Source organism: Phacochoerus africanus, chromosome 8 (assembly GCF_016906955.1).
Source record: "Phacochoerus africanus isolate WHEZ1 chromosome 8, ROS_Pafr_v1, whole genome shotgun sequence".
NCBI classification, from domain to species: domain Eukaryota; kingdom Metazoa; phylum Chordata; class Mammalia; order Artiodactyla; family Suidae; genus Phacochoerus; species Phacochoerus africanus.
The window spans coordinates 53,399,636-53,539,862 of record NC_062551.1 but is presented as its reverse complement, the minus strand read 5'-3'; the positions used below and the strand labels follow the sequence as shown (position 1 = coordinate 53,539,862).

The window sequence follows — 140,227 nt, the reverse complement described above, 5'->3', positions numbered from 1 at the left end:
TTGGATCTGGCGTTGCTGTGGCGGTGGTGTAGGCGGGTGGCTACAGCTCCGATTAGACCCCTAGCCTGGGAACCTCCAGATGCTGCAGGTGCAGCCCTAAAAAAAAATTGTAAAGAAGGTAGATCTTGGGCAAAGGGTTCTTACTACAATAAAAAAAAAGGAGAGACAGAGAGTGAGAGGAACGAAGGAGGGAGGGAAGGAAGGAAGGAAGGAAGAAAGAAAAAGAAAAAAGGAAGGGAGAAGGAAAGAAGAAAGAAAAGGAGAGAGAGAGAAAGAGTATGAAAGAGAGAAGGAAGGAAAGAAAGAAAAAAGAAGGAAAGAAGGAAGGAGGAAAGAAAGAAATGGGACTTACTATGACTCGCTTAGGGAAGTTCGCCAAGATCTTTTGTTAAGGGAGCAAGATTCAGAACGAACAGTGTGTAGGCTCAGTGCTCCTTAGTATAAAAAGGGAGTAAAATGTTGCCGCTATGTAGCCCCGGGAACTGTATCCAGTCACTTATGATGGAGCAGGATAATGTGAGAAAACAGATTCTATCCATGTCTGCGTGACTGGGTCACCTTGCTGTGCAGCAGAAAATTGATAGAACACTGTCAACCAGCTGTCATGGAAAAAATAAAAATCATTTAAATTTAAAAAGGGAGTAGAATGTTATTAATCCATGCACGCGAATGTGTATAAACTATCTCTGCAGGTTTCGAGAGCCTCACCACGTGGTTGTCTGTGGGGAGGCTCTGCGTCAAGGCTCTGCATCCAACCCAAGCCCACCAGGAACCCCAGGATGTTGGTCAAATGGGTTGCTCACTCCTCGGAGCCAAGAAGACCACACAGCCTGGGGTGATGCGAGGGCTGGCTCCGTAAGAGGCTGTTGGAACCTATTTTAGGGTTGGGGGTCTGGGTGTGAGATCTGGGGGGGCTAAGGTTAGGGATGCTGGGGCTCACCCAAGATTGGGTGCTGTCAGAAAGCAGAGGCAATTCCATGCCTGCGTATCTCAAGACATGTCTGGAGTGAAGACACCAGCCAGGGGAGAGATGTCGCCAGCAAAGCAGCAGCACTCACTCTTTTCAGCCAAGGGGAGGAGGCGTTTGGTAATTTGGGACTTGGTGAACTAGCTTTTGCCCATACTGACCATTCTCAAGCCCATCTTGCTTTATCTCATTTATCTCAGAATAACGGGGTCTGAGATTGTGATTTTTTTTTTTCTTTTTTTGGCCATGCCAAAGAAATCTGCAAGGATGGAGTCGTGTTCAGCCGTATGAAGAGATGACATTGGCAAAGGACCATGTTTGCGGGTGCCAGTGTCTGCAGGCTGCCCCCGTGTTTGTGGAAAAAGTTGAAGCGAAAGTACCTCCCTGCTCTCTCATCTGTAAAATGAAGATACGGCATCAGAGAGTCAAACCCATGGTGATAACAGAGGTTATAAAGTTTAACAAGCTGTGATGGACCAAGCAGAAAACTCACCCAGTCACTGCGAGTGGTGATAAGGACATTGAAGTACCCATGGTTTTCTCCGAAAGGGACCCTCAGTGTCACACAGGGGAGCCTCAGCTTTGAGGCAGCACCTCCGAAAACAGTGCCTGGGTCAGAAACAGCGCCCCTCGAGGCAGAACTGTTTCAGAGGCTCAGTTTGTGCAACCAGAGCACCTGAATTTCTCAGTTCTTAGGCTTCGAACGAGTGAGTTCCCTCTCTAAGCCTCCGTTTTGGTATCTTCAAAATGGACTTAGCATGAATAACATGTAACATCTCTGAGTTCCCTCATGGCTCAGCTGGTTAAGGATCCAGCATTGTCACTGCAGGGGCACGGGTTTGATCCCTGGCCCTGGAACGTCATGCATGCTGAGGGTGCAGACAAAATAATAATCATATAAGTAGCCTCTAAATATAACATGTAATAATACTAATCTTATGGGTCTTTGCGAGCATCTGTTTTTTCTTTTTGACTTTAACTTAATTTTTTTATTTTTTATTGTTAAATAGCTAATTATTATTATTATTGTTTTTAATAATTATTTCCCCAATACAATTTTTTTTTCTACTGTACAGCATGGTGACCCAGCTATCAAGCATCTGTTTCTGTGAGATAATTAGCCTCAGGCATTAAGTACAGGAAGCCACCTATAATCATTGTTTACTTAACCGTGACTTTGAAAAGGTTGACGTCGTGTTGGCTACTTTCAGAAGCGCAGGGCTGCTGTCAGCTAACAAGGCTGATGCGCTCATCATCCTGTGTTATCAAAGCTCCTGTATTCTAGAGTCACACACAAACCTATGAAGCAGCGTCACTATGTCAAGGCTCGAGGGAGTGACCTGCACAGGTCAGTGACATTTCCAAGGCAACGTCAATGCTGTGTCCAGAAAACAAGTACATTCAATAGAGCGAAAAATCCAGAGTTCCCCGTTGTGGTTCAGTGGTTAACAAATCCGAGTAGGAACCATGAGATTTCGGGTTTGATCTCTGGCCTTGCTCAGTGAGTTGTGGTGTAGGCTGCAGACGCAGCTCGGATCCCGTGTTGCTGTGGCTCTGGCGTAGGCCGGCCACCGCAGCTCCAATTCGACCCCTAGCCTGGGAACTTCCATATGCCGCGGGAGCAGCCCAAGAAATGGCAAAAAAACACAAAAGTAAAAATAAAAATAAATAAACAGAGCGAAAAATCCTTGCGTTGGAACCTTGTTCCCACCAGACAGTGGTCGTATGGTTTCCAGGTGTTCTCTGTTGCCTATGGTTTCTCCATCATAAACCTTTGGGGGGCAGGGAGGGGGAGAGGGTTCTAGGTTACAACTCTCCTTCACAGGGCTGTTGGGAAAATCACCTGGAACATAGGAATGGCCAACAAAACATTAGTTAGTAGTAGTGATTAGCAGGCCTCTGTATTTCCATTCTAGTCTTCTAACAGGTCCAGCCTGGCTTTTATGGTGGCAGTGCCACTAAGACACTTCCTGAAACAGGTTCAGGGATAATAAAAGAGCAAAATGATTTTTCTTTTTTTTTCAGCCACACCTGCAGCATATGGAAGCTCCTGGGCCAAGGATCAAATCTAAGCCATAGCTGCAACCTATGCCACACGCTGGATCCTTAACCCCCTGCACCACGGCAGGAACTCCACTGAATGACTTTTTGAAAAACAAGATCGCCAAGGCTGCTGGAAAAGATCGCTGTCTGGCACTGAGCAAACAAGTTGTTTTCCTGAAATGCCGGCGTGTGGGCAAAAGCGGGAATGTTCCCTCCAACCTTTGGACTTGGGGGAATTTCAACCCCTGGGTAAAATTTGAGTGACCTCAGACAGGGCGGATTTCCTTCAAGTTACTCAAGGCGAGACTCTGGGACTTGTCAGAGCTCAGACCTGAATTAATGGGCTGTCTTGGGTGGTTCCAAACCCCCCTCCCAATTAGAGGGATTCCTAAATATTCCAAAAGGTGATCTTTTGATTGCAAGAGGAGACCAGTTGACTGCATGGACTTCAGGATGCTGATAACAGCCATTCGTCTAGGAATGGACTATTTTAAGGGGTGATCTCAATTTTACCTTTCCCCCCCCCCCTTTCAGACTTGATTGTCCATTTTCCTCCTCCACGTCCAGGTAAGACATCTTTTTATTTGTTAGCCTCTCAAACCTGAGCAACCCCCACCCCCCATGAAACAACGTCAGGTTCCTGGAAGGTACTTGCACTTACCTTCCGTTTTACTCCACACTCTTCTTCCGGCCTAAAACGCCCGGCCTGGAGCTCCCGTTGTGGCTCACTGGTAACGAACCCGACTAGCATCCATGAGGTTGCGGGGTCGATCCCTGGCCCTGCTCAGTGGGTGAAGGATCCGGCGTTGCTGTGAGCTGTGGCGTAGGTCACAGACGTTCCTCGGATCTGGCGTGGCTGTGGCTGTGGTGTAGGCCGGCGGCTGCAGCTCTAATTTGACCCCCTAGCCTGGGAACTTCCATATGCCGCAGGTGTGGCCCTAAAAAGGAAAAAAAGAAAAGGGGGGCGTTCCTGCTGTGGTGCAGCAGGTTGCAGGTTGCATCCCCGGCCGGGCACACTGGGTTAAGGAGCAGTCATGGCCACAGCTGTGGCTTGGTCCGCAGGGGCACATGAGTGGTCGCGTGGCAGAGTCAGCTGCGTGTTTAAGCGCCAGCCTCCCCCTTGCAGCCTGGAGAAGGCAGGCGACGAATGGCTCCGAAGCAGCCAGTGGTGAGGCATTGAGCAGTCAAGGTGGAGCCTGATGCTAGGTGATGACAAAAGGTATGGAGCGCTCTTTAGGAACTAACTCTGACAGCTGAAGCAATTTATTTTTTCTAGGCGCGAGAGAGAGAAAAATAAAAAGAGAGAGAGACGCTAAGAAAGACTAGAATTGTCAGCTTAGGAGACCCACCGCTCGGTCGCTAGAGGACTTACCTGAAAAGGAAGCTGGTCACACCAGTCTGGCTCCAGCTCCGGGTTGAAAGAGGCTCCTTTCTTTTCTTTTTTGTCTTTTTGTCCTTTTTAGGGCCACACCCGCAGCATATGGAGGTTCCCAGGCTAGGGGTCGAGTCAGAACTACAGCTGCCAGCCTACACCACAACCACAGCAACGGGGGATCCGAGCCGCGTCTGCGACCTACACTACAGCTCATGGCAACGCCGGATCCTTAACCCACTGAGCGAGGCCAGGAATCAAACCTGCAACTTCATGATACTTGGTCGGACTCATTAACCACTGAGCCACGACAGGAACTCCGGAAGAGGCTCCTTTGTTGGATATTTGCTTCTGTTTTGTGCCACACTCCTGAGAAGACAGTTCGAGACCAGCCACTTGGGGGCGTGGGGGCAGCTGGTGCCAATGACCGAGATAGACATTAGCAAGTCATTTCCCTTGGTAAGCGTGCCTCCCTCGGCACCTGTTTGCTCTTTTCCAGTGTATTTTAACTCTTCCTGCGTCTTTCCGTTTGAGTACGGGGACCAACTGCACCACAACTGCATCTGGGTCCACAGCGATTATGCCTGGTGTTCTATTGACCAGAAGTTCCAAGGCAGGTGGCGGTACTGTACAGCCAGAGGTGAGAACCCCTCGGGGCACTGTCTTAGGTGCCAAGGATCCAAGAAGCAACTGACAGCATCTGGCCACATGCTTTGGGGCATTGGCATTCTGGTCATGGCTCAGCAGTAACGAACCCGACTAGCATCCATGAGGATGCGGGTTTGATCCCTGGCCTCCCTCAGGGGGTTAAGGATCCCTCATTGCCCTGGCTCTGGTGTAAACCAGCAGCTGCAGCTCCGACTCAACCCCTAGCCTGGGAACTTCCATATGCTGTGGGTGTGGCCCTAAAAAGACCTCCCCCCCCCAAAAAAAAAACCATACAGACAGGCTTGGGGGTGTCAGATGAATCTGAGTCTCCATCCTGGCTTCTCTACGTGGTTTACCCACAATGAAGACACTTCTGTGTGGTCGAAAAAGCAGGTGCTGGGGTTTCTCTTGGGGCGAAGCAGGTTAAGGAGCCCATGTTATCACTGCCACACATGTTCATATTTCTCCTTTTTTTGTCTTTTTTTTTGGTCTTTTTAGGGCCACACCCGCGGCATTTGGAAGTTCCCAGGCTAGGGGTCAAATCAGAGCTGCAGCTGCTGGCCTACACCACAGTCACAGCAATGCAGGATCGGAGCCTCATCTGCAACCTACACCACAGCTCACGGCAACACCGGATCCTTGACCCACTGAGCGAGGCCAGGGATCGAACCTCATGGAGTCTAGTCGGGTTGCTTAACTGCTGTGCCACCATGGGAATTCTGTATTTCTCCTTCTGCTCCTTTTCTCTGCAGACCCCCCAAGGTGTGTCTTCCCTTTCTTGTACAGAAATAAATTATTTCATAGATGCACCAGGGAAGGCTTTGTCTTGAGTCGGAGTTGGTGTTCACTGACAGAGAATTACGACCAAGACGGAAAATGGAAACAGTGCTCTCCTCACCAGTAAGTTGGCAGCAGAAGGATGTGGGGGTGGGGGTGTCTTATCGATGTCTTAAAATGGGGAGCCTGGGGAGCCCTCTGGACTAATGGAAAGAGAAGCTCGTGGGGGCTGGGGAGGTCCTAGATTATCTGGTGATGGCTTAGGTCAGAGGTCAGGAAACATCCCCTATAAAGGACCTACTAGTGAGTAATTTAGGCAAGCCATACCCAACTCGGCCTCCTAGGAGAAAAACAGCCACAGGTAATAAAAATAATAATAGTAATAATGAGTTCCCTGGTGGTGCAGTGGGTTAAGGAGCCAGCATTGTCATGGCTGTGGCTTGGGGTGCTGCTGTGGTGCAGGTTCCATCCCTGACCTGGGAACTTCCACATGCTATGGGGGTGGCCAGAAAGAATAAATAAATAGGGAGTTCCCGTTGTGGCGCAGCGGAAATGAATCTGACTAGGACCCATGAGGTTGTGGGTTCAATCCCTGGCCTCGCTCAGTGGGTTGGGGATCTGGTGTTGCCAGGAGCTATGGTGTAGGTTGCAGACACAGCTCAGATCTGGCGTGGCTGTGGCTGTGGTGTAGGCCAGCAGTTGTAGCTCGGATTAGACCCCTAGCCTGGGAACCTCCATATGCCACGGGTGCGGCCCTAGAAAGCAAAAAAAAATAATAATGATAAAATACTATTACTAATAAACATGACAGTGTTTCAATAAAACTTTATTTATAGACCCTGAAATTTGAATCTCCTATAATTTTCAGGTGTTGCAAAATAATCAGTCGTCTCTTGATTTAGGGGTTTTGTCAACCATGTTTTTTAAAATTTGCTATTACGGCTGCTTCTCTATTATGTTAACTTTTCATTAATTGGATGTACAACTGTGGTTGTCAACCATCCAAAAATGACCAAACCAGGAGTTCCCGTCGTGGCACAGTGGTTAACGAATCCGACTAGGAACCATGAGGTTGCGGGTTCGGTCCCTGCCCTTGCTCAGGGGGTTAAGGATCCGGCCTTGCCATGAGCTGTGGTGTAGGTTGCAGATGCGGCTCGGAGCCCGCGTTGCTGTGGCTGTGGTGTAGGCCAGTGGCTACAGCTTGGATTAAACCCCTAGCCTGGGAACCAACATATTCCGTGGGGGTGGCCCTAGGAAAAAAAAAAAAAAGACAAAAAAGACAAAAAAAAAGAAAAAAATGACAAAACCGTTAGTTCCCAGGCCATCCAGAAACAGCCGGTGGGTTGCATTTGACCTCCAGGCTCTGGTTTGCTGGCCCCTGACTCAGGTGATCTGCCCGTGACCTCAGTCAAGTGAAGAAATGAGGTGAGTGTCCATTGAAAAGACGATCCCGGAAGGAGAAAAGCATGGCCAGTAGATGCTGGAGCGTTTACCATTTTTATGCTCCAAGCAGAGTGAGGTTTTTTTTTTTTTTGTCTCTTTAGGGCCACATCCGAGGCACATGGAAGTTCCAGGCTAGGGGTTGGATCGGAGCTGTAGCCGCCAGCCTATGCCACAGCCACAGCAACGCAGGATCCGAGCCGCATCTGCGATCCACACCGCAGCGCATGGCAACACCGGATCCTTAACCCACTGAGCAAGGCCAGGGATCGATCCCGCGTCCTCATGGATCCTAGTTGGGTTTGTTAACCGCTGAGCCACGAAGGGAACTCTGAGATGGCCCTTTTTTAACAACTTCCTTAACATTGAAAACTCTCAGTTTATTAAGTGTGTTCAAATAATGGACTGTATAATTTATGGGAAATTAAAATGATCAAGAACAGTATATTGAATTTGAGACTGAGAGAGAAACACATCCTCCTTAGGCCCCTGATCTCTCTCTCTCTCTCTCTCTTTTTAAGCCTTTTTGTCTCTGTTGTTTGTTTGTTCGTGGGTCTGGGCTCCTGATCGCTAATGTGCCTCAATCCTCGCATTCCTGAGAGTTCCTGGCACTGAGTTCTTAGAGGTAGACCAGATCTCCGGAGCATCAGAGCGGAGCAGGGATTGTTCTCTCTGGAAGGGGGACAGACTAATCTCTTTTCCCTTCCACAGTGTTTAGATAAATCTTGGTGTCCTTGAAGAGACAGAGGTTATAGGATGCATCAGCTGCCTCTCAAAAGACCTCCTTTTCCTGATGATTCTGACCAATAAAGATTTGCGCTCTCTTCCATGTCAGTGGCTCCTTTTCTTGAAAAAATGCACAGCCAAAGTTCAAAGGTGATCATTGCAATGCTGGCTGTAGTGGGACCAGTGGGGGGTCATTTGTGGGGAAGAACTTGCATTCAAATAAGAATCCTGATGGGAGTTCCCTTTGTGTTGCAGTGGAAACGAATCCGACTATTATCCATGAGGACTCTGGTTAAGGATCTGGCGTTGCCGTGAGCTGTGGTGTAGGTTGCAGATGCAGCTCGGATCCTGCATTGTTGTGGCTGTGGTGTAGGCCGGCCGCTGCAGCTCTGCTGATTCGACCCGTAGCCTGGGAACTTCCATATGCCACGGGGGTGGCCCTAAAAAACAAACAAAAAAACCATCCTGATGAATTACTAACAGTATAATCTTTGGCAAGTTAACTAAACTCTCTGAGAAACTCAATTCCCCTTATACAATTAAAAAATTTGTAAATGAGAGTAGACACTTTAAAATTTTTGAAGTAAAATTTATGCTATAAAGTTCACCAATGTTTTTTTTTTTTTTTTTTTTGGTATGCAGACCTGCACCACAGCAGAAACCCGAGCCACAGCAGAGACAATGCTGGATCTTTAACCAGGGCCACCAGGGAACTCCAATTCACCATTTTATTATTTTATTTTATTTTATTTTATTTATTGTCTTTTTAGGGTCGCACCAGAAGCCTATGGAGGTTCCCAGCCTAGGGGTTAGATAAGAGTTGTAGCTGTCAGCCTACACCACAGCCACAGCAACACCAGACCTAAGCCGCGTCTGCGACCTACACCACAGCTCACGGCAATGCCGGATCCTTAACCCACTGATCGAGGCCAGGGATCGAACCTGTGCCCTCTTGGATACTAGTCAGGTTCGTTAACCCCTGAGCCACAATGGGAACTCCAAGAAATAGATCATTTCTAGCCCTGCCCTCAGGCCCCCTTCCAGGCATGGGGTAACCACTGGCCTGATTTCTGACAGCAGAGATTAACTTTGTCTCTTTTTGTTTTTCATAAAAATCAAATCATGCCTTTGTGTCAGGCTTCTGTCTTTCCACATTACATGTGTGACATTCTTCCATGTTGCTGCATGTACTCCTTTTTCACTGGTACCTAATTTTCCCTGTGAGTGTACAATTCATTCATCTGAGGATGGTCTTTCTCCAGGAATATCATGGGCAGCACTGCTACCAATATTACAGTACATGTCTTTGGAGAATGTCTATACTCATATCACAGAGAAGTCAACCTCCCAAATGGGACAACATTTTTGCAAACTGTGTATCTGATAAGGAGAACTCACACAAGTCAATAGCAAAAAAACCTGAACAGAACCGATGTTAAAAGTTGGCAGAGGAGTTCCCGTCGTGGCACAGTGGTTAACGAATCTGACTAGGAACCATGAGGTTGCGGGTTCGGTCCCTGCCCTTGCTCAGTGGGTTAACGATCCGGCATTGCCGTGAGCTGTGGTGTAGGTTGCAGACACGGCTCAGATCCTGCGTTGCTGTGGCTCTGGCGTAGGCCAGTGGCTACAGCTCCGATTCGACCCCTAGCCTGGGAACCTCCATATGCTGCGGGAGCGGCCCAAGGAAATAGCAAAAAGACAAAAAAAAAAAAAAAGTTGGCAGAGAACCAAAATCACCCATTTCTCTCACCATCCAGCTTCACAGCAACTACCATTCTACCCTCTGTTTCTTTGAGTTTGGCTTTTTTTTTTCTTTTTCTTTTTTTTTTAGAGCCACAACTGTGGCATATGGAAGTTGCCAGGCTAGGGGTCGAATTGCAGCTACAGCTGCCAGCCTACACCACAGCCATAGCAACACCAGATTTTTAACCCACTGAGTGAGGCCAGGGATTGAACCTGAATCCTCCTGGATACTAGTCCTGTTCGTAACCCACTGAGCCACAACAGAAACTCCAGAGTTTGATTTTCTTAGATTTCACATGTAATTGAGATTACATGGTATTTGTCCTTCTCTGCCTGACTTATTTCAGTTAGCATAACGCTCTCAAGCTCCATCCATGTTATCCCAAGTGGTAGCATTTCCTTTCTTGTTCATTGCTGAATAATATTCCACTGCGTATGTGTGTATGCGTATATATACATGCCATGGGCATAGCCAAAAAAAAAAAAGGAAAGAAAACTCTTGAACAAAACTGCATTATATGGTGCTTGCAGGAGGCACACTAAAAAGGTACAAGGATGGGACGGGGGCACAGGATGTGTTTGAGCAGGCAGCAGAGGATTGTGGGAAAATCCTCGTGAGAAAGTAGGGGTCCTTGATCCCTAGACGATTTTTATAACTCTTTCCCATGCTACTGACGCTGACGGGATCTCTGTACATCTAGTAGAACCATAACCAAATATCCTTTTGGGTCTCAGGCATCCACAGCACTCTGTGTATTGCGGAAAATTGGATGAACTTCATTAAGTTTCATGAGATGAAGAGAAGAGCCTGATACTTTGTTTTGTCTCTCAGATGCCTGAACATTCTGTTCAAAGCAGAGACGGGGCTTTATCTGAAAGTACCACTAAGGGGCCCTTCCTGGGGCACTGGGGGCAAAGGATGGCCTGGGGCTTTTTCTCCATTCCACCCCTCCCAGCTCCAAGGTTTGTGCCTGCCCCAAATTCTCAAGTAGGACTCTCTGTGCGTCTGCAGTTTCTGAAGCAAAACTGTTGGCGTGCAATGCTGTCCTAAAATCTCCAGATTTTCTTTCAACTGCAACAGCATTGTGTGTGATTTTTTGCACACCATCTACGTGGTTAAAAGGTCATACAGAATATTTTAAAAAGAGAGTCCTACAGAATAGAAGAGAGGGCGTTCCCATGTGGTGCAGTGGGTTCAGGGTCACTGCTGCAGTTTGGGTCCTGCTATGATATGGGTTCCATCCCTGGCCCCCGGAATTTCTGCATGCCACCGGCACAGCCAAAAAAAAAAAAAAAAAAGACTTTCTGATAATGAAAGCATTAAGAGATTAAGATTAGAACTCCTGATAATATTAAGAGAACTCGTTAATTGAGCACTTAATCTCAAAAGTATGTTATCTCAGAAAGTGTCATTTGCGGTGCTTAGAGGGTTATACAGAACTGGAGGTTGAGAATTTGCTGGTTAGTGAGCTCCCTTCCTGGAATTAAAAAAAAAAAATTTTTTTTTTTGATAGCCTGGAATCCAAGCTCCCACCAGGGAGACCTGGACACTGTCCACTGTCTTGAGTTGCGTCTAAGCCTAAATGGTAGAGGAATCATTGGACCAAATAGGACCCAACACACAGTAAGTGTTCAGATCATTCACTGAATGGCAGATGAATGAAAGGGCCAGAGGGGTAACCTGGGCATCGGGTGAGGGGCAATGTGTCAGGGTTCTCCAGAGAAGCAGAACCAGCCAGAGACTGATGGACTGACTGGTTTCAAGGAATTGACTCATGCAATTTGGCTACAAGTCCAAAGGCAGGTCAGAAGGTTGGAAACTCAGGGAGGATTTGATGTTGCAATCTTTTACTTTTTATATATTTTTTTAGGGCCCCACCTGCAACATGGAGGTTCCCAGGCTAGGGATGGAATTGGAGCTGTAGCCACCAGTCTACACCCCAGCCACAGCAACTCGGGATCCAAGCCACACCTGTGACTTATGCCACAGCTTGTGGCAATGCTGGATCCTCAACCCACTGAGGGAGACCAGGGAGGGAAGGCACATCCTCATGGATATTAGTCAGGTTCTTGACCTGCTGAACCACAGCGGGAACTCCCATTTTGTGGCTTATGAGCATGAATACAGGAAGACGTGGGAGCATGTACTTGAGGTAGCAAAAATTGTTACAAAGGGCTCCTTGGAAAAAATAAAATTCATGAGGAGGCCACACATACAACCCCCTACACTGCTGATGCGAATGTAAATGAGCACGGTTGCAATGGGGAACAGTACAGAGGTTCCTCCGAAAACTAAGGAGAGAGGGACCACGTGATCCAGCAATCCCACTCCTGGCCATCTATCCAGAGAAAATTATAATTCAAAAAGATGCACGCCCCCCTAAGTTCATAGCAGCACCATTCGCAACAGCCAAGACATGGAAACAACCTAAATGTCCATCAACAGATACATGGATAAAGAAGATGTGGTGCATATGTACAATGGAATATTACTCAGTCATAAAAAATGAACGAATTTCATTTGCAGCAACATGGATGCAACTAGCGATTCTCATACTGAGTGAAGTCAGTCAGAAAGAGAAAGACAAATACCATATGATATCACTTATATGTGGAATCTAAAATATGACACAGGAGTTGCCCTGGTGGCTCAGCGGGTTAAGATCCCGTCTAATAGCCATGAAGGAGCAGGTTGAATCCCTGGCCTCTCTCAGTGGGTTAAAGATCGAGTGTTGCCACTGCAAGCTATGGTGTAGGTCACAGATATGGCTAGGTTCTGGCGTGGCTGTGGCTCCAGGGTAAGCTGGCAGCTGCAGCTCAGATTCAGCCCCTAGCCCAGGAATTTCCATATGTGGAAGGTATTGCCGTAAAATAAATAAATAAATAAATAAATAAATAAATAAATAAAATATGATGCAAATTGAAGTTCTCTTGTGGTGCAGTGGGTTAAGGATCTGGCATTGTTGCTGCAGTGGCTTAGGTCACTTCTGTTCCTGGGTTCAATCCCTGGCCCAGGAAATTCCATGTGCTGCAGGAATGGCCAAAATTTTTTTTAAAAAATTAAAAAATAAAAGGAGCTCTCATTGTGGTTCCACGTGATTGTTGGTGTCTCTGCAGCACCAGGACGCAGTTTCGATCCCTAGCCTGGCCCAGTTGACCCAGCATGGCTGTACTGGCAGCTACAGCGTAGGTCACAACTGTGGCTCAAATCTGATCCCTGGCCCGGGAACTCCACATGCCAGGGGAGGCCAAGAAATAGAATGAAATGAAATGAAATGAAATAAGACACACATGAACCTACCTATGAAACAGAAACAGACTCATGGACAAGGAGAGCAATACCTTGCTATTGTTGCTGTTGTTGTTTGCATTCTTGCTGTTGCCATCCTGTGAGTACTTTTAGGATTGGAAAGAACTAAAGAGAATTATGAAAATATGTGTCCCTTTGGAAGACAGCACAGGTGGAAAATATACTTGCAGGTCATAGTCTGTCCTTTCTCACTGCCTCAGTCTCACAGGAGCTCCCCCCTTTGTCTGGATAACTTGTCCTCTTTCTTGAGACTATCAGCTCTCACATCCCTTCATCTGAGACCCTGGTTCTCAACCAGGGGACCATTTGAACATTTTTGGGGGGTCACAAATGGGGGAAGGGGTACTACTGCCATCTAGTGGCAAGAGTCGGGAAATGCTGCTAAACACGCTGCTGTGCCCAGGACGGACCCCACCGCAAATAATGATTCGGTCCCAAATGTTCACGGTGCTCAGACTGAGGTTTAAGGGCTTGGTCAAGTCCTTGAATCTCTCTCACAGGCTTGGGGGTCCTCCAAGGGCCTCCTTGTGCTCTTCAATGTTTCCATCCACTACTTTGAGAGAGCCTGCCTTCTCCCCTACTGCCCACGAGCTCAGGGACACCAGGGACAGAATCTGTTGCAGGTCTCTGTCTCAGAAGCACACGTGTGTCATTTACTTTATCTGGTAAAATAATAAATTAGTGTCAGCTTGGAGTACCCTTTGTGGCTCAGCAGTAACAAATCCGACTCGTATCCGTGAGGACCCAAGTTCGATCCCTGGCCTCGCTCAGTGGGTTAAGGATCCCATGTTGCTGTGGCTGTGGCGTAAGCTGGCAGCTGCAGCTCTGATGGGACCCCTAGCCCGGGAACTGCCTTGTGCTGCACCTGCAACCCTAAAAAAGCCAGAAAAAAATTTTTAATAAAAAAAATAAATGTGTCGGCTTGAATATCACATACTCTCAGTGCTAGCCTTTGGGACAGTCAAGAAAAATGCCCAATCTAAAGGTTGCAAGTTAAGTTTAATTCGAGGAACTTACTGATGACTATAGCCTGGGAGACAGCCTGAGGAACTGCTCTGAAGAGGTGAGCAAGGAGCCAGGATATATACAAGGTTTTTGCTGGGGGGAAAAAAAAATGTAGTTGAACATCAAAAGATTATTGTAGGACTGGACATAATGTCTATCCATTAATATAATTAGGCTAAAGAGAGGTAACCGTCTTAGATCAAGCCTGGTCAAATACGTCAGGGGTTGGGAGTTCCTGTCTCGGGCTCAGTGGTAACAAATCCAGCTAGCAGCCACAAGGACACAAGTTCCATCCCTGGCCTTGCTCAGTGGCTTAAGGATCTAGCGTTGCCATGAGCTTGGGTGCAGGTCGCAGACCCAGCTCAGATCCGTGTGGCTGTGGTGTACCCTGGCAGTTATAGCTCTGATGAGACCCTTAGCCTGGGAACCTCCGTGTGCCTCAGGTGCAGCCCTAAAAAGACAAAATATATGTACCAGTTATGAATTTTCACCTCAATTCTATCAACTCTTATACTTTTACCTTTAGTTTCCATTAAGACTCCATCAACAAGTCTTGGTCTTACCAGGAATTCCAGAAAATTTCCTTTTTCTCCCTCAGGCATTTTATCCATCTCTGTGTAAAAGACTTGAGATCCTCAGCAAGGAATCAAGCACAGTGACTCAGGACCTTTAGTCAGCCTTTAACCTGGTTTATTCATTTTCCTGTTGCCCCAAGTGATTGCTGAGCAGGTATTTCAGTGCAATTTTCTTTCCAGCTTTAAAATTTTTCTTTCTAACTTGGGTAAACAGAGCACACTTGTTTAGGGTCCTTTAACACTGGAGGTGCCAACAGGGGGTCCTTCTTTTTTTTTTTTTTTGGCTTTTTAGGGCCATACCCGTGTCATATGGAGGTGCCCAGGATAAGGATCTAATCCGAGCTGCACCTGCCGGCCTACACCACAGCCATAGCAACACCAGATCCAAGCCACGTCTGCGACCTACACCACAGCTCAGGGCAACGCTAGATGCTTCACCCACTGAGTAAGGCCAGAGCTCCAACCTGCAACCTCATGCTTCCTAGTCGGATGTGTTTCTGCTGCACCACGACGGGAACTCCAGGGGGTCCTTTATGAAGTCAGATCCCCCTAGGAGTTCCTCTGTGTCTCAGTGGGTTAAGGACCCAGCTTTGTCACTGCAGCAGCTGGGTTGCCGCCATGGTGTGGGTTCCATCCCTGGTCCAGGAAGCTCCACATGCCACAGGTGCAGGCAAAAAAAGTCCCCCTAAAACCAAGCTCCCCTGTTGAGTTTATGGTTAACTTCTCTAAAACTTTAGTCCCTTTCTTGTCCTGTTGGTGTGTGCCTCGGGACTGAGAAATACACCACAGCTCACGGCCACGCCGGATCCTTAACCCATGGAGCGAGGCCAGGGATCGAACCTTCAACCTCATAGTTCCTAGTCGGGTTCGTTAAACACTGCGCCACGACGGGAACTCCAGGACTGAGAAATAGAAAGAAAATGAGGTACTGAAACTGAGTAGGGATAAAAGGATCAATTTCATAAATATCTATGTCCCTAAAAGAGGAGCAGTCAATACATACAACAAATACTAACAAACACAAAAGGAAGAAATGATGGGGCTACAATAACAGCAGGAGATGTTAACACCCCCCTCACATCAAAGGACTGATTCTCTAGGCAGAAAATAAACAAGGCCACAGAAATCCTAAATCACACAACAGAACAGTTAGACTTGATATTTTCAGAACACTACTCAAAAAAAAAAAAAAAAAAAAAAAAAAACAGAATATACATTCTTTTCAAGGGCACATGGAACATTCTCTAAGATTGACACCTACTGGGGCACAAAACTAACTTCCTAAAAGGTTAGTGGCTCTGCAGTAAAGAGCCCCACTAGGATCCCATGAGGATGTGGGCTCCATCCCTGGCACATTCAGTGGGTTCAGGACCTGGCGTTGCCATGAGCTGTGGTGTAGGTCACAGTGACAGCTCAGATCTGGCGTGGCGGTGGCTGTGGTGTAGGCCGGCAGCTGCTGCTCCGATTGAACCCCTAGCCGGGGAATCTCCATAGGCCACACCAGTGGCCCTAAAAAGCAGGAAAGCAGGGAAAAAAATTGACCTCTGTAAATTTAAGAGCATGAAACCAAGCGGGACACTGTAGAGCCTCCTGTGTACAAAAGCCTTTTCACGTCCCCAGTTTCTTTTCTTTCTTTTTTTTTGGGGGGGGGTTCGTTTTTAAGGAATCGTTTTCAGGTTTGTTTCTGCCACAGTGGGAACTCAGACTTCCCACATTCCAAAAAGCAGACTCAAGTGATTACTTGTTAGGGAAGCGAAGGAAGGCAGGAACAAGGACAAGCAAATTGTTCAATGGGGATGCAGTCCCAGTTCCTCCTGAAAGAACATGCAGGACCACCTAACGCACATCTGTCAGGTGCTCGGAGGAAACGAAGCCTCTCACCCACGGGGCGCCTGCTGATCACATGCTGACCACGAGCCCAAAGAACCCAGACTGGCAGGAGCCAGCAGACCAAGGAGAGAGGGCACCTGTGTCCCAAGGAACCACCTTGACTGAGTTAGAATTCAGGCTTCTTTGATGCTGAAAGGGCAGGGCCTAAAGTCGAAAAAATCTGGTTCTGGTTGCCCTCCAGATGGGGTGTGTTCATTTCTCCTTTCCTGCAGCCGTTCACCGATGGGCCTGCTCAGGGAGTTTCCTGTAAGCAAACAAAGATTTTCTTTTTCTTTTCTTTTTTTTTTTTTTTTTTGCTTTTTAGGGCCGCACCCATGACAAATGGAGGTTCCCAGGCCAGGGGCCGAATCAGAACTGCAGCTGCCGGCCTTGGCCACAGCCATAGCCATAGCCACGCCAGATCCAAGCCTCATCTGCGATCTGCACCACAGCTCACGGCAACGCCAGATGCTTAACCCACGGAACGAGGCCAGGGATCAAACCTACATCCTCATGGATACTCATCAGGTTTGTTGGCACTGAGACACCACGGGAAGGCCTAAAAAAAATTTTTTAAAGCTGTACCGCCGCATATGGAGGTTCCCAGGCTAGAGGTCAAATGGGAGCTGTGGCCACTGGCCTAGGTCACAGCCACAGCCACCCCAGATCCGAGCTGCGTCTGTGACCTACACCGCAGCTCCCAGCAATGCCAGATCCTTCACCCACTAAGCGAGGCCAGGGATCAAACCTGTGTCCACATGGATGCTAGTCAGATTCATTTCCAAAAATCTGAGCCATGACGTGAACTCCCTGAAATATGTTTTTAATTTGCCATATTTCTACATCCCTGGGCTTGTTAGAAAATTCCTGGTTCCCGTTCCCAAGTTCACACTGTTTCTGCATGACTTGAGGCTTGCTCAATGCCATCGGTCTTGTGGCCATCCATTTGTCTTAGCTGGCACACCCTTCAGCACATTGAGAGGGGTTAATGATTATTGTATCGTTACTAAAAACGGAGCTCCCAGTCCAGCAGTAATGACAGCTGAAACGCTCCCACGAGGCGCAAAGAACTCAGCATCATGACAGAAGAGGAGGTGCGGTTTGAAGGGATATCTTTTCCTAAACAGATTCTCTCGCCTGAAATGCTGCAAGAGGTGAGGGAGGAATTTACATTTAAAGAGGAAGATGTTTTAATACTGACTTTTCCCAAATCAGGTAAGGAAGCAGGATCAGACATTGAGACAGGCTGTGGCTATGTCACGCCTTCGCTCCGTAGACAAATGCAATGCTTTCCAGATGCCGGCAATGCATTGGGGGGCGGGGGGCTACTGCAGGGGGTGGCGTCGGGGGCAGGGGGAGCAGTGGGAGTCGGGGAGTGCCCACCGGGATGCGATGGGACCTGCAGTGTCTCTGGAAGGCTGGGGTGCTGTCCATCCCCTGCCCCGCAAGGTGGCTTAAGGATCTGGCTGTTTGTCACAGCTGCCGTGCAGGTCACAGCTGTGGCTCGGATCTGATCCCTGGCTAGGGGACGCTGTACACTGAGGGGTGGCCCCGAAAGAAAACAAAACAAAACAAAATGCACTGGGAGGGGTTCCTGTCTTGGCTCAGTGGAAAGGTATCTGACTAGCATTCTTGAGGACACAGGTTCGAACCCTGGCCTCGCTCAATGGGTTAAGGTCCCGGCGTTGCCGCGAGCTGTGGTGTAGGTTGAAGATGCAGCTTGGATTTGGCATTGCTGTGGCTGTGGTGTAGACAGGCTCCGATTGGACCCCTAGCCTGGGAACTTCCATCTGCTGCAGATTTGGCCCTAAAAAGCAAAAACAAAACCAAATCAAACAAACAAAGGACTCAGGGGCAATGGGAACACGTTCAAAGGGTTTTTTGTTTTTTGTTTTTTCTCTTTTGGTTCAGAGCCACACTTGCAACACGCCTCGCAGTTGGATCCTTTAACCCACTGTGTGAAGCCAGGGATTGAACCTGCATCCTCACAGAGACAATGTTGGGTCCTTAGCCCACTGAGCCACAAGGGGAACTCAGCGCTTCCAGGATTTAAGCAAGAAGTTCCCTTGTGGCACTGTAGGTTAAGGATCTAGCATTGTTGCTGCATTGGCTCAGGTTGCTGCTGTGGCCCAGGTGCCACAGCAAGGCTAAAAAAAGAAGCATTTAAGCCAATAGACAAAAGGTAGAAGCAACTCAAATGTCCATTGACAAATGAATGAATGAACAAAACGTGGCTTATGCATAAAATAGAATACTATTCAGCCTTAAAAAGGAATGAAGTTCTGACATACACTATAGCTTGTGTGGACTCTGAAGACGTTATCCTAAGTGAAATAAGCCAGTCACTGTATGAGTCTGCTTAAGTGAGGTGTCGGAAATTAGAAATGAGAAGCAGAAAATAGAATGGTTTCCAGGACTGGCAGGGAAGGGGCTCATGGAGAGTTGTTGTTTAAAGGGGTGCAGAGTTGCAGTTTTGCCTTTTGTTTTTTCTTTGTTTGTTTTGCTCTTTAGGGCCAAACCTGCAGCATATGGAGGTTACCAGCCTAGGGGCTGTACCACCGCCGGGCTACACCACAGCCACAGCAACGTGGGATCTGAGCAGCATCTGCGACCTCCACCACAGCTCACCGCAATGCCGGATCTTTAACCCACTGAGCAAAGCCAGAGATGGAACCCGCATCCTGTTGGATGCTATCAGGTTCATTTCCACAGAGCCACAAGGGGAACTCCCAGAGTTTCAGTTTTGCAAGACGAAACCGTCCTGGAGATTGATCGCTTGACAAGGTAAATATACTTAATACTACTGAGCTGTACACTTGAAAATGGTTAAGGCGGCACATTTTTTGTGCTGTATATTTTATTCACAACTTTTTAAAAGTCAGATTACGATGCCTGACCATAATGTGTCTTTCCGGACCCAGGAACCAACTGGATGGTTGAAATCATCTGCCTGATTCTCTCCAAGGGGGATACCAAGTGGATCCAGTCTGTACCCAACTGGGATCGCTCGCCCTGGCTAGAGAGTATCTCTGGGTATGAAAATCTCAAGAACAAGGAAGGCCCACGCCTCATCAGTTCCCACCTCCCCATCCAACTCTTCCCCAAGGCTTTCTTCAAGTCCAAGGCCAAGGTCAGCTCACAATAATTGAGACAGGTTTGGTGAATGCTTCTCAAGCTTTCATTGGCCTAGGCATCGCCTGGCGATCTGGTTGCAGTGCGGGTGTATTCAGTAGGTAGGTATTGGAGCCTGAGATTCTGTATTTGGTGATGCCATGATCCATACTCAGCAGAAGGTGTAGATCATTCCACAGCTTATACTAGCCAAAAGTAAACAAAGTGAAACAATGATGCCACGATCTTAGAAAACCACGTTTCGAGCCCAACAAGAATATTTTGTTTTTGTTTTGTCTTTTTGCTTTGTCTAGGGCCGCTCCTGAGGCATATGGAGTTCCCAGGCTAGGGGTCTAATCGGAGCTGTAGCCTCTGGTCTACGCCAGAGCCACAGCAACGCCAGATCCGAGCCGTGTCTTCGACCTACACCACAGCTCACAGCAATCCCGGATCCTTAACCCACTGAGCAAGGCCAGGGATTGAACCTGCAACCCCATGGTTCCTAGTCGGATTTGTTAACCACTGCGCCACGACGGGAACTCCCCCAACTAGAATTTTTAAGTGTGTATCTGCAATCCCCCCCCTTTGTTGCGCTAAAAATTAATTAGCCAATCTTAATTCAGTACATGTCTCCCGCCACTTCAGTAGAGGCACCAAATAGAGTTGCCCGTATAGGGAGCTCCCATCGTGGCTCAGCGGTTAACGAATCAGACTAGCATCCATGAGGACGCAGGTTCAATTCCTGGCCTCGCTCAGTGGGTTAAGGATCTGGTGTTGCTGTGAGCTGTGGTGCAGGTGGCAGACGTGGCTTGGAGCCTGTGTTGCTGTGGCTGTGATGTAGGCCCACAGCTACAGCTCTGATTCGACCCCTAGCCTGGGAACCAAATAATGCATCAATTTACAGGTGATTCATTGGTGTTTGTTAAATACCTGTGTGGGGAAGCTGAGACCTAGAGAGAGATGGGGTCTAGAATAATGTCACAAAGAAAAAAAGCTGGTGCAGAACATGACTCAGATGTTCACATGCCAAGTGTTCTTGCATGTGTGTGTGTGCGTACCCACGTGTGCACACACACATGCATGCACATGCACACACTAATCTTAGGTATTAGCTTGGTGAATCTTTACATATGTGCACAACGAGCTAACTGCCTTCCAGATCCAAATGTAGAACATCTCTGCTTCCCCAGGAAGTTTCCTCATGCACCTCCCCCAGCAACGCCCCCTTGCAGAGAGGACCACTCCCCAGACTTTGAACTCCATCGATTAGTTTTGCTTGCTCTTGAACTTCATAGACACACACTCTCTGAACATCGGGCACTCGACATAACTGTTGGTTCCCAAGGTCCCCGGAAGTTTGCCGGGTGTGATCTGAAACTGGTCCCCCCGAGTGCAGAGGGCAGGAGGAGACCAAAAGAAGAGGTGGCCGTGTGCAATTGGTGGATAGCAGGTTTAATAAGCAAGGGAACTTCCTTATGAGGCTTCTCTTAGGCAACCACAAGACGAATAGCTTTCTGCACCTGCCCACACAATCGTCAAAGTTTATATAGAGGCTTTCATTGGCTTCGGTCACCTACACAAACCAGAGAGTCTCACACCACATTACTATCTCAAGGCTGTGTCCTTGGGTACCCGCCAGTGCAGGGAAGGCAGATGGTGCATCCATTCCAAGGACAGAAGGGGCAACATGGGTCAAGTCCATGGGTCAAAAATCACGCCTTCTCCATGAAATCCCCCAACACTAATGTCCCTGAGAGTTGCTCATGATGTTGTATGTGTGGATGGATATGTATTGCTCAGTGTCTATAAGGTTAGCCACTATAGATTATAGTTTGTTAATCTAATCTCCTATTAGTAATCTTTAAACTATAGGACATAAATATAATATCACTCACATATAAAAAAAATTTTCCATTGCTCTTCCCACTACGAATAAACTATAATATCCCCAAGGCAAAGACAATGCTTTCCTCTTCCTCTGGAATATGCTTAGTTTCATCTCAGTGACTGGTTCGTAGGAACTTTAAAATATATGCATTTGATTAATGGAGGCAATAACTAGTTTATTGAAAGAATCCATTGATATTTAATGGGCATTTTCTAGGAATTGGTTTTTCTCCACTTTCATGAAAATCAAGAAGGTTGGGAAGGGACTGTATTGATTTTTCATTGCCTGATGTTTCTCTTTCAGATGATTTACGTCATCAGAAATCCCAGAGATATTATCGTGTCTGGTTATTTTTTCTGGAAGTCTACAAATTTATTTAAGAGACCAGAATCACTGGAACAATATTTTGAATGGTTCACCCAAGGAAATGGTGAGTGACCATAAAATATGGAAGCGAGGGGTTGCCACAGTCTTTTATCAGATCTTTTTTCTTTTTTCTTTGTTGTTTTTTTTTTTTTCCCCGCTGTACAGCATGGGGACCAAGTTACCCATACATGTATGCATACTTTTTTTTCTTTTTTAAACTCAACTTGATGTCTCTACATCTCACCGAGGCATAGGTATTAGGGTCCATCACCATCAGAATCCAAATTTTCTAAATCTACATACCTGCCAGGTGTCCCATTGGAGCTAGAGCTGCCAGCCACAGCCATAGCCACAGCCACAGCAACACAGGGTCCAAGCAGCATCTGACACCTACACCACAGCATATGGCAATGCTGGATCCTTAACCCAGTGAGCGAGGCCAGGGATCAAACCCACATCCTCATGGCTACTAGTCAGATTTGTTTCTGCTGAGCTACAATGGGAACTCCCTGGGCCCTATTTTCAACTCCACAAGTAAGTGATATGCTATGGTATTTGTCTTTTATCTTTCTGGCATACTTCATTGAGTATGAGAATCTCCAGTTCCATCAGTCTTGCTGCAAATGGCGTTGGTTAGTCTTTTTTTTATATGGCTGAGTATCATCTGCTCTTTATCGGAATCTGCACCTGCCTGTTCCTTGGCGCTTCCAGGCTATGTTGCAATCATCTGTTACGTATCTATTCCTAGTTTTCTCGCCCTCAGCTTTAGTGTTCAACCTTTGAAGCTTGGAGGTCATGTTTCTTTTTTTTGGTTTGTTTTGCTTTTTAAGGCCATACCTGAGGCATGTGGAGGTTCCCAGGCTAGAAGTTGAATCAGAGCTGTAGCTCTCGGCCTATACCACAGCCACAGCAACCCGGGATCCAAGCCAAGTCTGCGACCTACACCACAGCTCACGGCATTGCCGGATTCCTAACCCACTGAGCAAGGCCAGGGGTTGAACGTGCCTGGTTCCTAGTCCAATTCGCTCCTGCCATGCCACAATGGAAACTCCAAATGTTTTTTATAGAGCTGAACTGGGGTGAACTCTTCAGCCCTGCTTTGTTCCAGGTTATTCTTTCAGAAAAAGAGTAACGGGGAAACCAGATGGTGGAAATCCAGACGTGAGGAGAACATCCTTCTTTTCAAGGCTGCGGATTTATTTGATTTGCCATTTGGTGCATACAGTCGTCTGGCTTGTGCTTTAGCTGTCACCAGGAATCCAGGAAAATCCAGTCAATAGTTGTTCGGGGGGAGTTCCCGTTGTGGCTCAGTGGATTAAGAACCCAACTAGGATCCATGAGGATGCTGGTTCCATCCTTGGCCTCAGTGGGTTGAGGATCCAGTGTTGCCGAGAGCTGTGGTGTAGGTCACAGGTCACAGATGCAGCTTGGATCGGGCTGTGGTGTAGACTGGCAGCTACAGCTCCAAGTCCACCCCAGCCCGAGAACTTCCATATGCTGCCGGTGCAGCCCTAAAATTAAAACTAAAACAACAACAACAACAACAAAAGAGTGGTGGGGGAGGAAGATAGAACTTGCCCCTATCTTGCTTCTTTGTGCCATAAAAAATTCCATCCAGACCTATTTATTATCCAATCAAGAATCGCTGAGACCAAAATCCTTGTCGTTATCAACTAACACCAACCTCCTGCGTCATCTGCAGCCCTGCAGAAGGTCCGTGTGAACCCTTCCCCGCCTTCAAATGAAGAAAGCTGGGGAATGAATCTAAGTCCCAGGCGATACTGTCTTAGACCTAAGCCACAGAGTCCCTGCGCTGGCCCTTGGGTCTTGTAGCAGAGTTCTGATTATACATGATGATAAAGGCTTGGCGGGAGTCCCCTCTTCTGGACACAGTCCCTCGCCAGCAACGCGAGGAACCTACAGGACTCCTGGAGTTTGCAACCCAAGATCCTTGCCCCTGGGCGTTCCCTTCGTGGCTCAGCCTCTAGCATCCACGAGGACGCAGGTTCGATCCCTGGCCTTCCTCAGTAGGTTAAGGATGCAGCGTTGCCAAGAGCTGCAGTGCAGGTCGCAGACGCGCCTCAGATTCCACAGTGGCTGTGGCTGTGGTGTAGGCCGGCAGCGGCAGCTCTGATTCCACCCCTCGCCTAGGAATGTCCATATGCCATGGGTGTGCCCCAAAAAAAGACCAAAAAAAAAGAAAGAAAAAGAAAGAAGAAAGAAAGGAGAGGGAGGGAGGGAGGAAGGAAGAAAGAGGGAAAGAAAACCTTAAACCAGAAGAAAGACAGATAATTTCCAAAGGAATAATAATTACGACAGGAAAGAATAAGACAAGAAGACAGTGGGAAGAAAGCAAAGGCTTTTGAAATGTACTGACCACCAAACATTCTAAATGCTGAACAGATGAGGGGCGAGAATTCCATTCCTCAGGATCTCCTTAGAGATCCTTGAAAACTGAGCACAGAATCTGCTCCAGGAGTTCCTGCTGTGGCTCAGTGGATTAAGAACCCGGCTCGTATCCATGAGGGTGTGGATGCCATCCCTGGCCTCGCTCAGTGGGTTAAGGATCCAGCATTGCCGCAAGCTCCAGGGTAGGTTGCGGATGTGGCTTGGATCCAGTGTTGCCCCAGCTGCAGGGTAGACCTCAGCTGCAGCTCCTATTTGACCCCTAACCTGGGCACTCTCATATGCCACAGGTGCGACTGGGGGGCAGGGGTACAACGCAAAAAAACCCTGCTCGGAATGAAGTAGACTTGTAAAAAGGCAAAGGGATGACATCGGAGAATACCAAGGCATCAGTGCTGTATCTGGATCGCCGCCTTTGTAGTCTCATGACTGATTCTCTCTGCCTCTCTCCACGCAGTGCCCTATGGGTCATGGTTTGACCACATTCGTGGCTGGTTGCCCATGCGAGACAAGGAGAACGTCCTGATACTCAGCTATGAAGAGCTGAAACGGGTACCTGCTGTTCTTCGAGTTCGCACTCCCCCCCGCCCCCCCGCCCAGCATCTCCACTCCCTCCAGCCTCCCTCCCCTCCCTCCGTCTCTGTTCCACCTTCTCCAAAGTGGAGCCTTGTGAATGGTCTTTAGGAAGGAGCCTAGCAACCTGGTCTTCACTGCCCTGATTCCAGTGAATACTCCACAAGCTCTGTGCTCTCTTTTTGCACGTGATTTTTGGTTTGTTTTCTTAGTAGCGCCACATCCGAGGCCCATGGAAGTTCCCAGGCTGGGGGTCACACTGGAGCCACAGCTGCCGCCTACACCACAGCCGCCCCCTATGCCACAGCCACAGCCACGCCCGATCCGAGCTGCATCGGCGACCTGCACCACAGCTTGCGGCAATGCAGAATCCTGAATGCATGGAGTGAGGCCAGGGATCGAACCTGCGTCCTCATGGATACGAGTCGGGTTTTTAACCCCCTGAGCCACAACAGGAACTCCATTCTTTGGTCCATCTCACAACACCTAAAGGGACTTTTTCATGCACTGAGTCAGAGGAGGATAGCTTGTGCTCATACTGGCAACTGGTCCTGTGATTTCTAGAAGTCGGTGATATGATGCTCTAGATAACTTAGTGGTGGGAGGGGTCTGAGAAAGAAGAGGGGGACGAGTAGAAGCAAGTTTGGTTCCAGGGGTTGGTTCAGCTGTCTGACACTCCAGGTGGTCTGACTGGAGAAAAACGAACTCGTGAAATCAATCTGTGTGGTTATACTCAGGCCACGTGCTGAACTGACCAGGGATGGATAGGAAAGCAGTCAGATGATGCTCAAACCCAATAAAGGCGATTCAGCTGTAGGAAGAACTTTACCTACTAGTGGCGTCTTGGACAAAAGAGAAAATAACAGGGAGTTCCCGCTGTGGCTCAGCAGGTTAGGAACCCGACATAGTGTCCGTGAGGATGTGGGTTCGATCCCTGGCCTCGATCACTGGGTTAAGGATCCCACATTGCCACAAGCTGCAGCATAGGTCACAGACACCGCTTGGATCCTGCATTGCTGTGGCCGTGGTGTAGGCCAGCAGCTGTCACTCTGATTGGACCCCCTAGCCTGGGAACTTCCATATGCCGAAGGGAAATGCAATTGCCATCATTTTCTTCTGGTTCTTCTATTCAAACTTCCATGGCCTCCACAAGAATATTATTTTTACCAAGGAACCCTTTGTAACAAGTTTCACTGCCTCAGGCATATGCTCCTTTTCTTCCTGTAATGATGCTTTCAAGCCACAAAAGGAGCTTTTATCGTAGTAATTTCTACAGTGGTGTGTTGGAATAAAGACAAAAACTTAAGGCAATATAGCTGTACGAGGAAAGGCTGTGATTCAAAACAAATCTTTTCTGGTTATAAAATCCGTTTTCTTTCTATCTTGTTTGTTTGTTTGTTTTTATGGCTGTACCCACAGCACATAGAAGTTCCCAGGCCAGGGACTGAATCCAAGATGCAGCTGCAACCTACATAGCAGCTGTGGCAACACCAGATCCTTTAACCTACTGTGCCAGGCTGGGGACAAAACCCACACCTCCACAGCAACCCAAGCCGCTGCTGTTGGATTCTTAACCCACTGTACCACAGTGGGAACTCCAAAATCCATTTTCTTGTAATAATCTCCCAGGATCCTGTGCTGAGTACTAATTATTGAGATAATATATAACATGATAAGGCTTTCCCACTGTGGCACAGTGGGTTAAGGATCTGACATTGCTTCAGATTCAGCTAAGATTTGATCCCTGGCCCAGGAACTTCCATGTGCCACTGGTGCAGCCAAAAAAGGAAAAAACAAACAAAAATATACAAGAATATATGGTAAAATTCTACTGTGTTATTCAAATGTTACTTATGAAAAACAATATTCCTTGAACGAATAGCCAAGGTTTGAAATCAATTCCTTGCATTTTTTCCAGTTCTCCCTGGACCTCTCCTCCCCTAATCCTGTCATAATTGTCTAGAAGCCCCTCCAAGGTCTCTTTCGAAAACGCAGTGTTTGGAGTTGTCACTCCGTTGTAACGAACGCGACTAGTATCCATGAGGTTGTGGGTTCGATCCCTGGCCTAGATCGTGGGTTAAGGATCCAGCCTTGCCAGGAGCTGTGGTGTAGGTCACAGACTCGGCTTGGATCTGGCGTTGCTGTGACTGGGGTGTAGACCGGCAGCTTGCAGCTCTGATTGGACCCCTAGCCTAGGAACCTCCATATGCTGCAGGTGGGGCCCTAAAAAGAGAAGGAAGGAAAGAAAGAGAGAGAGAAAGAAAGGAAGGAAGGAAGGGAGGGAGGGAGGGAGGAAGGAAGAAAGGAAAGAAAAGAAAAGAAAGAAAAAGAAAAAAAAGAAAGGAAAAGAAAATGCAGTGTTTTACTCGAGAGGGGTCCTGAGTGCGATTATCCGGGGGAATCCTTGAGACGCCTTCTCTCTTTCACTTTGTGGTCCTTCTTCTTGGCCTTTTTCTTTCCTTCCCCCTCGTCCCATCCAACTCCATCCTTTCCCCCTTCTGTCCATTGCTTGTCTCTTTCCTCTCCCCCCTCCCTCCTGCGATCCCCCCTCCTCCTCTCCGTGGCCGCCTCCTTCCTCTGCCACATGCTCTCTTATTTTCTCTCCCCCAAGGACACGAGAAGCGCCGTAGAGAAAATCTGCCAGTTCCTGGGGAAGAAGCTAGAACCCGAGGAACTGAGCTCGGTCGTCGAAAACAGCTCCTTCCAGGTCATGAAAGAAAACAACATGTCCAATTTTTCCCTCCTGAAGGGTTTGCATCTTGAGGACACTGGATGTCTTTTGAGAAAAGGTAAAGAAAATACTCTGCTTTCCAAATCTCTCAGAGGATATGAGAATGGGTTAAGACTCCAGGGCAGTTGGAATGGAGCAAATGTATTTTGATCTTTTTTTTTTTTTTTTTTAGGTCCCCCACCCCCGCCCCTGCCGGGCATATGGAGGTTCCCAGGGTAGGGGTTGAATCGGAGCTACAGCCGCTGGCCGACACCACAGCTCCAGCAACGCGGGATCCGAGCCTTGTCTGCAACCTACACCACAGCTCTTGGCAGCGCCGGATCCTTAACTCACTGAGTGGGGCCAGGGATCGAACCTGCATCCTCCTGGATACTAGTTGGGTTCGCTTCCACTGAGCCACGACGGGAACTCGCCTTTTTGTTGTTTAAGCCTCCTAGTCTTTGGTACCTTGTTACAGCAGCTCTAGAAAACCAAGACACAAGAGTTTGGGGAGATTTTTAAAGGGAGAAGGACTAAGGAGACACATAAACAGAAATTTACATCTGAAAGATACATCCGATTTGGAGAAGAGGTAGGATTTAGAGCTTGAGGCACCTTCATAGCCACATTGAATTCTTTCATCTCAACCAGTGTTTGAGAGGCAGTGGCCATAGTGAAGTTACAAAGATGCTGGTACCTCTGGCTTCTAAAAGTCAAGTGTGTTATGGATAATACACGAGCCCAAGACATCAATAATATTAAAAACTGTTCAAATAATGAAGATCATAACAAGCATGAAAGTAAAGTGGCAGTTTATAGGGCACCAATCATTGACTAAACGTTCTTCTTCTTTTTTTTTTTTTTTTTGCTTTTTAGGGCCATGCTCACGGCATATGGGGTTCCCAGGCTCGGGGTCACATCGGAGCTACAGCTGCTGGCCTGTGCCACAGCCACAGCAATGCCAGATCCTTAACCCCTCTTCTTGAGCAAGGCCAGGAATTGAACCTGCAACCTCATGGTTACCAGTTGGATTTGTTTTCACTGGGGCACAATGGGAACTCCTGAGTAAACATTCCGTTATAATGCCTCAATACAGATAAAAGAATGTAATTTATATATGCATATTGTTAATGTAGATACGATTATCATGTTATTAATTTAATGTATTCTTTGAGTTGATAAAGTCATACGTATTGCTGTTGCATATAACATAAAATAATAACATCATTTAATTAAGAGTATAGCTTCTGGAGTCAAAATCTTTGGCTTCAAATCTACGTCCATCAACTTCTAACTCTAACTTCCCCAGGTCATTTTTTGGTCTGTAAAACAGACATATTAATAGTGCATTCCTGGAGTTCCCACTGCGGCTCAGCAGTAACCAACCCGACTAGGATCCATGAGGATGAGGGTTCAATCCCTGTTCTCACTCAGTGGGTTAAGGACCCAGCGTTTCCGTGAGTTGTGCTGTATGTCGCAGACACAGCTCGGATCTGGCATTGCTGTGGCTGTGGTGTCGGCCAGCAGCTACAGCTCTGATTCCACCCCTGGCCTGGGAACTCCCATATGCTGTGGTGTGGCCCTAAAAAGACACACACATATAAAAAAAAGAAAAGAAAAAAGAAAAAGAAAATAGAATCCCATTATTGCTGATGAATTATGTACAAGGTGAGTCGGGATGGGGGAGAATGTGGGAGTTTGTTTCCAAGCAGGCAGAAGTGCAAACGGGTGCACCTGCCAGGCAGTATAAAAGCTCACCAATGAACCATTAGACAATCTGCTGTATGAGCTGTGATTTCCATGTCAAGACGACAGAAGGAATAGATCCAGGAGGCTAAGTATTGGGGGTTTGAGACGGACCCCTAGACCTGATCTGTGTCTTTATGTTATGTTTGTCAGGCATTCCTGGGGACTGGAAAAATTACTTCACGGTGGCCCAAGCCGAAGCCTTTGATAAACTATTCCAGGAGAAGATGGCAGATCTTCCTCAAGAGCTGTTCCCATGGCAATAATGTTCACAAACTTCCCGATCGTCTATGGATATTGATATTCGCTCACCTGTCCTTGCACATGTGAATGATGGGGGCTAATTACACAAAAACCTGTTGTTTCATCCTGGAGCTTTGAGTGATCGAGTCTCTGCATCTTTGATGACCGGATGGTTTTAAAATGTTCAGGGCACCCTAATTCACTGTGCGACATCCCAGGATTTTCTTTTTCTTTTAAGGGCCACTTTTGAAGTTCCCTGGCTAGGAGTCAAATCAGAGCTGCAGCTACCAGCCGACGTCACAGCCATAGCAACGCAGAATCCAAGCCCCATCTATGACCTATGCCTCGACCCATAGCAACGCCAGATCCTTAACCCACTGAGCGAGGCCAAGGATCGAACCCACATCCTTATGGATATTTGTTGGGTTAGTTTCTGCTAAGCCACAATGGGAACTCCCTCAATATACATTGTGGGTTTTTTTTTAATGTAACGATTTTTAATTTTTTTTCCATTGTAGCTGGTTTAGAGTGTTCTGTCAATTTTCTACTGTACAGCATGGTGACCCAGTTATATTATGTGTTTTGCTTTTTAGGACCAAACCCGAGGCATACGGAAGTTCCCAGCCTAGGGGTGGAATCAAGAGTTTCCACTGCCGGCCACCACCACAGCCACAGCTGAGCCAGATCTGAGCCATATCTGGGTCCTACACCACAGCTCCCAGCAACACTGGATCCCCCACCCACTCAGCGAGGCCAGGAATCGAACCCACGTCCTCATGGATACTAGTCGGATTCATCCCTGTGCGCCACAACAGGAGCTCCTGCCCTCAACATACATTCTTGATTTAAAAAAAAAAAAAAAAAAACTTTCAGCAAACTAAGAAAAGACTTTCTATGCCTAATAAGGGAAAACGCTTATGACTAATATCATGCTTAATAATACGGCAACGCTTTCTCTCTAAGACGGGAACCAGACAAGGATGTTTATCAGCGCTCCGTGTACTAGTGTGCTAGAACTCGTAGTCAATGCGAAAAAGGCAAGAAAAGTCACACAGCTTGGAAAAATAGAAATAAAACTGTCCTGGAGTTTCCGTTGTGGCTCAGCAGTTTAAGAACCCAACTCGTATCCATGAGGATGCAGGTTCAATCCCTGGCCCGCATGAGTTAAGGATCCGGCGTTGCCATGATCTGCAGATCCAGTGTTGCTGTGGCTGTGGTGTATGCTGGCAGTGGCAGCTCCAATGCGACCCCTAGCCCGGGAACCTCCATATGCCACAGGTGCAGCCCCTAAAAAAAAAAAAGAAAGAAAGAAAATTGTCCTTATTTGCAGACATCATAGAATCAAAAAAAAAAAAAACAACAAAAAAACCCCCACCTAGATCTAATGAGCAAAATTGTAGGACTTAAGATCAACCCACACAAATGAATTGTACTGCAATATAGTGGCAAAATATAATTGGAAACTGAATTTTTAAAACGTTGTTCATTATAGGCCCTCCTAAAAAGAAAAATGGCCTAAGTGACACGTGGACAGGAATGGCGTTCCCAGGTGGCCTAGAGATAAAGGATCTGGGTACTGTCACTGTTGCGGCTCTGGTTACAGCTGTGGCTCCAGGTCCATCCCTGGTCTCAGGAACTCCCACTTGCCACAGGAAAGGCAAAAGAAAGGGGGGGGGGATGTGGGATCCCTAGCCACCACCCTCTCTCCCCACTGCCCCGGGTCAATCTAAACTTTATCCCTTCCTCCCCTGGCCCCAGAATGCCCACGGGACTTCCTCACCTCTGCTCCCTCTCCTGGAACAGATGGAACACTAGATCCCCCCTGCCCTCCCGACCACTCAGGGTTTGAATGGGATGGGTTGCCGTGGTTTTGTTGTCCCACCAGGATCTACCACATAAGCAGGAGGGGCTTTCATTATATCCCGGCAGTGTCTCCCCCGCTTTCTTCCCCCCCCCCCCCGCCCCCCGCAGCCTCCAGAACCCACCACACGTGTGCCCCCCTCCCAGATCTGATCTAATTCTCTCTCTGCTCTGCGGAGTACGTCCTGGTCTAAGAGGATTTGCTCAAGGGGTCCAGGACAGGGTCAGAGAATGGGCTGCGGGGAGACTCAGGGGCCGGGGCCGCCACAGCGGGGCGGTAGAGGGAGAGGTTAATGGGAGACAGAGCGGCCGAGAAGCTAGGAGAAATAAATATTCCCCACTGTTTGGGCCAAACCAAAGGAGGGGTAGCCCTCCGTGGGAAACAGTGTTTCTAAGATAACCATCACGTTTATGAATTTTCAAATTATCAAACCCAAAACAATGTCCAGATAAATTATAGGGCAGATAAATTATAGAATTTTTAAATTTTTATTTATTTATTTATTTATTTTTTGTCTTTTTGCCATTTCTTGCGCCGCTCCCACGGCATATGGAGGTTCCCAGGCTAGGGGTTTAATCAGAGCTGTAGCCGCCGGCCTACACCAGAGCCACAGCAACGTGGGATCCGAGCCGCGTCTGTGACCTACACCACAGCTCACGGCAAGGCCGGATCCTTTAACCCACTGAGCAAGGACAGGGACCGAACCCGCAACCTCATGGTTCCTAGTCGGATTCGTTAACCACTGCGCCACGACGGGAACTCCAGAATTTTTTTTTTCTCTTTTTGTCTTTTTTGTTGTTGTTGTTGTTGCTATTTCTTGGGCCGCTCCCGCGGCATATGGAGGTTCCCAGGCTAGGGGTTGAATCGGTGCTGTAGCCACCGGCCTACGCCAGAGCCACAGCAACACGGGATCTGAGCCGCGTCTGCAACCTACACCACAGCTCACGGCAACGCCGGATCGTTAACCCACTGAGCAAGGGCAGGGACCGAACCTGCAACCTCATGGTTCCTAGTCGGATTCGTTAACCACTGTGCCACGACGGGAACCCCCAGAATTTTTTTTAAAAGTCGAGCCAGCTCCCTGAATACAAAATAAATATATCAACTGAATCTTAAGACAGGACACAGATTGTATTTTTATTTTATTTCATTATTTATTTATTTGCTTTTTAAGGCCGCACTTGCAGCACGTGGAAATTCCCAGGCTGGGGGTCAAATCCGAGCCACTGCCACAGCACCGTGGGGTCCCCAGCCGCATCGGGGACCTACACCGCAGCTCACCGCAACCCACTGAGCAAGGCCAGGGATCAAAAACTGCATCTCAATGGATGCCAGTTGGGTTCCTTACCTCTGAGGCACAACGGGAACTCCCAGGACACAGATTTTAAAGTAAAATTTTAAATACTGTCTAAAATGTCAGGCAGAAAAAAACATAAAAAAGATAAATAAAATGTCAGGCAATAACAAACACCAAATACTAGAAATAAACCCACGGAAAGATGTCCATAGGCCTTCCACGGTTAATAACTGTGATGCAGTCTCTGTAAACATGCACATGAATAAATAAATAATATACCTAGATTGGAAAACTCAATATTATAAAGATGTCAATCGATTCCAAAACAGCTTATGGATTTAATGCAATTTTTAAAAATTCACATTTATTTGAAACTACAGCGAGGGGTGGGGAAAAGCAAAAAACAAAAATTTCTGGCCATCGGGGCAAAGCTAAGATTTAATGCAATTTTAATCAAATTCCCAATGAAGCGGATGGAGGTCCCAGAGAAAATTCGGGGGCGCATCCATGAAAGCGTAATAACACTTTGCAAAGAGAAATTCCACATCTAACAGGACTCTACAGAAATACCCACGTGTGCCCCAAATAACGGGGGAGGTCCATTCAGAGCTGTGACCTGTGGTGGCGGTACAAAATGCCCCCCTAACCAGGCTGGATCGGTGGAGGCGCCGTCACCCTGCGGAGAGTAACCCCTGTGAGGACCAAGCTTCAGCCACTCCCCGCATCCACGTGGGCGCCGCGCGGGCCGACACCGCGGGGTCTGCAGGATTTTGCCGCGACAATGACCGATAAATTCAGTAACTGCCTGGAGGCTAAGTCCTCCCCATCCGCAAAGCTATCTTTGGTACCCAGATGGCCGGTAGGAGGGGGGCTCCTGGGAGGGGTCCTGGAGTGAGAATATCTTTGTAAAATCAGGAACTGGACAAGACCCCGGACAAAAGGTCGGATCGTAGGGGTCTTGAGGCCACCCTGGAGCCGGCGCTGGCACTGGCACTGGCGCTGGCACAGCCAGGACCTCCGCCCGGGCGCCTTGGGCCGGGCCCCACAGGGCCGGGCCGCCGCTGGAGACGCTGGGCTCCGGGGCAGGGAGCATCCCCGCGGGGCTGGGCGGAGGGGGGCGCCAGAAACCCGGGTCCTCTGGGAACGCGGGGCCTGCGGCAGCGGCGGAGGCGGCGGCGACAACCGCCGGGGTCGGTGGGAGCATCGGGGGTCCCCTGGCCTTGGCCCTTGGCCAGTCTCTCCAGCCGGGAGCGTTTGGCCCGGCGATTCTTGAACCAGACCTGGGGGACAGGGGAGCAGGACCAGGGGTGAGAGGCAGGCGGCTCTGAGGCTGCTCCCCCCCTCCCCACCGACACCCCCCCCCCGACCCAGTTAGAGGCCCCTGGGGTTCAGGAGGCCCCCGGGGAGGGGGCAGAGGGCAGGAGGGGCAGGGCTGGGGACCCTGCGAGCCCAGGGGCCAGGAAGGGGTCTGCGCGAGAGGGTCCCCGGGGTCAGAGGTCCCGAGGTCCGGATGCGTGGAGACCCCGGGGGGGCAACAGCGGGGCTGGATCAGGCTGGCACCGGGTTGAGGTGGACTCGGGGACCCGCCGTGGGTCTACACCCGGGAGACCCCTTGCTCGCCTGTGACCCAGGGCGGCACTCGGCCCCTCTGGCCTCGCTGCGCCCCACCTGCCGCGCTGCCTGTGGGTGCCCTTGGTAGGTGGTGGGCGAGGTGGGAGCGGGTCCTGTGCAGGGGGGAGGGGGGAGAGGGAGGGGGTCAGACCTGCACTTTGTGCTCCTCTAGCCTGAGGCTGGCCGCCAGGCGCAGGCGGTCCTGGTAGCCCGGAAACTCATTCTTCTTGAAGAATTTTTCCAGCATCTCCAACTGCACTTTGGTGTACACCGTGCGCTCCTGCCGCTGCCTCTTCGGGTGTCCTGAACGGCTCGTGGCACCTGGCCAAGGGGGCAACAGGATGGCTGAGCCCAGCCTGCCTGGCACCCAGCCCCTGGCTGGGCCAGGCCCTGGGGAGCAGGTGGGGCTCAGGCCTGGGGGCAGGAAGGAGGCGGTGCGAGGAGAAGGTGTGACACCTGGACAGGTGTGCTTGGTCAGACCCCGGCTCTCCACCGCCCAGCCCCAGCCCCAGCCCCAGCCCCTGCCCCTCTCTGGTCCTCAGCATCCACAGCTTTGAAATGGGCCTGCTCACAGCTTCTGGGATATTCCAGGGCCCCCAGCCTGGGACGACAGGCAAGGCAGGCTCTCCTAGCCAAGGGCTGAAGGGGCCACTGCGTGCCAGGCTCTCTGCTCATCTGGGCCCAGGAATGGGATTCCATTCCCCAAACCCCACTAAGTCCTCCCACAGCACCGCCCAGGAAGCCCCCTGGGAGCCCTGGGCCCGTCTCTGGGTGCCCAGGAGGCCTCCAGCCCCAGCCATGGGACCCAACCCCCCCCCCCACCACAGCCCAGCTCACAGCCCGCCCCTGGCGGCCCAGACTCACTCATTCTCATGGAATCTCTCGATTCCAGCGCTTGAGTCCTCACTGGTGCTCTGCTGTCTGCGTCTGAGGCTCTGCTTGCAGGGCCTGGGGCCTATATCCCAGCTTCCTGCCCCACACACCCTCAGGGCCCTGGGACCCACCCTCTCCGGCCCCACCCTCAGCCCCACTCCCTGGCAGGACTCAAAGTGATGGATTAATCCTTTGATTATTGATCAGCTGCTGCTCTGGGCCCTGTCCTAGGAGCCTCCAGGAACCCTCTGTGCTAAGACGGCCTGGGTGCTGCCCTTCTCCTTGGCGGGTGAATGGACTGGGTCTGCTTTGCCTGGTGGACTCAGGAACTTGGGTCCCAGGAGCCCAGCTTCCCGGCTCCCCGGGCTGCTTGGACCAGGGTCTGCGCATCAGACTGAACTCCTGGCTGGCGCCGGGTCTCCTGGGGACCCGGGTCAGGGGAGGACACGCCTTACGATGCTCCTCCCCCCGGGGGCTTTTATTGTCATCAGCGCGAGATGACAATTGACTAAATGATGGGATAGGAGGCGAAGCAGAGTCAGGAGAGCTTGGTCTTTGGTTTCCATCACGCTCTGAACTTCCGCTCGCGGGGGCGTCTGACCATAAGTGGATCTTTACTCTGCTTCCTTTCTGGCCTCGTGCTGCTGCAACTGGACAGCTTTTCTGCTTCTTAGGTGGCTGGGAAGACACTGGTCACCAAGACACTTGGTGAAACAGCCGTCACCAGGGGAGAATCTAGTAACGTCACCAGGGGAGAATCTAGTAACGTCCTTGGTCTGTCAGAGGTGATTCAAAGCCACTTTCTTCCTACTTTTTTTCGTTAATTTATTTTATTTATTTATTTATTTTTGTCTTTTTGCCTTTTCTGGGGCCGCACCCGCGGCATATGGAGGTTCCCAGACTAGGGGTCTAATCGGAGCTGTAGCTGCCAGCCTACACCACAGCCACAGCAACGCAGGATCCGAGCCGAGTCTGCAACCTACACCACAGCTCACGGCAACGCTGGATCCTTAACCCACTGAGCAAGGGCAGGGACCGAACCCGCAACCTCATGGTTCCTAGTCGGATTCGTTAACCACTGCGCCACGATGGGAACTCCCATTCTTTAAATTTTTTAATTCAGGTATAGTTGGTTTACAGTGTTTCTCAAACTCTGCTCTATGGCAGTGACCTAGTCACACACATATATACATTCTTTTTCTCATCTTATTTTCTCATATTATTATTCTATATTATTTCTCATATCATTCTATCACCAGAGACTGGATTCTGTTCCTTGTGCTATGCAGTAGCATGTCTACTTTTTAAAGGAAATAAATGTAACATCTTCTTTTTCCCTTGCTTTTCAGGGCTGCACCCACACGCAGCACATGGAGGTGCCCAGGCTAGGGGTCTCATTGGAGCTACAGCTGCTGGCCTATACCACAGCCACAGCCACAGCCATGCCAGATCTGAGCCATGTCTTCAGCCTACACCACAGCTCATGGCAGCACCAGAACCTTAACGCATTGAGCAGGGCCAGGAATCAAACCTGCATCCTCATGGGTACTAGTCGGGTTCGTTCCTGCTGAGCCACAATGAGAACTCTTAAATGTAACATCTTCATGAACAGATTTTCAAAGCTCTAGAAGAGGTGTCATGCTTGAGATTGGTAGATGAGGGGTTAGGGAGTGACTGTGGCTTTCTCGTGTTGGGGAGTGTATGTTGGCGTTTGAGGCAGACATGGTGAGAGCTGCCAATACCCTCAGCCAAAGGCCATCAAGAGAGCGTCAGTGGTTGAGCAAATTCATTGTCTCATTGCCTCGAGGAAGAACTCACACCTTGGAACCCTAGATGCATCTCAGAACGAGAATATTTGAAAGGACCTATATAAGAAAGGAAAGATCCAGGAGTTCCCGTCGTGGCGCAGTGGTTAACGAATCCGACTAGGAACCATGAGGTTGCAGGTTCGGTCCCTGACCTTGCTCAGTGGGTTAAGGATCCAGTATTGCCATGAGCTGATGTAGGTTGCAGACACGGCTCGGACCCCGTGTTGCTGTGGCTCTGGCGTAGGCCGGCGGCTGCAGCTCTGATTCTACCCCTAGCCTGGGAACCTCCATATGCCGCGGGTGCGGCCCTGGAAAAGGCAAAAAGACAAAAAAACCCAAAAATTAATTAATTAAAACATAAATAAACTGAGGAAAAGTCTGGAGGTGGATGGAGGTGATGATTGCGCAACATTCTAAATGGACTTAAGGCCACTGAATTGTACACTTTAAAATGGTTAAGGAGGAGTTCCCGTCGTGGCGCAGTGGTTAACGAATCCGACTAGGAACCATGAGGTTGCGGGTTCGGTCCCTGCCCTTGCTCAGTGGGTTAACGGTCCTGCGTTGCCGTGAGCTGTGGTGTAGGTTGCAGACGTGGCTCAGATCCCGTGTTGCTGTGGCTCTGGCGTAGGCTGGAGGCTACAGCTCCAATTCAACCCCTAGCCTGGGAACCTCCATATGCTGCGGGAGCAGCCCAAGAAATAGCAAAAAGACAAAAAAAAATGGTTAAGGAGTTCCCACTGTGGCACAGTGGGTTAAGGCGCTGATTGCAGCAGCTTGGGCCCCTGAGTGGCCTGGGTCGCTGGGAAGGCTCAGGTTCAATCCCCTGCCTGGTGCAGTGAGTGAAAGGATCCAGCATTGCTGTGGATGTGTCAGTTGCAGCTGTGGCTCGGATTCAGTTCCCAGCCCAGGAATTTCCATACACCTCGGGTGTGGTCATCAAAAAAAAAAAAAGTTAAAATGCTAAACTTTGTGTTCTGTGTGTTTTAGCACAATTGGGGAGGGGGCAAAAGAGCGGTTTTGCTCGTGGTTGGCGGCTATGAGGAAATGGAGGTCATTGTCTGATTAAGTCTTTCATCGAGAATGTGAAAAGGATGGAGTGGGACTAGAGCTGGGATCTGTATACAACGTGTCACTCAAATTGGCGTGTGTAGGGGACATCAGTCACTTTCGTGGTTTGGACATTTTTTTTTTTTTTTTGGTCTTTTTGTCTTTTCCCGGCCAGGCTGCGGGGAGCTGCTTTTCTTTCAACATCCCAAGTGCAGCATCTGAACAGCTGGGATCCTTGGTGACCCTTCCTCCGTCCCATTTGCCCAACCTTGGGCAAAGTCATCCTCCCCAGCCAGGCCTGGGTTCCCCCATCCAGACAAGGGGATTATCTCAGTGTCTGCCTCCATAAGCCCCTGACAATACTGTAACATAGCTCCCTTGAACCACCATGGGGGAAAGCTTCCAGAATATTGTTTTGTCCCATAAAACCTATTTTTCAGGTGCCCAAAGAGTTGAAGAATCTACCTCCCAGAGCAATGGCAGTTGTGCTCCAGCAGACACACTCATTTTTTAAAATCAAATCCAAATCATATTCGTCAACACAGGATCGGAACTATGTCTTCGATCTACACCACAGCTCGAGGCAACGCCGGATTCTTAACCCACTGAGCAGGGCCAGGAATCGAACCTTCATCCTCATGGATACTATTCGGGTTCATGACCGCTGAGCCACAACGGAACTTCCTAATCTTTAGCAAAACTTTGTTCTTTGTTGTTTTTTCTCTTGTACATTTTTAAACTTTATTAATTTCTGCTCTCATCTTTACTACTTCTTCCCTCATTTCTAAGTTCTTGAGATGATGGTTGAGTTTAGTCTTCCTTCTTATCTGATGGCTGCTCTATCATTTAATACTATAGATAAATCAAATGGAAATTAGGGTATGAGGAACAAGCATACGCCAATAAACTTGGCGACGCAGAGGAAATGTACAAACTCCTGAAGAAATACAACTTCCTGAAACTGACACAATACAAAATTTTAAATGAACAATTGCACCCATGTTAAATAAGGAAATACATAATGAGCCTTCCTTTTAAAAAACCTCCAGGCCTGGAGTTCCCATCATGGTGCAGTGGTTAACGAATCCGACTAGGAACCATGAGGTAGCAGGTTCTATCCCTGGCCTTGTTCAGTGGGTTAAGGATCCAGCATTGCCATGAGCTGTGTGGTGTAGGTTGCAGACGCAGCTAGGATCTGGCGTTGCTGTGGCTCTGGCGTAGGCCGGTGGCTGCAGCTCCTATTCGATCCCTAGCCTGGGAACCTCCATCTGCCACGGGAGTGGCCCTAGAAAAGACAAAAAGACAAAAAAAAAAAAACCCTCCAGGCCCATACGCTTCACTGGTGAATTCTATACAGGATTGAAGAAGAAATAATACTTTGCACAAACCCTCCTCCTAAAGTCTGTCGTGTCTCTTTTTCTTCCTACTTATCTCTTACTTGCTCTGCTTTCTGTTCCTCCCCTTGGAACGCATTTCCCACTCCACTGCTACCCCCATTCATTTCTTTCCCTCTCTTTCATCTCCTCCGTACTTCGAGGGGCTGAGAGCCGTCATCTTTGACATCACCCAACAGGGGCTGCACCTGCATGCTCTGTGGACTCAGCGCCATTCCATTCTTATCTCAAGCCTGTTTCTCCTTCATTAACCTGAAAAGTATAAGGAGAGCTGGAATGGGATCCCCAGATCCCTATTGCCTTGGGAAAGTTACTTAACCCCTCTGGATCCCTGACATAGGGGAGATGGGGGATGGTCCCTACCTCATGAGGTTGTGATGAAGATTCACGGAGGGAGCAACACAAGAGAAGCGCCTGGCACACTGTAAGCGCTCTGTAAAGACTGTAGTTTTGCTTTTATTCCCATTGGGTGTCCCAGGCGTGATTTCACATGGAGGGGATGAGGGTGGAGGGCAGCATCACTTAGTTAAAACTCAGTTGTCTCCACGATGTTCCCTCCCTGCCGTGGGTCATGCATCTGAACTTAATCCCTGCTAATTCCCCTGCCATTCTGCTGAGGCTGGACTATCATAAGCGGATTGGAGCATTTGCTAAATTAGTCCTGTTCGGGGACAGAGGGAACAGCCAGGGAGGGGTTCAGAGATCAGGAGGAACAGGAGGGAGGACGGAGACATGTGGAGGTGGGAGCAGAGAGGACCTCCAGGGAGAGGAAAAGAGAGGAGAGAAAGACACTCAAGCTTGAGACCAAAGAAGATAGAAACAGACAGGAGAGAAGCAAGAATGAGAGACAGGATCAAAAGTGGGGAGGCGGGTGAGATGCCAAGAGGATCTGCATCTCAACATGATGACTATAGACCCCAGGTCTACGTCTTCCTACTTGTGGGAACTTGGACAGGTCACCTGACCTCCCTCTGCCTCAGTTTGCTCATCTCTGAAATGGGATAATCACAGCATGCTATCATCATGAGATGGTGGATTGTTTTGAGAAATCAAAGCGTTAGGGCTGGATTTCTCCAGGGTCTGGCAAATAGTACCTGCTCGGTAAATTTTTTCTTTTCTTTCTTTCCAAGTCATAGATGTATGACTTATATATACTATAAATTCTACCTACTTTTTTTTCCTTTTTACAGCTGTGCCCAAGACATATGGAAGTTCCCAGGGTAGGGATAGGATCAGAGCTGCAGCTGCCTTGCTGTGCCACAGCCACAGCAACTCAGGATCCGAGCCACGTGTGCCACCTACACCAGAGCTCGCGGCAATGCCGGATCCTTAACCCACCGAGCAAGGCCAGGGATCGAACCTGCATCCTCATGGATACTAGTTGGGTTCATTACCGCTGAGCCATGATGGGAACTCCTAAATTCTTTTTTTTTTAAATTTATTTATTTATTTTGTCTTTTTAGGGCTGCACCGGTGGCATATGGAGGTTCCCAGGCTGGGGGTCAAATTGGAGCTGTAGCTTTGATCTACACAGCTGATGGCAATACTGGATACTTAACTCCCTGAGGGAGGCCAGTGATCAAACCTGTGTCCTCATGGTTGCTAATGAGATTTGTTAACAACTGAGCCACCGCAGGAACTCCGGGAACTCCTAAATTCTACCTGCTTTTTTTTTTTTTTTTTTTTTAATTCTACCCGCTTTGACCATACAGTTTGGGGAGTTTGGGTGATCGCATACAGTCATGGAACCACCACCATAGTCAAGATACAGGACAATTCTAGCATCCCGAAAAGGCTCACTTTTGTCCCTTGGCAGTGAATCCCATCCTGATTCCCAGCTCCTTCCAACCACTATTTGTTTTCTGCCACTATAGTTTTACCTTTTCTAGAATTTCCTGTGAGTGGAATCCTACCCTATGTTATGCTTTGAACCTGGTTTCTTCTGCTCATTATCATGCTATCCATCCATGCTGTTAGGCACACCAGGTGTTTATTCCTTTTTTTCCTCCTTCTGCCTCACAGGCAGCACGTGGATGTTCCCAGGCCAGGGATCGAACCTGCACTGCAGCAGCGACCTGAGCTGCTGCAGTGACAACACCAGATACCAAACCTGCTGCCCTACAAGGGGACTCCAGGAGCTCACTCCTTTGTATTTCTGAGGCATATTCCATTGTCTGTACCATTTTGTTCAGTCCTTCACCTGTTGATGGGCATTTGGACTGTTTCCAGTTCAAGGCCATTATGAATAAAGCTGCTATGGATGGCGCAGATATAATTTCAGGAAAATTTTGTCTTAAGCTAAACCTATAGCTTAATGTCTTCAAGATAGACATTTGGGTTGTTTCCTTCTTTTTGGTTATTATGAAGAGCGCTGCTATGGATATAAGGCCATATCCACATTTTTGTTTGAACATCTTTCTCAAATCTTCAGGGTCTACACTTAGGGCTGGAATTGCTGAGTCACTATCTGGTTCCAGGACTTTTGCATCACCTCAGATGGGTACCCCCGTGCTCATTCGGCAGTCACTCCCCAGTTTCCCCTCCCCTCAGCCTCTGACCACTAACCTGCGTTCCATTTCTATGGATGTGCCTGTTCCAGACTTTTCATATAAATGGAATCACATGATATGTGGCCTTTGGCGTCTTGGTTGTTCTGTGAAGGTATTTAACATGGCTGAGTTGCACAACATCAAATGATGATAATGGTTGATTTCAAGTGGTGTCTATTTCACCATAAAAAATACATACTTGTTTATCCGGCTCGTATCGTGGACCAGAGTTCAAGACCAAATACTTAGCATAATGATTTCATCTCATTCTCTCCAAGTAGGTCTTCTCAATGTCTCATATTGCAGGGAGGGAAACTGACATTGGGAGAAAGAAATTGCCCAAGGTCACAGGACCAGCTCAGAGAGAAAGTCTCTTGAACTCATCAGTTCTGTGTTGGACACACACACACACACACACACACACACACACACACACACATTTTAACTCAGGACTCAGTGACGGAGAGAGACAAAAGCATAAATGGATGACTTGGAGTTGGAGAAATGGAAAGGGAACAACAAAGGGAAAGAGAAGGGGAGAGAAAGAAAAAGACGAAAACCAGCAAAAAGGAATGAATGGCTGAGACTCCACAATCAGGAAAAGAGAGAAAGAGAGGGAAAAAAAAGAAGGAGAAGAAAAGGAGGAGGAGACGGAGGAGGAAGAAGGGAAAAAGGAGAAAGAAGAAAGAAGAGGAGGAAGAAGAAGGGAGATGGAAAAGAAATGGCGGGAAACTGAAAGTGACCAGAGAGAAGAGGTGAAAGGTGTCAAGGAGGGCAGGAGAAAGGGGGACGTGTGAGTTGAACCGCAGAGGACCGGAGGCTGATGAGGATGGCTGCCATCCCCACAGGGACCACTGGGGCAGGAAGCATGGTCATCACCCCCTTGCACTGAGGGAGAGGCCCATCAAGGTCACGGCGGGGGGAAGCTGGCTGTCCGGAGCCTACGTCCTTACTTAATTGGCTTTAGGGAGATGTCAGAGACAAGACGGTGACCAGACAGAGGAAGCACGTGGATGCCCCCATGCTCCCAGAGACAGAAGGCAGGGGAGAGGGGGAGGGGACAGAGCAATCCCTACCTTAACCTCCCCCCATCTGCCCCTCCCCGGAAACAAGATGAATTGCCCAGACATTAAGCAGAATTCAACATTTTAATCATGTTTCACTCCACAGGTGGCCAGCAGTGGAAGACCAGTGAGTGGGAAAGGAGAGGACAGAGGGTCTGACGCAAGAGGGAGGGAGGCTCCCGGCCTCGTGTTTCTGTCCCCACCTCCCCTGTCACTCATCCTGGCTTGAGAAAGTAGGGACTTTTGCATTCACAATGGACAGCCAAAGAACCAGCGTTCAGAAGGCTGACCCAAAGGAATCTGGAATCTCTCGTACAGATTCAACTCCTCTCTCCATCCAACTCCTCGAAGACTCTCTGAAGACCCCAGGATAGGGCTCGCTAAATCTGACCCCCACTGGCCCGTGACTGTGGCCCCCAGCCTCTATAACTTCCCATCCTCCTCCAGAACGTCAGGTCCATCCTTCAAGCCCTCCCCAGGCCCCCTCATTGAGCTGCCTTTGAATTGTTTGTACAAAACATGCTCTCCTCTGTGGGATAGGGAGAGACTCTCAGCGACACCTGAGACCCCAGCCTCCAGCACAGACATGACTCTCTGAAAAAGGAATAATGGACATTGCATCCTGGTCCCAACTTTTGCACAGAATCCAGAACACAATATCATCTCCTACCTGTCCCTCTCCTGTGAATTTTTCCTGGCTCCTCCATCCCATACCCCAGCATAGGCTCTCCTTCTCTGTGCATATGTTTCATCCAGCCTCTGAGCCTCATGTCCCAGCGTGACTCAGGCTCATGAGATATGATCGAGTGGTGTGTTGAGTAAACCATCTTTGTGGGCCCCAGTCATTGCAGTGTGCCCTGGGGGCCCAGGTTGTATGGACCTCTCCAAGCCTGGACCAGGAAAAAGCATCGGATGCCTACCAGACTCTCTCCACACTGTGCCTCCCTCCTGACGTCCCTTTCTGTATGTCTGGGGGTCTGCAGCCAGCTTGTCTTAGATGGGGAGCACAGATTACAAGGATCTCTTCCCAATTCCAAGTTCAGGGACCTCAGGTTAGCACCTTGAAATCAGCTGTGGCGGGAGAATTTACACTACAGCAATGGGCAAACGCTACAAATCAGAGAGTTCCTCTTCCTTGGAGAACCCGTTGTTAAGCATCTACCAGCACGCCATCTCCTTCTTGCTCTACTCCTTTCAGCCTTTGCTTTGGGAAACCCACAAGTGAAAGGCTTGTGGCTCCTGCCTCTCCCACCCAGAAGTAAAAGAACTCATTCCGAGGACGTAGGTGCCAAAGCACCAAACTTCCAGAGTGTCAAATTGCCTAAATCCCTCTCCAGATTCTCACACTGCTTGTCTCTGTGCCTTGAGTCAGAGTATATTGAAAGAAATACAGGGCTGCCCCAGGAAAGCATCCCAGGCCAAGCTCTATTTATTGTCCAATCCCACAATTGAAACTGGAAACAAAACATCTGAAAGAGGGAATGTGTGTTTGGGATGTGGGGTTGCCTCCAAAGCCACTTCTGTCACCCCACCCCCATCTCTCATATATTTACAGATGGGAAGCCTGTCCATCTCCTCTTCTCTTTGAAATACCTACAATCACAGTTGGTGCACACCACACAGCCACCACCGTCCCTCCAATGTCTGGGTGAAGTTCACCTTTAGAAACTGCTAGAACCAAAGAAAACAGAGTAGACGTGAAACGGTCAACTTGCCTTCCATTTTCCTATCAATATGCCCACTCTCAAAGTCCAAATGAATGAATAATGAAATGTCTTTAAGAAGAAACGAAGAAGAAAGAAGAAATACATATCAAACAGCCCCCTAAACCTACCATGTAAACCTGACATTTGTTAAATCTGTAAAACTGCCAAATGAATTTCTGAACATAGCTGATAATTGGCCTAAGGTTCCCTGGTGGGGCTTCATAAAGTCTGTCTTTGGAATTTCTAGAAGGATCTCTACTTATACCAAAGAAGTGTCCCAAATGGAAAGGTAAGAAATGAAACTTCCTGACCTATTGGTTCAAGGGCACCATGATTCTGACCTAAACATCATCCCAAATCAACTACGAGTTTGGTTTCATTTCTCCTCGGGGCAAATTCTCAGCACCAGTTTCTCGAGTCTGGGGCTCATGGCTTGAAATGTCCGTGTGATTCCATTTGAGACAGTGTTGGGGATTGAGAGAATTCCTAAGACCTATGGAGTGCCAGGAGAGAGAAGGGATCCTCTTTCCCCAGGAGGAAAGGGGTGGACCGTATTGGGCTAAGCTGCCCTGGAGCCAAAGAGGCCATGACCTTGGGAAGGATGGCCATCTCCTGGCGCTTTCTCAGGGATGCCACCCCAGGGCAGGTGGAGACGACGTGCAGGGAGGCCGTTTGGACGAGAGATGGAGAAGAGTGTCTTCTACAAGATCTGAAACTTCCAGGCACTCTGATCCTTGTAGTCCAGGGGATCCATGGGGTTGTAGGTGAATTTCCAGGTGCCAGTGGGGTCCTTGAATTCTAGGCTGTCCACAGGGCTGTAGGTGCCATAGCTCTGGCCTGAGAGGGAGGTGGGGGACTGGGTCAGGGAGGGCCCCACAGAGGGGCCAGAAAGGGGGCTGAGAGCTGGACCCCCCAACTGGGGCACCATGGGAGAAAGGTAGGGATCCAGGCCACTAAAATAGGAGCTCGGCGACCCATAGGCTGAGGGGGAAGAGCAGAAAGCAGAGGCGGGGGCATAGGTCATGGCATAGGGCGCTGAGGTCAGAGAAGGGCCTGAGGCCACCAGCCCAGCCCGCTGCGCCTCAGGCAAAGGGGACTCTGAAGCTGGACTCCAAATAGACACAGTGGCCACTGCTGCACTGGGGGAGCCTGACGGGCCAGGGAGAGGGGGGCTGTAGGAATCCGAGATGCCCAGGGGGTCCGGACAGACATCCGTGGAGGATCTTGGAGAAGTGCCTGCCTTCCTCTTGGGAGGGCGAGCCTTGGCTTGTGCCCCCGGGGGCTGCTGCTGCTGCTTCTGCTGCTGCCGCTGCTGTCTGCATTTAGCCCTGCGGTTCTTGAACCAGACCTGGGGGGTGAGAGGGAGATCAGGGTGGGTGAGTGGGGAGGAGGCCCAGGAGAGCCCTCAGGATGCCCGGGAAGGATGATGCTTATTGGTGAGACATACCAGAGTCATAGATCTCCACTTTGCGATCAGTTACAGATCACTCTATCCACCCACCCATCCATCCATCCACCCATCCACCCACCCATCCATCCACCCTCCCGCCCATCCATCCACCCGCCCATCCATCCACCCACCCATTCATCCGTCCATCCACCCACCCACCCACCCATCCAATCCACCCACCCACCCACCCATCCATCCATCCACCCACCCACCCACCCATCCAATCCATCCAATCATTCATACAGCCAACTGTACACACATACACATATGTACAATCATATGCACACACATACAATCCTACATATATATAGTTGTAAGTATACACATACATACATGTACACATCTGCCCAGTCATATATACACAGATATTGTCATGCAACATACAAACATATATATACCCATCCATCTATTCATCTAATCACTTATACATACATACAATCCCTCATATATACATTCACCTATCAACTCATATGCATATACATACAGTTGTGTATATATATACCTACAAACATAATATATGCATCCATTCATCCTCCAGTCATATACACTCATACATTATCATGCCAACAAGCACGTATCCATCCGTATATACATCGTACATACAATCATGTATCTATGGATGGATGTACATTCATCCATCTAGTCATATGCACATACGTGCAGTCATACATACATTCATACATCCAATCATATATACACATACAGTATCACACAAACACATATATTCACACATACAGTCACACAAACATATGTACATTCATTCATCTAACCAGATTTACATACCTGCCATCATACAAACACACATATATACATTTACCCATCCATGCATCCGTCCACCCATTCAATGGGTTGATAAACATGGAATAACCATCTTCTACGACTCGGGGGACCCGCCAGTGAAACTGACATTCTAGTTGCGCGGGAGAGGTTATAAATAAACAGTAAGTAAGCAAATCACATAGTCTTTTAGAACGTGATCCACCCTTGAGAAGAACCAATTGAGCAGGATAAGGGGGAGCAGCAGGAGTAGGGGGGGCAGGAGAAGGTGGCAACCTCAAACGTCAAGAAAGGGGGCATCGACTGGCAAGGTGACTTGATTGGTTAATCAGCAAAGACTTGACCAAGGTGATGAGGACTCTACCTGGAAGGTAGAGGGAACAGAGAGGGCAAAAGTCCTGAGGCAAGCGTGTGCTGGGTGCGCGTGTCAAAGGAAGAACCAGAGGGCCATGTTGCTGGAGTGGAGGGAGAAGGGGTGGGAGGGAGAGAGGAAGCCAGGGAAACCACGGGGCAAAGGATGATTAGGGCCCCTTATGACTTGGCTCTTACTCTGTGACCTCTCCCTCCTCCCTCCCCTCGGGGTCCCAGGAAGGGTCAGAGGGGCCCAGGGGCCAGAGCATCCCACCTGAACCCTGGACTCGGGCAGGTTGATCTTCAGAGCCACCTCCTCCCGGGCATATACATCCGGGTACTGGGTCTTGGCAAACAAGGACTCCAGCTCCTCCAACTGGCTTCGGGTGAAGGTGGTCCGTTCTCGTCGCTGCTTTCTCGGAGCGCCTGGAGTGGGGACAGGAAAATGGGACCTCTGGTGACCTGAGCCCCTCTTCTCTTCATCTTTAGGTGTGAGGTCCAGAGGTTGTGTGGGACGCTGAGAAGCCCCTTCTGGATGTTCATTCTGCCCTGGCTAAGGGGGTGCTGATTCCTGAACTCCTAGTCCTCACTCTGTGCTCCTGGGAAACGGGGTCCTCCTTTGCCTGTCATTTGGGGGCTCATGCCTCACCCTGATGAGAGCTGGCTTTAGCCATGGAGGGAGGTATAAGAGTTTGGTTTTTATCTTGTGCACAAAGGCATTCAGTTGAAACATAACATTTTGGATATCCAATCATTTTTTACAATCCAGCCTACGAAAGCGGCTGGTCCTAGGAGTTCTCACGGTGGCTCAACAGGTTACGAACCCAACTAGTATCCATGAGGATGCAGGTTTGATCCCTGGCCTCCGCTTGGTGGGTTAAGGATCTGGTGTTGCTGTGACCTGTGGTGTAGGTTGCAGACGTGGCTTGGATCTGGTATTGCGATGGCTGTGGTGCCTATATGACCCCTAACCTGGGAACCTCCATATGCCGCAGGTGCAGCCCTAAAAAGACAAAATAATAATAATAATCCCCCTGGAGTTCCCTCTATGGTACCATGGGATCGGCAGCGTCTCTGTAGCACCAGGACGCAGGTTCGATCCCCAAGCGGTCACAGTGGGTTATGGATCCTGCGTTGCCACAACTGTGGTGTAAGTCGAAGCTACGGCTCAGATCTGACCCCAGTCCAGGGAACTCCATAGGCCACAGGGCAGCCAAAAAAGAAAAAAGGCAAAGGAGGAGGAAGAAGGAGAAGAGGGGCGGAAGGAGAAGGAAAGCTTTGTTCTCTGAGAAATAAAGCATAGCTGGCTGATGGGAACTCCTCTGTGTCCTCCTCCCAGGTGCATCCCGCCCTCACCCCAGAGGGAACCACTCTTCTAAATTCCCGTGTCTGTCCCGGGGGTGCTTTTTTGCATCCTTAAGAGATATGGAGCCGTGTTTTGCATTTGCATATCAACACCTTTGACTGCTGTGGGATCCTGATGTCACCCCATAAGCGCCCATCTTACTCCGAGGGGCGCCAGAGGTCCTCAGAAGATGGGGACCATCCTGGGGTGGCAGGGAGAAGGACCATACTCACTTGGGTAGGACACAGCTTGATGCATCAGATCCACACTGGGGCCGCTTAGGGCCAAGGCATTGACGGAGTAGTGGGGCCCCGGGTTCATATACGCCATCATGGTCTCCGGGGATGCTGGGGCCCAGGTCGGCGGGGCTGCAAGAGAAGGGGGTGCTCAGGCCCTCAGCGGTTCATCACAGGGTGGTTCCAGTCCTGCCTCTGTCTCTCCTCAGGTACATGACCTTGGGCCACTTACCTCCCCTCTCTCTCTGTGCTTCCGTTTCTCCACCTATAAAACAGCCTTCTGCTTAAGGGCGTCAAAGCTTCACGGAGTCGCTTGTCAAAGCAGAGAGCCAGAGCGCTAAATGGAAGCTCTTATTCCTACTCTATTTTTTTTTTTTTTTTGCCACACCTGAAGCAGTTCTGGGCCAGGGATCAAATCTTCAACACAGCAGAGACATGAACCACTGCAGGGATAACACCAGATCCTTAACTCGCTGGACCTCAAGGGAACTCCCCTACTCTATTTTTTTTTTTGCTTTTTAGGGCCACACCAGCAGCATAGGGAGGTTCCCAGGCTAGGGGTCGAATCAGGCCTACACCACAGCTCAACGCCAGATCCTTAACCCACTGAGTGAGACCAGGGATCCAACCCGCAACCACATGGTTCCTAGTCGGATTCGTTTCTGCTGCGCCACAACGGGAACTCCTCTCCTACTCTATTCTTTAAAAAAAATCTTCCTGCCACTCCCTTGTTCCAGATCTTTTTTTGTGTATGCTCCCCAGCCCCTGCCAAAAGATGTTCAGCCTCACACAGAATCATGGCAAGTAGGGTGACCCGTTGTCCCAATCTGTCTGGGATGGAGGGGTTTCTAGAGATGTGGGATTTCAGTGCCAGATCGGGAAGAGTCCCAGACAAATCAGGACCGCTGGTCACCCCAAGGGAGAGTCATAGTAAAATGATAGCAAGTGACAATCTTCCAGGACCGTTTCGGACCTAGCAGGTTGGCGAAGATCAAAGAGGCTTGGTGACACCAGGGCTGGTCCCCAGAGCTGAGAACCAGACTTCCCATGTCAGTCTGGTGGCAATGTGGACAGGACCAACCAGAACCACTTATCGAAGAGAAAGACCATCTTTCCTTGGTCCCAGCAATTTACCTTCAATGCCCCTCGGTCACCTCTTTGGAAAATGGGAATGAAAATAGCACGTCTTTAGACTGACGTGAGGATCAAAGGCATTAATATGCATTGGATGCTTGAAACAGCAAATGCTACAAAACTGCGGGAATTATTACCATTTGCAAGCAGATGTTTGCAAAGATTTGACACTGGGATTTTTTTTTTCTTTTAATGATTTTTATTTTTTCCATGATAGCTGGTTTGCAGTGTCCTGTCAGCTTTCTACTGTACAGCAAGGTGATGGAGTCATACATACCTATACACATGCTTTTTCTCACATTATCATGCTCCATAGACTGGGATTTTTTTTATTGGATTACAGTTGGTTTAAAATGTGTGTTAGTTTTCGCTGTGTAACAAAGTGATTCAGTTATATATATTACATTATATTACAATATATTAAACTATATTATATACATTCTTTATCATATTCTTTTCTGTTATAGTTTATTACAATATATTGAGTATATTTCCCTGTGCTTTATAGTAAGACCTTGTTGTTAATCTGTTTATAGGCATTAGTCTGTATCCCTTAATCCCAAACGGCTAATTTATCCCCCCGACACACACCAAGCTAGGATTATTTTTTTCAGCCTCACCTGCAGCATGTGGAAGTTCCTGGGCCAGAGTCTGAACCCATGCCACAGCAGCAACCTGAGCCACGGCAGTGACAAGACTAGGTCCTTAATCCACTGCACCACAAGGGAACTCCCAGGCTAAGTTTTTGGTTTTTTTTTTTTTTTTAAGGACTGCACCCATGGCATATGGAAGTTCCCCAGCTAGGGGCAGGATTGGAGCTGCAGCTGCCTGGCCTATGCCACAGCTCACAGTAATGCCGGATCCTTAACCCACTGAGCAAGGCAAGAGATCACATCCAAATCTTCATGGATCTTAGTCAGGTTCATTTCCGCTGTGCCACAATGGAAACTCCAAAGCTAGGATTTTTATGTTTTGTTTGTTTTTGCTTTTTAGGGCCGCACCCGTGGCGGCATATGGAGGTTCCCAGGCTAGGGGTCTGTAGCTGCCGGCCTACACCACAGCCACAGCAACGCCAGATTCGAGCCTAGTCTGCAACCTACGACACAGCTCATGACAACTCCGGATCTTTAACCCATTGAGCGAGGCCAGGGATCGAACCTCAACCTCATGGTTCCTAGTCCGATTCTTTTCCACTCCACCCTGACGGGAACTCCCAAAGCTAGGATTTTTAACGCAGCCTTATTTATAATTACCAAAATGTGGAGGCAGCCTATATGTCTATCAGAAGGGGACATAGGAAGTAGGTGAATAAATTAGGTAAATTAAGTTATCTTAAGATTATGGCACATCCATGCAAGGAAATACAATGAAGTCATTAAAAAAGTGTAAGGCTGCTCTCTATGAATGGATTTGAAAACGCTTCTAGAAAAAAAAGTTGTTCAAAACCCAAAGAGCATCCGTGAGGATGCAGATTCCATCCCTGGCCCCACTCAGTGTGTTAAGGATCCCGAGTTGCTGTGGCTCCGGCATAGGCCAGTGGCTACAGCTCCAATTAGACCCCTAAGCTGGGAACCTCCATATGCCACCGGTACAGACCTAAAAAGACAATAGATTATCCTAAAATTGGCAATGAGACAAAAGGATGACAGCATGTCCCTTCCAGGCTGCCTTGGAGCCTCATCTAGCAGAACAAACTAAGAATTACTGCCTTCTCTAGGGGACTATGCCTTGTTCAATTGATCATGTACTATCGATTGGGGTCCAGACTCTGACAAGGTAAATAGTAATTTCTAGAAGTTTGGTTGCCAATGAATTCTCTTTGGAAGACTTTTCACAGGATACAGTTTTGCTGCCCTGTAGGACTTGAGCTAATTTCATATCTAACCTGAGCAGTTTTTATCAGTGCATTTTTCTGTTTTTTTTTTTCTTTCTTTCTTTTTAGGGCTACACCTGCAGCATACGGAGGTTCCCAGGCTGGGGGTTCAATCAGAGCTGTAGCTGCTGGCCTCCACCACAGCCACAGCCACGCCAGATCTGTGTCTGTGACCTACACCACAGCTTGTGTCAACATCAGATCCTTAACCCGCTGAGTGAGGCCAGGGAACAAGCCCACGTCCTCCTGGATGCTAGATGGGTTTTTAACCTGCTGAGGCACAAGGGGAACTCCTCAGAACTCCTTTCTGAATAACAATATTAACCTCTTGCTCAAATTCTCCTTTGAAACAGCTGGTTCCCTCATGACTTAAAGAAATCTTTGAAATGCGCTTCTTTCATGTGCCTGAGAGTCAGGTTTTTTGGGGCTTTTTTATTACATTTTGACAAAAAGAGTATGTATGTATATTATCAAATTATATGCACAATTATATATACAATATATAATACCATATTATATATTCAATATGTCCTTTGAATAAAGATTCTAACTTTTTAATTACACTTTCACAATAGGTATGTATGTATATTAGATATCATACATTACCAAATTATATACACAATATATATTCTATTCAAAGGAATAGATCCTTTGAACATAAGTATTTAAAGGAAAAACCTACGGTGCTAAGCAGTGTTTATAGCATGCTACCACTTGTGATTTTAAAAATAAGGCAGAGAGGAGTTTCCGTCGTGGCTCAGCAGTTAATGAATCTGACTAGCATCCATGAGGACGCAGGTTCAATCCCTGGCCTTGCTCAGTGGGTTAAGGATCTGGCATTGCCGTGAGCTGTGGTGTAGGTCATAGATGAGACTCGGAAACTACGTTGCTGTGGCTGTGGTGTAGGTCATAGATGAGACTCGGAAACTACGTTGCTGTGGCTGTGGTGTAGGCCAGCAGCTACAGCTCTGATTTGACCCCTAGCCTGGGAGCCTCCATGTGCCTCAGGTGCAGCCCTGAAAAAGCAAAAAAAAAAAAAAAAAAGCAAACCAAGGCAGAGATATATAATGTAATATAATATATATTTATATAAATATATATCTTATATGCCTAGAAAATTCCCAAGTCTGACACAATATATCGTCAAAGTGGCTGCCTCTGGGTAGCTGTGCTATATCCATATATACATAAATTCTTTTTTTTTCTTTTTAGGGCCGCACCTGCAGCATATGGAAGTTCCCAGGCTAGGGGTCAAATCAGAGCTACAGCTGCTGGCCTCCACCACAGCCACAGCAACCCCCAGATCCGAGCCGTGTCTGCGACCTACACCACAGCACAGAGCAATGCCAGATCTTTAACCCCCTGAGTGAGGCCAGGGATCGAACCTGCATTCTCATGGTTACTAGTTGGGATCTTTGCCTCTGAGCCACGGTGGGAACTCCCTATATCCACATCTTGTTTTCACAGTTTGGATTGCTTTTTAACCGTGTGTGTGTCTGTTACCTTTTCAACAACCAAAACAACAATACAATCTACTGAAAAAGAGAGAGAATCCATTTAAGGATCAGGCGTCGTCACCGCTGTGGCGCCTTTCCATCCCTGGCCCAGGAATGTGCAGGTGCCACGGGCAAGGCCAAAAAGAGAGAGAGAGAGCTGATCTTTCCAGGGCTTTCTCTTGCCCCAGTTAAGATGTCCTGAGGAGACCTCTGAGCCTCTCCAGATCCTGGCAATAAGCTGTTTGGGGCCAGGAATGCCTCTCCTTCAGCCTGAAGCCCCCTCCCACCAGCTAATCCCCCTCCTCCTCCGGGTCAGGGTTCAAACATCACTTCCCAGGAGAGCCACCCCCACACCCTGAACAGGAGTTCTCTCTCTCTCCCCCGCTCAGTCTCTCTCACACACACCCACATACATTTTCTTTCTCCTGTTCTTCAGGAATCACACGTATTAAATACGAGGCATTTATAAATCTGTTTCCATCTGTCTCCCCCAATTCGGTCAGCTAGCTGAGGACAGAGACCTGCAATGTCCCCAGTCCTCCCAATTTGAAAAAAATACATGCTTAAAAAAATGGATGACAGGGGGCGTTCCCATGGTGGCTCAGCAGGTTACGAACCCGTCTAGTATCCATGAGGATGTGGGTTCGATCCCTAGCCCTGCTCAGTGTGTTAAAGGATCCGGTGTTGCCGTGAGCTACGGTGTAGGTTGCAGATGAGGCTCGGATCTGGCGTGGCTATGGCTGTGGTGTAGGCCGGCCACTGCAGCTCTGATTTGACCCCTAGCCTGGGAACTCCCATATGCCACGGGTGTGGCCTTAAGAAGCAAAAAATAAAGTAAAATAAGATAAAGTAAAATAAAATAAAATTGAAGTGCTACCGTCTACACAGCAAATCTTTTTTGAGAATCTCCCGTGCCCCAGGATTTAGGGATACAGCAAGAAATAAGACACACACAGCACCTCTGTTCTCATGGGATTGAACTTCCAGGACCCAGTTAAGGAAACAAACAGTGAATGAGGAAACAGATTTTTAGAATATTGAAATGCTTTGGAGTGGGGAAAGATATGCTTTTGAAGAGTTTCGAGAACGCTGAGGAGAATGAAACAGAGTAATAGGATAGAGACAGGGTTTGGGGTGGGGGTGAGGCATCTAACTTAGGTGAACAATCAAGGAAGACCTCTCTCTCGGGAGGTGACCTGGGAGCTGCAAAGCGACAACTCCACATCATCGAGGGAGGAGCGGGGCTCGCAGTCTCTAGGCAGAGGGAACAGCAGCTGCAAATGTCTGGAGGCTGGAATCACGTTGTCTTGCGGAGGAGAATCCGACTGTCCAGTGTGACTGGAGCAGACCGATCAGAGTGGGAAGGGGACTAAGATTATGTAGGACCTGCTAAGATGGTCACAGGGAGGCTCTGTGCTGATAATAATCATAAAAGTAAAAAACAACCACATCAATCCTTTTTTTTTTCTTCTTTTTGCCATTTCTTGGGCTGCTCCCGCGGCATATGGAGGTTCCCAGGCTAGGGGTCTAATCGGAGCTGTAGCCACCGGCCTACTCCAGAGCCACAGCAACTCAGGATCCGAACTGTATCTATAACCTACACCACAGCTCATGGCAACGCCAGATCCTTAACCCACTGAGCAAGGCCAGGGATCGAACCTGCAACCTCATGGTTCCTAGTCGGATTCGTTAACCACTGAGCCATGACAGAAACTCCAACCACATCAATCCTAAGGATCAAGTTGGCATCCTAGGCAGTGGCTGGTATTCCCACTCTTGAGTTGTCCCCTCCCACTGAGCCAGGTTGTGTGTGCAACCAATAGGATATTGTGGAAATGACAGTGTGACTTCTAGGAAATCAGTTGCCATGCTGAGGATGCCCGAGCCGTCCTCTGGAGAGGTCTCATGACAAGAACTGAGGCCTCCTGCCAACAGCCGTGGGAATGAACCACTGGGGAAGCTGATTCTCCAGCCTCGGCTGGGGCTTCAGAGGACTGCAGCCCTGGCTAACATCTGACGACAGCAACACAAGAGACCCTGAGCCAGAACCACCCAGCGACACAGTTCCCGGATTCCTGTGATCTCAGAAATTACACGTCATAAATGTGTATGGTTTTAAGATACTAAGTTTGGGAGTAACTTGTTACATAGCCGTCTGTGGCTGACGAATACACAAGACTTCTCAACAGTCCTCAGCACAACCTGGGAAGGCAGAGACTGTATTGCTATGATGTTCACTTTTTTCTTTTCTTTTTTTTGTCTTTTTGCCTTTTCTAGGGCTGCTTCCGTGGCACATGAAGGTTCCCAGGCTAAGGGTCTAATCGGAGCTGTAGCCACCGGCCTACATCAGAGCCACAGCAACGGGGGATCCAAGCTGCGTCTGCGACCTACACCACAGCTCAGGGCAACGCCAGATCCTTGACCCACTGAGCAAGGCCAGGGATCGAACCCTCAACCTCACAGTTCCTAGTCGGATTCATTAACCACTGAGCCACAACGGGAGCTCCATGACATTCACATTTTACAGACGAAAACATCCTTGGTCTCTGGCACCGTGACTTGCTCAGGGACACTCACAGGCTGTGAGTGAGGACCCAGGATTCCAACCCTGGGGTGGGGGGGCTCCTGGAGGCCTTGTTCTCCCAGTCCCCAGTCTGAGCCCCCTCTGTCCTCTCCCTCTTCTTCAAGGAGCAGTGGCGTTCCGTCCGAACCTCCAGAGAGAGTGGACACAGGGAAGCTAGTTTAACTTGCCCTCCAGAAACAATTTGCAGGGCTTGGAACAAAAGCCACCCCCTCTTCGCAGTGGAATCTGCCTCAGGTTACTGGGCTAAGGGGTTGGTCTTCCAGGAAAGCCTAGCTCTCTCTCCTCCTATGGGCAGGAATCTGAGCCTTGGGGGGAAGGAAAGGGCTTAACCAAAACCAAGCAGCCGATAATGATACCACCTCCACCAGGGAGGGTTTGCCCACGCCTCAGATACCCAGGAAGGCAGTGCTTGGTAGACCAGCTGTCTGCAAAGAATGATTCCCAATCAAAATGCTACTAGACCCTCGTTGAAGCCTTTCTTGGGTCTGGCAAACAAGCAGAGGCAGCTGATGGTCTCAGGGCTTCCAGAATTTCTCCCCTTCCCACAGGCTTTGTGTGTCTGACCTCCAGGAGCACAGAAAACAACTACAACGTCTACCTCACATTGAGGATTTACAGCGAGCCTGACAGCAACCCTTTATCAACCTGCCTGATGAATTTCAAGGCCATGATGTTTCATAATCCCAAACAGTGGAGCCAGGGAGACCACCATCCCTGCCCCGGGGACCAACCAGTGGGGCCCAAGGCTGTTGCTCGGGGCTCCTGGGGTTCAGCAGCCCCGGGTCCAGGCTCCCACCCGAGCAGGTGCTTGGACAGCGGAGACCTAAGGGCTGGCAGGGGAGGAAGGGGCAGCCCCACATCAGGAAGGAGGTCCTACGATCAGAAGGACCTCCAGCTGGGATCCCCAGCTGCTCAGACACGCACCCCGGGCCTCGGAAACAAGATCTCAGGTGGGACCCAGTGAAAATGTCCCACCAGGTGGGACCTATTGTCATCACCTCTCCACAGAGGAGGAAACGAGGCTCAGAGAAGCGGAGGCTCGGGTCCAGCACACAGGTCCGAGGCAGAGCCAGGGCTCAGCCAGGGCCCACACCCCGAGCCTGCCCCCTCCTGACCACCCAGCTCCACTGCCTCTTAGGATGCTCTCCTCAGCCCCACGGCGCTCAGATGTCCATTTCTCAGAAGGGGACGCTGAGACTGTGAGGGGCTCTGTCGACTCCCTGTAAGCAGCACAGGTAGGAATAGAACCCGGAGGTCTTGGGCCCCAGAGCCCTCCCTTGACCCCCAAATCTACTCGGGGTCCCCCAAGGTGGGAAGAGGCCACCCCCTCCCTTGCACGCATGGTCACCCAGGCCTGTGACATGGGCTTCCTTCCCATGGCTCATCTGACCGGATCCTGGTGGCAACTTGTCATCGTCCCCACTTCGCAGATGTGGAAACTGAGGTCCAGGGAGACCTCACAGAGACCCACGTGGTTCCACATCAACCCCAGCAAGGCTAACCCTCAGCTCAGCAGTGTCCAGGGCCCTCCACCAGAGTCCACGATCCCCCACCCCCAGTGTTGGCTCTGCCACCCAAGGGACAAGGAGCTGAGTGTCATGCTCACCACCCAAGATTGGACGTGGGGGAAGCCAGAGCCTCTGGGGACAGCGAGAGCCCCGTGTAATTCAGTTCACCAGCCCTGCGATCCCCAAGACCTGGCATTCCCAGCGCCCCCTCTCTCCCTCCTATCGCGGCTGTGAAACCTTGGCGCTCTGTGTATCTCTACTTCTGTCATCCATCCGTCCATCCATCCATCCGTCCATCCATTCATCTTGTCAACAGATATGCAGGCATCCCAACACCATGCCAGGCACTGGGAGGAAATCAAAGTTGGGGGGGCGGGTAGATGGGCGGTGAGGGGAAAATACACACGCGAAGAAAAAGTTTCAGGCAGGAGAAAGTTGTAAGGAAAATACAACAGGGAGTCGTGCCAGGGAGTCGCCTTCAAGCCGTGAGAATCCCCCAGCCCTAGAAGCTGGAGAGCTTGGTCCTTCACCTCCCCCAAAAAGCCACTTGTGAATCCTCCAGTGGCCCCATGCCAGGGCCAATGTCCCCTGTCCACCCCCACTCCCTCTGCTGCAGTCGCCGCTTGCCCTCACGTCCCCAGACGTCAGGTTGGACCTCTGATCCACATACCCATTCTTCGCAGCCCCTGTGCCAGACACTGAGAACATAGCCATGAATTAAATGAACCCACTTTCCCACCCCTCACGTCCCCTGTCTCACGAGACCCCTGCCTCCAGCGCCTCCGCTGCCCTGCAGACACTCACCTGCAAAAGGTATGAACGGGGCTCTCCTGGTGGCCCAGGTCCTGGACGACGGCGTCAGACAGCGGAGGCTGAAGGAAACGGGTCCCCTCCCACGGGGAGATTTTAAGCCACGGCTGGGAGTGATGTCATTTGCCGTGGCCTGGATCTCGGAGGGTAATCTCTGGAGCCCGGGTGGGGGACGCGACTGGGCACCAGGAGGTGACATTGGCCGGGAGGGGGAGGGGCGCCCGTCTGCCTAATCCCCTCCTCTTCTCCCCCCTCCTTGACATCTTGGCAATTAATCCTGCCTGTGCCCAGGGGCCCCTCGGCCCTCAGGGAAGTTCTTCCCTAAGTCTAACCAGTGTCCCTCCAGCTTTGGCTACTGTCTCATTAAAGAGGAAAGGGAGAGATATTGGGCTTGCCTGAGACACCATTCAAAAAAAAGAGGGGTGCGGGGCTTTCCTGGGTCCCCCACTCTCTCCCCAACAGCTGGGCAAGAACTGGCCCATGGGTCTTGTTCCTGCCTCAGTTTCCCTCTAGGCCTCAGCTTCTATCACTCTGGTCTTTGGCATCGACTCCTCTCATTTCCTTTTCTCCCGAAGCTCTCGCTCTTCCTCTGTCATCTTCGTCTCTTTCTGCCCCCTCCTCCCCTCCACACGCTCAGTCTTTGTTTGGGGTTTCTGTGCCTCTATTTCTCTCTTCTTCGAGGCCTGAGTTGTACCACTTTTTTTGCCTGGCTGCCTGGCCCCGTCTCTCATTCTCCATCTCTGGGCCCCTCTGTCCTTGTCTGTCTGTCTGACTTTCTGTCTTTCTTTCTTTCATTTTTTCCTTTATAGGGCTGCACCTGCAGCATATGGAGGTTCCCAGGCTAGGGGTTCCCTTGGAGCTGCAGCTGCCAGCCTAAACCACAGCCACAGCAACTCAGGATCCAAGCCACGTCTGGGATCTACACCACAGCTCACAGCAACATTGGGTCGAACCCGCAACCTCATGGATACTCCTCGGATTTGTTACCTCTGATCCACAATGGGAGCCACAGTGGGAACTCCTGGTCCCTGTCTTTCTTGATGTATCGCTTTCTGTCTTGACCTCTCTGTCTTCTCATCCTCTCTCTCTCTCTGATTCTGTGCCTGTTTGGATTTTGACCTCAGGGGTCGCTGTCCTCGTCTCTTTCTGCCCACCCTTCCAGCCTCCTGCCCCCGAATCACCTCTGTCCTTTATCCAACCTCGTCGGCTCAGTCTCTGTTCCTGCTTCTCCGTTTCCCTGCCTCTCCCTGTGATCCTTGCTTTCTTTCTCTCTCGCATCCCTTCCACGTCTTCTTCCCTGTCGTGGTCCCTCTCTTATTCTGTACTTCTGACTGTCCTGGTTTCTGTCTCCCTCTGTTTTCATCTCTCTGTCCTTCTGTGTGTGTGTGTGTGTCTCCCTGGATATCAATATCTCCCTGAGCTCCTGGCCCCACGCGGGTCCGTTCGCCAGCCCCAAAGACTCCACCACGTATGCACATCCCTACGTGTATGAGACGGCAGTAATCCCGCCTTGTGGCTGGGTCATTGTGTCGCACCATAAGGGGCCCTTTCTTCCTTCACCCCCACCCCCTACCTCCTGCTAGAAGAGATTAAGGCCGGCAGCCTGGCTGGGGAATCAGGGTTGGTCTCATTAGCTTGAGCCAGGGGTGGCAGGAAGAGAGGGAGGGGCCCCGCCTGACCCTTGCTGACCAGTCAAACGGCTACGAGGGAAGGGTCCAGTCCTGCAGCCGACCTCCCTGCCCCCCGCCCCCCAGGGAAGGAAAGTTGACCATCGGAGGGCGGAAGAGAGAACAGGTCCTCCACAGCCCACGGGGGGAGGTGTCAGCTCCTCTTAATCACCTCCCCCGAATTTTCCCACCCATTGGCTCTGGGCTCAGAGTCCCACCAGGCCCAGGGTGTGGAGAGGTGGGTTTCAGCTCGTGGACACGGCCCTGGGGTCAATTAAGCTGAGGCTAAATCCAGGCTACGCCTCCCCCAAGGCAAGTAGCTATCTTTTCTCATCTACACCCAGGGAGCGATTCAAGAGGAAACCCTGGCCATCAGCCTGGCCTTGTCCCTTTTTTCCTCACACCCCACCCCTTCACCCCCATGGCGTGGGATCTGCCCACAAAGCCTGTCATTTCCTCTTTCGGCTCATGGCCTAGCTGAAAACTACAAAACACTGCTGGGAGAAATTGAAGAAGACCTAAGTCTCTGACTCCATGAACTTAACCAATCCGAGGATCAAAAATATTTGGGGAAAAAAATTTTTTCTAGAATGTTCCAGAAAGCACAACTTGAATTTGCCACGTGCCAGTAACTATTTACATAACACTTATTGTATTGGGTATAATAAGAAATCTAAAAATGACACAAAGTACCCAGGAGCATGTACTTTGCACCATTTTTTTTTATGGCCCCACCTGAGCCATATGGAAATTCCTGGGCCAGGGATTGAACTTGTGCCTCCACAGCAACCCGAGGCACTGCCTTCAGGGTATTAACCCACTGCACCCCAGCAGGAAGCCCTGCACCATTTTATATAAGGAACTTGAGCATCCTTGGCTCTGAGTCTTTATAAGGGGTCCAATCCCCCGTGGATACAGAGGGATGATTATACCATGTTCACGAATCATGTTCATGGATTGGAAGGCTCAGTATTTTTAAAATATCAGCTTTTCTCAAAATCATCTTTTTAAAAAATTTTTATATTTATGCAATTTTAAAGGTTACATCCTATTTCCAGTTATTACCAAATATTTGCTATATTCCCCATGTTGTACAATATATCCTTTTTTCTTTTTTTTTTTGCCTTTTAGGGCCACACCCGAAGCATACAGAGGTTCCCAGGCTAGGGGTTAATCAGAGCTACAGCTGCCAGCTCACACCACAGCTACAGCAACGCCAGATCTGAGCCGCATCTGCGACCTACACCATAGCCACAGCAGGTCACAGTAGGTCCGAGCCCCGAGTCTGACCTACCCCACCGCTCATGGCAACGCTGGATCCTTAACCCACTGAGCAAGGCCAGGGATTGAACCCGCAACCTCATGGTTCCTAGTCAGATTCGTTAACCACTGCGCCACAACGGGAATTCCAGTACAACGCATCCTTGAGCCAGTCTTACACCCAATAGTTTGTGCCTCCCACTCTCCTTCCTCTGTATGGCCCCTTCCCCGCCTACCAACTGATAACTGCTAGTTTGTTCTCGATATCTGCGAGTCTACTTCTTCTTTGTTATCTTCACTAATTGGTGGTATTTTTTTTCGATTTCACATGTAAGTGATATCACACAGTATTTATCTTTCTCTGTTTTATTAGCATAATGCCCTCTAAGTCCATCCATGTTGCTGCAAATGTCAAAATTTCATTTTTTTTACGGCTGAGGAATATTCTTTATATGTATATATTATATATATATAAAACCTTCTTTGTAAATTCATCTGTTGATGGGCACATAGCTTATTTCCATAGCTTGGCAATTGTAAGCAATGCTGCTGTAAACACTGGGGTGCATTCATCTTTTCAAATTAGTGTTTTTGTTTTCTTCCGATATATGCCCTGAAATAGACTTGCTGGGTTATATGGTGGTTCCGTTTTTATTTTATTTTATTTTATTTTAATTTAATTTATTTTATTTTAGGCCGCCTCATGGCCTATGGAGCTCCCGGGCCAGGGAACAAATCCAAAGCCATGAACTAAGCTCCAGCTACGGCAATACCAGATCCGTACCCACTGTGCCGGCCAGGGACTGAACCCACATCCTAGCTCTCCCAAGACACTGCAGTTCCCATTGTGCCACAGCGGGAGCTCCTATTTTTAGGTTTTTTTTAGACAAACACATCTTTAGAGTCACTGCAATCCCAATCAAAATCTCCCCAAAGGGTGTTTTTGTAGAAACTGACAAGACGATTCAAAATCTATACGAAAATTTAAAGGCTCTGGAATAGTCAAAACAATTTTGGAGAAAAAAAAAGTTAAGAACTCATACTCCCTGACTTCAACATTACGGGGGGGGGGGGGGGGGGGGGTTTTGTTTGTTTGTTTTTGCTTTTTAGGACCTCACCCGCAGCATGTAGGGTTTCCCGGGCTGGGGTCTAATCGGAGCTGCAGCTGCAGGTGTACATCACAGCCGCAGCAACACCAGATCCTTAACCCACTGAACGAGGCCAGAGATCGAACCCGCAACCTCATGGTTCCTGGTTGGATTCACTTCCGCTGAGCCACGACAGGAACTCCAAGACTTTTGTAATGCTACAATAATATAGACAGTGGTATTTTATAGGCTAAATCAATAGATAAGCGGGACAGAACAGACTTCAGAAATTAACCAAAACTTTAGGGTCAATTGATTATTTAAAAAAAAAAATTAAGGCGTTCCCTCTGTGGCTCAGCAGGTTAAGAATCTGCAATAGTGTCTGTGAGGATTCGGGTGCAATCCCTGGCCTCACTCAAGATCCTCACTCAAGATCCTCACACAAGCTGCGGCACAGGTCGCCTGTGTAGCTTGGATCTGGTGCTGTGGTGGCCGTGGCTCAGGCCCACACCTGCAGCTCTGATTTGACTCCTAACAGGGAATTTCCATATACTGTGAGTGCAGCCCTCAAAAAGGAAGAAAAACATTTTTAAGGTGTGGTAATATTATAGGTAACTTTTTTAATGAATCATAAATTATATATCAAAATGTAAGCGTCACTAAACATGCAGATATTTTAAAACAATAGTTTCTTATTTTTTATGGAGATACAGTTGATTTCCAATGTCATATTAGTTTCAGGTGTACAACAGTGATTCCAAAACTTTAGAGGAGTTCTCGTCGTGGCTCCGTGGTTCATGAACCTGACTAGTACCCATGAGAAATTGGGTTCGATCCCTGGCCTTGCTCAGTGGGTTAAGGATCCGGCATTGCCATGAGCTGTGGTGTAGGTCGCAGATGCAGCTAGGATCTGGCATTGCTGTGGCTTTGGCATAGGCTGGCAGCTGCAACTCCAGTTGGACCCCTAGCCTGGGAACCTCCATATGCCGCAGATGCTGCCCTAAAAAGACAAAAAGACAAAAATAAATAAATAAATAAACATCCTTTTTTTTTTTTTTTTGGTCTTTTTGCCACTTCTTGGGCCGCTCCCACGGCATATGGAGGTTTCCAGGCTAGGTGTTGAATGGGAGCTGTAGCCGCCGGCCTACACCACAGCCACAGCAACGTGGGATCCAGCCACATCTACAGCCTACAGCACAGCTCACGGCAACGCCGGATCCTTAACCCATTGAGCAAGGCCAGGGATCAAACCCGCAACCTCATGGTTCCTAGTCGGATTCAATAACCACTGAGCCACAACGGGAACTCCGTAAACCATCCCATCTTTATCAGTTTATCAGTGGATGAATATGTAGGTTGTTTCCTTTTTTTTTTTTTGTCTTTTTGCTATTTCTTTGGGCCGCTTCCGCGGCATGTGGAGGTTCCCAGGCTAGGGGTTTAATCGGAGCTGTAGCCACCGGCCTACGCCAGAGCCACAGCAACTCGGGATCCGAGCCGTGTCTGCAACCTACACCACAGGTCACAGCAACGCTGGATCGTTAACCCACTGAGCAAGGGCAGGGACCGATCCCGCAACCTCATGGTTCCTAGTCGGATTCGTTAACCACTGAGCCACGACGGGAACTCCCGTAGGTTGTTTCCATATCTTGCTATCATAAACAATGCTGCAATGCACAGTGGGGTGCGTGTATCTTTTCAAAATAATATTTTCATTTTCTTTGGATATATACCCAGGAGTGGACTGCTGGATCATATAGTAATTTATTTTGTGTGTGTGTGTCTTTTTAGGACCGCACCCAGGAGGTTCCCAGGCTCAGGGTCAAATCAGAGCTACAGCTGCCGGCCTAGACCACAGCCATAGCAACGCCAGATTGGAGCTGCATCTGCGACCTACACCACAGCTCATGGCAATGCAGGATCCTTAACCCACTGAGCAGGCCAAGGATCGAAGCTGAGTCCTCATCGATCCTAGTCGGGTTCTTTAACCACTGAACGACAAAGGGAACTCCAGTGGTTCTCTTTTTAATTTTTTGAAAAACCACCATACTGTTTTCCCAGTGGCTGCACAAACTTACATCCCCAGCAACAGTATATAAGAGTTCCCCTTTTCTCCACATCCTCACTAACATTTGTTTTTGTGGGGTTTTTGATGATAGCTATTCTGACAGGTGTAAGGTGATATCTCTTTGCCGTTTCGATTTGCATTTTTCTAATGATTAGTGATACTAAGCATATTTTCATGGGCCTATTGGCCAACTGCATCTCTTCTTTGGAAAAATGTCTCTCTAGCTCTAGTGCCCATTTCTTAATCAAGTTTTTTTTGGGGTGGTGGGGGCACTCCCATGGCATGTGGAAGTTCCTGGGCCAGGGATTGAACCCACACCACAGCAGTGACCAGAGCCTTATAACCAGGATCCATAAGAAAGACTCCTTCAACTCAATAAAAAAAGCAGTTGGAAGAGACCCTTCACAAAAGATATATAAATGCCTAATAAGTGCACAAAAAGATACTGAACTTTATATGTCATTAGGGAAATCAAAATTAAAACCACAGTGAGATACTACACATGAACACCAAAAGGGTTACAACGAAAAAACCAACATCACGAATGTTAGTAAGGTCGTGAGAAACTGGAACTCTCATACCTTTTGGTGGGAATAGAATGGTCCCATCACACTGCAGAACTGCCAGGTTGTTTTCTATAAAGATAATTATTTTAATCTTGTACATGGATACTCCACTTCTAGATATTTATCCAAGAGAAATGATAACACATGTCCACCTTAAGCCCTGTTGGACATCTTCATAAGCAGCTCTTTTTTTTTTTTTTTTGTCATACTAGTCCCAAATGAGAAACCACTCAAATATCTGCTGAGCTGTAAAAGAACAGAGTGTGATACAGCCATGAAACGGAATACTATTCAGCCATCAAAAAGGCACAAAAGGAACAACCTATCACATGTACAATATAATGGATGAGTCCCAAAAGCCTTATGCTGAGTGAAAAAAGCCAGATGCAAAGAATGCCATAGTGTGACTTATTATAATAAGAACTCTATCTTTGGTTTTTGTCCCATTCTTGGCACAAAGCTCCTAAAACCTTGGAATTTCCTGTGAGGAGAGGGATCAGGATGTCTTTTGTTATGTAAATGAAGGAACGGTTGGAAAGCCCTAGGTGATTTAAAGATGGGCTGACTGCCTGGGATTAGAGGGTTTGGTTTTCAGTCCTCTGTGATCACTCCCCACCCTCCTACCCCTTCCTGGGGTGTGAGAGGAGTTAGAGGTGGAGGTGGTGTTCAAATGCCAAGGACCAAGGATTTCATCAATCATCATGCTTATGTAATCCCAGACACGGCTTGGATCTGGCGTTGCTGTGGCTGTGGTGTAGGTCGGTGGCTCCACCCCCAATTCAACCCCCAGCCTGGGAACTTCCATATGCCACACACCTGTGGCCTGAAAAAGCAAATAAAGAAATTTTTGAAAATACAAATAGAGAAATAAATGGAAGAACGGAGGAAACGCTGAATGCCCAGAGATGCCCATCAGGGCATCTGTCAGAATTGAGGACCCGCGGTTCACAGACCCTCAAAAAAAAAAAAAGGATGGGGTTCTAAGAGCTTTGAGGTTGTTGAACCAGAATTTATCTGTGTGCTGAGCATGGACCAGGAAGCTCATGCGTTTGGGAGTCTTTTTAGTCTCATCATCTCTGTCTCTTCATCTGGCTGTTCAAATCCTTCCATAGCAAAATGGTAATCTAGTGAATAAACGTTTTCCCGGAGTTCTGTGGGCCCACTCCAAGAACGAAAGCCAAGGAGAGGATTGTGGGAAACTCTGATGGATGACTGGCTGGTCAGGAGCACAGGTGAAAACCTGGACTTGAGATTGATGATGCGAGGGTAAGAGGGCAGCCTTCTGGAACTGGGTCCTTAACTCGTGGACTCGGATGCTCTCTCCAGGCAGAGAGACAGAAATGGAGTTAATTGCTTGGTCATGTTAGAAAACACCCATCAAACTGTGTAATTCCAAAGTTCGAGAACCACAAAAAAATCTTTTTTAAATCAGATAATGGTTGCCGGGAGCCGAGGGGTGAACAATGAGGAGTGACCAATTCCTGGGTACAGACAGGACTTCTTTTGGGAGTGATGAAAGTGTTCTGGAATCAGACAGTCACAATGGCTGCACAATCTTGTGAACATGCTGTGTAAACACCACTGAACTACTTTTTTTTTTTTTTGTCTTTTTGCCATTTCTTGGGCCGCTCCCTCAGCACATGGAGGTTCCCAGGCTAGGGGTCTAGTCAGAGCTGTGGCCACCGGCCTACACCACAGCCACAGCAACGCCAGGTCCTTAACCCACTGAGCGAGGCCAGGGATCGAACCTGCAACCTCATGGTTCCTAATCAGATCCATTAACCACTGAGCCTCGATGGGAACTCCCTGAACTGTCTACTTTAAATGATGAGTCTTGGAGATCCCATTATGGTTCATTGGGTTACAAACTCAACTAATATCCATGAGGACGCAGGTTCAATCCCTGGCCTTTGTCAGTGGGTTAAGGATCCGGCGTTTCCCTGAGCTGTGGTGTAGGTCACAGGCACGGCTCGGATCCCGAGTTGCTATGGCTGTGGTATAGGCTGGCAGATGTTACTCCAATTTGACCCCTAGCCTGGGAACCTCCATACAGACAAATAATAATAATAATAGCAATTAATATAAATAATATTTAGGTCCAGGCTTCTTTGCTCATCGAAACCAGTGTCCTTGATGGCCCCGCTACACTCATCCCAGAATTTTAACAGGCCTTTCACCCAGACAGACACACACACACACACACTGCAGGGCCTCTCCAGGTTTTGAAATTTACCAAAGACCCAGAGAGCTTGGTTGAGATCGGTTTATATCTCAATATCAATTACTGTATTCAAAGTTAAAACTGAGGAATTTTTTTTAATATTTTAAAATATTTTTAATTTATTAAAAATATATTTTAGGAATTCCCTTTGTGGCTCCTTGGTTAATGAACCCGAACCCGACTAGGATCCATAAGGATGTGGGTTCAATCCCTGGCCTCGCTCAATGGGTTAAGGATCCGGCGTTGTCATGAGCTGTGGTGTAGGTCACAGACACAGCTTGGATCCTGTGTTGCTGTGCCTGTGGTGCAGGCCGGCATCTGGAGCTCCGATTCGACCCCTAGCCTGGAAACCTCTATATGCCGCAGGTGCGGCCCTTAAAAACACACACACATTTATATACATATATATAAATAAGAAATGTATTTAAAACTCTGTCTTTAAAAAAAATTGAATATTTTCCTTGAACACCGCAAAGCTGCAAAATGCCTCATGTCAGAGGTAGACCTCAGGGCTCTCCAGAAGCTTGCTGGCAGGTCAGACCTTTCCAGAACCTTCCCAGCCCAGGAACCCCAGGTTCTCTTTGAGGACCCTGATCAGACCCCACAGATGTTCACACCTGTACCCTGGTCCCTGTCTCCAGAACACCCTGTAACTCCCAAAGGAACAAAGAGGGAGGAAAGAGTGAGTAGGAAAGCGAGATATAGGTTCACGGTACATTTTGATAACTTTTTAAATTCAACCTTGTTTAAATTAACAGTCAGGGAGTGCGCATGCGCCCCTCTGCCCGCCGCCCCCCTGCCCGCCGCCCCTCCATCTCTTCATCGCAGCCGACCCGAAGCCCTCCTGCGGCCGCCCCAAACCCCTGGGGCTCCCCGCAATCGCTCCTCTCCCCCTGTGCTGGTCCCATTTAGCAAATGCTCCAATCCTCTTAGGCCAGGCCGGCCTCAGCAGAGCAGGGAGAGAATTAGATCAGATTTGGGAGGGGGGACACTCATGTGACAGGCTGGGTGCGGGGAGGGGAGGGGACAGACCGTTGGCATAGACTGCTTATTTGAAACGAGGAGGTCTGAGGCGTCTCACACACTGAGACCCCCAGGACATGGGGCGAGGGACACCGGGAGACAAGCTGTCTTATTTATCTGTTTATTGTCTTTTTAGGGCCGCACCTGCCGCATGTGGAGCTTCCCAGAGCTGGGAACTAATCAGAGCTGTAGCGGCCGGCCTATGCCACAGCCACAGCAACACCCGATCCTTAACCCACTGAGTGAGGCCAGGGATTGAACCTGTGTCCTCGTGGATGCTAGTGAGATTGAGACGAACTGTCTTACCTCCCCGCCCCCATTTCCTACCTTGGCCTGTCACCTCTGTGGGAGCCTGACACTTCTGCCTGTGTCTTCAGATTATCTCCGCGGTCTTTAGGGAGCCTATTTTCGCCTCTAGAATGAGGCACTCTAGGCATGCGGGTTTTTGTAGGGCAGATGTTGGCAGCCTGGGGGTTGTCCTCAGGAGTGCCCTCCACCCCCCACTCCCATCCCCAAGGCTACCCATCCGAAGAGAGCCCCAGGAACTCACAGGTTCCAAACACCCTGGTCTTTCCAGAACCTTCTGAATAGGGCGGGACCGGAGGTGGGTGGGGGAGGTCAGAGGATGAAAGCTGCCTGGTCAGGGAGCTTAGGTTCACCTCTTCCGTGGACCTGGAAGAGAATGCTTGGCTGGGAATTTTCACAACTCTGCCCCAAATTTAGATTAGATCTCAGAGCTTATTTTGCCTGGGCAGCCCTGCCCTTCCAAGCTCCGAGTTGACTTTCGACATTTTCTGCTACGATCTTCTGAGTCGTTATGTTTTTGTTTTTGCCTTTTTGCCATTTCTTGGGCCGCTCCCTCGGCATATGGAGGTTCCCAGGCTAGGGGTCGAATTGGAGCTGTAGCCACCGGCCTACGCCACAGCCACGTGGGATCCGAGCCTCGTCTGCAACCTACACCACAGCTCACATTAACACCGGATCCTTAACCCACTGAGCAAGGCCAGGGATCGAACCCACAACCTTATGGTTCCTCGTCGGATTCATTAACCACTGAGCCACAACGAGAACTCCACGAGGTTGTTATGTTCTGTGAAAATACTTCCACCTACTTCCACCGCGGAACTCTCAGGATTCATTTCTGCTCCTGTTTTCTGGAAAACTCTGATTGCATTTTCATCAGCTGGTCACTCCCCCACCTTGTTTTATGCGTTTCTGTTTGAAGACACTTTATTTACTCTATGTTGTTGATTCTTTCGCGTTGAACTGAGGCAGCTAGAACTCTGGCCTGAGGAAGCTTATCTCGAACACCTGCCTTCCCTGTAAAATACATCCTTGCTGTCTGGGAAAGAACAGCAGGCGGCATTTCAGCACTGGGCTTGGGGGCATTTTAAACAGTGACATCCGAGCTCCCAGCCCGGCTCAACGGAAACAAACACGACTGGGAATCATGAGATTGTGGGTGCACCCTTAAAAAAAAAAATAGCATTGCATTCATTCATATACTTTTTAATGGTGAACATGAGACATTTGTATATTTGTATTGCTATGGATTCACATAACAAAGGCTCACCCATTTAAAGTCTATAATTCAGTGCGTCTTCATTTTTTCACAGTCATGTATCCGGCATCACCATCTGTTGTAGAACTTTTTTATCACCCCGAATAGAAACCCCATTCTTGCCACCTGCCGGTCCCAATTCCCCTTCCCCCAAGTTCCTGCAAATGGCCTAATATTTTCAGGGCAGTGTGGATCAATACTTCTTTCCTTTTTATGGTGAAAAAATATTCCATTGTATGGTTAAAAGACATTGTCTTCCTCCTTTCATCAGGGGATGGATGTTTCTATTAGAGTTCCCAAACCAGGGGTCAGATCTAGGCCACAGCTAGGGCAACACAAATCCTGAACCCACTGTGCCTGGGCCAGGGATCGAACCTGCATCCCAGCGGTCCAGAGACACCACCCACCCCATTATGCCACAACAGGAAATCCTGATGTTTCTGTTTAATTACTACCTTTTGACTCTCGTGAATAGCGCTGCCTTGAATATTTCCATATGTCCATCACACATTTTCCTAAAATAGTATCAGTGAGTTTGTCCATCTATTTACACTTTTTTTTTCTTTTTTAGGGCCGAACCCGAGGTATATGGAGGTTGCCAGGCTAGGGGTCAAATTGGAGCTACGGCTGCTGACCTATGCCACAGCCACCACAGCTCATGGCAACACCAAATCCTTAACCCACCGAGTGAGGCCAGGGATCGAACCTGCATCCTCATGGATCCTAGTTGCTTTCATTACCACTGAGCCAAGATGGGAACTCCTATTTATGCTGGTATTGGCCAAATAATCTGCTACGCTGCAAAATCTTTGAAGGCAGGGTCATTGCTGTCCTGGTCACTCCTGGTTTCCCAGCATATTTAGGAGGCTTGACAGCATGGTCCATAGGGAAAGTTGATGGATCAGGGAATTTTCCAATATCCAACACTAAGTAGCAGTTCAAAGCAATGAACTGGGCCTGTAATAACAACATCTAGATGTGTTATTTATTTTTTATTATTTTTTAAAATACAGTATAGTTGGAGTTCCAGTTATGGTTCAGCAAGTTACAAACCCCAACTAGTAGCCATGAGAATGCCAGTTCAATCCTTGGCCTCACTCAGTGGGTTAAGTATCCGGAGTTGCTTCAAGCTGTGCTGTAGTCACAGACCTGGTTTCAATCTGGTGTTACTGTGGCTGTGGTGTAGGCAAGTACCTGCAGCTCCAATTCGACCCCTAGCCTGGGAACTTCCACATGCCAAGAGTGCTACCTGAAAAAGAAAAAACGGGGGAAAAATGTTACATTTAGGAAAAGAAGATGTGAGATGTGTGTGTGTGTGTGTGTGTATATATATATATATATATAGTGGAATATTACTAAGCCATAAAAAAGAATGAAATAATGTCATTTGCAGCAACATAGATGGACCTAGAGATGATCATACTAAGTGAAATCAGTCAAAGATAAATATCATATGATAGCACTTTGATGTGGAATCGTAAAAAATGATACAAAAGAACTTATTTACAAAACAGAAACTGACTCGCATAAATAGCAAACAAACTTGTGGTTACCAAAGGGGAAGGAGGGAGGAGGGATAAATTAGGAGTTTGGGATGAGCAGATACACACTACTCTACGTAAAATAAACAACAAGGACCTCTGTATAGCTCAGGGAACTGTATTCAATATCTCATAATAAACTATAATGGAAAAGAATATGAAAATGAAAGATATGTGTATATCAGCATCATTTTGCTGTATGCTACACACTAACACAACCTTATAAATTAACTATACTCGAATTTTTTTAAAAAATTGTTTTTCTTTTTATGGTCACACCTGTGGCATATGGAAGTTGTCTGGCTAGAGGTGGAATCAGACCTGCAGTGCTGACCTACAGCGCAGCCACAGCCACATCCGATCTGTCACCCTCTGAGCGAGGCCAAGGATTGAACCCACATCGTAATAGACACTCTGTTAGGTTCTTAACCTGCTGAGTCTCAACGGGAACTCCTAAAAAGATTTTAAGATTTATGGTTAATTTCCTTTAAAAAGTAGGGAGAAGGTGGCATCCGAGTCATATGTATAGAACGAGGACATGACTCCCCTGGTGACGGCTGTTTCACCGAGTGTCTTGGTGACCAGTGTCTTCCCAGCCACCTAAGAAGCAGAAAAGCTGTCCAGTTGCAGCAGCACGAGGCCAGAAAGGAAGCAGAGTAAAGATCCACTTATGGTCAGACGCCCCCGCGAGCGGAAGTTCAGAGCGTGATGGAAACCAAAAACCAAGCTCTCCTGACTCTGCTTCGCCTCCTATCCCATCATTTAGTCAATTGTCATCTCGCGCTGATGACAATAAAAGCCCCCGGGGGGAGGAGCATCGTAAGGCGTGTCCTCCCCTGACCCGGGTCCCCAGGAGACCCGGCGCCAGCCAGGAGTTCAGTCTGATGCGCAGACCCTGGTCCAAGCAGCCCGGGGAGCCGGGAAGCTGGGCTCCTGGGACCCAAGTTCCTGAGTCCACCAGGCAAAGCAGACCCAGTCCATTCACCCGCCAAGGAGAAGGGCAGCACCCAGGCCGTCTTAGCACAGAGGGTTCCTGGAGGCTCCTAGGACAGGGCCCAGAGCAGCAGCTGATCAATAATCAAAGGATTAATCCATCACTTTGAGTCCTGCCAGGGAGTGGGGCTGAGGGTGGGGCCGGAGAGGGTGGGTCCCAGGGCCCTGAGGGTGTGTGGGGCAGGAAGCTGGGATATAGGCCCCAGGCCCTGCAAGCAGAGCCTCAGACGCAGACAGCAGAGCACCAGTGAGGACTCAAGCGCTGGAATCGAGAGATTCCATGAGAATGAGTGAGTCTGGGCCGCCAGGGGCGGGCTGTGAGCTGGGCTGTGGTGGGGGGGGGGGGGGTTGGGTCCCATGGCTGGGGCTGGAGGCCTCCTGGGCACCCAGAGACGGGCCCAGGGCTCCCAGGGGGTTTCCTGGGCGGTGCTGTGGGAGGACTTAGTGGGGTTTGGGGAATGGAATCCCATTCCTGGGCCCAGATGAGCAGAGAGCCTGGCACGCAGTGGCCCCTTCAGCCCTTGGCTAGGAGAGCCTGCCTTGCCTGTCGTCCCAGGCTGGGGGCCCTGGAATATCCCAGAAGCTGTGAGCAGGCCCATTTCAAAGCTGTGGATGCTGAGGACCAGAGAGGGGCAGGGGCTGGGGCTGGGGCTGGGGCTGGGCGGTGGAGAGCCGGGGTCTGACCAAGCACACCTGTCCAGGTGTCACACCTTCTCCTCGCACCGCCTCCTTCCTGCCCCCAGGCCTGAGCCCCACCTGCTCCCCAGGGCCTGGCCCAGCCAGGGGCTGGGTGCCAGGCAGGCTGGGCTCAGCCACCCTGTCGCCCCCTTGGCCAGGTGCCACGAGCCGTTCAGGACACCCGAAGAGGCAGCGGCAGGAGCGCACGGTGTACACCAAAGTGCAGTTGGAGATGCTGGAAAAATTCTTCAAGAAGAATGAGTTTCCGGGCTACCAGGACCGCCTGCGCCTGGCGGCCAGCCTCAGGCTAGAGGAGCACAAAGTGCAGGTCTGACCCCCTCCCTCTCCCCCCTCCCCCCTGCACAGGACCCGCTCCCACCTCGCCCACCACCTACCAAGGGCACCCACAGGCAGCGCGGCAGGTGGGGCGCAGCGAGGCCAGAGGGGCCGAGTGCCGCCCTGGGTCACAGGCGAGCAAGGGGTCTCCCGGGTGTAGACCCACGGCGGGTCCCCGAGTCCACCTCAACCCGGTGCCAGCCTGATCCAGCCCCGCTGTTGCCCCCCCGGGGTCTCCACGCATCCGGACCTCGGGACCTCTGACCCCGGGGACCCTCTCGCGCAGACCCCTTCCTGGCCCCTGGGCTCGCAGGGGCCCCAGCCCTGCCCCTCCTGCCCTCTGCCCCCTCCCCGGGGGCCTCCTGAACCCCAGGGGCCTCTAACTGGGTCGGGGGGGGGTGTCGGTGGGGAGGGGGGGAGCAGCCTCAGAGCCGCCTGCCTCTCACCCCTGGTCCTGCTCCCCTGTCCCCCAGGTCTGGTTCAAGAATCGCCGGGCCAAACGCTCCCGGCTGGAGAGACTGGCCAAGGGCCAAGGCCAGGGGGCCCCCGATGCTCCCACCGACCCCGGCGCCCCCGGCCCCGCGCCTGCCCCTGCCCCTGCCCCCGTGGTTGTCGCCGCCGCCGCCGCCTCCGCCGCTGCCGCAGGCCCCGCGTTCCCAGAGGACCCGGGTTTCTGGCGCCCCCCTCCGCCCAGCCCCGCGGGGATGCTCCCTGCCCCGGAGCCCAGCGTCTCCAGCGGCGGCCCGGCCCTGTGGGGCCCGGCCCAAGGCGCCCGGGCGGAGGTCCTGGCTGTGCCAGCGCCAGTGCCAGTGCCAGCGCCGGCTCCAGGGTGGCCTCAAGACCCCTACGATCCGACCTTTTGTCCGGGGTCTTGTCCAGTTCCTGATTTTACAAAGATATTCTCACGCCAGGACCCCTCCCAGGAGGGCCCCCCTCCATTGATGTCTGAGCACCAGAACGGGGATGACTCTCTGGATGAGAACGACTTGGCCCCAGGATTCATGAATTTATAGAGTCATTTGTCCTGAAAAATTCTGCAGACCCCCAAGGGCCCAGAGGGGAGCCGGGTGTGTGTGTGTGACCCACTCGGATGTGGGACTCAGAGCCGGCTATTTTCTAACAGCTGGTTGCTCCCATCAACTTGACACACCTACAGTGATCCAGCCTGGGGGCATTTTTGTGTCACTGTGAGGCCATCAAGAGTTGCGCAAATCATTTCTGTATTTCTGTCAATTTTTTTTTTTTTTTTGGTTGTGGAAATTCCTGGGCCAGAGGGGCAGGGGGCTCGGGATTGAACCCACGCCACAGCCACGACTGGAACTACTACAGTGACAACGCTGGATCCCTCACGCTCTGAGCCTCAAGAGAGAACAGCAGAGAACAGCAGCGGCATTGCTGCTTGTGGTGTGTGTTCCAGCTTGGTGGACGCTGCCTGAGAAGTTCCCATGCGACCTCGACCAGCCCGTGTAGGACTTGAGACTTTATATGTTTGCTGATCTGCTGTTTTAGTGGCTCCTTTGTTGTTTTCATAATTATATTTCCAGTGATGGAGAAGTTAAGCTTCAATCAGACATTGGCAATACTTGTGAATGCTTTTTTCACTCATTTGTCTTCATTTGTTCAAATTTGTCTATGCTTTCGGTAATTATAATTGTTGCAAACATTTTTCCCATGTGTGTTTTTGTAATAAGTAAAGTTTCTTTTTTTAAGTATTGTCTGTTTCAGTGCCCCTCATCATCTGTAAAACAAAATGAATTTTTTTATTTCTTCAAAAATTTTAAGTGGTAGAGTTCCCGTCATGGCTCAGGGGTAACAAACCCAACTAGAATCCATGAGCACATGGGTTCAACCCCTGGCCTCAGCTCAGTGGGTTAACGATCCGGTCTTGCCAGGAGCTGCGGTGTGTGTTGCAGACAGGACTCAGACCCCAAGTTGTGATGGCTGTGGTGTAGGCCGGCAGCTGCAGCTCTGATTCGACCCCAAACCTAGGAACCGCCATATACCGAGGGTGTAGCCCTAAAAAGCAAAAAAAATAAAAAATAAAAAATAAATGATTTGCCCTTGGTGTCAGCCTGAGGTCCCCAGCCTACTGTGCTCAATATTACTCAAGGGTTTGAGGGGAAGAGGGAAGAATTGCTCTTTTCCCTCTGGAATTAATGCTTTTTCTTTTTTCATTCATGTTTAAGAAATCTATCGTTATCACAGGATTATAAATATAATTGCTTCCTTCCCTAAAAATCTTTACAATTTGAACTCCCACATTTAGGTCTGATGACATCTAGAATTGATTGTGGATGTACGGCATGAGGTAGGGATTTCTTTGCTGTTTTTCCTTGTGAATTACCAATGGTCAGCTGATGGAGAGGCTGGTTAATTTCTCATAAATCAGAGATCCATTCATAGATGGAGTGGTATCTACAATGTCTGAATCTGGGGTCCATGGTCTCTGTAACCCTTTACCAACTACACGGCCCCCCTGTCTCCACTTTCTCTGCTCCCCACTGTTGCCATCCTGACCCCTGGGTCTCCCTACAGCCAGTTTTCTGGCCCCATCCTGTTCCCATTTAGCAAATGCTCCGATCCAATCCTCTTAGACCAGGCCGGCCTCAGCAAAATATAGCGAGAATTAGCAGGGATTTATAGGTCCATGTGACAGGCTGTGGCTTGGGGGTGGAGAGACAACTGTCAGGATATAACAACCCCCCCCCAATGCTTATCAGAGAGACCCCAGTAGGAATGTAGACAGGAAAACAGAGAAACCACAGGGAGAATTAGGAGCAAAGAAGGAGAGAGACAAGAGGCAAAGAGGAGATAGAGAGGGGCAGAGAGGGAGAGATGGAGGGGCAGAAACAGGGGGACACTGAGGAACCCAAGTCTTGCACGCAAGAGCATAAAGAGCTGTAGGGGACTATTACATGTTTTTCTTTCCACGCCTCGTGACTTTATTTCTACATCCTGTAAAAAGACCACCACAAGCAGAAGTGCATTTAGAGAAAGAAAGGGTTTTTATTATCATAAATATGTATAAATGGTGTGTACATGTAAAAAAGAGGTTTGTGTGGTAGTGATGGAATCCTAGTTCTTTGCACAATGACTGGCGCATACTGCTTAAAAGGCCAGACCGTTTTTCTCCCGTGGCTGGCTTCCTCCATCCCTCTCTTACACCCACTTCCTTTATATTTTATTTTTTAAATATACATCCAGTGACCATGTCAATACGGCGAGCCGTCACGGCCAAGGAGGATGTCCCCTTGCATACCTTCCCCCTCTCTGCTTCTCCCTATCTCCTCTCTGTCCCTCTGTCCCCCCATCTCCCTCTTCCTCTATCCCACCCTCCTGGCCCCTGGGGCTCCCCACAGTCAGTCCTCTGACCCTATCCTGGTCCCATTTAGCAAATGCTCCAATCCTCTTAGGCCAGGCCGGCCTCAGCAGAGCAGGGAGAGAATTAGATCAGATGGGAGGGAGGGAAGGGGTCATGTGACATGTGACAGAGGTGGGGAATAGATGTAACGGGGTGGACAGCCCTGGGGTCTGCTGGGATATAACAGAAGCTCTTCCTGCTTATCTAACAGACCCCATTCGGCATAGACATAGAAAGAAACAGGAGCAGAGAGGGGAGACACAGAGGCAGAGGCACCGACCAGTTAGAATTAGTCTCTCTCACTCATAGTTGGGTTCAGCATCTTTTGTTTTGTTTTGTTTTGTTTAAATGGAGCTCCCGGGCCAGGGATCAGATCCAAGCTACAGTTGCCGGATCCTTTAACCCATTGCGCCAAGCCAGGTGTCGAGCCTGCGTCCCGGGTCTCCAGAGACGTTGCTGATTCTGTTTCGTCCCAGTGGGAACTCCAGCGTTGGGTGTCTTGACGCCTGAGGGCCGGGAGATTCTGTTCTCTCCAGATTTCTGGGAGTCACAGATGCTTATCTCTAAGTAACATTTCCCTCTGGGAGTAATGAGTTTTTTGGCATAAAGGCTGCCTCCAGATCTGAGGCAGGAAAAATCCAGGTGAGCCTGGAACCTCCTGTCACGCCAAACATACAAAGCTCTCCGAGGGTTCCATCCAAAGACTCGGGGGCTACCCTGAAGGGAAAGCAAAGGCGGAACCTTTGTGCTTTGAAAGAAGAACAGCTGGGAGTTCCCATCATGGTTCAGTGGTAAAGAACCTGACTAGCGTCCATGAAGATGTGGGTTTGATCCCTGGCCTCGCTCAGTGGGTTAAGGATCCAGTGTTGCCGTGAGCTGCTGTGGTTCAAATCCCCTGTTGCTGTGGCTGTGGTGCAGGCCGGCAGCTGCAGCTCCAATTCAATTCCTAGCCTGGAAACCTCCATATGCCACAAGGGAGGCCCTAAAAAAAAAAAAAAAAAAAAATCCCTGATTATCACAAACATGCCTTTTTCCCGTTGGTTTGAATGAGATCCCAAATAAGATGGGCACATTGCATTTGCTCCACGTGTTTCTTTTTTTTTTTGCAATTTCTTGGCCACTCCCGCAGCATATGGAGGTTCCCAGGCTAGGGGTCGAATCAGAGCTGCAGCCACCGGCCTACGCCAGAGCCACAGCAACGTGGGATCCCAGCCACGTCGTCTGCAACCTACACCACAGGTCACGGCAACGCCAGATCGTTAACCCCCTGAGCAAGGGCAGGGACCGAACCCGCAACCTCATGGTTCCTAGTCGGATTCGTTAACCACTGCGCCACGACAGGAACTCCTAAATGAGGTGGTTTCTAACCTTGGCTGCTCACTGGAGTCACCTGGGGAGAGATTTAAACAATGTCTGTGCTCAGGCCACACCCAGACTAATTAATTCCCAGCCTCCAGGCCTGGAGGGAATATCCTTATTTTTATTATGTTTTTACAATGATTTACAATGATGCAGGTCTTTATAGAGACTGAGAGTGGCTTCATGGTTACCAGTGTCTGGAGGGAGAAGATAATGGGACCTGACTGCTAATGGGTTCAGGATTTCTCTTCTTTCTTTCTTTCTTTTTTTTTTTTTTTTGTCTTTTTAGAGCCACACCCACGGCATATGGAAGTTCCCAGGCTAGGGGTCGAAATCAGAGCTGCAGCTGCTGGCAGTGAAACCACCGCCACAGCCATGCAGGATCTGAGCCACATCTCCAACCTACACCAGAGCTCACGGCAACACCAGATCCTTAACCCACTGGGTGAGGCCAGGAATTGAACCAGGATGAGGATACTGGTTGGGTTCATGACTGCTGAGCCGCAATAGGAACTTCAGGACTTTTTTTTTTTCTACACCAGAACTCACAGCAACGCCAGATCCTTAACCCACTGAGCAAGGCCAGGGATCGAACCCTCAACCTCATGGTTCCTTGTCGAATTTGTTTCCGCTGCCCCACGACAGGAACTCCCAGGGCTTCTTTTTGAAGTGAAGAAATATTCTAGAACTAGAAAGTGGTGATGTTTGCATAACACTGGGAATATACAAAATGTCATTGAATCAATCGTGCATTTTAAGATGGTTCAAGTGGTAAATGTTATGTGTATCTTCCCTCAATTTTTTAAAATGGTAGGAGGACAGGCACAACAAGAAAGTGTGCTGATAGGGTGCCTTCCTCCTTCTTTGAACATAGATGTGATGCCCGGAGCTGCAACAGCCATCTTGCCACCATGAAGCAAAAACCAAGCAGCTGAAAATCCAACAAACTAAAGAAAGGAAAGAATGAAAAGATAGAAAAATTATGAAACCTGGATTAAGTTGTTGAGCTGACAACCAGGCTCAACTTTTTTTTTAAGATCTACTTGGCTTTATTCAATGATTCATTAATTGGGCAGCATCCCATTTAATCAGTAGAATGACCTCTCACAACTTCTTAACAACAAATGTTGAAGTTTAAACTTTTTTTTTTTAAAGTAGGAGGTGCTACCTGTTATGAGTCCCTGCAAAGTGGAACTTGCAGAGGGGTTGGGCTAAGGGAGAGGAGGGCTCAGTCTTTTCCCTGGATGGAGAGAAGTGAGGGAAAGCAGTTAGGAAGTTAAGACGGGGAGTTCCCGTCGTGGCCCAGTGGTTAATGAATCTGACTAGGAACCATGAGGTTGCAGGTTCGATCCCTGGCCTTGCTTAGTGGGTTAAGGATCTGGTGTTGCCATGAGCTGTGGTGTAGGTTGCAGACGTGGCTCGGATCTTGAGTTGCTGTGTCTGTGCTGTAGCCCGGTGGCTACAGCTCCGATTCGACCCCTAGCCTGGGAACCTCCATATGCCGCGGGAGCGGCACTAGAAAAGACACACACACAAAAAAAGTTAAGACGGGAAGGAAGCACAGAAGGCAAAATCTATCATTTTGCACATGATCCTAGTCCTGCCCAGTCCCAGCCTGGGGTTCCCTTGATGCCTCACTCTCACTTCTCTTGCTTCCTCTTTCCACTAAATCTTCAGCCAGAGAGGGGAGGTCACTTGTCTGAGGTCCCACAGCCAACAAGACGTGAAGCTGGGTGCAGTTAGAGAATAAATGGAAAGGGTCCAGAGAAAGGATTTGAAAAAACAAAATATGTATTTTTTTCTCTCTTCCTTACTTCTTTGAAAAGAGTTATGCCACCACACCTGAGATGGTGATTCACTTGTCTATACTAAATCTCAATGACCGGAAGTGATTCTATGGTCCCGAATAGACTACTGATCCCAGGCGATCTGAGCAGATGCAGTTCTTTCAATTAGCCACATAGTGTCGCTGTCGGAAGGCTTCGCTGTGTCTCCCTGTTCAGTAAGAGCGCCGCTCTTACTGAATTCTTTTTCTGGCGCTCTTACTGAATTCTTTTTCTTTCTTTTTTTTTTGCCTTTTTGTCTTTTTTGTTGTTGTTTCTATTTCTTGGGCCGCTCCCGCGGCATATGGAGGTTCCCAGGCTAGGGGTTGAATCGGAGCTGTAGCCACCGGCCTACGCCAGAGCCACAGCAACGCGGGATCCGAGCCGCGTCTGCAACCTACACCACAGCTCACGGCAACGCCGGATTGTTAACCCCCTGAGCAAGGGCAGGGACCGAACCCGCAACCTCATGGTTCCTAGTCGGATTCGTTAACCACTGCGCCACGACGGGAACTCCTGAATTCTTTTTCTTGAAGGTGTGAACTGCTAAGTCAAAATAGGATTGTGGCATTTTCTCTTTCTCCTTCATGTGTAAAGTAAAATTAAAAAGACCGTGGTGGATATTTCTAGTGTTCACCATTTTTCTGGCTCTCCCTTTCAGGCCCACAGTCCTCAGGAAGTCTACAGGTAGGTAGAGCCATGTGACAGTTCTGGCCAATGGGCTGGGACTAAAGGTGATGTGCGTCACTTCCGGTCTTTAAGATGTAGCGCATTTCTTTATGCTCTTTCCCAACCACGTGGATTGAGTCTCCATCTGTTTCCATCTGCACTGTCCAGGATAGCCATTAGCCAGCCATATGATACACAATGGATGTAAAGCGGGTTAAGGATCCGGCATTGCCACAGCTGTGGTATAGGCTGCGGCTTGGATTTGATCCCTGGACTGGAAACTTCCACGTGGTGGGTGTGGCCATAAAAATTTTTTTTAAAAAAATTTTTTTTAAACTTCACTGATTCACCATTTCATACCCACACCATCCAGAATCTGCCGGGATGAAGAAATGTCAAAACTGTTTTTAAGAAAATACATTGACTACAGTTAGCACAGAAAGGCAGAAGTCATCTGGAGATTCTGTTGTGGCTCAGCAGTTAATGAACCCAACTAGCATCCATGAGGTCACAGGGTTTAAGATCTGGTGTTGCCATGAGCTGTGGTCACAGACTTAGCTTGGATCCTGCATTGCTGTGGCTCTGGCGCAGGCCTGTGGCTGCAGCTCTGAGTTGACTGGACCCCTAGCCTGGGAACTTCCATATGCCATGAGAGAAGCCCTAAAAAGACTAAAAAAGAAAAAAAAAAAAAAAAACAGGAGTGACCAGACTCCCATGGTTTTAGTCTTGCCCCATCAAATATTAAATTGGCCTGTGAGACTTCCAAGCACTTCCCAATGTCCTCATACTGAAGGAACACAAGGACTCCTGAGGCCAGGCTCAGACCTGACGCAGTTACTTATGCCTCATTCCATTGGTCAAATCAAGTCATGACCAAACCCAGCGTTTAAGAGGTGAGGAGGTACAGCTCACCTCTGGTGTGAGGGCAGAGGGGCACAGCAGATAGGCAGGGTGTGATATGAAGGTTCAACCACACCACCTAGCACCTTTCTTACAATGAGCATCAATTCTCCTAAACATGAGAACCAGGTACCCACTTCACACAGGACTATGCCAATGATGGTTACAGGGAGCTCCAGGTGGTGTCCAGAGACCACCCTCACCTGTGCCTGGGGGACCAACTAGCAGCTCACCCCTCAGTTAGTTACAGCTACCTACTTAGCAGGTCACTAACTTCCTGGACAGGAGGCCAGGGGAAGTTCCAGAGGTAAAACAGACACATGCAGACACAGTCATGTTTTCTTAACCTCATCAGCATTTATTGAATTGTGCAATCGCTGCTGAAATCTGAGATTCACTCATCCTGATCCTTCCCTCGGCTCCTCCTTGAAAAGAAAGCCTGGAGCAGGATCACGCCAAACACCCAAGAGGGGAAGGGAGGCATGGGGGAATGCAGGGAGACAGGGGTGGGGGGGGAGGAAGGAAGGAATGGAGCCAGTGTGCAAAGTTAAGATTCCTGGGGGACACACACACACTCCCACACACACAGGCAAAGACCAAGGGTGTCCCCTCTGCCCCGCCCAGCAGCCGTGAGAACATCAGGGAAGGACCAGGCGTCCACAAGACATTTCAGTCCTTCCTGTCATGAAGCGTCTGCCGAGAGGAGCTGGGCCAAGGTCACTGGACTGTGCAAAAAGAACAGGTGGGGAAGAGGGGCTGAACTGCAGGGAGAGAGACCAGACTGAAGTGCATCCTTCACTGACTTTAGTCTCTAAGCTGCTACTGTAGTACACTGTAACCGTGAGTTACAAGAGCCTTGCTGAGTTCTGTGAGTCCTGATTCAAGCAAATCACTAACCCTGAAGGTTTTCTCGGGACTCCTGAAATTACACTCATAAGACACGCAAACAAGAATCACTCTTTCACGGTCACTTTTATATAAATCCCTCTTTTGCTTATTTTGGATGAGATCATCCTTTAATGGACGTCTCTGGAATCCAAGTAATCTTCATGTTGATTTAAGCCTTTCAGGTTTCTGACAACTTGGAAGTGGGCAAAGAGCATGTTTATGCAAGGGATGTGCTTCATTTCTCTTTAAGAATTCAAATCCCATGAGGGTGGCATCCCACCCCACCCTCCTCACAGCAATAACCTACTCACAGCCAATCACGTTCAGGAAGCTTTGGAATTATGCAATTCTTTTTTTGGGGGGGCAGCACCCACAGCATATGGAAGTTCCCAGGCTAGGGGTCAAAAAGGAGCTGCAGCCACAATAGGAACTCCTCCCCCCCCCTTTTTTTTGGAATTACACAATTCTTGATTTTCCTTTTTTTAACCTCAGTAGACTCACTGCATTTCAGACCTGCACACAGGTCATCTGTACTCCTGTAACGTATTAATTCAAATTTGCAGGTTCAAATTTACATTGAAAGCAACCTCACTCTGCTCAAGTGAGGATGATGAGAAATGGAACTTGAGTTTAAAGCATCTGGGAGTTCCCGTCGTGGCGCAGTGGTTAACGAATCCGACTAGGAACCATGAGGTTGCGGGTTCGATCCCTGCCCTTGCTCAGTGGGTTAACGATCCGGCGTTGCTGTGAGCTGTGGTGTAGGTTGCAGACGCGGCTCGGATCCCGCGTTGCTGTGGCTCTGGCATAGGCTGGTGGCTACAGCTCCGATTAGACCCTTAGCCTGGGAAACTCCATATGTCGCGGGAGTGGCCCAAGAAATAGCAAAAAGACAAAAAATAAAAATAAAAATAAAAAATAAAGCATCTGAGAGGAGTTCCCGTCATGGCACAGCAGAAGCAAATCCAACTAGGAACCACAAGGTTGCGAGTTCAATCCCTGGCCTTACTCAGTGGGTTAAGGATCCGGCGTTGCTGTAATCTGTGGTGTAAGTCACAGATGCAGCTCAGATCTGGCGTTGCTGTGGCTGTGGTGTAGGCCAGCAGCTGTAGCTCCTATGAGACCCCTATCCTGGGAACCCCCATATGCTGCAGGTGCGGCCCTGAAAAGCAAAGATAAATAAATAAACAAAGTGTCTGAGAAGTAGGTTTCTGGTGTGAAGGATGCTGGGAGCGGGTACTTGGGCCTACTCTATCCTGGGACCAGCCACTCAGTTCCAGCACACAGAGCAGTGGGAACCGGCACTCAAGCTTGCGGGGCAGAGGGAGGAAAGTGCTTCTAGGCTCTGGAGCACCAGCAGCCAGAGCTTGGTTATGGACAAGGCTGATAACCAGGGCCCAGTTCCAGAATATGTTGAGTCTGCGGCTCTTCTAGAATGTATTGGCTTGAAAATTAGAAATCAGGCTCAGAAGGTGCTAAAAAGCAGTTCTATGCACCAAACAATAAAGTAGAAATTGCTACTTCTTCCAGAATGTACTGGGGTGGAAACTTAGGTTTGGAGTACACCAGAACCAGGAGATAACTCTGGTGTCTAGGACCTGGGCCCCCTCACCTCTGTCTTCAGGGCACATTAGCCCTGAGCCAAAGCGGCTTTGATGGCAGCCACCAGCTTCAGAAACTTGCTCTCCGTATCCACGTAGCCATCACCTCCCTGGAGGTGGGGAGGAAGGGGGGAAGGAAGGGAGGAAGAGGGGAAAAGGGAAGGAGTGAGCTGGTTCCAAGACACAAATCCCAGCCCCAAGCCCCCACTAGCTCAAAATGAGGCAGGACAGACAAACATACCTTCTTGGAGTGAACCAACTTCCCTGCTACCAATACTTCGAAGAACCCGGTGACCTGGGGAGTCCCCTCGCCACACTGGGGAAAGGCAAGGAAGGGTGTTGAAGGGGCTGAGGGGCCCTCTTGGGCACACCCGCCCCCTCCCAGGGAATGGAGAACACGGGTGAAGGGTGGGGCTGACCCAAACCACCCCCACTGCCAACCAGAGCCAAGGGACGGCCAGGACCCACATTTGAGTCCTTCCCCATCCCCAAAACTCACGATGTCCAGGCGTCCAGGGAACTCATCTTCTAACTTCTTCTTGAGTTGAAGATACTGAAAAAGGGGGTGGGAAGTCACAAGAGGGGTCAACAGAAGCCACACTAGCCAGTCCCTCCCCCCACCACCTGCCAGGGATCCCTCTTGGGACCACTCTGCTTACCTTGGACTTGTAGCCTCAAGCGCCACTGGTGGGAGAGTGTCCAAGAGAGTGGGTCCCAGGAGAGGAAGAGTGCGGTGACCCGGGAAGAGGAGGGGAAGGGCAGGCAGGAGCAGAGAAGGAGGGAAATTAGGGGGCAGGGAGACAGGAAAAGATGAAGAGGAACACAGATGACAAAACCAAGGAAGGCCAGACACCATCGAGAGAGGAAAGACACACCGAGTGTTCGGGAGCAGCACACAGATGGGGAGGCAGGGCCACAGGAACGAGGAAGCCACAAGGGAGACAAAAGATGGGGGTGGGGGTGGGGGGAGCGCAGGCACATAGGCAACAAGGAGAGAACACAAGCATGAGCCAGAGAAGAGAGGAAGGCAACACAGAGAAGTGGATTAGGACAAGTCCTGCTGAAATAGCATCTCCACCCACAGCTCCTGGAAGAATCTAAGGGAAACCATTATCCCTGCACTCCCAAGACCCCCAAGACCTCAGGATGAAATCGAAGCGCCTCCCCGACCCTGAGAGCCGGCTATGGCTGGCTATTTCGGGACTGGAGTCTTGGGCACAGGCCCGGCGTCGGGGGAGGGTTGCTCAAAATGTCATTCCACCCTCTGCTTGACATTCCTCACAGATCTGAGTCTTTCAAAAACCCAGGCTGTGCCTCCAGGGGACATTTTGCAGACATGGCAGCCAGGGACCACATCCGGGTTACCCCTGTGATGTGCAGTCTGGGCCACAAGCTACTGATTCTGCCCCCACCGCCCCTCCCCCCCCAGGCTTCACTCCCAGGCTTGTTTTCCCATCTGTAAAACGGAGCTAGAATGCCCCACCCAAGGGGTTTCTGGGAGCCACCACATGCCACCACGCCTGTGCATACCTGCACAGCCACAGATGCCAGAACCACAAAGCGTATTTAGTTGGCTCCGACTCAGAGCACCCCCCTCCGAGGTAACTATTAAGATCATTCTCTCGCTCTCCGTCCACAGAAGGGGAAAGTGAGGCCAGCAAAGGAGATTAGTAGCGAATGGCATCCGCTGTATGCACTTAAGTCCTTTCCAAACACAAGCCCGAACTCGAACCTTCTCGATTCTAGCCGGCCCCACCCCACGGCTGTTCGCGGTACTGAGGGAGGGGAAACGGAAGCGCTGATGGAGGCTCCTTTCCCATTACAAACCGACCCCCACAGGCTGCCCAAATCGAGTCCCGGAATCGGGGGTCGGAGTGGGGTATAAAGCGGATACATGTGTCTCAGTACTACCTTTTACGACCCGAGATGTCCATCTAGAATGTCACCAATTGGGTCGGAATGGGGATCGACGCCCCACTTCCCGCCCGCGCCCACCTCGCCCACGCCGGAATCCCTTTTCTCTTGGACGGATCCCCATGTGTCCTGCCCCCGATGCCCCCAGCGCCCAGCTCAGCCGGGACGGAGGACGGGGCCCGAGTGGGGGTCGGAGAGAGGATTTCTGGCCCTCGTGCTCACCAATAGATGACTCGAACGGCGACACCCATGACTTAGGACCTTAGCACCCGCAGCAGAGCGGACGCCGAGCCGAAATCCGGAAAGGACGGGCGAGGTCTGCGCCCCCCGGGCGGAGCATGCGCACAGAGGCCTGCTAGTCGGTGCTCCACGGCGCGAACCAACGCCGGGGGAGGGCGGAGGAGGGGAGACAGGCCCCACCGCTGGGACGAGGGGGTTCCTGCGGCCGCCACCCTGAGCCCCCCATGCAACTCTCCCTCCTCTCCCCCTGTGAGGCTACAGAGCATCCCGACAGAGGAAGTCCCCGGGAGACGCTTCTGCGCGTCCCCTCCCGGATCCCCCCCTCCGGGGCGGAATGGTATAGCCTCATGGGGCGGGGGTTCAGGGCCAACCGCTACTGGCGGGAAATGGAATTGCAAGTGAAGACTGGCCGGCCGGTTGGGGGAGGCTGGGGAGGGCCAGAGGGCAGAATCTGAAAGAGTTCGGGGTACGGAGGGGAGGCCCCTGAAGCTAAGTTTTCCAGTGAGCGCTCCAGGGTCCGGCTACCTTGTTAAAGTCTGTCTTCGGTACTCGGGCGCCCCCTGATCAGCATTGCGATCTCCCCTTTTAGTGTCTTCCAGCCCTCCCCGCGGCGAGGGGTTCGTGGAACGTCCTGGCAGCTGGCAGCTGAGTTAAGGTCTTTATGCTACCGATGCCTGTCTCCGAGCCTCAGTTTCCTCGTCTGGAGGATGGGCGTAATCGCCTTCCGGGAATACTTACCGATTTAACAAATATGTGTGGGGTACCTACTTGCAAGCCCTACGTTCCGAAGATAACAGCAACAAAAAATAGACAAGAGCCTCTGCCCTCAAAGGAGTCCTTTGGCTAGAGAGGAAAAGAGATTTGAAGCAACATGAAATAGGGCTTCCTTCCCCTGAGGGGGTGACGGGAGCGTTCAGTGAGTTCACGCCCAAGGAAAAACAAGAGGAGCAGCTTAGTAAAAATTAGCTCTGCCCAAGGTTTTCCAGCCACAGCTCTGTGTTTGCCCCTCTGGGCCTCACCTGCTGCGACCAGATATCTCAGGGAATGTGGCAGACAAGGCTGAAGTGCCACTCCACCTCCGTTGGTGGCAGTGTGACCTCTGATCTCTGTGGTCTTGGGAGGACAGAATGAGCCTATAATGTAGAATACTTAAGGCAAAGCTGGACTAGTCCGTGTCCCACAAATAGAGATCTTTTTCAGGCTTCCTGGGTCCTCAAAACAAAAAGCCAAGCCTTAGCTACTCTGCCCTTGCCTGGTTCCTGGTTCTCTTCTGACCCCTCTCAGTGCCCTAGCTACGTGAAATCACAGACCTCACCCAGTCACCTGCCTCTGGGCCTTTGCATGTGCTGTTCCCACCCTCTCCTGCTGCCTGATCCTGTTCATCCTCCAGGAATCAGCTCCAGCACGTTTTAGGGGAAATTTTGTTTCATAAATGATGCCTTCTCCACATTACATCTGTATTCCTTTGTGTCATCACCAAGTGCCGCAGGGAGTTCCCGTCATGGCTCAGTGGTTAATGAATCCGACTAGGAACCATGAGGTTTCGGGTTTGATCCCTGCCCTTGCTCAGTGGGTTAAGGACCCGGGGTTGCCATGAGCTGTGGTGTAGGTTGCAGACGCGGCGCGGATCCCTTGTTGCTGTGGCTCTGGAGTAGGCCGGTGGCTACAGCTCTGATTCAGCCTGGGAACCTCCATATGCCGCGGGAGCAGCCCAGGAAATGGCAAAAAGACATAAATAAATAAATAGGGATTTAAAAAGGAAAAAGAAAAAAAAAAGGTGCCACAGGTTGAGTGGCTTAAACCCCAGAAATTTATCTCCCAGTTCTAGAGGCCAGAAGATCCTCTAATGGCTGTGAGAAGTTGTTGCACCCTTCCAGTGTTTTGCTGGCAATCTTTGGTGTCCCTTGGGTTATCAAAGCATCACCCAGGATCGCTACCTTCTCCCTCCTGGTGTGCAAGTCTAGGTCCAGACCCCTCCTTTTGACCACGCCCACAGCATACAGAAATTCCCTGGCCAGAGATCGAACCCAAGCCACAGCAGCGACCTGAACCACAGCAGTGACAATGCCGGATCCTTAAGCACGAGGCCACCAGAAAACTCCAAAATGTCTTCATTTTTAAAGGACCCAGTCAGTTTAGATTAGAACCCACCCTCTGCCAGGATGACCTCATGTGAACTAATTACATCTGGAGCGACCCCATTTCCAAAGATGGCCCCAGTCTGAGGTTCTGGCCATTAGGACTGCGCATGAATTTGAGGCGGGGCCTGATTCAATCTGTAACAAATCATTCAGTTATCTGATTCTGATCTGGCTTGGTTTTACAACTCCATACATTGTAAAGAAATGAGGGCAGGGAAAATCCTTCTGGGCAGACATGCAAGTGAGTTCTTTCTGGTGGAGGAAAAACCCCCTCTCCCTTAGTCTGCGTGGGCTGCTGTGACAAAATACTACAACTTGTAGCTTATGAGCAGCAGCCATGGATTGCTCACAGCTCTGGAGGCTGGGGAGGTCAAGGTGCCAGCCTGGATGCACGGTGAGGGCCCTCTTCCTGATTCCTAGCTGGCACCTTCCCCCTGCGTCCTCACCTGGTGGAAGGTGATGTCTCTGGACATCTTTTGGGGAGTGGGGGCACCCCCGCGGCATATGGAGGTTCCCAGGCTAGGGGTGAAATTGGAGCCGTATCTGCTGACCTACGCCACAGCCACAGCCACACGGGATCTGAGCTGCATCTGCGACCCACGCCACGGCTCACGGCAACACCGGATCCTTAACCTACGGAGCAAGGCGAGGGATCAAACCTGCATCCTTATGGATCCTAGTCAGGTTCATTACTGCCGAGCCACAGGGGGAACTCCTGGAGCCTCTTTTATAAGGGTGCTAATCCTATTCGCAAGGGCTCCATCCTCATGACCTAAGCACCACCCAAAGACCCCACCTCCTAATAGCATCATCTTTAGGGTTCAGAATTTCGACATCGGATTTTGGGGAGCAGCACAAACATTCTGACCATAAGACTCTCCTCAAACATTTGTCTCTATTTGTACTTTTGTTTTCATTTTTCTGCTCTATAAATGCCTGTTCTTTAATTCCCCTGTGCAGTGGTTGTAACACGTCATGAGTGTAACGTCGAATCTTTATCACATGTTCGCCTTTAGACCTGTCAGAGGCATGATTTTCCCCCTCCTCTCCCCAAATGATCTTCCAGCAATACCGTGGTTGCCCTGGGTCCAGTGCCCGCTGCTGTCCCCAGCACACCCACCAGGTGGCCAGGCACATCGCCGAGGCTCAGGGGCTGTTTTGTTGACCAGGCTGAGGGCTGAGAACTTGCTAGGAGACGCCCCCACTTCTGCCACTGAGAACAAAGAGTCTTTGTTGCCCAGACTTGGGGAAGGCTGGAGACACGGGTGGTGGTTCCTAGGCTGGGAGCCCAACCCTTATGCTCCTGTGCTCTCTGTCTCTGTCTGTCTGTCTGTCTGTCTCTCTCACACACACACACACACACACACACACACTACATTGGCTAACACAATACCATACACACACTGCAACATTAGCTTACACAATAATCTCACACACACACACATGCTGCAGCATGAACTAATAACCCAGCCACACCCCCAGACAGACTCTCACTTGGCTACATCTGGACAAGAACCCCACACCAAACCACACACCACCCCGGGACACACCCTGGCAGAGACCCTGGGGCCCAGTCCCGCAACACACGGAGGCATCCGCTCAGCCTCGCAGCAGCCCACGCTTAGGCTCGGGGACCCGCAGGAAACAGACATGGTCCCGGGCTCATGTTAGGGTGGGGGAGACAGACACAGGAACACATAACCAAACAGGGATTCCGCCAGGGCTTAGTGGGTGCTGGGAAGAAAAATAAAGCCAGGAAGGATGGCAGGGGCTGCTGGGGGCGGAGAGTTTTGTAAACAGACCAGGACAGACAGCTCTTGTTATTAATAAGAACAGCCAGCGCTTAAATACACAGTGACACAAAAGCCTACTTTGGGCCTTAAAAGGCAGGAACAGTGACTGTGCCATTTTACAGGTGGGCAGACTGAGGTCACACACAAAGCACAGGCTGGATCTGACCCTGCTGTCTGGCTGTGGAGACTGCACTCTGAACCACCTTGCTGCCGGCTAGACAGAGAACTGTGGGGGTGGGTGGGAAGGGACGAGGGAGTGGGGAGTCGTCAGGGACCCCGAAAGCTCCAGTGGGGTGAAAGAGGCCCAGGCTTCTGAGAAGCCAGGAGGCTGCTGGCTCATCTCTGCCCCAGGATCTGTGCCCAGTCTGGTGCCCAGTGACCAGGGCGACCCCTTCCCACTCTTTCATGCCTTCAACACCTGGGTGCAGGTGAGGTTGGCAGCAGCCCCCCACCCCCAGTCTGGCTATCATTCTGCTCCCCCTCGTTCCCTGCCCCCAGGGAGGACCACGGAGCCCTCTGAAGACCCCGCCTGTGTGGGGAGGCCCCGGCTTGCAGGGCAGCTGGGAGCTCATCCCAAAGCACTCACCTGGTCATGTCACTCCCCTCTCTGGCCCCCCAGTGTCTGCTAGACTGGTCCCAACTCATTAGCATGGCATCTATTCACTCCTTCCTTCATTCATTCAACAAACATCCCCCAAGGCCCTGCTCTTTGCTGTCCTGGACAAAGACCCAGAGTGGGTGGGGGTAAGTTTGGAAGCACCCAAAGCGGGAGTCGAACCAGCGTGGGAGGGGGGCAGGGAGGGCTTCCTGGAGGAGGAGGAGGAGACTTCTGAGTTGAGACAGGGAGGAGGGGCATCTGCCAAGAGGGTGGAGGAAAGGCATTCTGGGCCGCGGGAAGGGCAGGTCCGAGGGCCTCCGGCAGCGGGCATCCCCTTTGGCTCCTCCAGATCATCCACACCCAGGCCAAGCAGGTAGCCGCGCTGCACCCCACCCGCGTCTTCGCCAACAGCCCCGAGGTGCTGCACCTGCAGGAGCCAGAGGCCACAGAGGGCAAAGAGAGCCAAGGTGCCGGGAGCCTTGGCGAGGTGGAGGTGAGGGATGGTGTAGGGTGAGGCCCCTCCATCCTGGGGAGACAGTGACCTCAGGGAGCTCCCCGCCATCTGGGGTTACCCCCTTGCTCCTCCCCACACTCTGCCTTCGCTGGGGCTGTGGACGTGGGACATGCTGGTCTCAGGAGCCAGACCTGGCCGGGTGGCCCTGGCGAGTCCACCCCACGCTGAGCCTCTCCTACCCCCACGCGGTGCTGGCTGCGCTGAGCCCGCCCTAAAGCCTGAGGTTTCAGCCAGGAGAGCAGCGCCTGCCGGGAGACCTGTCCCGAGAGCCCCGGGACCCTCAGGGCTTGGTCCTGCCTCGGGGGCTCCCCCAGCTTTTCAGAAAGCTCCTCTGTGCCTTCATGCACACACGTCTTTACAGGGCTGCGTGCTTTCCTCTGTCTCCGTGTAAATACCTACAGGTGGAAACCCTGGATCGACCACAGGGTGGGTGTATGGTTAACATTTCATATTCCTACCAGCAGGGGGCGAGCGTTCCTGTGGCTCCATCCCCATCCTTACCTTCGCCTGCACTTGGGAGGGTCAGGTTTGTGTGTGTGTTTGTCTTTTTTGGGTTTTATTTATTTATTTATTTTTCCACTGTACAGCATGGGGGCCAAGATACACTTACATGTATACTTTTTTTTCCCCACCCTTTGTTCTGTTGCAATATAAGTATCTATAGACATGGTTCTCAATGCTACTCAGCAGAATCTCCTTGTAAATCCATTCCAAGTCGGAAAGGATAACCCCGAGCTCCCGATCCCTCCCACTCCCTCCCTCTCCCCCACAGCGGCCACAAGTCTATTCTCCAAGTCCATGATTTTCTTTTCTGTGGAGATGTTCATTTGTGCTGGATATTAGATTTCAGTTATAAGTGATATCTTATGGTATTTGTCTTTGTCTTTCTGACATTTCACTCAGTATGAGAGTCTCTAGTTCCATCCATGTTGCTATAAATGGCATTATGTTCTTTTTTATGGCTTGTTTTATTTTTTAAAGTTTTATTGAAGTATAGTTGATTTACAATGTTGTGAGGATTAGTTTTGGTTGTTGTTTTTTTTTTAAGTTCGACATTCCAAGGGGCCTATGGAAGACATGATGGTGATTTTTTTTTGTTTTGTTTTTTTGTTTTTTTAAGGCCACACCTGCAGCATATGGAGGTTCCCAGGCTAGGGGGTCCAATCAGAGCTACAGCTGCTGGCCACAGCAGTGCAGGATCCGAGCCACGTCTGTGACCTACACCACAGCTCACGGAAACGTCAGATCCTGAACCCACTGAGCAAGGCCAGGGATCGAACCTACAACCTCGTGGTTCCTAGTCAGATTCATTTCCACTGCACCATGATGGGAACTCCCAGATATATGTTTTGCAAATATTTTTCCAGTCTGTGGCTTGCCTTTTTGCTTTCCCAACTGTCGTTTGAAGAGCACAAAATTTTTGTTTTGATGTAGTCCCATGTATTTTTTCTTTACTGTACTTCATGCTTTTTGGTGTCATAAGCATGTCATAAATATTTATCGGATCTAAGGTCACTAAAATTTCTTCCTTCTTTTTCTTAGAAGGGTGGAATGGTTTTCACTCTTCTTTTACAGCTTATGCTTTCATTTTCTTCCCTGGCTCCTTATCTTGTTCAAATCCATCCATCCTCTTGGCCCCTGGGAGAGATAAAGATGAAACAATTAACATAGCAATCTCAGGTCTGTCAGCTTAGAAAGGTCGGCTTGCAAGCTTGGCCCTTGCCTTGCGCGGAAATTGGCTGATAAGCATTTCCTTCCACTGATATGAAACTTTCCTAAATGATAAAAATATTTTCTCTGCCTAGACTGGACAAAATAATATGGTTTACGCTGCTGGCGCCTGCTCGCCTTTTGAAAGTCTGGAATATGAGGACACATTGGGTAGAAGGTGCCTATGTGACCAGCTGCCCCCCTAAAATCCTTGGATCCTGAGTCGCTAAAGAGTTTCTCTGTGTAGAAACACCACACACCTGTTGCCGCATCTGTGTTGTCAGAGAAACGTGTGCTCAGGGTGAGCCCTTGTGGGAGGGAGCGAAGGTAAGGAAACTTGCACCTGGATTCCTCCAGATTCTCCCTCTATGATTCTCTGTGTATCCTATAATGAATCCTCTCGATACTGACTTTTTTTTTTTTTTTTTTTTTGCTTTTTAGGGCCACACCCAGGGCATATGGAGATTTCCAGGCTAGGCGTCTAATTGGAGCTGTTGCCGCCAGCCTACGCCAGAGCTACAGCAACACGGAATCCAAGCCACATCTGCGACCTACACCACAGCTCACGGCAACACCGGATCCTTAACCTACTGAGCGAGGCCAGGGATGGAACCTGCATCCTCATGGTTCCTTGTCGGATTCGTTTCTGCTGTGCCACAATGGGAACTCCGACTCTATACTGACTTCTGTAGGACCATCTAGCACATCTCCAACACGGGGGTGGTTTGGGGATCCTGATAGAACCGGCAACCCGGGTCGGAGCCAGACAGAAACGGAGGTAAGTGAAAGAAAAAATGCAAAACACATCCCCCACCATGCTCTTTGCTGTTCCGTTGGGTGTGGGTTCGAGGAGGCTAATGCTGAAATAGCTTTATGAAATTTCTTTTTAGGGTATGGACGTTCCCAGGCTGGCGGTCCAATTGCAGCCAGGGCTGATGGCCTACGCCACAGCCACAGCCACGCAGGATCCAAGCCACGTCTGCGGCCTACATGGCAGCTGCATCACCCAGATCCTTAACCCACTGATCAAGGCCAGGGTTCAAACCCACATCCTCGTGGATACTAGTCAGGTTCTTAACCCACTGAGCCACAACGGGAACTCCCATGCTACCTATTTTGAGAAATGGTGCCATTTCTTACAGGAAATGACAGCGATGGGAGATGGGAGTTGTGTGTATTTTAATTGGTGGTAAAATACACCTAATCTAACATTTGGTACCATCACAATGTCGTGCAAAACCAGCACCTCCATCTAGTTCCAAGATCTTCTCATCACCCTCAAAAGCAGACCTGTATCCATTAAGCAGTCACTTCCCACCCACTCCCCTCCACCCCCAACCTCCCAGCGCCTGGACGCCACTGATGCACTTTCTGTCTGTATGGATTTGCCTGTTCTGGACATTTCTTTCTTTTCTTTTCCTTTCTTTTTTGGTCTTTTTAGGGCCACACCCACAGCATACTGAGGTTCCCAGACTAGGCATCGAATCAGAGCTGCAGCTGCCAGCCTACACCACAGCCACAGCCACGCGAGGTCCAAGCCATGTCTGTGACCTACACCACAGCTCATGGCAACACGGGATCCTTAACCCACTGAGTGAGGCCAGGGATCAAGCCCACATCTTCATGGATACTAGCCAGGTTCATTTCTGCTGCACCACAATGGGAACTCCCCCCAGACACTGTATTTAAAATTGCAACTCCTTGGGAGGTCCCTGGTGGTCTAGCAGGTTAAGGATCTGGTGCTGTTACTGCTGTGGCTCAGGTCACCGCTGTGGCTCCGGGTATGATCCCTGGTCCAGGAACTTCTACATGCTGTGGGTGCGGCCAAATAAATAAATAAATAAATGCACCTCTTCCTCCATCCCTCTCTACCCCCTTTTTCTCATGACACATCCTTGGCGTCCTAGGTATCTTTAGATTTTTTTTCCTTTTGTCTTTTTGTTTTTTGAGGGCCGCACCTGCAGCATCTGGAGGTTCCCAGGCTAGGGGTCTAATCAGAGCTGTTGCTGATGGCCTACGCCACAGCTCACAGCAATGCTGGATCCTTAACCCACTGAACAAGGCCAGGGATCGAACCTGCAACCTCATGGTTCCTAGTCGGATTCATTTCCGCTGCGCCATGACGGGAAATCCAACAATTTCTTTTTTATCTTTCGTCTTTGAGATGTGTAAGCAAATCATGAACAGAGTTTGTCCTTTATTTATTTATTTATTCCAGCCTACGCCAACGCTGGATCCAAGCCACGTCTGCCACCTACACCACAGCTCATGGCAACACCAGATCCTTGACCCACTGAGCAAGGCCGGGGATCTAACCCACAACCTCATGGTTCCTAGTCAGGTTCATTTCCGCTGTGCTACGACGGGAACTAGATTTTTTAAATGCTGTTAACTGACTCCCCCAACTAGAAGTTTCACTCCATGTTTTTGTTTTTTGTTTTTTCTCCTTCGTGGTATGTGCATTTAAAGGAGTGCATGGCGGAGTTCCTGTTGTGGCTCAGCAGGTTAAGAGCCCAACTAGTATCCATGAGGATGCAGGTGTTTGTTTTGTTTTGTTTTTGCTTTTTAGGGCCACACTCGCGGCATATGGAAGTTCCCAGGCTAAGGGTTGAACTGGAGCTGCAGCTCCTGGCCTACGCCACAGCCACAGCAACACCGGATCTGAGCCAAGTCTGAGACCTACACCACAGCTCAGGGCCACGCCAGATCCTTAACCCATGGAACGAGGCCAGGGATCGAACACGAGTCCTCATGGATCCTAGTCAGGTTCCTTCCCGCTGAGTCATGACAGATATTCCTTAGGATGCAGGTTTGATCCCTGGTTTCTCTCAGTGGGTTGAAGGATCTGGCGTTGTCGCACGCTACAGCATAGGTTGCAGATGCGACTCAGATCTGGCGTGCATTGTGTGTCAACAGCGTCAATGCGGAACACCTTTAATTTTCACAGGAACCATCTTTAAAATAACATCTCATTCATTTGAATGTTCATTTCTAAACACTGGAAATGACCGAATGGCGCAAAAAATATCTGTGAAACAGGAAAGCGAACGGAGTCATTGTTGGACTTAGAATTCTTATCTTCCGCTCCCTAAGATAATTCTTATCTCTTTCTAGGCAAATACCAGTCTCTTGGAATTCAGGGAGGTTGGATGGGGGAGGGTGGGGGGGAGAAAGATGCTTTTCTTATCAGGCCCTTGGCTGATAAGAAGCCAATGTACATCCTTAAAAGGAAAGGGCCTATTTCCTGTTTTAAATGTTTTAAAGTAGGGCTTACAGGCAATTCTTCCACTGGAGGCAGATGCCAAGTCCCACCAAGTTCCCATTAGGCCGTTTTCATTTCACAGGTAATGCTGAGCCACCAACACAGGTGCAAACATTAGGAGGCAGGACGTATTCTGGTGAATACGGTAACTGAAGGAGCTAGGACAAATATTTTGGTGCGGGGTACACGGAGGAATACGGAAGCTCCAGGAGTCTGGGAACCTTCAGTGGTGCTGGTGACAGGGATATTTACTCAAGTGTCACCTCCTCAGTGAGGCCTTCCCTTAACATCCTCTTTTATTTTTATTTATTTATTTATTTATGTCTTTTTGTCTTTTTGGGGGGCCGCACCCATGGTATATGGAGGTTCCCAGGCTAAGGGTCAAATATGAGCTGTAGCCACTGGTCTACGCCAGAGCCACAGCAACACCAGCTCCGAGCCACGTCTGTGCCCTACAAAACAGCTCATGGCAACGCTGGATCCTTAACCCACTAAGCAAGGCCAGGGATCCAAACCACAACCTCATGGTTCCTAGTCGATTTGTTTCCCCTGCGCAACAACAGGAACTCCACCATCCTCTTAAAAAAAAAAATAAAAGGCAACTTTTTATTTTATGTCTTTTTAGGGCTGCACCTGAGGCAGGCATATGGAAGTTCCCAGGCTAGGGGTCCAATTGGAGCTATAGCCGCCGGCCTACACCACAGCCACAGCAACGCGGGATCCGAATCAGGTCTTGGACCTACACCACAGCTCACAGCAACGCTGGATCCCTAGCCCACTGAGCGAGTCCTGGGATCAAACTGCATCCTCATGGATCCTAGTCAGATTAGTTTCCGCTAAGCCACGGGAACTCCCCAGTGTGGGCCTATTAATTAAGTCTCATCAACTGCTTGGGACCATCAAAGCCCAAGCCACAGCCCGCAGACTCCAAGAGCCCCTCTGGATGGGCCTAGAGAGAAGTCTCCGGGGATCGATCTACTCCCTCCCATTCAGAAAGCAGCAGTTACCGCCTTGCCCCCGCCTGCTGCAGTGTGACTGCGAGTGTGGTCAGGGAGTCTGGCTTTTATCCGGCCTGCTGCAACGTGGCCCTGTGAGGGGAATCCTGAGTAAGGGCGATGGGGACTTTGGGGCGCGCGGGAACGTCCCAGGCCAGCTGGTTCCGGGTGCGGGCTCTCGGCGCCCCCTGGCGGCTACCGTCTCTCGGCATCTCCACTCGCTTCCGCTAGAACTGAGGTTTCACTCTGGACACTCAGAGAGAGGGGGGCGTTAATGTTCAGGCAGGACCCGGGCGCCGCCAGGAGACCTCTCCAGGCGTGGTCTCCCGGGCGTCACCGCCCTGGGTCCCCCGCTGCAGTGGTCAGCAATCCATCCCTAACCCGACCTCCTGGCCACCGATCCTCCCTGCTGCTGGTACTTCCAGGCTCTTGGGAGTGGTTCCTCTGCCAAGGAGGGGTCCCACCTCTCTGGCCGCCTCTGCTGTGTCCCTTTTGCAGGTTCCCCCCCTCCCCTCCTTCAGCCCTCCCTCTCCCACTCCCCTCTCTCCTCCTGGCTTTTGTCTACTTCAGCTCCCACTGCCCCCAGTGCCACCCACGCCCACACGCTGACTGTCTCTCCCTGACTGGTCCTCTGAGATCCAGTTCTGGGTCCAGCCACTAACGCCCCTTCACCGTTTACAAGCCTAACAGACCATCTAGGCTGAATCTGGCCAAAATCCTATCTGCATTCCTCTGCCCCAAACCCACCTTGTATATTTATTTTCCTTTTCAGAGCCACACCCAGGGCCTATGGAGATTCCCAGGCTAAGGGTGGAATTGGAGCTACAGCTGCCGGCCTACACCACAGCCACAGCAACGCCAGATCCAAACTACATCTGAGACCTACATCACAGCTCACCCACAACGGTGGTTGCCTGATCCACTGAGCAAGGCCAGGGATCGAACCTGCATCCTCATGGATACTAGTCAGATTATTTCTGCTGCGCCACAATGGGAACTCCCCAGACCCACTTTAACTTGTTTCCATCTCAGTTAACCTGCTTTTAACTCATTCTTCCTCCATCCATTCAATTTTCATTCATTCTCTGTCTCCCTCTGCATCTCCCCACTAGCCAGGAAGGGATTAGAGGTTTACTTCCAGGAATCTGTGTTCCTGGAACCATCTACATCCTATCTCTGCAGAGACCATCTCTCTCCACCCAGAATATTCCAGTGCCTTCCAGGGTCTCTCCTGCCCTCTCACACCCACACCCACACACAATCTCTTGGCTAATGTGTGCACTTCACCTTCAAAATGGATCCCAAATCTGACCATTTCTCCCCTCCACTGATTACACCTGGTCCCGAACCATCATCTCCCGCCTGGCCTATTGCAGCTGCTCTCTCCCTTCATCTCTTGCCCAACGGTCCCCAGCCACAGCCAGAGGGACTGTCTCCTCACACAGTCCAAGCAGCCCGGCACGGCGTGGCCCCATGTTGCATCATGGGGCTCGCTTTCCACATTCCCTCTTTGAATGGCTGCAGGCACCCAGGTCTCCTTGTCCTCTCCTCAGGCTCTCAACCCCAGGGCCTTTGTTGTCTGTACCCGGAAAGCCTGTTATTCCTCTCTCATTTTATTCCAGTTTCTACTCAAATATCAATTACTAGGAGAGGACTTGGTGTTTTGGGTTGGTACCTGGGGGGGTGAGTGGGGGTGGGGACAAATGAAAGGGCAATTTCAACAAGAGAGACTTGTCCTGGGTGGACTCTCTGATGTGGGCGAGACACTTACACTTACCCTGGTCTGTGCTTCAGATTCCTCAGTGGTGAAGGAAAACAAAACAAAAAAACCCCACAAATGACAGCAACAAAAACCCACAAGGGGGTCGAAATAGTACCTGTCACACTGGGACCAGAAAAATGACCTGGGACAGAGATGCTTTCTAATTATGGAACAAGACTAATTGTTTAAATGACATCATCATTAAAGGAAAAGGAGGAATCCATCATGCTGCCAGGGTTCTGGCCCAGGGGATTTATATCATTCCAGAGTTTGGAGCACGGGAAGGTTTTGTTTGTTTTTGTTCCCTTTTCATTTAAAGCTGCACCCAAGGCATATGGAAGTTCCCAAGCTAGGGGATCTAATCAGAGCTGCAGCTGCTGGCCTACACCACAGCCACAGAAATGCCATATCCTTAACCCACTGAGCAAGGCCAGGGCTGAAACTCAGATCCTCAAGGAGACGTCAGAGTCTTAATCCACTGAACCACAACAGGAACTCCAGGAAAATATATATATATTTTTTTAATTCTAAGAGCTTTCCAAAATCTGTAAGAAACTCACTTGGAAAACTGACATATTTGCTGTGTTCATTTGCCAGCGAAAGTGATGGGAGGCCCAGAGAAGGCAAGGGGCTTATCCAAGGCCACACAGTAGCTGAGAGTCAGGGTCCAGGCAGGCTTCTGTCCATGGAATCTTAGCCCAGCCTTTATGAATGAGGCAGGAGCACAGACGGATGGAGGCTGCCAACCCTTTGTGTTCACCTGCTTGTGTTCATGGAAGGGGGTGGGGGTGGGAATTGCCTATGGTTTAAAATCCTCCTGTGGGAGTTCCCACTACGGCTCAGCAGTAAGGAACCGGACTGGTATCCATGAGGATGCAGGTTGGATTCCTGGTCCTGCTCAGTGGGTTAAGGATGCAGTGTTGCCATGACCTGTGGTGTAGGCTGTAGACACGGCCTGGATCTGGCGTTGCTTGGCTGTGGTGTAGGCTGGCAGCTGCAGCTCCAATTGCACACTAGCCTGGGAACCTCCATATGCCGCAGGTGACGCCATTTAAAAAATAATAATAATAAAAGGTAAAAATCCAGCATTATTCGGAGTTCCCACAGTGGCTCAGTGGCTAATAAACCCAACTAGTATCCATGAGGACATGGGTTAGATCCCTGGCCTTGCTCAGTGGTTAAGGATCCCGCATTGCAGTGGCTGTGGTGTAGGCCGGCAGCTACAGCTCCAATTTGACCAGTAGCCTGGGAACCTTTATTGCGGCCCTAAAAAGCAGGAAAAAAAAAAAAAATCCAGCATCCTTCAGGTGTGGACCCTATTAACCATGGCGTACATCTTCCCAAGTGCCCTCCTCTGTGGGTTTATTTACATCTTTAAGCTGGTCAGGAGCAGTGTCCTCTCCCCATTTAACAGTTTTCTGAGACAGACTGTATTTCTCCCGATCATTAAAAGTTCTTCACAAAGCTCAGTGTTGTGTGGGTTTTTTTGGCCTTTTTAGGGCCACCCCTGCGGCATATGGAGGTTCCCAGGCTAGGGGTCGAATCAGAGCTGTAGCCACCGGCCTACACCACAGCTCACAGCAGCACTGGATCCTTAACCCACTGAACAAGGCCAAGGATCGAACCTGCAACCTCACGGTTCCTAGTTGGATTTGTTTCCACTGCGCCACAATGGGAATTGCAGAACTCCTGTTTTTTTCTTAAATGGTGATGAACTGTCCCACTGCACAGACATCTTGGTTATAAAAACCCGTTTCCTATTATCTACACTTGGACTGCTTCTAATCTTCCAAACAGCACAACGGCACACAACACTGCATATATCCAGGAATCCGCCTTTGAACTTTTTTTTTTTTTTTTTAGGTTTGGAAAAGCTGGAAGAGGCACTAAGAAGGAAAAGGAATCCCCCGGAACCTGCCTCCAGGAGCTGGCTCAGGGTTAGTTCAAGGAGCCCCAGTGTGAACAGCAGCAGAGCCTGTTTGCTTTTCTGCACAAAACAGCAGAACAGGGAGTTCCTGCCATGGCTCAGGGGAAATGAACCTGACTAGCATCCCTGAGGACAGAGGTTTCATCCCTGGCCTCGATCAGTGGGTTAAGGATCCGGCGTTGCCGTGAGCTGTGGTGTAGGTCTAGACGTGGTGTAGACCAGGGGCTACAGCTCTGAACTGACCCCTAGACTGGGAACCCCCATATGCTGTGGGGGTGGCCCTAAAGACAAAACAAAACAAAAACAGCAGAACAGGAACCTGCCCCGGTCACTGCCCATGCTTCCAACTGTGGGGGAGCAGGGAGTGGTGGCAGAGGCCCCAGCCCCCAGGGCCCGGGCACCCCTCGGCCATGACTACGTTTCCTTCCAGCCCCCGCAGCCCTGCCTACCCGCCTCTGCACCCGCTTTCCCCACATTTCCGGCTGTTTCCTTTGGGCTCATTTCCCAAGAGCTCCATCAGTGGGTCAAAAGGTAAGAGTGTTTATGAGGAGTCTTTGGCACAGATTGCAAGTTTCCACATTTTTTTTTTTAAACCACTTTTTGTTTCTTCCCAAACATTATAATAGCCAACGCTCACCGGGGCTTCCTCTGTGCCAGGTCCTGCTCTAAGCACTTTTCCTGTGCCGGCTCCATCCTTGGAATAACCCATGGTGAGCTGGGCACTCTTGTTATGTCCCTTTTGCAGGTGGGGACTCTGGACACAGAGAGGTGAAGTAACATTCACGAGGGCCAAGGTCACCCAGCTAGTAGGTGACAGAGCTGGAATCTGAAATCCGGACACTGGCTCCCAAGTCCATGCTTTTTTTTGGCCGCATCTGCCACATGCAGAAGTTCCGTGGCCAGGGATGGAACCTGCACCACAGCAGTGACAATGTCGGATCCTCAACAGCTAGGCCACCAGGGAACTCCCCAAGTCCCGGATCTTCACAATTCAAGGGCCTACAGTGCAAACTGGCCCTGAACTTGAAGTGCCACCAGCCTCACATTAAATCCAAATGTTTTTCCCCCAGAATTAAGGAAGATTTGCAGTAAAGGGCAGTTTTCTTTGGATCACCATGTACACCACCACCTAGACTCTCAGTAACATGTCCCTGGTTTTTTTGTTTTGTTTTGTTTTTGCTTTTTAGGGTCGAACCTGCAGCATATGTAAGTTCCCAGGCTAGGGGTCCAATCAGAGCTTTAGCTGCCAGCCTACACCACAGCCACAACAATTCAGGATCCGAGCTGCATCTGCGACCTACACCACAGCTCACGGCAACAAGCTTAACCCACTGAGTGGGGCCGGGGATCGAACCCTCGTCCTCATGGACACTAGTCAGGTTCGTTACCACTGAGCCACAGGAGAAACTCCACCCCTGAATTTGTTCTACGGGGTGTCCAGGCATCTGGCCGTCCTCTCCCCCTTACTGATGTGTGCATTTCAAATGAGGCCGCAGACAAAAGGGCACCGCGGCAGTGTGCAAATCTACACCTGAAGTTCAACATTTTTTTTTTACTTTTAATGTCAAACACATGAAATGTAATTTTCACACAATAAAAGCCAAAAATGTGCCTTTGCTGCTGAGCCCTGCTTCTGCATACACGGCACAGACCCAGTCCCCTGGGCGTCAGCAGCAAGGACCTCCTCAGGACTCAGCCCACCATCCGGCTGCAGACCTCGCCCTTGGCTCCTCATACTGGATAGATGACCCGCTGGCCATCTCTGGGCACTGAGGTTCCTCCCTGCCTCCAGCAGCTTCCTTCAGACTCCCCCCCTACACCCCCACCCCAGGATGGGCCAACTGGGTCACAGGCCAGGGCTTCAGGCTTTAGCAGATGCCCAGGGGCTTCAATTTTCACCTCAGCTTACCATCCCCTGTCACATTTGTTGTCTGTACAACTGAACTGTCCTTTTATTTTCAAGATGGGAGGGAGCAAGAGCAGGTACGGTTCCTTTTTTTTTTTTTTTTTTAACAGCTGCACATGTGGCATACGGAGGTTCCCAGGCCAGGGTGTGAATTGGAGCTGCGGCTGCCGGCCTACACCACAGCCACAGCAACGCCAGATCCAAGCTGCATCTGCAAACTACACTGCAGCTTGTGACAATGCCAGATCCTTAACCCACTGAGCAGGCCCAGGATCAATCCTGAGTCCTCACAGATATCAGTCAGGTTCATTAACCACTGAGCCACAATGGGAACTCCCAGATCTACAATAAATAAAGAGCTACTGCAAAAAAAAACAAGAAAATGACAAACAGCCCAGCAGGAAAATGGTCCAAAGCCAGTGTGGAGGAAACTGCCAGTGATCACATGAAAAGATGCTCAACCTCACTGGTAACCACACAGCTAAAACAGAGATGGTGAGACCACACAGCAGTAAAGCTATGAGCAAACAAGGCAGGGGAGCGGGTCCTAGGCTGCTGAAAGGTTAACATCAGCACAGTCTACACACAAAACTATCTGGCTGAGTGCAAACGACTTTTCAGGTACATGTCTCCTGTAGCCCAGAGATTCACTTCCAGGCACTCGTCCTCCAGAGGCATGTGACATGACACAGGGACACAGGTATCCCTGCAGCTTCAGCGGGAGCCATATGCGCCTGGCAGAGTGGAATCACCACACTCAGACCGTGGAACTCTACGTGGCTGTGAAAAAGGAGGCACGCGACACAGACACAGACAGCTCTCGACATGCGCTGAAGAACAAGTCACAGGACCTAAACTTGTTGCATCATTCCCCCCGAGGCACAGAAGCGACCCCTCTTCTGATGCACACGTACGTCACTTAACAGAACCGCATGGGTCACACGGAGCCATTCACTCGAAGTGCAGAGACGGCTACCTCTGCGGAAGAGAGCACCAGATGCAAGGCAAAGGGCAAAGGGGACACCCATGTGTTTCTTTGGTGTGTTTACCATCCTTCTCTGTGATTTCCAGTGAGAATACAGTCCTTTATCACTTGCGAAACAACAGTTTTAAAAAGTCTTTTATGATGGGGGGTTGGGGTGGGAGGACGAACCCCCTCGGATGTGCCTGTGCCCTCACCTTGAAAGGGGCGTGACCCCAGCCTCCTCAACTGGGTTGTTACGAGGGCTCAACAGGACGCCCCCTGCTTAAGAGCCCAGGAGGTGCAAAGCAAACGTCAGCTGCTGCTCCGAACAACAGGACAGGGCTGCCGTCACGGTCACTGGGGCTGCTCCCCCATCAGAAACCCAGGTTTGGCCCCCAGCCGCCTCCCTGCACCCCACAGCCCACAGGCCCGTCCCCGCTGCCCCTGTTAAGACCCTGCTCACGTCCATCCAGGACAGCAGCCCCACCTCTGCCAGTTGGGCCCTCTGCCACGCCCTGGGTGCCCGCCAGGCTTTGGTGGGGACGGAGGCCCTGGTCGCTCCATCCTCGTGTGCTAGACGGGCAGAGCCCGCAGGAGGGAGACAAGTCACACAGAGGCCCGAGCTGCTGGTCAGAAAGCGCTTTATTGAAGGGCGGGGCTCCGGCATCCCAAGGCGGCTATAACCTGGGGACAGAGGGGAGATGGAGGGTGGGCGAGGGGAATGGGGCCCCACTTCTGTCCACCTGACACCTCTCTTCTGGTCTGGGCACTTCCATTACTCCTTGGGGACCCTCCCTGGCTCTGGGTCAGGTGGCTCTGGCAGGCAGACCCTCTCTCGGGCCTGCCAGAGGGAGCATGTCTCCACCACTGGCCACAGCGACCGGCTTTGGGATGGGCCCTGGGACGCGCTGGAGACCAGCGGGGGAAGGGAAGTGCCACTCACTGGATCTCCCGGAAGGCCCGCTTCTCCACCAGCTTCACTTTGTACTTGCGCTTGAACCTGCAGGGAGACCCTGTCCAGTCAGCGGCCACGAGCGCATCATCCATGGGAAGGTTCCTGACCCCCCCGCCCCCGGCCCCCAGCAGCCCTGGGCCCTCACTTGGCACGCTCGCGAGGCTCGATCATGTTTCTCCGCTGGAAGCTCTTGAACCGGTCCCGGAGGATGTTGCCCTCGGGCTGCAGGTCACAAACGGGGAGGCCTCAGCAGGCGCCTGGCAGAAACCCTGGGTCCCCGACGTCTCCATGGGGTCCAGTGAGGATCAGCCCTGCAGCCCCGTTAACCCAGTGTACCCAGGGACTCAGCCTGCCCTGGGCTCATGGGGTCACAGCACAGACGCACAGGCTGCCCCCGAGCGGGGTTTGGAGGAACCAACAGGAAGGAGGCTGGAGAAGTGGAGACGGGCGTGCGGGGCAGAGGGCACAGCGAGGGCAGAGGCAAGGGGAGCACAGGCACATGGTCAGACTACTAGTGAGGCACAGCTGCCTGGAGCCCCAGTGGGCCGGACCACACAGGGCCGGTGGCTGTGCCAGGAGCTAGGCTCCCTCCCGGAGGCACTGGGGAGTCATGGCAGGTTCTGAGCAAATGAGGAACAGGGTCCTTTTTCAGTTTTTGGGGAGACCCTTCTGGGACTAAGAAGAGGTGGGGCTGGGAGGAAAGGCCTTCTGGGGGTTCCAGGCTCAACTACCACCACCCAGCCCCTCCACCCTGGGGACCCCGCGCCCTCAGCCCCCAGGCATCAGCCCAACCAGCCCATCCTGGGGGCAGCCATGATGTCGCCCATAGTCCCTGGGGGACACGGGGAGCAAGGATGAGTGTCATCACCGGGCACGGGGGTCCCCGCTACAGCATCCCAGCAGCCCTGCTGGACAAGTACCTTCAGGGTCCGGAGTGAGTCAGACAGCTCGGAGCTGAGCTGCACGTCAATGTCGGGGTCCTGATACCTGAGAACAAGGGGGCAAGGCGTCCAGGGCTCAGCCCAGCAGGACACGGGACCAAAGGCCCCTCTTGGCAAGAACAGGCCTGGCAGGGGTTTCGAGAACCTGGGGCTTCAGGGGAAGAGATGGTCTCCCAGGACGGGCCCAGGACCCCTCCCAGCTGCCCAGGAGCCCCCAGACCAGGCCTCACTTGAGCCGCCCCAGCCGGCGGGGCTTGTCGGCCTCCGCCAGCCTCCGTGCCTGCCGCCGCTCCCGGCGCCGTGCCAGCTCCGCCAGCCGCCGTGCCACCTGCGCCTTGATCCCACGCAGCCTGAAGAGCTCCTGGTGCCGGAGCCGGGCAGCCCGCACCGCGGCCTGCTGTGCCCTCTGCAGGGACAGGGGAGGTCAGGGCCCAGCTGTGCACCATACCGCCCGGGGACCTTTCCCGGCCACCGCTCCCAGCTTTCCCACAGCACTTGCCTCCTGCAGCCCCTTCCCTGTCTCTGGCCTGTAACTCCTCCCCACACCCCCACCTCCCACACCAGCACCAGGGCGCCAGGCTTGACTGAGTGTGGCCCCTGCTGCATCCCCAGAGCCCAGAGAGATGTCTGGAGGATGCCGGGAACTAGGTCTCAACCAGCAATGCAGCTTGGAGGAGCCCACACAGCCCCAGACACAGGCTGCAGACAGAAATCCAGCTGCAGGAGCAGGGGAAGCAGACCGGGGCCCACGGTGCTCACCAGCATCCGGGCGGTCTTTTCCCGCCGCCGCTGCTGCTCCGTCTTCTTCTCCAAGGAGGCCAGGTGGACGGCTGGCGAGGCCTCTGCTCCTTTGGCCTGGTCTCCTCCAGCCTCCGGCCCCCGGTCCTGGCCCTCAGCCGGCTCCCCCTCCCCGTCCGACTCCTCCAGCAGCCCCTGGCACATCTCCTGGAAGGCGGACTCCTGCGGCAAAGGCGCGAGGTCAGGCTCCTGGGAAGGAGCAAGCGGGGAGGGCAGGCGGGCGGCGGGCCTGCACTCACCTGGGTGGCGGCCTGCTCAGCTGGGGGCAGGGCCAGCTGCCGCTCCAGCTTCTCCACCTCTTTCTGCCGCTGCAGCTCCACCTCATGGGCCGCGCGGAGCAGAGTCTGCGAGAGAGTGGGAGACAGGTGAGACCCTCGGTCCCCAGAGGCCCCTCCTCTTCCACTTGCGCCCTCACCCCGGTGCCCACACCCAGGGCGGCCCTGGCACCTCCCAGCAGCAGCCTGAGGGGGCTTCTAAGCCTTAACCTCATGCCAGCCCTGCCTGTTCTCTTAAAGGACGGCCTGATCCCAGCAACTGCCCGGATCCCATCTCTATGAAGTATCCAGAACAGGCAAACTGGCACAGATGGGAAGGCACAGCGGCTGCCTAAGCCTGGGGGAGACGGGAAACAGGCAACGGCTGGCGGCCAGGACGTTTCTGGGGCGATGGAAATGCTCCAGAACTGACTGCAACAACGGCAAATCGGAGGACGCGGAAATCCTGTCTCAGAAAAGTAGTTATCTTCACAAAAAAGTTTTTTTGTGTGTCTTTTTAGGCCGCACCCGCAGCACATGGAGGTTCCCAGGCTAGGGGTTGACTTGGAGCTGTCGCCACCGGCCACAGCCACAGCCACACAGGATTCGAGCCGTGTCTGTGACCTACACCACAGCTCACGGCAACGCCGGATCCTTAACCCACTGAGCAAGGCCCAGGATCAAACCTGCATCCTCACGGATGCTAGTCAGATTAGTTAACCGCTCAGCCACGGTGGGAACTCCTATGAAAAACTTATTTTTATAAAAAGAAGACCATCTGCTCTCTGGGTGGGGACCAGCGTGCACAAGAAGCCTCTCCTGCCCGGGGCCAGTCTCATCCTCTCACCGTTCAGGGGCCCAGGCGCAGTGCGCCACCTCCCGCACCCGGTCGGGAGTTCATCTTACCGGACTGACGCTGACCAGCACTCCCAGGAGCACCCGCCTCTACTCAATAACCTCAATTTTGTTCAAGGAACCTGTGCTCCCCAAGGGCAGGGGTTTCTTCTCTCTGCTCACGACAGCTGTGACGCTGTGACTCTCACAGACAGCTTTTCTCCTTGCTAACCCTGCTACCTGTCTCGCACAAAGCTCACTGGGTCCCACAGCTTGTTGCTAACAGCCAAAGGCCCCATGGGATTCCTGAAGGGTGCCGTGGTCTCACTCACCCCTGGGCCTTCGCACATGCTGTTCTCTCTGCCTAGGACACCCCTTTCTTCTCCTCTTACCATAGCAAACTGCCGCCAGCCTTGACTCTGATGACCCCTCCTCCAGGAAGCCCCCCGCCTCAACTCCCGAAGCTGTCTCAGTCTCTACTGAGTCCCCACTACCAGGCGGGCCCAGAAGAAGCCCCTGGCGAGGCCACGTACCTGGTGGTCCTCAAAGGACGGGTTGTAGGAGGCTCCCGCGGGGGTCACCTCCACAGCAGGCGCCTGGGAGGGCTTGGTGTGGAGATGCTGAGGCCGCTAGAGGACAAGACCAGGGCAGGGTCAGGCCCGGGAGCCCCCCGACTCCAGCTCTCCGAAGCGCCAGCCACAACCCGCAGAAGGGGAGGTGCCTGGCCTCCACCCTCCCAGAGGCCCCCCGCCCCTCCTCACACTAGCTGCCAGCCAGGCGGGGTGCTTCTGCCCAGGGGCTTGTCTTCAGCCACCCCCTTCCTTCCCACACTGGGGGCCCAGCCCGCCCCCCCCCCACAGCCTGCCCTGCCCCAACCGAGCAGCCCCCGAGCCCATCGCTCTCTGCAAACGCAGGTACAGTGAAGCCCAGAGCCCACTGTGTGCCTATGCCGCCCCCAGCCCTGCCCCCGCCTGGAGGCTTGCCCCTCACGTCTCCGGCCCGCTGTACCACCTCTTCCTCCAGGGACGGCCTCCCCGCCTCCCTAGAGCGTGTCCCGCCCCCGGCCCCAGCCTGCTCTCACCTCTGAGGCCCTGGCCTCGCTGCCCGGCTCGCTCGTGGGGTCCCGGTCACAGGACATCGGGACCGTCCCCACGCAGCCTCCCTCCACCCCCAGGCCGCGCTCCCACCCACCTTCACCCCCTTCTTCTTGGTCTGCTCCAGGAAGAACGCGTCCTGGTCTTCCAGGGGCCCGTCCAGCGGGTCTGTGGAGGCAGCAAGGAGCGGCCACTGAGCAAACTGGGGAGCCCCGAGGGCCTCCCCACCAGCCCTCCCCCTGTCGGAGACACACGGACACCGGGAAGGGCTGTGAGCGCCAGGCAGGGCGCGTCTGGACCAGAAGGTTGGAGAGAGCAGGGCCCAGAGGCGGGAGCCAGCCCCGTGGGACCGGGAGCTCAGAGGGAAAGGGGAGTCGGTCCAAGACACCTGACTGCCCAGACCCCCAAGGCCAGCCCTGCAGGAACGGGGGCAGCAGGAACACTCACTGTCTTTGGCCCAGAGATCATAGAAGGGGCGCCCAGCGGCATCCTGGGGCCCAGGCTTGGCTCTGGCCGCAGGAGGGTTGAGGAGCCGGGCCTGCGCCCTGCGCACCTCCCGGGGCAGCTCGCCCTGCTTGGCCAGCTTCTCCCATAGCTGCTCCTTCCGCCGGAGCTTCTTGGCGTTGGGGACCTGGTGGGCAAGGACGCTGGGTGGGGGGAAGCGGTCCAGGCGCGGTGTTGAGTTGGGCTCAGGCCCTCGCTGGCACCCCTGCCCTCCTCCTCCTCCTCCTCACTCCAGCCAGCGGGTCAGGGACTCGCTCCTGAGCCCTAGACCGAAAGGCACACGGGCCTCTGGGGCCCTGGCCCTGGAGTCTCCCCTCAAATCACCCTGTCCACCCCACCTGCTCCACCTTCCTCTCCCTCAGGGGTTGGTCACTAGGCCCTGCCCGCCTGCCTCCTGACCACGGCTCTGGCCAGCCCCTCCTCTCCATCCCCAGAGCCTCTGGCCAGGTCCAGGCTCCATCCTCGCTTGCCCCAGCCCTGAGCCCTGAGCCCCAGCCTCGCTGCCTCTAATCAGCTCTCCGAAGCCCAAAGCCCACACCATCCTCCCCTCCAGCAACCTCAGTGGTCAGGACCCCCCCCCCCAATTCCTTTAGGCCCAGGAAGTGGGGACCGAGGCCAGAGAGGGCACGAGGCCAGACCCAGTGGGGAAGGGGGGGTGGGACACTCACTCTTTGGGGGCAGGGACCTTGGATGTATTCTCTAGGACAAGGTCGATCCGAAGGGGTTTCTTGAGAAGCAGGGACCTCTTCTGGCTTCTGGTCCTCTTCCTGTTCAGCTCTGGGGGCGGGAGAAAGGAGAGGGCTCAAAGCCTCGGCCTCCCCGCTACCCAGGGCCAGCTTCCCACTCCCCTCACTCCAGCTCCACCGCGCCCACCAGACCCGCACCCAGGCGGGACCTGCAGGCCCCGGGCCAACCCCAGTTTCCCATGGGAGGAAAGAGGCCCGCGAGGTGCCCAAGCTGCGACGCTCCCTCCACACCCATTTCCTGGATCAGGGAGCCAGACCCACAGCCCCACGGACAAGGGGCTGCCAGGGGCAGCAGGGAAATGACCACAGAGCCACGAATGCTCACCAGCAGCAAGCAGGTGGTCGGGTGACACAGGAGGCCGGGGGACCTGGACGCGGGACCCAAGACCCAATTCTCAGCACGACAGCGCTTTCTGCCTTGACTTCTAAGCCCAAGACTGAAAAGAACTCGAGGACAAAACCCACCTCCTTCCCGCTGTCATGGGACCTCGTGAAAGTGACCTGGCTGCTCTGCGCCTCCAAAACGAGACCGTCTGATGCCTACTTCACAGGGTCGGGGGGAGATGTAATCACAGCCGACCGCCGTCTGAACCACACGGGGCACGCGCTTACGAGCGGATTTCTTTCCAGAGGAAGCGCTACCTCACTGCCCGGTCCTCGGGGGTTGAATTCCATTATGTGGAACCGTGGATACAGGGAGGGGGCTCTTAAAAATTACCCCCGGATTTCTGACTGTGTGGAGGCTCTGCTCCCCCAACCCCTGCACTGTTCAAGGGTCTTCACTGCATCTCTGGAGCCCTAGTACTGGGATCCCCTGCGAAACTACACTTCACTGCCATCCTCCCTTTCTGTTTTTTTTTTCTTTTTATACCCAAAGCAAAATCTGTAACTACTTCCCGCCTGTTCGCCAGGGCAGGTACCTGCTGCCATGCCCGCTGTTCACCAAGCAGATCTACTCACATCTGTGAAAGTTGACCTCTTTTATTAACCCTTTCTTACCGGCTCACGCCAAGACTCCTGTCCCTCAGAGAGATCCCCTCATTTTCCTTAGACTGGACCCCTTGACCGAGCTCATACGTGTTCAGAAGGATATTCTGGAGTTCTCGTTGTGGCTCAGCGGAAACGAATCTAACATCCAGGATGCAGGTTCGATCCCTGGCCTTGCTCAGTGGGTTAAGAATCCAGCGTTGCCGTGAGCTGTGGTGTGGGCCACAGACCTCGCATAAGCCAGCAGCTACAGCTCTAATGCGACCCCTAGCCTGGGAACCTCCATGTGCCACAGGTGTGGCCCTAAAAAGAAAGGAAAAGAAATAAAGGTTATCCTGCTGTTATAGCAGCCTGCTTTTTGCTCATGAAAGCGGATGGACCTCTTAGCTTTTCTACCCCCTCCTTAAAACAGATGGCTTACTCTTTGTCTGTTTTTCTAGACATTGACAATAAACCCTGCTACTCACCAAAACAAACCCTAACATGCTTCTCCTCCACTAATGTCTGCATGTCCCCACCCTGCATCTTGGCAAATTAAAGCAAGCATGTTAAAACGAGTTTCATACCTTCTCTGTCAACTTGATTCTTCTGTTCTATTTTTTGTTTGTTTGTTTTTTAGGGCCACACCCACACATATGTAAGTTCCCAGGCTAGGGGTCAAATTAGAGCTACACTGCTGGCCTACACCACAGCCACAGCCATGCCAGATCTGAGCCACGCCTGTGACATACACCACAGCTCACGTCAACAACGGATCCTTAACCCACCGAGAAGGGCCAGGGATCGAATGTACATCCTCAGCGATGCTAGTCAGATTCATTACTGATGAGCCACCCTGGGCACTCCCTTCTGTTCTCTTTAAAGCATACCTCACTAACCAAATCAGGCCTGATTTCTCACCCCCAGGCCTTGACTTGCTTTTCTGTAAATTCACCTCCTAATTTATGTCTTATTTATTCATCTGCGCACACTGCTGCTGGCTTCTCTGGCCACTGAGATCTCCAAAACCTCAAAAAGAAAATGAGTTCTTGGAGTTCCCGTTGTGGGGCAGTGGTTAACAAATCCGACTAGGAACCATGAGGTTGTGGGTTCGGTCCCTGCCCTTGCTCAGTGGGTTAACAATCCGGCGTTGCCGTGAGCTGTGGTGTAGGTTGCAGACGCAGCTCGGATCCCGCGTTGCTGTGGTTCAGGCGTAGGCCGGTGGCTACAGCTCCGATTTGACCCCTAGCCCGGGAACCTCCATATGCCGCAGGAGCGGTTCAAGAAATGGCAAAAAGACAAAAAAAAAAAAAAAAAAAAAAAACAGAAAATGAGTTCTTGAAGGTAGTTGCTAACTTGCTTGCGTTTTTTTGGCCACATCTGCAACATGCGGAAATTCCTAGGCCAGGGATCAAACCGACACCACAGCCATGACCTGCGCCCCAACAGTGACAAAGCCAGATCCATAACCCGCTAGGCCGCCAGGGAACTCCTCTAGCTTGCTTTCTGTTCATTCCAGGCCTTCTAGTCTACAGTAAAGACCCTTTTTAGCAGATGTTTGTCACCCAAGCCACATCATTAACACAGATTCTTTTACAAGTTGAGGTGAACTAGATAACGACTAATCGTGACCACACGACGCCACCCTTCCTCACCTTTATTCTTGGAGCCAGTGTCCACAAAGAAGAGTTTTTCATCCGGGGCCTCTGATATCAAGCCACTGGGAAATGCAAATGCCACAGAAGTTGGGAGGAAGCAAAGTGCGGCAGAAGGTGCAGATTTAACCCCTCAGGGCCCAGCTACCCCATTACGCTCATTCGGACACGCTCTTCCCCCATGAGACCCCTCCAGGCCAGGGCCCCATCCCTCCACTTTGCGGAACTTAATACTTAAAACGCGCTAAGCTTGGGTGGGGGCGAGGGGCACAGTAATACTAGGAATGTATTCGTTATTTACCTAGGTTCTAATTTAACTGGGAGTCTTCTACCCGGTAAACCTATCACGTCCCCATCCCCGCCACTTCCCAGCGGTGCCGGGACCCGCGCTTCCGGACCCCCGGAAGTCCCCCCAGCAGCTCGGCCCCGCACCCCGCCACCCAGAACCTGGCTCAGCTCCCGGAAGTCCCGCCCCACGCACCCGCTCGTGCGCTCCTGCAGCCGCACGTCCTCCAGGAACTGATCGACCTCCAGTCCCAGCGGCTCCTGAGCGAGCCGCCGCCAGCCCCGCTTCTTATTTCTTGGGCCTCGCCGCCGCCGCCTCAAGGCCGGGTCCACCGAAGTGGGCCGCAGCCCCAGGAAGCCAGAGTCGGCCTCGCTCTTCGAGCAGCGCGCGCCGCCAGCGGCACTACTTCCCGCCGCCATCTTGTTAAAGGAAGCACTTGGCCGCCGGCACCCTGAAAGTCGACTTCGCGCATGCGTGCGCCGGCCCCCCGCCCTCTCCCATAACCTCCTTCCGGTGGCTGCCATCTTGGTAAGGTGGCTGGAGCCGCAGAGGGGGGTGGAGGCCCCCCCTCCTTCCTCTGCTGATTCGGGTCAGATCCAGGTTGTAAGTTTGGGGCTCTAGCTCTCACCGACGCACCTCTCCCGGCCGCCCAGCGATACTTTTAAAATCTGAGTATTATTTTTAATTTTTTGATTTCAAAAAAATCTAGTTTTCTTAAAAAAGAAAAGTTAGAACCGTGACAGATTTGGCACAAGACACGTTCCAGTCTCAAAATGCGTCTTTCCACGTTCCAACCCTAAGAATCTTGGAAATCCGAGAGCTTTCTGAATGTCAAGGTTGGGAACACAGAAGGTTACATGCGAGGAATGTTAGAAACTCTAGAAGCGGAGGCTCCGAATGAGTCTTCTAAGCTACGGAGCAGTGCTTCATTTGCTTCATCTGTAAAATGGGGGCAGTAATGGTACATCTGCCTCATAGGTTATTCTGGAGATAAAACAGGGTAATACATACAAAGCCCTTAAGGTTGTGCGTGGCATCTCATTGTTAGCTATTGTTACTGCCTCACCCCCTGAGATTTCATCTTACAATCAATTAATTTTTGCTGTTTACAAATAAGGAAGGAAGCTCAGGGGCCCTGGCAACCATCCATAGGGATCGAGAGCCTCCTAAAGGCCGTTCTCCACTCGAGAAGGAAAAAGGTACAGAGCGGGAAGGCGCCACGCAGTGCAACTCCGCATCAGGAAGGTGATAGGCCCGGATTGTGGCCCTTGGAGACCTGATCACCGACCACCTGGGACCAGGATTGCAGCCGCCACCAACCAGCCTTGCTGCAGGGTGTCCGCCAGGGGGCGCCGGGAGCTGCGCCACCGCGCGAGCGTGGGCGGGAAGGGCGCGAGGCCAGCGTGTCCCGGGGCACCGTGGGTGTGGCCTTGGGTGTGAGTCGGCGGACCGCGAGCGGGGTCCGCTGCAGAGCGGAGGCCAGAGCCCCCGGGCTTGAGCGAGCGCGTGCGCACACTTGGCGGTCCTGATGGGCAGCGTTCCCTCCTCCCCTCCCAGTGCCCGTTGGTCCCCACTGTTACGTGTCAAGAGCTGTGTACCCAGGTTGGGTGGACGAGGGCGGGGGCGCGCGCGGGCGCCCCAGGGCTTGGTTCCCAGGCCCCCGCGGCAGGAGGTAGAAGGGAGGGATGTCCCGGAGGGAGGGCCCCAGAGAAACTTTTCTTCGGAAAATATGTCGGTCTGGCCCCCAGCCCGGGCCTGAGTCATCAGGCTCCCGCCGCATTGAGTCATGGCCTCCACCCCGGAGAGCCTGGAGGGGAGCCCCCCTGAGGTCCTGCCCTGGGCTCTCCTTCCCAGGGGGTTGCAGGGAGAGCGATCCCGCCCCCCAACCCATCCCAAGACAGCCCGACTCCCTCAGGGAAAGAAGCCTTGGCTTTATTTGCACTGTGGGAACCGTTCCTATTATGTTCACAGGCCCTTCCCAGGCATGAGGTGAGGGGTGATGGGAGCGGGAATCCCAGCCAGCACCCTGGAGGGGCATGGGCCCCATCTATGTCGCTCTTCTCCATCTTTTCCTTGGGGTCCCCCACCAAGGTCAAGCACTAATATGTGGTGAAGGCAGGAAAATGCGTGTGTAGGGGGGTGAGGGTGCCCTGTAGGGGAGGGGGGCTGTAGCACCAAGAGCCCCTCCCCCACGACGTCCCTGAAAAGGAGTCTAAAAATAACGTCCTGGGGCCTTAGTTTCTGGCAGGGACTCCACTTAAATATGGCCTGATGGTGGCCCGGGAGGCTGTCTAAAATGCGCAGTCTAAAATTCGGACCACCAGCTGTGGGGAGCCTGAGGGGTTGGGGGAGCAGGCTGGGCTTTCAAGCCAGGGCAGGTGAGCAGAGACAGAAGTGGGGGGGGGCAGGGAGGAGCAGGGAGGGTGGGAGGACCGGGCTTTCCCCTTATTAAAGAAAGGGGTGCGACCTGAACTGGGGCAAGGGGCTAAGAGGGGTCCAGCTGAGGAAGTAGGAGGTTGCATCTCCCCTCTGAGCCCCCAGTGGTCCCGAGGCCAGGATGGAGTGGAGGGTCCTTGCCTGGTGGGGCAAGAAGCCAGGGGTGGGAGGTGGGGGGAGGCCTGTCTCTTAGTCATTTCAACTAAGTGGCTGCTCACTTGTGGGGAGAGGGGGTCAGAATCAGGGATCAGCCTGGTTAGGGCTGGGGTGTGTGTGTGTGTGTGTGTGGCTTTGAGTGACTCTGCAGGCGCTCTCTCCTGAGAAAGCGGGCTCCACGAGGGCTCTCTGCTGTAATCCCCAGTGTAGGAAGGAGCCCTGAACATATGAACAGAGTAGATGCTCAATAAATATTTGAATGAATGATGCATGGACGGATGCCTGCGTGTGTGTGTGCATGTGTGTTCGTGTCCGAGTGTGCCAGGTGTATGTGAGCACAGAGGTGTGAAGGGTGGGCAGAGAAGCCTAGCCCCTCCCCTGGTGCCTCCTGTCTGGCGGCGGAGGGCAGAGGGACGCCCCTCCTTACAGCTGGGGGAGTGGGCAGGCGGGGTGCTCGTGCGCCAGGGTGGGGAGCCACAGCAGGGCGAGTGGGAGGGAGGGCCGGCAGGCAGGCGGCCGGCTCACTCGGCGGAGCCCTTGTGGCGCCGCTTGGAGGGCGGCACCAGGCGGCGGGGCAGGTTGGTGGGCAGCCCGTGGCCCTCGAGCTTGGCTTCGATGAGGTGGCTGGCCAGCGCGAACTCCTCGTCGTCCAGCATGCCGTCTCGGTCGACGTCGCTCAGCTTCCAGATGCGGCCCAGCACAGAGTTGGGCAGCTTGGTGCCCACCATCCAGGTCTTGGCCTTGGTGCCACTCAGCTTGCCGTCAGCCGGCGCCAGGTTGTAAAAGATCTCGTCGTATTTGGACTTGTCCTTGGTCACCACCCACTCGGCCTCATCATCTGAGCCCTCCTCGCCGTCCTCCAGGGCCTCATCAGGCCCCCGCTCCACGAAGGGGCCCATGTGGGTGCCCTCGAAGGCACCCCCCTGCACGCCCACCTCCGTGCTCTCCAGCTCCTCCTGCCGGAGCAGGGGCATGAGCTTGGCGATGTCGTGTGTCAGCATCTCATCCAGCGCCTCCAGAAGCTTCGGCTTCAGTGAGTGGAACTTGGTGAAGTCGTGAGCCATCAGCAGCTCCTGGGGGCAGGGAGACACGGAGAGGTCAGGGGGCACCGTCCCTCGGCCCCCCAGCCCCGCACTGGCTCCAGGACCCCGGGCAGCTCTTGATCAAGAGGTGCAGGTGCTCCTGCCTTGGCGCAGTGGGATGGGCGGCATCTTGGGAGCCCCCGGGAAGCAGGTTCAATCCCCTGCCCTGGCACAGTGGGTTAAGGATCCGGCATTGCTGCATCTGAGGGTTAGGTTGAAATTTTGGCTCAGATCCCATCCCTGGCCTGGGAATTCCATATGCCACAAGGCAACGAAAGAGGGAGAAAGAGAGAGGGGGGCAGGAAGGAAGGGAGGGAGGGAGGGAAAAGAAAGAGAGAAAGAAAAGAGGTGCAGAGGCATTTGAATATCCTGTCTGCTTGGGTCCCCACTGCTCAGAAGAGACTTGGCAAAGGGTCCCACAGGCGCCCCCTCCCGCCGGTGCCTGGGCTGTCCCCCAGATCACTGCACAGTGTGGTGGTCAGGGGCCTCCGGTGACTCAGAGTAGCAGGCGTCCACCAGCTGTTTGAGAGGATTTCAACATTTTGACATCAGCCATGACTTTGCCAGAGAACACCCATTGGCCTGTAGCCCTGCCCACCCTCTTCAGCACCCCAGCTGCCCAGCCGGCACCCCTAGCTTTGTGTAAGTTAAGAAAATGCAATTCCTGCCACTGCCAGCTCTGGTACCCCGCCACATGCAAGGGCTAAGCAGCTTGCTCCATATTTGGAGGTTAGCTTTGGGATGGACAGATCATTAGCGGATTCTGGAACTGAGCCCTACCTCCCCCCCCCGCCCCCCCCCCCCAAGAAGTCATCTGGTGCTAGAGTCGCTACGGGGCTGGGTTTGTGGTCACGCTGCTTCTCACACATGCAGCTGTTAAGTCAGTCGCACTGGGCAGCATGGCAGCAAAGATGGTCTGTATGGCAGCACTGCCTTAATTTCCAGAGCCGACGCCCTCTGATCATGACCATAAAGAGGCGGGAGTGTGATAGACAAGAGTGGGGAGGACTCCAAAGCTAGGCTGCCCAGCTTCCACTCCAGCTCTGCCACTCAGGAGCTGTGTGTCCTCAGGCAAGTGACTTCACCTCTCTGGTTTCCCTGTCAGTTTCCAGATTTGTAAAACAGGTTGATAACTAACACTCTCCTCCTTGGGAGGCAGGAAGGGCTAAATGAATCCATCTGGATCAAGTGCTTAATGCAGAGTCATATTCACAGCTGCTCTTTTTCTAGCCCAGAAGTTCTCAACCAGGGGTGATGGTGTCCCCCAGGGGACAGTGGGCAATATCTGGAGACGTTTTGATTGTCGTGACTCGGCAGTGCTACTGGCATCTAGTGTGTTGAGGCCAAGGGTGCTGCGAAACATCCTCCAGTGCACAGGACAGCCCCCTACAGTGAAGGATCATCTGACCCCAAAGGGTGGGAGTGCTGAGCTTGAGAAATCAAACTCTGAGCCAGACACTGTTCTAAGGAAGTGGCCAACACTCACTGATCCAGCATCTAGGGAGATTCTCGCAGGATGCCCATTTTCCAGCTGAAGAAACTGAGGATCGGAAAAGGTTGACTTGCCTAGGTCCACGGAGCTAGTCAGTGGCCAAGGGGAAATTCACTGTAATTCCTCTATCTTGGACTAGAAACATCGTGGGTGCAGAGGTCACAGGCTTTGGGTGTCAGCCTAATAGCCTCCAAACAGACTCAGCCTGGGCCAGGGGGCTAGTCCTCACCTCCATGCCTGAGCCTGGACCTCTGTCTCCACGTCCATTTGGTCACTGCTGCCCTGCCCACCTCCAGCAGCTCTTCGTTTACCCCAGGCTGTCACCCACAGACCCAGTGCTTTCCTGAACACTATTTAGTCCTAAGCCTGTACATGAGAGGAGCTTCCAGTGCCCCCCCAACCCCCCGAATTCATCTTCCCTTGCTCCGCAGTACTAGTCCCTGAATGTTACCTGGGCACCTGGCCGCCTAGAGACTACAACTCCCAGCTTCCCTTGTGGCAGCTTTGGTCACATGACTAAGTTACAGCCAATTGGCTGTCAGCACAAGTTGCACAGGCAACTCTAGAATTGCCCAGTTCAATACAGGAGCCACATGTGGACATACACTTAAAGATTAAAACAAAATTTCAGGAGTTCCCGGTGGCCTGGCAGGTTAAGGATACGGTATTGTCACCGCTGTGGCTCAGGTCACTGCTCTATCATGATTTCAATCCCTGGCCCAGGAACTTCTGTATGATGCAGGAGCTGCCAAATTAAAAAAAAATAAACAAATAAATAAAAATAAAATTTCAGGTTTTTTTGGGAGGGGAGCAATCCCCACGGCAGCCCCAGTTGGGGCCTATGCTGAAGCTGCGGCATCTGTGATGGGGATCGAACCTGTGTCCTGGTGCTGCAGAGATACTACCAATCCCATTGCACCACAGTGGGAATGCCTAAAATTTCAATTTTAGTGTGGTTGGTGGCTATCACATTGGACAGCTCAGCAGAGAACATTTCCACCATCACAGAAAGAACTCCTGGGAGTTCCTGCTGTGGTGCAGTGGCAACGAATCCAACTAGGATCCATGAGGACTTGGGTTCAATCCCTGGCCTTGCTCAGTGGGTTCAGGATCTGGCATTGCCATGAGCTGTGATGTAGGTCTCAGGCTCAGATCTGGTGTTGCTGTGGCCTGGGAACCTCCATATGCCTTGGGTGTGACCCTAAAAAGCAAAAACAAAAAAACAAAGACTACTGAACAGCACTACTCTAGAAAGTCTTCTTAGGGAGACTACCATTAGCTTCCTCCCTCCTCCCCTGGTTCTTGCTGACTGGAATGCAGACACAATGGCTGGAGTTTCCACAGCCATCTTGTTCCATGACGGGTTCTAGAGACTTGAGGCCGGGCATGTAGGAGAATTAAGACAGAAGGGCACTGGGTCCCTGGCTCTGTAGAGAAGCAAACCTGCTCATCCTTCAAGACTTTTATGAAGGAGACAAACTTCTAATTAAGCCACAGTTACTTTGGGTTTGCTCTTCACTCCCTTATCCTGACTGACAAAGCCACACTCCTGCGGAACCATTTGCAGGAAGTGCTTTTGGGGACCTACCATCTGGTTTTCGAGGCCACATCCCAGAGCCTAGAGCCCAGAGAAGGCAACCCCTTCTGCCTCCCTCTGGGGAAGCCTCCCACCTGCATCTTCTGGCAGTCCGGGAAGTCACCGGGAGAGATGTGATGCTCCAGCTGAATCTTGGCAAAGATAACAGGCAGCTTGAGGATCAGCTGCTTCTTCTTGTTCTCCTTCCCAAACACGGAGGGCATCTCCTTCTTCAGGTAGCTGATGATATACGCGTGAACCTGCGGGGGAGGGGGGGAGAGTTCTGAGCCTGCCTCACGGTCACCTGGGGTTGGGGTGGGGCTCCACCAAACACCGGTTGCCCAGAGTTTCTGATTCACTTGGTCCAGGGGCCTGAGCACGCGCATCTCTGACAAAGCCAGGGGAGCTGCTGCAGCCAAGGGTAGAGGGCTCCTCCCATTTTCTAGGTAATCTCAGCCCCTCCCGGGGCTTTAACCCCCCTCCACACCTCCATCCACTGCCAAGTGTACATACCAGCCCCGGCCTCTCCCTGAAGCTCAAGACTCAGAGCCAACTCAAGCTTCGTCTACATTCCTGGATAGCCCTTGGAATGTGGGCTCAGCCCCCAGAGCATGTGTCACTCTCAAACCGTCCCTCTCCCTACCCCGTGGAGCCCAGAAATGTGGAAACCCTTCCTGATCTGGTTCTCACTCCCTCCCCGGCCACATCCAACTCATCAGCCCCTTCAAACTCCTCTGACTCTCTCCTCTGCTTCCATTTCTCGCCACCTTATGTTCCACCACCACCCATGCTAGCGGTCACCATCTCCTGCCTGGGGGGCGGGGACGACACACCAGTCACCTCACTAGACTCCTGGCTTCCCCTCTTGCCCCTTCAGTCCCTTGCTGTGCAGCAGCCGCTGGGGTGTTTTTTTTCTTTCTTTCTTATTTTTTTGGCTGTGCCCACAACATACATAAGTTCCTGGGCCAAGGATCGAACCCAGGCCACAGCGGAGACCCAAGCTGCTGAAGTGAGAACTTCCAGATCCTTAATCTGTTGTGCCACAAGGGAACTTCTGGAGGGTTTTTTGTTTGTTTTGGGGTAGGTTTTGTTTGTTTTGTATTTTTAAGGAGCAAGTGCCAGACCTTGAGACACTGCTCTTAAGTCTTCTTATCCAAGTTCAAAATTCCTACCGCAGCTGATAGTTGCTACCGCAGAGGTCCCGTGACCCTTTCAGGGACCTCACAGTGAAAACTGTTTTCCTGAGAATACTAAGGTGCCCTGTGTCTTTTTCACTCTCATTCCCTCCCGAGTGGATGGTGGAGTTTTTAAAGACTAAATTAATACATGGAATTGCAGCTGACTGAATGCAAGAACAGATGTGCAAATCCAGACATTGCCTCTAAAGCCAGACATTAAAGAGCTTTGCAAACATGTGAAACAGGGCACTGTCCTCCTTAAGGTTTTTTTGGGAGGGTGGTTGGAAAATTTTCGTAAAACATCTGTTCCTTAGGTTAACATGTAATAGGGTTTTTAAAATTGCTGTTTTAAGTGATCATATATTAATTATTATCAATATCTGTTAATGAGTATATGTTGACATCAATATCTAATTGATAACATTTATAGTAAATTGTTACTTAATAATTATATAATGACTGTTGGTTAATTACTACTGTGGTAAATAAATATTCAATATTTTCTCAGTTCTAACTTCTCATATGGTTAACATAAAAAGATTTAATCCAGGTGCACACAAATTCTTTGAGATCTTCAGAATTTTTAAGAGCGTAAGGAGGTCCTGAGACCAGTTTGATAAGCACTTGTCTACATGAAGCTTCTGCTGCTTCATCCAACATTATCTCCCCCATCTGTTCCAACTTCATCACCTGCCTTCCTTTTTTTTAATCCTCATGCCAATCTCTTTCAACCTCAGGGCCTTTGCATATGCTACTCTCTGCCTGGAACTCTGCCCGGTCTCCCAAATACTGGCTCCCTCACTTCCTTTTGATGGCACCTCCTCACAGAGGCCATGCCAGGGGCAGCAATTGCCCCAAGCACTGCCATCCAATTCCTTTCTATCTTTGTTGTTCCATTCGCAGCACTTATCACGGCTCATCATTATTTTATTTATCTGTTACTTTACTCTTCCGTTTCCTTCCCTCAGAGTGTGAGCTCCAGGAGGGCTGGAACCTTGTCTGTTCCCTCTGTTCACAGTGTGCAGAGAAAATACTCAAGAAATATTTGTGGAATAAGCCGATGAACTTGAGAACCTTTGAGCCACAATCTCCAAAGTTATCAAAAAGCAAACAAGGAGAGAAGAAAAATGAGCGTGTCCTATTTTTTTTTCCCATGGGAAGCTCAGTAATTAATGGATATGCTTAAATAAAAATTGATGTATCTAGAAAAGGACACAAGAAACTATTCATGAGGGTTCCCTGTAGGGAAGAGGACCTGACACGGGAAGGAGAGAGCACAGCTGACAGCATGAATGCTTCCCCTTGAGATGGTCTTAAATGTTCGATTAAAAACACAACTTAAAAAGTGCTTTTAGGAGTTCCCGTCGTGGCGCAGTGGTTAACGAATCCGACTAGGAACCATGAGGTTGCGGGTTCGATCCCTGCCCTTGCTCAGTGGGTTAACGATCTGGCGTTGCCGTGAGCTGTGGTGTAGGTCGCAGACGCGGCTCGGATCCCGCGTTGCTGTGCCTCTGGCGTAGGCCGGTGGCTACAGCTCCGATTCAACCCCTAGCCTGGGAACCTCCATATGCCGCGGGAGTGGCTCAAGAAATAGCAAAAAAAAGACAAAAAAAAAGTGCTTTTAATGAGTCATAGGTTTAGAATGCTAAATGTTTGGTGGCACCTGGCAGGCTCTGAATCCTCATCTCCTCCTATCTCCACCACCCTGCCTCCTCCAGCGTCCCTGGGCTCCTTGTCCAAGCATGTCCTGGCCTCAGGACCTTGGCACTTGCTGTTCCCTCTGCCTGGTTTGGTCTCCTCCAGATCTCCAGTCGGCTCTGCTCCTTCCCCTCCTTCAGGTCTCTGCTCAAACATCACCTCCTCCAAGACACCCTCCCTGATGTCCCTAATCTCTAAAATAGTCCCTCGCCAGTGTCTCCTCTGCTTCATTTTTCTTCATAATCCTTATCACACGCAATAAAATGTTAGAGGTTAATTTGTTTAATATTGTCTTCCCCATTAAAAAACACTTCTACAAGAAACTTCATCTGGCTTGTTCCCTACTGTATCCCGTGGCCTAGAACAGTGCAGGAGCACACTGGAGGCACTCAATAACTGTTGAATGAATGGTATGGAGCCGCTTCAGAGAGCGCGGTATGAAGGTTCAGGCCTCTTTAGAAGCAGAACCTTCCAGGAACTTGGCCTCAGGCATCACAGCTCAGTGAAATCGCCCCTTCTAGCAGCAGCTGTCACTTCAAAGGGCAGAGCCCTAGGACCCATCCACACCCTATGTGGTTACATACGGGGAAAGTGAGGCACGGGGACGGGGGGAGACGCGGGGTAGTTACCAGGGGTAACCCAGGCTTTGCGAGGTTGGGGAGGGAAACGGTGTAGGCAGTCGGTTGGTGGCTGCATCAAGCGTGTCAGAAGGGGGGATGTGCGGGTGACACGGGGCAGGGGAAATGCAGCGAGCCTTGCTCACAGTGGACCCTGCGTCCTGAGCGGCCCTGGGGGCCAGAGACGGGGATCAGCAGGACGAAGGGAAAGGAGCCGTCTGCAGATCTGAGGGGCCAATCAGAGCAGGGGTGTGGCCAGGCCGGTGGGTGGGGCCTGCGAGAGCGGACCAATGGGGGCAGGGAGCGGGGCCGAAGGGCGGCTCCTCGGGGACCCAGAAGAAGGGAGGCGGAGGGCGCTAATGGCTTTTCCAGAGAGGAAGCAGGGGAAGGTGCCAGGAAGAGATAAGGTGGGTGGGCGGGCTGGGCCGGGGCTCGGGTCCCGGACTCCGGGGTTTGTCTGGGTTTCCGGAGCCGCCTCCTGCTTGGTGGGGGCACCAGGTGTCCGGCCCCACCCCACCCCTCGGTCCCACGGACCCTGAGCTGGAGAGTTCCCGCTGCTGTCTGCTTCCTAGAGGGGCCTGGGGGGCTGGAGTCCACGGGGGGAAAAGGGTGAACCAGGGGGAGACTGCGGGGCGGGAGGGGGGAGGGGAAGGAGGGCTGAGAGGGAGGGATGGAGAGAGAAAGGAGAGAGACAGGAGAGAGAAAAGAGAATGAATGAGGGAAGGGAGACGGCAAAACGAAATAACAGAAAAACAGGAGTTCCATCGTGGCGCAGTGGGAAACGAAGATGACTAGCATCCATGAGGACACAGGTTCGATCCCTGGCCTGGCTCAATGGGTTAAGGATCCAGCGTTGCCATGAGCTGTGGTGTGGGTCGCAGACACGGCTCTGATCCCACGTTGCTGTGACTGTGATGTAGGCCGGAGGCTACAGCTCCCATTGGACCCCTAGCCTGGGAACCTCCATATGCCACGGGTGCGGCCCTAAAAAGACAAAAAAAAAGAAAAAGAAAAAAGGGAAAGAGAGAGGGAAACTGAGAGGTAGAAATGAGGAGATATATACATAGAGAGAGAGTCTCAGACAATCCTGGGCAGAGGAGGAGAGAAAGGTGGATTCTGGAGGCTTCAGGAACAGACCACGCTGGGCCCCTCCCTCCCACCCCTCCCTCCCACGGAGGATTCCTGGGGTGGGGGTGGGGGCTCTGACTCACCCCCTCTCTGCTGCTCCTTAAACCAACACCTCAGGCTCCTCCACCCCCTATGACCTTCCCAGCCTCCCGCCTGCCCAGCTTCCCGCCCCACCTCCACCCTGGCGGGCAGCCGCCCCTGCGAATGTTCCTCTGGGCCTCCCAAATGCCTCTTAAACCAGTGCTCCCCTCCCCTTCCCCGAGGCCGGGTCCTGATTCAGGCTCCTCCTGTTCCCTGTGCCCTTGATCCCACCCCTCTCCTGCTCTGAATCCTTCATGGCTCCCCAGTGCCCTCAGGACAAAGCACAAGTTCCAGGCCACAGCCCTGGGTGATCTGACTCTCAACCTCCTCCCCAGGCTCAGATTCAGTTCCTCCCACGGTCTACACTGGCTTCAACAGGCATATTTTTCCTCTTCCTCGAACTGGCCAGGTTTCTCATCTCCAGTCCCTGCACATGCTGGGCCCTCTTTTTAGAATCCCTTCCCCTCCTCATCCTCCTTATCCTCCAGTTTGCAGCTCAGATGCCCTCTCCTCCAGGAAGCCCTCTCGGATTTCCCCTGGGCTCCACAGGCTCAGCTCTGACCATGCTGGAGGGCCAGTGTCTGGGGATGGAACCGGCTTCTCCTCTGGATTGCTTTCATCACTGCCATGTCCTCAGTACCACCCAGCACAGGGTCAAGCACAGCAGAACTTTCTTTGTTTCCTTTTTACGGCCACACCTGTGGCATATGGAAGCGCCCAGGCTAGGGGTCAAATGGGAGCTGCAACGGCCGGCCTACACCACAGCCACAGCAAGGCAAGATCCAAGCCCAATCTGCGACCTACGCCCCAGCTTGCAGGCAGTGCCCGGACCTTAACCCACTGAGCGAGACCAGGGATGGAACCCATGTCAGGATCTGCTGAGCCACAATGGGAACTCCCAGGAGAACTTTCCTGGATTAGAGAACTAATTCCTCAGAGCTGAGGTCAAGCACCAGCAGCCACGGTTCAGAGGAAGGGCAAGTACCGCCTCTGCCTCCCCGTCCCCGTCCCCATCCCCGTTCAGCCCGCCCCGCATCTCGGCTCACCCGCACCAGCCGGGCTCTCTTCACCAGATCATTGAGCTTGCGCAGCGCGGCATGGCGCGGCAGGCCCTGGATGTCTCGGAAGAGGTCTTGCTCCTCCAGCTCGAAGAGGCGCCGGTTGTCGGGCACCAGGAGGGGCTGGGACCAGAAGGAGCCGATGTAGACGCGCAGCACCTCGGGCGTGCCCACCACCTTGCCCAGAGCCCACATGAGCGCCCCGTAGACGCGCATCAGCTGCTGCGTCTCCACCATGTCAGCCTTGTTGAGCACCACGCGGATCTTGTCCTCGTGGCCGCGCAGGGCGCCGATGGCCTCGGAGAACTCGTCCGAGATCTCCAGCTTGTGGGCATCGAAGAGCAGGATGATGAGGTCCACGCGCTCGGCGAACCAGCGCAGCACGGCCGGGAAGTCGTAGCCTGGGGGCGGGGGGCACAGGGGCGTCAGGGGCACAGGTCAGCCCGGAGTCCTTTGGACTCGTGTTGGACCGCAGGGATGTGCAGGTTATTAACCATCGGAATTTCGGTCTATGGGAAACAGCCGAGGCCCCAAGAGAACCCCACAGTTCTGGTCCCCAGGCCCCCCAAATTTCCCCCATCACTCTGGCATCCATTGCTGAGGATAATCTCCCCCCATCTTTCCATGCATTTATTAGGCAGATATTAGCCGTGTGCACTGGTTTGGTTATTAAAACACTAAAGTGCTTCCTAATAGATTTCTTGGGTTTCTGTGGACACCTCCTCACCATGCCTCCATCACCCCAGGACCTGTCAGATGGCCCCATCATACAGCAGCTGAAGATTTTTTTTTTTTTTTTTTTTAGGGCAGCACCTGCAGCATATGGAGGTTCCCAGGCCAGGGGTCAAATTGGAGCTGTAGCCAATGGCCTACACCACAGCCACAGCAACGTGGGATCCTTAACCCACTGAGCGAAGCCAGGGATTAAACCTGTGTCCTCATGGATGCTAATCAGATTCATTTCTGCTAAGCCACGATGGGAACTCCTTTAATTTTTTTTTTTTTCAGCTGAAGTTTTTTTTTCTTTTTTCTTTTTTTTTCAGCTAAAGATTTCACGTGGGCCCTGGTTATGCTCTGGCCATTGCAGAGGCTAAATATTTTTTGGCCATGCCCACAGCATGAGGAAGTTCCTGGGCCTGGGATCGAACTGATGCTACAGCAGTGACCTGAGCCACAGCTGCAACACCACCAGATCCTTAACCTGCTGAGCCACCAGGGAACAATATTTACTGTATTTATAGTATTTACTGCGAGTCTTCAGTGTGCCAGGCCCTGTCGTGGGCACTGGGGATCCCATAGAGAACAGAGTTGACCTCGTGGAGAGCTATCCTAACTCCTTTTTGGAGGGCTTGAACTGCTGTGGCTCCAGTCGCTGCTGTGGCATGGGTTTGATCTCTGTTCCAGGCACTTTCGCATGCCACTGGCCCAGCCAAAAAAAAAGGAGCTTAAACAGTGCCTGGCACTGAACTATACTCTTAAAACAAGTGAGCTTCGGGCATGTAAATTATGCCACAATAAATTGCTTTTTGGAAAAAAAAAAACAAAAACCTTTATGGAGCAGCAGAAATGAATCTGACTAGTATTCACGAAGGTTCGATCCCTGGCCTCACTCAGTGGGTCGGGGATCTGGAATTGCTGTGAGCTGTGGGGTAGGTCGCAGATGCAGCTTGGATCCTGCGTTGCTGTGGCTTCCATATGCCACAAGTGTGGCCCTAAAGAGCAGTAAAATAAAATAAAAATAAAATAAAATAAACAGTGCTGGGTTCATGGTAAACACTCAAGAAATATCACCCACGATGCCTGCAAGACACCGTGGGAGAGTCATCCAGAAGCCATCCTCAGAGCCACCTGCTCTGTGCTGGGGACACAGTGTGGCTTAGGCAGCACTGTTCTGTCCTTACTGGGTTCACAGTCCAGAGTGGGCAGGCTGGGATGCGAAAACCCAGGGAGCTGCAGGAACCCGGCGGGGAGGTGGGGGGGGGCCATCTGACCCAGCCTGGGGGGTCAGGGAGGGCTTCCAGGAGGAGGCAGCACAGAGTGGCGACCTGGTGGATGAGGAGTTAACTGGCAGGACAGGCAGAAACAGCTGATCCACTCTAAGTCACCCCATGCCCCCCCCAATTCAACTCATGGAATCTCCAAAATGACCCCAGGAGACAGGCCCTCTCACGACCCCCATTTTCCAAAGGGGAAACTGAGGAGCAGAGCAGTTAAGAGATTTACTCCTGACACACAAGGTAGGAGGCAGCAGAGCAGCCGCCGCCTGGGCTTCCACGTGGCCCGTCCTGCCAAGGAGCAAGCAGGCTCCTTCAGCCACTGGGGACTGGGTGGGACAGGTTGGGGTGGGTGACACTGTTTTGGGGGGAGGAAAGGGTGGATCATCAGAGGGATGGCAGCTGGGGCCCCTCCTCCCTCCCCAAGATCTATGCAGACACACCCACACACCAGCCTGGATTCGGAAAGTGTGTCTCACTGGGAGGGAAGGGGAGAGGGAGGTTGAGTCGCCCCCGAGGAGGGCGGACATACCCCATGACAGCCCCGCAGAAGCACCCACTGTGTACACACGTGGCTCTAAGTGCTTTACGCATTTTGATAGTTTCTTTTTTTTTTTTTTTTTCCTTGTACAGCCACACCAGCAGCAGCATATGGAGGTTCCCAGGCTAGGGGTCAAAGAGGAGCTGCAGCTGCCAGTCTACACCACAGCCACAGCAATGCCAGAGCCGAGCTGAATCTGTGGCCTACACCACAGCTCATGGCAATGCCGGATCCTCAACCCATGGAGCGAGGCCAGGGATCAAACCCTTGTCTTCACAGATTCTAGTCACGTTCTTAACCTGCTGAGCCACAACGGGAACTCCCATTTTGACATTTAAATGTAACCCTCAGGGCAACCTAGGAGGCGGATAGCTACCATGTTGGCCATTTTACAGATGAGAAAATGGAGGCACGGAGAGGCTAGGTGGCTTGGCCACGGTCCCACAGTTTAGAAGTAGCAGAGCCCAGATCTGAACCCCGCTGGAGGGGCCCAGTCTGCTACAGTCACACACGGGTGCGTTCATGGCTGTTCCACACAGAGGCCACACGCTCCCCCAGCGCTCCCACCACAGACACCACTTACACACTCGGCACACCCATCGGGGCACAAGCAGAGCCACACACTACAAGATGCAGCCTCCCAAACACACCCTCACTCATCTGTGGTAGCCTGGGACCTACAACTGATATCCGCAAAGATGTGAGACCCACACAAAGTAACAGACAGCAGCAGGCACACGCACCACCCTGCAGAGACCGCTCACATGCACAGTTACACTAAAGTTACACTTCTGTACCTACACACACTTGTACACACAAGGGCACAACTATATAGTTACAGTCACACACAATCCAACGAAATCTCCCGGTCCTATACAGAACCACAGGGCCACACAGTCACACAGGCACAGCCCTGACACACACACAGACACACCACCTCAGATCACACCTGCAGTGACACACTTTGCCAAACACACTAAATGATCCACACAGTTACACAAAAATCCCCTTGCACGATACACACACGCATTTCACAACTGCCTACGAAGACACAATGTCACAGTCACACACAATCCCACAAAGCCCCCGGAGATGCAGCCGCAAACACAGGCACAGGCTCCCAGACACACACACACACACACACGAATCCTCATAGACAGACAGGCAGACAGACTCTCTTCCTCCCCCCTCGCTGCCAGGGAAGGATACTCCCGCCTCTACTCTCCCCTTCCTTGGGTCCCCACCCGGCACCCCCGCCCGGGCTTGGAGGCCCCCCAGGCGGGTACCCGGGATCTCCCCGCCCACTGCCCCCTGCAGCACGCGGGCGGCTGCCCCCTCGGGGCTCCGGCAGCTCAGCCGCCGTCCTCCTCCTGGGCCGCCGCCAGGGACCCGGCCGGGGACGCTGGAACCCTCCGCGCTCCGCCCCGAGGCCAGCCTCCAGGCCTCCTTGCCTCGCTGCCCAGTCCCCTCTGCCCCACACGGCCGCCTCCTCTGCCCCAGTTGCTGGCCGCTGGGACCGGGCGGGGCGCGGCACAGAAATGCTGGGGAGGGGGCGCCCCGATGCGGAGCGGGCCGGGCTCTCAGAGGCCCCCTGGCATCCACCCCCTTCGCCGCTCCCCCTGCTCGGCTGTTTATAAATTCCAGGCCCGGCCTTGGCCCCCGCCCAGGCCCCCCTCTCAGGCCCTGCTCAGCCTCATCTGTGGCCCAGACGCGGAGCCAGGCGCTCACGCGGGCCCAGCGCCCTGGCTCTGCCTCCTGGCCGGTCTCCCGGCTCTCCTCACAGCTGCCTGGCCCTGCCACTCGCCCTGGGGCTCTCCCCCTCTCCAGCCTCCAGACCCGCCCAGACCTGCAGCTGCAGCCCGTACATGCGCGCTCACCCGCACGCCTCCCCCGCCCTCGACGTGGGCCCTGCACCAGCTGCCTTTGGCCATCCGGGCCGCTTGCTCGGCCTGGCCGGCTGAGCCAGGCCCAAGGCCTAGCAGAGACCCTGGGCCCCTCCTCCCTCGGACCCAGCAGTCCCCCCACTCAGCCCCCTCCTCCCTCGCAGCCAGGGACCCCCACCTCTCACCTCGGCTCACTCGCTGTTTGGCCCCCGACAGGATGCCTGGGGTATCGATGATACTGATGCTCTCCAGGACCTGGTTGGGGAGCTGGGCGCACATGAACCTGGGCGGGAGGGAAAGTCAGAGGTCAATGTAGGGAAGGGCGGGAGGAGGGGACACACAAAAAGAGAAACTAAGTTACTACCGCCACTGCCACTCGGGTTGGGCAAAAAAAAAAAAAAAAAACAACCAAGACTACAGGGAAGAACCAGGCGGTGAAGGGCAGAGTCTTGACAGAGAAAAGGAAAATCAGGACAAAGCAAAACAGCTGTAAGAAAGCCCAGGCGTTCCCATTGTGGCTCAGTGGTAATGAACCCCCTGACTAGTATCCATGAGGTCATGGGTTCGATCCCTGGCCTTTCTCAGAGGGTTAAGGACCTGGCGTTGCTGTGAGCTGTCGTGTAGGTTGCAGACGCGGCTCAGATCCCAAGTGGCTGTGGCTGGCAGCGGCAGCTCCAATTAGACTCCTAGCCTGGGAACTTCTATAAGCTGCACCTGCGACCCTAAAAGGACAAAAAAAAAAAAAAAAAAAAAAGCCCAGAGCTGATGTTTATTGCGCACTGACTTTGTGAGTATTAATTCATTTAGTCCTCACAGCAACACTACAGAATAACGACTATGGCTGTCCCCATTTTCTGGATGAGGATAAGAGAGGAACAGAGAAGTTAAGTCATTTGCCCAAGGCCGCCCAGCCAGACTGGAGGTGAGCCCAGGCTCCCCTGGCTTAACTGCTCCCCTGGAGAAGGCAGGGAGAGGGAGGACCCAGTGGAGAGAAGGGAATGGAGGCTGAAAAGGAGAGAAATACAGGCAGAGATGGGAGCCAGGGATGAGACAGCGCATTTTTGGCTCCGGGCTGCACACCTGTTGAGGAAGGTGTTCCCAAAGGGGTTGAGTTTGCGGAAGGGCTTGTCCGGGTCCACGACGAGGGCGTTGCCAGGCACCGTGCCCTCGGTCTCACCATGCATGACGGCCACGAAGCAGTCGGTGGTGGGCTCGGGCCCCACGCGGGAGCCGGGCACCTCCTGCTCCAGCAGGTACTGGATGAAACTGGTCTTGCCTGTGCTGTACTGGCCGGCCACCAGCACCATGGGCTTGCCGTCGAAGTCAGCATCCTCCAGGGCGGGCGAATGGAAGGCCCCGAAGCGGTAGTGCTCCTCGAGGGGCAGCAGCTTCTCGCGGTACAGCTCCTTGAGGGCTGAGGTCACCGTGCGGATGGCCTCGGGCTGCTGGCCCCGCGCCCCACCCCGCTTCAGCCAGCTGAACATGGTGGCTGTGCACCGGCCCACTCGGCTCCCTGAAGAAGATGCACCCGAGCAGGGGGAGGAGAGCTACCTGCGGGAGGAGAGGGTGTCGATGGTGGGCGGCCTGGAGGAGGAGGTGAAGGAACACGGAGCCGGGAGGCAGAATGGCTGGCGAAGGATGGCGAAGGGGGAGGGGGAGGGGCTTCTGAGAGCATCCACGGAGGACAGGACGGAGGAGCTGGTGGCTGAAGGAGGGAGGTGATTATTCCAGCTGGAGGAAGAGAGCGAGAGCAGCAGAGGAATGGCTGAGGCAGGACTGGTGGTGGGAGACCGAGAGATGAACGCAGGGAAGGATGCAGAGGCTAACCGGGAGGAAGGTATTCCTTCCTCTTTCCCTTCCTCCACCTCCGTACTTCCCATGATTTCACACGTTTTGACTGAACTTTCTCCACGTGTCAGGAGCTATGGATCCAAAAAGAGACCAGAGAGCAGCTCCTGCACACCCAGAGCCTCCAGTGAGGAAAGACCCTGGGCACCGAGCGGTCAGTGATGCCTGGGAACTGCTGAGCAGTGGACGTGTAGGCACCAGAGCGGGACGTGAGGACCGAACAGCCGGATCGGGAAGGCTCTGGCTGGGCTGGCTTTTGAGCTGCTTCCTAGAGAGGGGGCATGACAAGAGCATTTAGGGAGAGAAGATGGTGTGTGTCATGGCCTGGGGCTGTGACATACCTGGACAGGGTCGCTGGACACAGGGGCTCAAGGATCAGGGGTGAGAAACGAGACTGAACGATTGCCCCCGTCCCAGGGGGGCATAGGCATTCACAAGAAGAATAACATTTATGACCACTGCATGCCAAACCCAGCTCTAACTCATGTAATCTCCACACCAACTTTGTAAGGTAGGGCTATTATTCTCCCCACTTTTCTGACAAGGAGACGGAGGTTCAGGAAGATAGCAATAACTTGCCAAGGTCATTGTGCTAGAAAGTGCTCAAGCCGGGACTCCAGGCAACCTGACTACAGAGACTGCAGTCTAAGGGGTGAGGGAGGGAGAAGTATCAGCCCAGCAGCAACGAGCACCGCCAGTACCCAGACCGTGTTCTCGGCATTCCCTCACTGGCCTTTCATCCTCTGTAGGATCTGTAGTGATGTCCCCTCTTTCATTCCAGGTATCACTCATTTTGGGGTCTTTGCTCCCTTTCTTTTTTTCCCTCTCGATCAGCCAAAGTAGATGCTTACGATTTTACTGATCTTTTCACAGAACCAACTTTCCATCAGATTGGTGTCTCTAAATGCCATTTTCCACAAAAAGAAACTGAGGATTCTTGGAGAAATGGCTGATTCCTGGGCTGAGGCGGGGATAGGACGAGCCTGCATCAGAGAGTGGGGAGGTGCTCAAACATGGACGGGGCATGTTACAGGGACACAGACCTGGGTTGGCAGGACTGCCACTGGCCAAAGTTGGGACAATTTGAATGTTAAAAATAACTGCAACCCAAATATGTTAAAATCTATAAAATCATAATGCTCCTAAAAAAAAAAAAAAGGAAAAGAATTTGGGAAGGTGAGGTGAGGCAGGGAGGTAAAGCAGAGGCTGGAGCCAGGATCTGGGATGTTGGGGGTGGGTGGGTGGTGTCCTGCGGAGGGATCTAGGGGACATCTTGGGAAGGACGCCTTGGGGTGGCTGGACTGGGAGGGCGAGGGCAGGAGAGGGACCAAACAGGACACCGATGGATGAGGAGGATTCCCCAAGGAGGGGCTCTCCTCCGGCCAGAGGACGGGGCAGTGGGAAACATTGGAAGGAAGGAGGCGAGTGAGGGGACGATGTTACAGCCTGGAAGGGGCTGGGAGGAGCGGCCCCGATAGGGGTCGGGAGGAACCCAGGAACCCAGGAGACCGTTACACACGCACTGGGGTGGGGACTGAGGGTCCCTGGCGAGTAGGGCAGGCTCGGGGACTCCGCGACGCAGGTTGGGAGGGGACAGCTGCGATCCGGGGCTACTCACCGGTGGGGAGCGCAGGCGGCTGCACCCGGCGGCGAGCGAGCTGGGCGGGAAGGGGGGGGGGGTCCCGCGGGGATCCGAGGCGCCCGCGGAGCGGCCTGTGCTCGAGGTCCCGTCCGGAGCCGTCTGAGCCGGGTGGGGCCCAGAACCAGGAGGAGGGACGGGAGGGGCCGGGGTGCGGGCGGGACGAGGCGCCCCCCCATCCCCAAACCCGGCGCTCGGCCTCTGGCGCCCCCTGGTGGGGAGTGGCAGGGCGCCTTGGCGAGATGGGTGAGCGCGCGGGCTTCCCGTCCCAGGTTCAAATTCCACCTCTCCCTCTTAACAAGGGAAATAGTAATACGAAAACAACATCAATAATAATAATTTATTAGTATAAGTAATACTAGAAATTTTTTTTTGTTGGTCTTTTTGCTATTTCTTGGGCCGCTCCCGCGGCATATGGAGGTTCCCAGGCTAGGGGTCAAATCGGAGCTGTAGCCACCGGCCTACGCCAGAGCCACAGCAACGCGGGATCCGAGCCGCGTCTGCAACCTACACCACAGCTCACGGCAACGCTGGATCGTTAACCCACTGAGCAAGGACAGGGACCGAACCCGCAACCTCATGGTTCCTAGTTGGATTCGTTTCCGCTGCGCCACGACGGGAACTCCCCTAGTATAAGTAATACTAGAAATTTTAAAACATAAGCGAGCTCATGAAACTCCTCTGCTCACAAGCCTCCCGGGCTTTTCTTCACGAACCTAGATGCCAAAGTCCTCACTGTGGTCCGCCAGGCTCTGCCCTCCCCCGCCCCATCTGCCGACTCCCTCTGCCCTCACCTCCCTCTCTCCCGGTGGCTCACTCCCTCCAGCCGCACTGGCCTCCTCGCTATTCCTCAAATACACCAACTACCCTCCAACCTCAGGGCCTTTGCTCATGCTGTTCCTCCACCTGGAACACCGTCTCCCCACCGCCCCCAACTCCCCAGGGATCTGAGTGGCTCCCTCCCGCCTCTCCTTCAGGTCTCTACCCAAATGTCACCTCCTCAGAGAAGCCCTCCCTCATCTTCCTGTTTAATGCAGCACCAACCATCTGTATCCATCATGGGGGCTTTATTTTTCCCCAGCGTCTTTATCAGCCATCTACATATTTTCCATTTTCCCGCTTCAGCGAGGGTCTCCCTCGTGAGAACCTGAGCCCCCGTGAGAACCTGAGCCCGGTGAGAACCGGGATTTCAGATCGGGTGGTTCCCCGCTGTGTCTTCCTCTGGCTCCGCACATGTTTGTTGAATTAATCCCTGACCATTTACCAAGCGCTTCCTATGTGCAGGCACCGCTCTAAGCTCTTTGCATGTATTGGCACATCGAATTCTTCTTCTTCTTCTTTTTTTTTTTTTTTGTCTTTTTGCTATTTCTTTGGGCCGCTCCCCGCGGCATATGGAGGTTCCCAGGCTAGGGGTCGAGTCGGAGCTGTAGCCACCGGCCTACGCCAGAGCCACAGCAACGCAGGATCCGAGCCGCGTCTGCAACCTACACCACAGCTCACAGCAACGTCGGATCGTCAACCCACTGAGCAAGGGCAGGGACCGATCCCGCAACCTCATGGTTCCTAGTCGGATTCGTTAATCACTGCGCCACGATGGGAACTCCAGCACATCGAATTCCTGGAATACCCCTGAGAAGGAGGTCTTAATTATTCCCATTTCACAGATGAGACAACTGAGCTCTGGGGAAGTGAATTCTGAAAACCCAGAGAGATTTGTTCAGGGCCCAGCCACACGCCTGGCTCATAGCAAGTGCTTAAGCACCAGCTCTAATAATCCAGATCCGGGTTAACCCCTGGAAAGCGACTTTGCCCTGCAAGCCTCAGTTTCCCCACCTGTCAAATGGGTCATTGTTCTTGCTTCACAGGATCACTTCCCTTGAGTCTTTGCTCAAAAGGCACCTCCTGCGCCCTACCCTGCTCTTCGCAGCCCCTCTCCCCATTCCTAATTCCTACTTTGTTTTCCCTCCTAGCACTTATTGCCAATGGCCACAGTATGTATGTGACCTTTTTTTTTTGGCTGCACGCATGACATGCAAAAGTTCCCAGGCCAGGGATCAAACCCATGCCACAGCAGTGGCAACACTGGCTCCTTAACCTGCTGCACCGCCACAGAACGCCTCCTGCGGTTCTATTCTAAAAGCTTGACATGGAGTTCCCGTCGTGGCGCAGTGGTTAATGAATCCAACTAGGAACCATGAGGTTGAGGGTTCGATCCCTGGCCTCGCTCAGTGGGTTAAGGATCCGACATTGCCGTGAGCTGTGCTGTAGATCGCAGATGCGGCTCAGATCCCATGTTACTGTGGCTCTGGTGTAAGCTGGTGGCTACAGCTCCGATTTGACCCCTAGCCTGGGGACATCTATATGCCACAGGTGTGGCCCTAGAAAAAGGCAAAAAGACAAAAAAAAATAAACAAAAGATTGACATGGATGGTCTCCCTCCCTCCCCCCAGGAGGCGAGGACCTATTATTATTATTGTTGATTAACCCCACTTCTCAGATGGAAAAGTCAAGGGACAGGGAAGCAATTTCTCTCTGGCCCGAGGCGCACAAGAAGGAGGATTTGTGCCCAGGTTGCCCGCGGGCAGAGCCTCGCTTTCACTCCTGCCCCTGGGGCTTCTCAGCCAGCTGTTTCCTCGAGGGTCCGTGAATTGGGAAGGGGAGAAAATGACATCTGGATTTTTCACTGAAACTCAGGGCTTCCATCCACCGTGAATGTGAGCCAAAAAGCACAATAGCATCCGCAGGACGTGTGTCACTGTCACCAAGAGGAATCGCCAATGTTCTCACACTGCAGTTGTTTTGGAATTTCCAGTGATTGTTTACTCACCACTGATTAGACCCACAGCCAGTCCTCTCAATTGTGTGATACACCAGCCCTTATTACCGTGTCACAGACTTGTGGATTTTCCCTTTTTTTTTTTCTTGGTCTTTTTAGGGCCACACCCGTGGCATATGGAGGTTCCCAGGCTAGGGGTCCAATTGGAGCTCCAGCTGCCAGCCTACACCACAGCCACAGCAATTCCGAATCCAAGCCACGTCTGCGACCTACACCACAGCTCACGGCAACGCCAGGTCCTTAACCCACTGAGAGAGGCCAGGGATTGAACCTGCATCCTCACGGATACTAGTCAGATTCGTTTCTGCTGAGCCATGACAGGAACTCCCAGAGTTGCAGTTCGGGGTGAAGAACAGAGTTTGGAGGATTGACAGTAGCGCAACAGAAATGTATAAATGCTGGTGAATTATATATTCAGAAATGATTAAAATGGTAAATTTTATGGTATGGATAATTTTTCCACAATTAAAAAAAAAAAAGCAGCAACATGGATGGACCTAGAAATTACCATGCGAAGTAAAGTCAGTCTGACAATGAGACACCAACATCAAATGCTTTCACGGACATGTGGAATCTGAAAAAAGGACGCAATGAACTTCTTTGCGGAACAGATACTGACTCACAGACTTTGAAAAACTTATGGTTTTCAAAGGAGACTGGTTGGGGGGTGGGAAGATGCACTGAGGGTTTGGGATGGAAATGCGATAAAATTGGGTTGTGATGATCATTGTACAACTATACATGTAAGAAAATTCATTGAGTAAAAAAAGAAAATAAAACAAAAACAAAGGAAGACATAAGGGTTTAAATGTAAAGGAACAAAATAAGGCAAATGAAAATCTGGAGTTCCGTCGTGGCGCAGTGGTTAACGAATCCGACTAGGAACCATGAGGTTGAGGGTTCGATCCCTGGCCTTGCTCAGTGGGTTAAGGATCCGGCATTGCCCTGAGCTGTGGTGTAGGTTGCAGATGTGGCTCTGATGCTGCGTTGCTGTGGCTGTGGTGTAGGCCGGCAGCTACAGCTCCGATTGGGCCCCTAGCCTGGAAACCTCCATATGCCATGGGAGCGGTCCTAGAAAAGGCAAGAAAGACCAAAGAAAAAGTAAGTAAAAAATGTTAGAATGCTAAAAAAAAAAAAAGATGGAGGAGGCAGCCCATGAGCCTTTGGACACTTTCAGTCTTGAGTTCCAATCCTGCTCAAACGCCCAGGAAGCTGCTTCTAGCACCTGGGAACGAGTATCTAAGAAGTTTGGCCCCAAGGACTAACCGTGGGGACTGAGATCAGTTTTGGTTTCCTGCACACGGCGGGGCGGGGCTCTGGGTCCCGAAGTGCCAAGGGGCCAAGGCCTCGCTGTTGCACCCCCAGCCCCCAGAAGCTCGGTGTGCAGATGTCCTGGGCTCGCAGCCAGACCGCCTGGCTTGCAGCCCACCTGCCACTTACTGCATCCCTTGGAGCCTCAGCTTCCTCACCTGCAAGATGGGGCTATCAACTCCCACACCGGGGCTTCTATGAGCACCAAATAAGATGCCCCGGGTGAAGGGCTCGGAGCATTGCCCAGCGTAAGTGTTCTGGAAACGTCAGTCGTCATGGACCTCTGCGCAGGCTGCATCACCGGAGCTGGTGGAAGTCACTGGCAAACTTTGGGCCGCCCTGGGAGGTCTTCCAGGATCTCCTTCAGTGCTTTATTTTCGGTGATACGGTGGAAGTAGGTCTACAGCTAGGAAGGGGGGCTACCCCTCGCCCGGGGATCCCGTATATACGTCTCATTCCCCAAACTCCCAGGGGCCTGCCGAGAAATAGGGTGGTTCACCTGGGTCCAGCCTTCCTCACGCTCCCCTGACTACAGCAACTGCCTCCTCGCTCTGTCTGTTCCCAGCACGGCCGCCAGAGGGCGTCTGGGAAGCCAAAATCAGCTCTCCCAGTCCCCCGCTCAGAACCCTCCTGTGGCTCCAGCCTCCCTTAGAGTAAGAGCAAAGTCATCATCTTGGAGATGAGGATCCTACAGGGTAGGCCCCCTTTGTGGCCTCTGACCTCACCTCTTGTCTGCACCCCCTCTTCCCCCAGGTTCCAGCTGCAGGGCCTCCTGGCAGTTTAACACTCCATGCATGCTCCGGCCTCAGGGCCTTTGCACTGGTTGTGCTCTCTGCCTTGGGTGCTCTACTTCCAGATCTCCCCACGGTCCCCTCCCTTATTTCATGCGTATCTTGGCTCATATGTCACCTCCTCAAAGAAGTCTCCCCTTCCCTGAGGAAGATCCCGAGGGCCTTCGTGTGTAGTTGGGCAGGTTTGAATGAAGGGGGGCTGGACTCCACGTCACGTACTGCTCACCAAGCTCCAGGAAAAAGGGGTGCTTTTCTAATTCACACAAAGGGGTTCTGAGGACCAGAAGCTGCTCCGTCCACTCCACGCTGTGCTCTGTGCTATGGATCGAGTTGCATGTCCCCCAGAGACATTCCAGTGTCCTGACCCCTGGAGAATCACCTGTGGTCTTTTTTTTTTGGCTTTTTAGGGCTGCACCCATGGCATATGGAAGTTCCCAGGCTAGGGGTCGAATCCGAGCTGCCTCTGCTGTCCTACACCACAGCCACAGCAGCACAGGATCTGAGCCAGCAACACCAGATTTTTAACCCACTGAGCGAGGCCAGGGGTCGAACCCGTATCCTCATGGATACTAGTTGTATTTGTTACCCCTGAGCCACAGTGGGAACTCCCCCCTGTGATCTATTTTTTTTTTTTTTGGTCTTTTTAGGGCCCTACCCACAGCATATGAAGGTTACCAGGCTAGGAATCAAATTTGAGCCGTAGCTGCCGGCCTACACCAGAGTCACAGCAACGCGGGATCCAAGCCACATCTGGGACCTACACCACAGCTCAAGGCAACGCTGGATCTTTAACCCCCTGAGCGAGGCCAGGGAGCAAACCCACATCCTCATGGATACTAGTGGGTTTCGCTACCACTGAACCATGGCAGGAACTCCCACCTGTGATCTTAACTGGAAATAGGGTCTTTGCAGCTGTAATCAAGCCATGATGAGCTCATCCTGGAGCAGGGGAGGCTCTAATCCAACAGACACAACAGAGGGACCGTGGCTCTGCGGAGACGGAGGCAGAGGGTGGAGTGATGCAGCCACAAGCCAAGGAACAAACACCTGGGCCTGGAAGGCCTGGTGGAGGTAAGGAAGGGTCCTGCCTAGTCTCCAGGGGATGGGGGCCCCCGAGCACACTTTGACCTGGGACTTCCGGCCTCTGGAGCTGTGAGCCAATATGTTTCTGTTCTTTTAAGCCACCCACCGCATTGCTGGTACTTTGTTAGGCAGCCGCCAAAAACTAACACAGTTTGCTTGGTTTTCCTCACATCTCATCTGACACTGTACACCTCCAGTCAGTTCTCTCTACCTGTGGGTGCTCTATTGAAATCTGCCTTTTTTGGCCACACCCACAGCGTGCAGAAGTTCCTGGGGCCAGGGATCGAACCCCAGCCACAGCTGTGATAACGCCAGATCCTTAATCCTGTTGCCACAGGAGAATTTCTGATTTCACTGTTTTATTTTTGTTTGTTTAGCTTTGTGTGTTTTGTCTTTTGCGAGCCGCGCGTGTGGCACATGGAGGTTCCCAGGCTAGGGGTCAAATCAGAGTTGTAGCCGCCGGCCCACACTACAGCCACACCACCACAGGATCTGAGCACATCTGGCGACCTACACCACAGCTCCTGGCAAGCAAGGCTAGGGATCGAACCTGCATCCTCATGGATACTAGTCAGATTTGTTCCCGCTGAGCCACGCATGACGGGAACTCCCTGTTTGGTTATTTTTATGGCTGCATCTTCCGTGGCATATGGAAGTTCCTGGGCCAGGAACTGAATCTCAGCTGTGGCAACACTGAATCCCTTTAACCCACTGCCAGGGGCTGGGCAGGGGATCCAACCAGCGCCTCAGCAGCAACCTGAGCCACTGCAGTTCTTAACCCACTGGGCCACAGCGGGAAGTCCTTGACTTTCCTATTGAGGAATAGGGCTTCAAGCTGTTTAAAATTCTTAAGTGCAGCTCTTCAGTGGGATGTGCCTTAGGGAGAAAAACGTGTGTTAGATAAGCTGCATTTAGGCACAGAGCCAGCCGGCAGCCGTGTTAACACATCGACACAATCTATGAAGCAGGCGTCTTTAAACAGAAACCCACATTAAAGAGGTTACGTCTTGACGGCTTGACACAAGTGTGACCGAGGCTGGCAGGACGCTAACCCAGTCTTCTCCCCCTGGGGCAGTGCTTTCTATTCGCTCATCCCCTGTGCCGGGAGGGGACAGACCCTCACCAGGAATGTACCAATGGCCTGTGTTCGG

General features: G+C 51.6%; 5 protein-coding genes, 1 long non-coding RNA gene and 1 other non-coding gene across 9 annotated transcripts; 1 reads left to right on the top strand and 6 right to left on the bottom strand.

The window, feature by feature from the left end:
• Positions 1 to 11,279: 11,279 nt before the first annotated feature.
• On the top strand, positions 11,280 to 29,649 carry SULT2A1 (sulfotransferase family 2A member 1). Of its 3 annotated transcripts, none has more exons than XM_047793256.1 (6): positions 11,280 to 11,340; positions 19,397 to 19,605; positions 21,778 to 21,904; positions 24,704 to 24,798; positions 27,431 to 27,608; positions 29,429 to 29,649. In XM_047793256.1, the coding sequence occupies exons 2-6, from the start codon at positions 19,408 to 19,410 to the stop codon at positions 29,539 to 29,541; spliced, it is 711 nt and encodes a 236-aa protein (XP_047649212.1). In that variant the 5' UTR covers positions 11,280 to 11,340; positions 19,397 to 19,407; the 3' UTR covers positions 29,542 to 29,649. The 3 variants fall into 3 exon arrangements, with proteins under 3 accessions (XP_047649212.1, XP_047649211.1, XP_047649213.1); XM_047793255.1 differs by lacking the exon at positions 11,280 to 11,340 and adding an exon at positions 17,329 to 17,690; XM_047793257.1 differs by lacking the exon at positions 11,280 to 11,340 and adding an exon at positions 17,570 to 17,629.
• A 3,735-nt stretch (positions 29,650 to 33,384) lies between these two features.
• TPRX2 (tetrapeptide repeat homeobox 2) lies at positions 33,385 to 43,729 on the bottom strand. Its single transcript, XM_047791351.1, has 4 exons — positions 43,693 to 43,729; positions 34,439 to 34,608; positions 33,692 to 33,956; positions 33,385 to 33,515 (listed from the first exon to the last, which is right to left on the bottom strand). The coding sequence occupies exons 1-4, from the start codon at positions 43,727 to 43,729 to the stop codon at positions 33,385 to 33,387; spliced, it is 603 nt and encodes a 200-aa protein (XP_047647307.1).
• On the bottom strand, positions 43,088 to 58,372 carry CRX (cone-rod homeobox). Its single transcript, XM_047791060.1, has 4 exons — positions 58,287 to 58,372; positions 48,885 to 49,019; positions 47,581 to 47,732; positions 43,088 to 46,076 (listed from the first exon to the last, which is right to left on the bottom strand). The coding sequence occupies exons 2-4, from the start codon at positions 48,982 to 48,984 to the stop codon at positions 45,429 to 45,431; spliced, it is 900 nt and encodes a 299-aa protein (XP_047647016.1). The 5' UTR covers positions 48,985 to 49,019; positions 58,287 to 58,372; the 3' UTR covers positions 43,088 to 45,428.
• Positions 58,373 to 81,738: 23,366 nt separating this feature from the next.
• On the bottom strand, positions 81,739 to 86,161 carry LOC125133633 (uncharacterized). Its single transcript, XR_007136484.1, has 6 exons — positions 86,026 to 86,161; positions 84,549 to 84,573; positions 84,389 to 84,442; positions 84,131 to 84,205; positions 83,901 to 83,999; positions 81,739 to 82,128 (listed from the first exon to the last, which is right to left on the bottom strand). It is a non-coding gene; the product is annotated as an uncharacterized LOC125133633 (long non-coding RNA).
• An 18,393-nt stretch (positions 86,162 to 104,554) lies between these two features.
• On the bottom strand, positions 104,555 to 113,091 carry NOP53 (NOP53 ribosome biogenesis factor). The gene is made up of 12 exons (XM_047789846.1): positions 112,844 to 113,091; positions 112,363 to 112,427; positions 109,664 to 109,772; positions 108,939 to 109,138; positions 108,589 to 108,659; positions 107,931 to 108,026; positions 106,549 to 106,653; positions 106,271 to 106,471; positions 105,742 to 105,917; positions 105,491 to 105,557; positions 104,716 to 104,792; positions 104,555 to 104,615 (listed from the first exon to the last, which is right to left on the bottom strand). The coding sequence occupies exons 1-12, from the start codon at positions 113,065 to 113,067 to the stop codon at positions 104,555 to 104,557; spliced, it is 1,452 nt and encodes a 483-aa protein (XP_047645802.1). The 5' UTR covers positions 113,068 to 113,091.
• Positions 105,334 to 105,444, bottom strand: LOC125134822 (small nucleolar RNA SNORD23). Its single transcript, XR_007136818.1, has one exon. It is a non-coding gene; the product is annotated as a small nucleolar RNA SNORD23 (small nucleolar RNA).
• Positions 113,092 to 114,559: 1,468 nt separating the features above from the next.
• On the bottom strand, positions 114,560 to 133,191 carry EHD2 (EH domain containing 2). Its single transcript, XM_047789845.1, has 6 exons — positions 133,035 to 133,191; positions 130,649 to 131,119; positions 129,754 to 129,851; positions 125,139 to 125,551; positions 119,486 to 119,650; positions 114,560 to 116,313 (listed from the first exon to the last, which is right to left on the bottom strand). The coding sequence occupies exons 2-6, from the start codon at positions 131,050 to 131,052 to the stop codon at positions 115,762 to 115,764; spliced, it is 1,632 nt and encodes a 543-aa protein (XP_047645801.1). The 5' UTR covers positions 131,053 to 131,119; positions 133,035 to 133,191; the 3' UTR covers positions 114,560 to 115,761.
• Between the last annotated feature and the right edge of the window lie 7,036 nt (positions 133,192 to 140,227).

Coding starts and splice junctions, on each gene's coding strand:
- SULT2A1 (XM_047793255.1), top strand. CDS start 17,555: ATGACAGAAGAGGAGGTGCGGTTTGAAGGGATATCTTTTCCTAAACAG. Junction 17,691..19,396: donor ACTGACTTTTCCCAAATCAG/GTAAGGAAGCAG, acceptor TTCCGGACCCAG/GAACCAACTGGATGGTTGAA. Junction 19,606..21,777: donor TCTTCAAGTCCAAGGCCAAG/GTCAGCTCACAA, acceptor TTTCTCTTTCAG/ATGATTTACGTCATCAGAAA.
- TPRX2 (XM_047791351.1), bottom strand. CDS start 43,729: ATGGAGGAGCCAGGAAAAATTCACAGGAGAGGGACAG. Junction 33,957..34,438: donor TAGAGGAGCACAAAGTGCAG/GTCTGACCCCCT, acceptor CCTGTCCCCCAG/GTCTGGTTCAAGAATCGCCG. Junction 33,516..33,691: donor CCCAAGGCGCCCGGGCGGAG/GTCCTGGCTGTG, acceptor TGGGTACCAAAG/ATAGCTTTGCGGATGGGGAG.
- CRX (XM_047791060.1), bottom strand. CDS start 48,984: ATGATGGCGTATATGAACCCGGGGCCCCACTACTCCGTCAATGCCTTG. Junction 47,733..48,884: donor TCAAGCTGTGTCCTACCCAA/GTGAGTATGGTC, acceptor TCCCCACTCCAG/GCGCTCCGAGAAAGCAGCGA. Junction 46,077..47,580: donor TGCCCGAGTCCAGGGTTCAG/GTGGGATGCTCT, acceptor CTCACCCCCCAG/GTCTGGTTCAAGAACCGCAG.
- NOP53 (XM_047789846.1), bottom strand. CDS start 113,067: ATGGCGGCGGGAAGTAGTGCCGCTGGCGGCGCGCGCTGCTCGAAGAGC. Junction 109,139..109,663: donor AAGGTCCCTGCCCCCAAAGA/GTGAGTGTCCCA, acceptor CCCCCCACCCAG/CGTCCTTGCCCACCAGGTCC. Junction 105,558..105,741: donor CGCCGGCTGGGGCGGCTCAA/GTGAGGCCTGGT, acceptor CCTTGTTCTCAG/GTATCAGGACCCCGACATTG.
- EHD2 (XM_047789845.1), bottom strand. CDS start 131,052: ATGTTCAGCTGGCTGAAGCGGGGTGGGGCGCGGGGCCAGCAGCCCGAG. Junction 129,852..130,648: donor GGGAACACCTTCCTCAACAG/GTGTGCAGCCCG, acceptor CCTCCCGCCCAG/GTTCATGTGCGCCCAGCTCC. Junction 116,314..119,485: donor CGGACTGCCAGAAGATGCAG/GTGGGAGGCTTC, acceptor CCCTGCCCCCAG/GAGCTGCTGATGGCTCACGA.